The sequence below is a fragment of the Arachis ipaensis genome, chromosome B7 (genome assembly GCF_059453495.1).
Source record: "Arachis ipaensis isolate K30076 ecotype BB chromosome B7, ASM5945349v1, whole genome shotgun sequence".
In the NCBI taxonomy this organism is placed as follows: Eukaryota; Viridiplantae; Streptophyta; class Magnoliopsida; order Fabales; family Fabaceae; genus Arachis; species Arachis ipaensis.
In genome coordinates this window covers 6,970,179-7,087,802 of record NC_142442.1, presented here as the reverse complement: position 1 = coordinate 7,087,802, position 117,624 = coordinate 6,970,179, and the positions used below count along the sequence as shown (strand labels likewise).

At 34.7% G+C, this 117,624-nt stretch overlaps 12 protein-coding genes across 17 annotated transcripts; 6 read left to right on the top strand and 6 right to left on the bottom strand.

Moving 5' to 3' along the window:
- The first annotated feature begins 9,257 nt into the window (after window positions 1-9,257).
- LOC107608930 (1-aminocyclopropane-1-carboxylate oxidase-like) lies at window positions 9,258-10,805 on the top strand. The gene is made up of 3 exons (XM_016310717.3): window positions 9,258-9,535; window positions 9,624-10,157; window positions 10,269-10,805. The coding sequence occupies exons 1-3, from the start codon at window positions 9,431-9,433 to the stop codon at window positions 10,548-10,550; spliced, it is 921 nt and encodes a 306-aa protein (XP_016166203.1). The 5' UTR covers window positions 9,258-9,430; the 3' UTR covers window positions 10,551-10,805.
- Window positions 10,806-36,953: 26,148 nt separating this feature from the next.
- Window positions 36,954-38,364, top strand: LOC107609932 (1-aminocyclopropane-1-carboxylate oxidase-like). The gene is made up of 3 exons (XM_016311993.3): window positions 36,954-37,093; window positions 37,189-37,722; window positions 37,896-38,364. Exons 1-3 carry the CDS (start codon window positions 36,989-36,991, stop codon window positions 38,178-38,180), a joined length of 924 nt encoding a protein of 307 aa, XP_016167479.1. The 5' UTR covers window positions 36,954-36,988; the 3' UTR covers window positions 38,181-38,364.
- A 944-nt stretch (window positions 38,365-39,308) lies between these two features.
- LOC107608764 (vacuolar protein sorting-associated protein 29) lies at window positions 39,309-42,594 on the top strand. 3 transcript variants are annotated; one of them, XM_016310491.3, is made up of 5 exons: window positions 39,309-39,881; window positions 40,117-40,267; window positions 40,366-40,553; window positions 41,514-41,651; window positions 42,009-42,594. In XM_016310491.3, the coding sequence occupies exons 3-5, from the start codon at window positions 40,422-40,424 to the stop codon at window positions 42,309-42,311; spliced, it is 573 nt and encodes a 190-aa protein (XP_016165977.1). In that variant the 5' UTR covers window positions 39,309-39,881; window positions 40,117-40,267; window positions 40,366-40,421; the 3' UTR covers window positions 42,312-42,594. The 3 variants fall into 3 exon arrangements, with proteins under 3 accessions (XP_016165977.1, XP_016165979.1, XP_016165978.1); XM_016310493.3 differs by having other exon boundaries at window positions 39,409-39,881; window positions 40,123-40,267; XM_016310492.3 differs by having other exon boundaries at window positions 39,409-39,881; window positions 40,103-40,267.
- Window positions 42,595-43,955: 1,361 nt separating this feature from the next.
- LOC107608765 (lysM domain receptor-like kinase 3) lies at window positions 43,956-46,571 on the bottom strand. Its single transcript, XM_088493510.1, has 7 exons — window positions 46,007-46,571; window positions 45,777-45,928; window positions 45,575-45,677; window positions 45,239-45,272; window positions 44,837-44,994; window positions 44,351-44,505; window positions 43,956-44,185 (listed from the first exon to the last, which is right to left on the bottom strand). The coding sequence occupies exons 1-7, from the start codon at window positions 46,011-46,013 to the stop codon at window positions 44,129-44,131; spliced, it is 666 nt and encodes a 221-aa protein (XP_088349636.1). The 5' UTR covers window positions 46,014-46,571; the 3' UTR covers window positions 43,956-44,128.
- A 9,982-nt stretch (window positions 46,572-56,553) lies between these two features.
- On the top strand, window positions 56,554-58,171 carry LOC107608766 (uncharacterized). The gene is made up of 5 exons (XM_016310497.3): window positions 56,554-56,674; window positions 56,776-56,846; window positions 56,968-57,048; window positions 57,187-57,230; window positions 57,860-58,171. The coding sequence occupies exons 1-5, from the start codon at window positions 56,635-56,637 to the stop codon at window positions 57,957-57,959; spliced, it is 336 nt and encodes a 111-aa protein (XP_016165983.1). The 5' UTR covers window positions 56,554-56,634; the 3' UTR covers window positions 57,960-58,171.
- Window positions 58,172-59,407: 1,236 nt separating this feature from the next.
- LOC107606722 (protein ACCELERATED CELL DEATH 6) lies at window positions 59,408-62,710 on the bottom strand. Of its 2 annotated transcripts, XR_015892263.1 has the most exons (5): window positions 62,448-62,604; window positions 61,443-62,140; window positions 60,828-61,372; window positions 59,751-60,625; window positions 59,408-59,451 (listed from the first exon to the last, which is right to left on the bottom strand). XR_015892263.1 is itself a non-coding variant. In XM_021107172.2 (4 exons), exons 1-4 carry the CDS (start codon window positions 62,462-62,464, stop codon window positions 59,942-59,944), a joined length of 1,944 nt encoding a protein of 647 aa, XP_020962831.2. In that variant the 5' UTR covers window positions 62,465-62,710; the 3' UTR covers window positions 59,708-59,941. The 2 variants fall into 2 exon arrangements, 1 of the variants encoding a protein (XP_020962831.2); XM_021107172.2 differs by lacking the exon at window positions 59,408-59,451 and having other exon boundaries at window positions 59,708-60,625; window positions 62,448-62,710.
- Window positions 62,711-70,929: 8,219 nt separating this feature from the next.
- LOC148550251 (protein ACCELERATED CELL DEATH 6-like) lies at window positions 70,930-73,576 on the bottom strand. 3 transcript variants are annotated; one of them, XM_088492769.1, is made up of 4 exons: window positions 73,462-73,576; window positions 72,599-73,253; window positions 71,981-72,528; window positions 70,930-71,751 (listed from the first exon to the last, which is right to left on the bottom strand). In XM_088492769.1, exons 2-4 carry the CDS (start codon window positions 73,251-73,253, stop codon window positions 71,068-71,070), a joined length of 1,887 nt encoding a protein of 628 aa, XP_088348895.1. In that variant the 5' UTR covers window positions 73,462-73,576; the 3' UTR covers window positions 70,930-71,067. The 3 variants fall into 3 exon arrangements, with proteins under 3 accessions (XP_088348895.1, XP_088348896.1, XP_088348897.1); XM_088492770.1 differs by having other exon boundaries at window positions 73,457-73,506; XM_088492771.1 differs by having other exon boundaries at window positions 72,599-73,521.
- Window positions 73,577-92,816: 19,240 nt separating this feature from the next.
- Window positions 92,817-95,432, bottom strand: LOC107608713 (glucan endo-1,3-beta-glucosidase). Its single transcript, XM_016310421.3, has 3 exons — window positions 95,185-95,432; window positions 93,710-95,059; window positions 92,817-93,214 (listed from the first exon to the last, which is right to left on the bottom strand). Exons 1-3 carry the CDS (start codon window positions 95,240-95,242, stop codon window positions 93,180-93,182), a joined length of 1,443 nt encoding a protein of 480 aa, XP_016165907.1. The 5' UTR covers window positions 95,243-95,432; the 3' UTR covers window positions 92,817-93,179.
- A 2,359-nt stretch (window positions 95,433-97,791) lies between these two features.
- On the top strand, window positions 97,792-99,872 carry LOC107608716 (small ubiquitin-related modifier 2). The gene is made up of 3 exons (XM_016310423.3): window positions 97,792-98,021; window positions 99,208-99,357; window positions 99,455-99,872. The coding sequence occupies exons 1-3, from the start codon at window positions 97,956-97,958 to the stop codon at window positions 99,515-99,517; spliced, it is 279 nt and encodes a 92-aa protein (XP_016165909.1). The 5' UTR covers window positions 97,792-97,955; the 3' UTR covers window positions 99,518-99,872.
- Window positions 99,873-102,389: 2,517 nt separating this feature from the next.
- LOC107608715 (small ubiquitin-related modifier 2) lies at window positions 102,390-104,055 on the top strand. Its single transcript, XM_016310422.3, has 3 exons — window positions 102,390-102,764; window positions 103,513-103,662; window positions 103,760-104,055. Exons 1-3 carry the CDS (start codon window positions 102,699-102,701, stop codon window positions 103,826-103,828), a joined length of 285 nt encoding a protein of 94 aa, XP_016165908.1. The 5' UTR covers window positions 102,390-102,698; the 3' UTR covers window positions 103,829-104,055.
- A 650-nt stretch (window positions 104,056-104,705) lies between these two features.
- LOC107608712 (Xanthine/uracil permease family protein) lies at window positions 104,706-110,100 on the bottom strand. Its single transcript, XM_016310419.3, has 14 exons — window positions 109,904-110,100; window positions 108,240-108,337; window positions 107,950-108,126; window positions 107,428-107,528; window positions 107,260-107,335; window positions 106,877-106,936; window positions 106,600-106,787; window positions 106,410-106,506; window positions 106,072-106,158; window positions 105,855-105,913; window positions 105,672-105,763; window positions 105,506-105,583; window positions 105,248-105,402; window positions 104,706-105,122 (listed from the first exon to the last, which is right to left on the bottom strand). The coding sequence occupies exons 1-14, from the start codon at window positions 109,977-109,979 to the stop codon at window positions 104,910-104,912; spliced, it is 1,557 nt and encodes a 518-aa protein (XP_016165905.1). The 5' UTR covers window positions 109,980-110,100; the 3' UTR covers window positions 104,706-104,909.
- A 4,996-nt stretch (window positions 110,101-115,096) lies between these two features.
- LOC148550250 (zinc finger BED domain-containing protein RICESLEEPER 2-like) lies at window positions 115,097-115,875 on the bottom strand. The gene is made up of 2 exons (XM_088494391.1): window positions 115,246-115,875; window positions 115,097-115,141 (listed from the first exon to the last, which is right to left on the bottom strand). The coding sequence occupies exons 1-2, from the start codon at window positions 115,873-115,875 to the stop codon at window positions 115,097-115,099; spliced, it is 675 nt and encodes a 224-aa protein (XP_088350517.1).
- Between the last annotated feature and the right edge of the window lie 1,749 nt (window positions 115,876-117,624).

The window sequence follows — 117,624 nt, the reverse complement described above, 5'->3', positions numbered from 1 at the left end:
TATATCTCAAAAATTCATACATCCTCTGAGTATTCAAAAGAAGTCGTTGGTAATATTTTTCGGTATTTGCTGCAAAAAAACTTGGTTAAAATCCCACTTTTAAATTGTTAAATGGATTAGGCTACGCGATTTCAATTATTATGTAGCTACACATCCGCATAAGATTAATTTTTCTAAAAAATATATAACAATTCTAAAATTGTATAATTTACAGATTATAACTGCTGAAAGTTATTTGAAAATTTGTTTTCTAGTATAGATAAATCGAATAAAATGGACGTGGGGTACATGTTGTTAAGATTTTAGATTTAAATCATCAAATAAATAAGATCAAAATTGAATATAAACTTGTCATTACTTACAGGTACATGAGTCAACCTTCCAATTGCGAAGCCTTGCTTTCAAGGAAACTACTTTGAAGTATCGTCTTTCCAAACAAACTTGGTTGGAAACTCAGTATAAGTCAGACTTCGAGCATACGGATATGACATGTTCGCCACCATCCATCCCAAAAATATGGACTTGAGATATTTCTCTTTCGACGATATTATTCACATTAGAAGTTTCACTATAAACCACAGGTTGCTCATCCTCCAAATGGAATGGAAGTCTAATCACAAATGGTTCTTTCTCTTGGATTTCGTATCCAAATAAACCAGACTGCCTCACATGCCGAAATGTACCTACAATCGTAGTAATTCCTAATTTCGTCAACAACTTGTGTGGCTTCTGAAAGATCATCAGCGTTGTATAGGGTAGTTGTTACGCGGTCATTCTCTTTGTGTACATACTTAAACATATACTTAGTAAAACTTGTTTGACATGTGTATTACACATTTATCTAGCACCCGAACTTGAGTAACAATTTTGGATTATAAGGAACAATGAACTTATTGTCTAGTAATATTCCCTTTTCTTCACTGTTCGACCGTTATCAGTACGCCTATATTTGGGAAATTCGGCTTCATCAATGAGTGTTTACTGTCTAAACTCTTTGGGATAAAACTTTGAACAGGATCCATTCTTCATGCAAGGTGAATTCTTGTTGTACGGACCACATGGACCATGTACCATGTAATTTTGAACAGCTCTATGTAGATTTGGCCGTTCATTTTCATCAAGAATCTCAAATGTTATATGTTTGTCTATGTCATCTGGTGTTTGTGGCTTGAACTCGTTACTTATGAATAAAAGGATATGTGCATGCGGAAACCCTCTCTTTTGAAATTCTATAGTACAAACATCTGAAAATTGAAAAAGACAAATGAGCAAAACATTACGACATAAGATTCTAATAAGGTATTGCATAAACACAGACTTGCATCTCAAAATTTTGTCAAAGATTTTTCCCTCTTTTAGGTCATCAATCAAACCATCAAGTTGATCTTGAAAACTCGACACAATATATCTGGGCGGTCTTCTGCCTTCAATCCAATGGGAGTCACTTCGCTTTTTATCTCATCCCATTCAAGGTTACAGATCATAGTGATAAAATAGTTAGGATATCCTGCATATCTGCAAATTACAAATGCATCTTTACAATTATTCATCATGTACCTAGGTCCACCGGTAAAAGTACTGGGAAGAATGATTCTTTTGCCAAGCCTTGCAGCATCTACATCCCCGTTTATAAGACTTTCATGCAAACATTTGTATTTATCAACCCTCAACTGTAGTTGTTTACACCTAAAGAATTTTAACCTCTCTGATTTTATCATTGTGTAGGCATTTACCAGAAATTGTTGGAATAATCTCTTTGATCTCAGAATTAACGGAGATTCACCCGTCCTTTTCTGTACGTAGTTTAAAAGCAAAAAATTGTCGCAAAGTGATTGTTTTATTTTTCTTTGTAGGTCTAGCGGAAATAGAATCTGATGTTGTAATACCCAAACAAAATCCATCCTCCCCATACGGAAACAACAATAGATATTGCAAGGCTAAATAAGATGGGTGAAAAATATCAATCTGTTGGAGCTTTCTACTTTGACTCTCTATAATAATATCTCTATCTTTACTTAGTTGTTCGACATCACCAACAATCAATGCAGCCACTTTAGATGCAGATGGCAAGTTGTATGTCTGTAATCCTTTTACTAATCAACTTAAACTTTATGTTTGTGCAATTTTCCTGTTGGTACCTATCTCTTGCATAGCAAACACTCGTTGCCAAACTATTATATTTGTCTAGCATGTTTTTTAATATTGCTACAATTTACTTATCCCGCTTATTTATAGCTTCGTTGGAACTGCACACAAAAAAATACAATAAATTTTATGTTTTTTTTTCACAGATAAAAAATAAATAAAATATTTGATTAGTTGCATAAAAATTACCGAAATATGCCTATCTGATTATCAATCTCATTTTTTGTGCCTATCCAATTATCAATATTATTATTATGGTTTAATTATATTATAAGTCTTCATAGTTTCTCAATTATGTATAGTTTAAATAATTTAGTTGTATACTTTTTATTTGACAAAAATTAATCATTGAATCTATATCCTTTATATTTAAGTTTCTTTTAATTTTTTTTAAACAAAATATGAATGTATTCAGTTAACGGAAGACTCCGCTGACTTATACATGCATGAAGAACAGATTACAGATTCGAATCTGTTCAATAATCATTTAAAAAAGACTTTGATTTTTCTTCGTTATTTTTGTGGCTCCTATTGCCTATTAACTATTTATAAGTGGTCAAAAAAGATGAAACAGAACAGTATATTGCTCTGATGATAGCCATATATATATATTTCTAATTTCTTGACATTATTATATCCTTTGATTTTACCTAACTTATTTTACTCCTTTATCAATTGACTTAATATTTGTAAGAAAATTAAACTGTCATGTGATAATTTTCATTTTCCTGGTCGTGGCGTCTAATAATATTGCTAAGTAATAACTGTTTTACAAATTTGATTGCAAATTGACAACTAAACTCTTGCGCAACGTCAAAAACTTTTCTTATGGTTGGTTGATAATTATAACGTATATATATTTTATAGTTCTTATGTAGAAAATCAAATGACTTTGAAATCATTATTCAATTCTGCTTACTTTTTTTTAGGATCTTAATCCAAATACAATAATCATTTCATATTTTACGTCAGCGGAGCTAGATAAAATATTAAAAGCGGGTAAAAAATATTTATACAATAAACTAAGACTAAAATAAAATTTTAAAGGGGATTAAATAAAAATTTATATATAATTTACATGTAAAAAATTAAAATTAAGAGAGACTATCGTCTCCTTTTTTACTATCTGGCTCCGCCCCTGTTTCACCGGACAACTACTTTTCTAACTGGACGACCAAGATCAAAATTCAAAAATCATATATATATATATATGTATATAATTATTTGTTAGGGCAATTCACCCTGATAAGTCAATTGGTGTAAAATATTACACCAATCAGCCAAATGGAAAATTGATTCATGAATCAACCAAGACACATTTATATGTAGTTTGAATTAGGGTAATTCGAACTCCACACTCAATATAATTCGAATCAGACTAATTCGAATTACACACACGCACACACCCACTAATTCGAATCAACCTGATTCGAATTGCACACACACTAATTCGAATAAGGGTGATTTGAATTACACACACTAACCAAAGTAATTCGAATTGGCCAGATTCGAATTACTCAATGTGTAGTTCGAATTATACTGTTTCGAATTATACAGGGTCAGAGGTGTATAAATATGGTGTGAACGTGAATTGATCTCATTAGAGTGAGAAAATAGCTAGTGAGGAGAGTTTTGTAGTGTTGGTGCATCACAGAAGATCGATTAAGAGAAAAACACGATCTGGTGTGAAGTTCACTGATAAGGATCCTCTCAGTATTTTTATCAGGCCTACGACGAGCTATGATGAGTTTGTGAATTCTATACTACAGAAACTTGGTCTGCAAGGTGTGAACGGGTTCAGAAGATATTCTATCGCATTCCGATCTCAGTGCTGCAAGAAATCGTGAAGTATGATTGTTTCACCATAGGGAGTGATGAGGACTTGCAAGTCCTGTTTCACTGTCGTTGGCAGTTTCTCGAGGTTAGGACACCTGAGCTGTTGGCGAAGTTGGTCGATGTAGTATCTAGCTCGGGGGTTCGAACCGGAATACCCACACTATAGGCACGGTAGCCGGTTCTAGCTCGAGACCTGTTGGTGCATCTTCAACCGTCCCTGTGAATGAACCTCCGGACGAACCTGTCGCCTCCCCGTCGTTCGCTGTTGATCTCAACTGTAGTGGTGGCGGAGAGGTTGGTATCGTGGATAGGGTGCCGACTTCTTTACAGTGCGCGGCATCGGCTGGTCTGGGCGATGCATTGCTTGATGATATTGACGATGATGAGCTCGAGCCAGATCTCATTGCTGATGACAATGGCGATGAGATTGCAGCAAGTAACCCGGCTGGGGCTGGAGGTGGTTCTAGCTCTGGGACATAGCAGTACCCTCCGCACTTTTCATCTTTAGACTTGGATGCCATGAGACAGGAGGGGGTTCCTGGGGAGCCTACTGGATTTGGCGCTAGAGATGCCGAGGGGTCAGGTGGTCTTACAGAGTTTCAGGTTGGTCAGCAGTTTTAGGATAAAGATGAGGTTGTGTTAAGTGTGAAGACGTATAGCATCCGACGCGGGGTACAGTACAAAGTGCTGGAGTCTGACTATTACCGGTATGTAGGGAAGTGTTCTGAGTTTGGGAATGGGTCCACATGGTTGATTAGGATAAGTCTCCGGCAGCGCAAGGGTATTTGGGAGGTAAAGCGGTACAACGGACCTCATACGTGTCTCGCGACATCCATCTCGAGCGAGCACAGGAGTTTGGATTATCATGTGATCGTGCACTCCCCGAACGGCATATGAAATGTATGCGTCTCCAGACGCCATCGCTCAACGAAAGCACTCACAAGGGGCTCATCCAATCTGAACCATCTGTCGTTCAGCCTCGCAAGATGGTATAATCCCACCATCTGCAAGTACGGAATGTACATCTCGTCGAGTCGCATGCCCTGCTGCCGTCGCATGCTCGAGATGCATCGTTGGGGGCTGCACATATAATGGACCAGATAATTAAAAACAGATTTAATCATTCACACCAACTTGATTCGCTAAAAAGACCACTAACAAAACCACTAACAAAAACACTAAGTAAACCAAAAACAAAACCACTAACAAAACCACTACCTAAACCACCAACAAAACCACTAACAAAACCACCAACAAAGCCACTTACAAAACCACTAACAAAACCACTAACAAAAACACTAAGTAAACCAAAAACAAAACCACTAACAAAATCACTACCTAAACCACTAACAAAAACACTAAGTAAACCAAAAACAAAATCACTAACAAAACTGCCAACAAAACCATTGACAAAACCACCAACAAAATCACCAACAAAATCACTAACAAAACCACCAACAAAACCGCTAACAAAATCACTAACAAAAACACCAACAAAACAACCAAGAAAATCACCAAGAAAACCACTAACAATACCACCACCAAAACTAGTCACAACACCACAAGCAAATCCACAACCACAACGACTAACTAAACCACCACAAAACTACTAACGAAGTCACTAACATAACCACTAAAAATGCCATTTACAAAACCCCTAATAAAATCGCTTACGAAACCACATACCATATCACTAGTAAAACTTATAAAATCATTCACAAACAATGTCACCAACGTCATTTACAATCAAAACCACTAACATAACATATATAAACAAACAAATAACTTACTTAATCTTACTTTAAAAAAAAGATTTCATACTAACCTCATCATTGATGACCCCGGCTATATGGGCTACTCCATCCAAACGATAAAGTCTGTCCGGATTATCCCCCACAGCTGAATATCCTGCTCAAGCCTTTTTTGGAGTCGTTTTGGGTCATTTTCTCTGGGATTTGGTGGGGTGTGATATTGGAAAAGTGGTTCGAATGAGGTTGGTTCGAACTCCTTTTATAGCCGAATCTTGAGTAATTTGAAACACCTTCATTCGAATTACTACTTGCAGCCAAAATTGAGTAATTCGAATCATTCCAATTTGAATTACTTTGAAATGCGTGTGTATGTAATTCGAATCAGGTTGATTCGAATTAGTGGGTGTGTGCATGTGTAATTCGAATCACACTGATTCGAATTACATTGAGCAATGAGTTCGAATTACCCTAATTCGAACTACATAGAGTTGTGCCTTGGTTGATTCAAGAACTAATTTTGCTTTTGGCTGATTGGTGTAATATTTTACACTCCTTGGCTTATTAGGATGAATTGCCCTATTTGTTATGATGTTTAAAAATTAATATTTAATTGTCAAAAATAGTTAAATAATTAGTATCTAATTTAAAAATATAAAATTAATAAAATTTAAATATTTAAAATTTATTATAAAAAGTAAATTAAATAAAAAGTAAACAGTAAATAAAAGGGCACTGTAACATGTAAGTTACCCTTCATTATGTGTCACATTGTAATTGGTCCTTATCTTAACCATAGTTGGGGCGCCAACGTCATCGCCATCTACTGCTCTCCCACACAACTTCTCTTCCCAGTATAGCCAATGCCTCTTTTTGCCATGGATTACTTCTTACCCACATAATTAATGGTTAATTTGGTTATTAAATTTTTTTATTAAAAAAATATATCTTTATTTAATTACGTGATGGAACATATATTTATATGTAAAATATAATATAATAAAATAAATCTATTCAAAGTATTTAAAAGTATAATTAAAATCATGAACATACAAATATAATAATAAAATTTGTACTCCAGACAAATAAACATATTTTTTTATCATACATATATTATTTAAAAAATAAATATATTATTAAAATTAATAACGGAAATTTAAAATGATAAAATTCAACTTTTTACCGTATTTTTTATAGTATTTTTATTTTTAATTTATTAGTATTTTATTATTTAATTAATAATTAAACAAATTATTTTTATGAAAATTTATTTTTTGTATTATATTAGAGAAGAGACCAATATAACAGTTTAAAAAATAAATTGTATAAATATTTAAGAGATAAATATGAAATACATACCTAAGTAATGTTTAGTTTGGTTATTAAATTTTTTTATTAAAACAAATTTTTATTTAATTACACGATAGAACATATATTTATATGTAAAATATAATATAATAACTCTATTTAGAATACTTAAAAGTATAATTAAAATCAGAAAAAACATATTTTTTATCGTACATAAATTATTTTTAAAAAAAATAAATTGTTAAGATTAATAACACAAGTTTAAAATGATAAAATCTAACTTTCTTACAAGTATTTTTTATAGTATTTTTATTCTTTTAATTTTTAATTTATTCGTACTTTATTATTTAATTATATTTTACATATAAATATATGTTCCATCACGTAATTAAATAAAGATATGTTTTTTTAATAAAAAAATTTAATAACCAAATTAACCATTAATTATGTGGGTAAGAAGTGATTCATGGCAAAAAGAGGCGCTGACTATACTGGGAAGAGGAGTTGTGTGGGAGGACAGTAGATGGCGATGGCATTGGCGCTCCAACTATGGTTAAAATAAGAACCAATTACAATGTGACACATAATAAAAAGTCCAACTATGATTAAAATAAGAACCAATTACAATGTGACACATAATAAAAAGTAACTTACATGTTATTTTAGAGGGGTTGGGTAGCATTCACCATATATAAATCATGCTTGTAAGTTGTAACTTACCATTTGAATGTAACCTGGGACAATTCACGTGCCCCTCTCTTTTTTGTGCACAAGATTGTTGACATGTATATCTTAATTAGTATCTTACCCGCTTTTTTATTATTATTATTATTATTATTATTATTATTATTATAGAACAAAAGTATAAACATTCAATATACAGTTTAAAATAATTAAAAAAAAAAAAAGCAAAATACAATACACCACGCTATGCCAATCTTGTATCTTAATTAGGGTGTATTTAGAATCTAATGAAAGTAGAATTGATTTTATTTCAAAATTATTTGTTTTTGTTTGGCATGAATAACAATATATAGGAACTAGAATTGATTTGGTTTCAAAATTGTATTGTTTTGTTTGAATGAATAAAAAAAGGAATTAAATTTATTTATAAATAGTATAGATTTACACTATAACTAAACTAATAAAAGAGAAGAGTTTGGAGAATAAAAGAGGTGGTAAAGGTCTAATGAACAGAAATGGTCTCACGGTGGTCCAACAGTTGTTATTGGTAGTAATAAAAAAATTATTGTGTAATAAATAGTTAATATACAGAATAACAATGTAAAACCAAATTATTATATTAATTGTTTAATCAAATCAGTCACCAAAAAAAATTGTTTAATCAAATCAATTATTTTTACATAATTAATTTGAAATACAATCATTTATTTCCAATTATTTATTTTAAATTACTTAAATCAATTTTAAAATATTTTATTCTAAACAAACCTTTAAAATCTTATTAAAAATTGGTGTATCTAGACTCTACACTTCATGCAGTAATGCTGACTAAAGACAAAAATAGAAATAATTCATATGCCAATGTGCCGCCGTTGCCTTCTTTTGTTTGGAAATATTCCAAAAAATAATCATAACTACTATTGGTGTACTATATATATATAACAAATGTAAAATTAATCAAGATAGTAAGTGGTTTATATTTTTAACGAATGCATTTTTAACATATTATATATTATATATAATAATGTATGGTACATATTTTAGGAGAAAAGTTATGTACCAAACTTCTCTTATATATACTAGATAGTTAAAATAGGTATACTCAAAGCATTAAAAGTTTATTTATTTTAATAAACTAACACAAGTATCTTGCTAATTAAACTATTGAAAAATTTAAAATTGGTAATCCAAAGAGTTACTACTTTTATAAGTCGGCAGAGGACAATCGAAAATGTAAACAAGTTTTATTTAATGAGGTTGAAAATTGAATGTTTAAAAGCAAACGAAATTTTACAATTGAACGGTAAATAGATCCTTCCTGGTTGAATTGAATTTTATAACTGTATTAACTAGCTTGTGGCAACTACCTTTCAATAAAACACGTGATGAAACTCCAACTAGCTTAGGGGAAATAATAATGCATTAACACTATTGCAACTTGGTGCTTTGAGGCAGCCTCAAAAGAAAATTCAACGACGCAACTTAGCATATGATATGATATTTGATATAACCATATAGGTCTCAACAAGCCTAATTGAAAACCATGCATGCATGCACTTTATGAAATTCAGGCATATCACCATACAAAACTAATTTAACTACCTAGAATAATTCCTATAAATAGCACTCTCCTTCTTTCTCATTCTGCATACTCAAAACATATTAATTAACGAAACACACAAAGTGATACAAAAGAGAAAGAGAGAGAGATGGAGAACTTCCCAGTGATTAGCTTAGAGAATGTCAATGGTAACGAGAGGAAGGCTATTCTTGATCAAATTGAAGATGCTTGTAAGAATTGGGGATTCTTTGAGGTAAGTACATTCATTTATATATTTCATGATTAATGTGATTTGTTTAACATCTTATACATTAATTAATTGGTGTTTTGTATATATATAGTTGGTGAACCATGGAATAGAAGAGGAGCTATTGGACAGAGTGGAGAGGGTAAACAAAGAGCATTACAGAAAATGCATGGAGCAGAGGTTCAAGGAGTTTGCAGCAAGCAAGTCCTTATTGGATTGGGAGAGCACCTTCTTCTTGCGCCATCTTCCGGAATCTAACATCTCTGAGGTCCCTGATCTCAGTGATGAGTACAGAGATGTAATGAAGGAGTTTGCAGTGAAGCTGGAGATTCTTGCAGACCAGCTGCTTGATCTTTTGTGTGACAATCTTGGATTGGAGAAGGGCTATCTCAAAAATGCTTTTTCTGGATCAAGGGGTCCTTCTTTTGGGACTAAGGTTGCTAACTATCCTCCATGCCCTAACCCTGATCTTGTTAAGGGTCTCCGGGCCCACACCGATGCCGGCGGCATCATCCTTCTCTTGCAGGATGACAAGGTCAGCGGCCTCCAGCTTCTCAAGGATGGAAAATGGGTGGATGTTCCGCCCATGCGCCACTCCATTGTTGTTAATCTTGGTGACCAAATTGAGGTATTTCAATTCTCTTATTACTAATCATTCACAAATCAATTACTTATATCAATTAAAGTGATTGTTCTTGTAACCTTATCCAACATTAAAAATTATGGTGAAATTACATAGGTGATCACAAATGGAAAATACAAGAGTGTGGAGCACCGTGTGATAGCACAAACAAATGGGACAAGGATGTCCATAGCATCATTCTACAACCCTGGAAGTGATGCTGTGATATACCCTGCACCATCATTGTTGGAACAAAAGGCAGAAGGAGGAGGAAACCAACAATACCCGAAGTTTGTGTTTGAGGACTACATGAAGCTCTATGCTGCACTCAAGTTCCAAGCTAAGGAGCCAAGATTCCAAGCCATGATGAAGGCTTCACTTCCTGCTGCAACAGCATAATTAATTTCAGCTGTGTTTTCTAAGATTGTAATAGCTTTTAAGAAGAAAATTTAGTTGTGTGGAAATGAGTACTTGGGAATAATGCTCGTTTCTTTTTTTTCTTTTATCCTTGTCTATGTCAAAGCTCACAAGAAACATCCTGGTTGACACTGTTGTTAGGGGATCCACTGATATAGATGCTTTTAATAATGCTTATAACTATATATACGAATTTAATATTTAGTCAAAATGAATGAAATGTTCTGACTTTTGTAATCAGTCCATGTCATGGTGGTCATTACGTGTTCCTACTTCCTAAATTATTTTTTTAAGTACATAATAAATATTATGTTTCTCAAAAGCTGACCAAGCTCCAAAGAAGTTACTCTATATATATATATATATATATATATATATATATATATATATATATATATATATATATATATATATATATTGGTAAAAATATACTTAATGAGTTAGTGTAGAATGTATATTTTGTTTCAGCTCTCAAAAAATAAGAATTATATTTTTATTATTTTGTGAATAAATAAAGTACGATATTATTTCCCAAGATATAAAGGGGATTAAAAAAGTTATCCAATCACATTTACATTCACTAACTTTTCTTTTTTCTTTCTGCAAGTCCCTAACTTATTTTTTGAGATGATCCAAAATAAAAGATTAAAATTTAAAAAATGTAGACATTTTTTTTAAAAAAAAAATTCTATTGATTTCTAAAATTTTAGCAAGTATTTAGAACATCTCTAATAAAATATTTTTAAAATATTATTTTTAATATTTTAAAAAAATAAATTAATTTAAAATTGATATTTGTGTTAGAGTTGATTTATAAAATGAAACCAATATCACTTAAAAATACAGTATCATTTTGATAGAAAATTAATAAAATTTTATTACTTCTATAATTATGTTAATAAAATAATTTAAATAATATAAAATTTTAATTGAAGTAATACTAAACATTAGAAAAATAAATTTTATTTTTAAATTTTAAATTATTATTTATGACATATGATCTCACAAATATTTTTATAAGACTCAAAATAAAATAAAATTAGAACTAATAATGGAAATATTGTTAAACGATAGATGTAACATGATTTTAAAAATCGGATCAGACTGATCGATCGAATAGGATCAACTGAAAACCGGAAGTCTTTGTGATTCGGTCCATTAAGAAAAACTATCATTCTAAACACCGTATGAACCACTGAATCAGAAAGAAATCGGACGGTCAGATTGAACCAAAATCTCACCGGTTTATACCTAACGACACCGTTTTATCACATTTATGTCCCACCGGCCCTTTCTCCTTCTCTTTTCCTTCAGAATTGAAAACTCACTCTTTTCAGAAATCAGAACCTTGTCATCAACTGAAATAAACTCTAGCTAGCCTCCACCACCGCCGCCGCAAGGAGTGGGACACTTCCGCCGTCCGTCGCACTCAGAAGCTTCCCCCTTCGTCCGATCCTGTCGGCGTGCTCCAAGTCTCCAACTCCCTATTCGCTCTCATCGATCGCAGCTTCTTCCTCGAGGTCAGCTCGGCGTCTGTTGTCTTCGTCTGTTCAGCCGCGCTTCCTCGCCGTCCGTCGCGCTCAAAAGCTTCCATCCTCGTCTGGTGCTCGTGCTTCGAGTCTTCCACTCCTCTGCTGGTATGGTCATCGTCTGGTCTTCGTCTGGTCGCCGTCCTGCTCACCATCGTCTGGTCAACGTCCTACTCACCGTTGTCTGTTCTTCATTATTTTTATTAAATCTAATTTAATTTAGGAGATTTTTTTCTATTCCTAAAGTTAATAATATTACTCTTATTTTTTATTTTTAAAACTAGTGTATGAACCCGTGCTCAGCACGAAAAAATTTATAAAAGTAAAAAAAAAATTATATGTTTGGATATTTTTAAAAAAAATACAAAATAATTATTATGTTAAGAAATTTATAAAATTATTATCAAAATCAAAGTTTAACTTAAAAATAGTGAGTAATAATCATTTTACACCTTTTTTAAGTAAAATAATTATACATTGATACAGAATTTAAAATAAAATTAAAATATTTATATTAGAATTCTATTTTTTCAAAGACTTCTCTATAAACAACATTGATAGTTGAATTTGGAGATATTCCTACGTGATTCATAAGTAAAACTTTTAAACCTCTCTTACTCTTAACTCTTGAAAGTGTCACATATAGTTGGCCATATGTAAAAACTGATTTGGGCAAGTACAATCTAAAATGAGATAGAGTTTGTCCCTAAGACTTATTAATTGTCATGGCAAACGATACTATTATGGAAAACTGTCTTCGTTGGAATCTAACTGGGACGGTTTCATTTGTTGGTACCATATTCATTCTTGGAATCAAAGCATATGATCAACATTATTACCCGTTAAGACTTCACATTCTATGACATGATTTCCAAGCTTCCTAACTTATTATAGTCTTGTACCATTACAAAGATCGCTGGATTGGTCAATATTCCTCAATAACATCACCGGAACACCAACCTTGAGTATTAATTTATGTGGAGGCAAACCAGAGCAATTTATGCTATTCAGTAATTCAGGACCATAGAGATCTAGTTGACTCTCCATATTCCCTTCATCCATACAAATCGAATCCGAACTAAGATATAATTTTTTCCCTCCATGAATGATAGCCGTCATATGGTTGTTGACCTCTTCAACGATGTCTAGCGTGGGAGCCAATATAGTTTTTGCTTTGAAAAAAATCCTTTGAAGACATGTTATCTAAAATATTTGGATAAGAAAAATGAACCAACTCATCAAATGCCTAGTTCAAGAAGGAATAACAATATTTCCTGAAAGACATATCTCAGATTCACCATCCATATTGTCACATATTAGACCATCACAAACTTTCAATAACCATTCACTAAATTGCTCTGTCTCATCTTGATCTGAAGCAGTCGTCCCTATAGAAAGTCTCATATTTTTTGTTAGTTTGAGCACCTGACAAAACTTTCAAAGGTAAGACGAATTCACGGTTAAATGAACGATATCTTGTCTCGATCCTCGTAAAATGACAGGAAGAATTTGTCTAAAATCTCCATCTAGTACATCCACTTTTTCTCCAAAGGACAAATCTTTGTTATATGTTGGAGAAAACCTCATGATATCACCTAAACATTTATCAAGCGCTTCATAGCAGTACATACTAATTATTGGAGCCTCATCCCAAATTATAAGTTTGGCTTTCAACAGCAGCATTGCTTGAGGGAAACTAGGTTTGATGTTACATATAGAATCCTCAGTTATATTCAGTGGTATTTTGAACCTTGAGTGTGCCGTTCTTCCATTGGGAAGAAGTAAAGATGCAATACCACTTGAAGCAATATTTAACAAAATATCACCCCTTGAGCGAATCTCTGTAGACATAAGGTTCCGGAGAAATGTTTTTCCAATACCCCCATGACCATACACAAAGAAAAAACCCCTTCATCACAATATACAGCTGTAACAATTTTATCGAATGCATATTTCTGCTTAGGTGTTGCGATGGCTAACATGTCCGAGGTATTTTTCTTTAAATCATCCCTGTTAAAGTTTAGCTCTTCCCTGATAACCCTTTCGATTAACAAAGAACTATCAAATTCAGTTGCTAAAGGCATAGGAAGATAGTCTTTCAAGGTTTTACCATAGGAATGTAAGATCTTGTCTATATCCATTAAGCACAACTGATTAATCTCATCATCTGACATGGTTAATGTAAGACCCAGATTTTTAGAAAATAAATAATGAGTTATTTATATTTATATATATGGTTTTATTTTTAGAAATATTATGAGATTTCAAGTTTTAAATTAATTTGGTTTTATATAAATTTCAATTATAATTAGATATTTTTGATTTACTGAGATTAATGGTTCTTGTTTAATTAAAATTCAAAGTTCTAGTAATTAAAGATAAAAGATTTTTATATATAATTTAAATTACATAATTGAAGGTTTTGATTAATTTTATGAACTAAAAGAAAATTTATTTATTTATCTTTAAATTGTAAATTAGAGTATTTAATTAAAAATGATTTGTAATTTGAAAAATAAATAATAAATAAGTATTCTTAAAATTAATTATATTGAATTAAATCTGGTTTTGAATTAAAACTCTACTCAAACCCTGAATTCCCAATTCCAGACCCTAATTTCACTAACCCTAACCTCTCTTACCCAACTTACATACACATGTAATCTCCCTTTCACACCTGTTTGCTACTCAATGAGCCACGTTACTAACTCCTCACCGCTACTCACTCACCATCACCATTCCTTTTTCTTTTTATCCCACCCACACCCACGCAGAAAGAAAGGAAGAAATCAGAAGGAAGAAACGAGGATGGATTGAGAGTAAGGAACCAGAGCCACGGGAAGAGAGGGGAGGAGAGGAAGGGTGACGCCGGAGGAGAGAGCGAGTTCGCGGAGGAGAGCCAGAGGAAAGACGCGCCGTTGCTGTGCGAAGACCATCGTCACCGTCGAGCTCGCCATTCCATCGTGGAGCCGTGACACTGTCGCATCGCCATCGTGCTTTCTCGCCGCCGCTGCCGTCGATGGAACCATTATCGTCGGAGGAGCCATTGCTGGGAGAAGCCTTAGCCATCACCGTCGCGGATGAACAGGGGAGAAAGAGAAGGAGTGACGTGACGGGAGAGAAGGGGGACCTCCGCCACTGCAACGGCCGCTGGCGAGTTGCACGCCACCATGGAGTCACCATTCTTGCCACCGTTTAGCTGTTGTCACTATTTCTCGATTTGACGAACATGCTCCTTGTTCTAATTCCAGTTTTTTTCGATTTCCGAAACCTGTAACTTTCTTCCTTGATCTGTGATCAATTTATCCTTCTGCTATATCCCTGCCCTAATTACAGTAGCATGTGTTTTGCTCTAGTCATTGCTAATGCATCTCCGGGATAATCATAGTTGGTGCGGTTGTCGCTGTTGCTGCCTTGAAGGAGTTGAGGCTACTGCCGCTGCTCTGGCTGCATTGAGGGTGGCTGCCGCTGTTGAAAATTAAGGGATAAAGAAAGGGGATTATCGCGGTTAGAATTATGGTTTTAGAGGAATTTTAGGCTTGAATATAAAATATGGTATGAAGGGTTGTTAAAATTACTTAATGCAGAATTTTCTGCATAATTGGCAGCAGCTTAAAATAAAAACTGGGAGCAATCTAGACATAATTCTTTATCCAAATTATTTTTCTGTCAAACTTCAAGAAGTCAAGATTTCTCCATAAAAATTTCAGGGAATTTGGCCAAGTGGTTTGGAAGATATGAATTTTTGAAGTTTAGTGGTTGCTGCAGAATTTTCTGGTTTTCTGGTTTTCTGGTTCTGCAGTACCAACTTCCATACGCTATAACTTTTGATTTATTTGGAATTTTGAGTTACTTCCAAAAGAGTTTTAAAGATATATCAGTCTATTTTAATTCAGTATAAATTTCACATCCATTTCTATTTTGTAGAGTTAGTTATGTCTCTTGGAAGTTGGGCTGTTTGCAGGAAATTCAGAACTAATTTAAAGAAGCAGGGCAGCACTTCCAACTGACTTTTAATTAACCAAACGAGATGCTATGGATCTGAAATTTATTTGTCCTAAAACTTATGAGTGTTAAGTATATCCTCACCAAAATTTAGAAGTAATGGATCAGAATTGAATTTATTACAGATTTATTAAAAACAGAACTGCCTGCTGTATTTTTTTCTAAATTCCCTTTAGTGCAGCAACAGATTTTATTAAGTTGGCTATCTAATTCAATTCTAATCCAAACGTGGTGAAACTTGGCTTAGACCTAAAGGATATGTCCAAATTTAGCAGAATGTATGAACTTAGTTAAACAAAGGTGTGTAAGTTATCCCTAGGAAACGTTTAAAGTTAAATGGTGATGCGGAGGTACGCCTAATTTCATGGTGATGTGGAGGTACTTTTAGCTACTTGGTGATGCGGAGGTGTGTTTAGTTGTAAGACGATGCGGAGGCATAATGGAAAGGAAAGAAAGTAAGAAATAAAGGATGAAAAAGATACTTAAAGGGAAAGAAAAAGAATGAGGAACAAGGAATGAAATAAAAGTTGAGAATTATATTGAATGGGCTTTTGTGCCAAACTGCTAATGCGAAAGGGCCCGCCTAACTGATAGCTTGAGATTGCTAATGCGGGAATGTTCGCCTAATTGATAGCACTGTTCCTTACTGTGATACACATTGAACTGTTATTATAATGAGGCCTAATTGACACGGGTAACCGTGATGCCAAGGTGTCTAATTGACACAGTAAAGGGACCATATTCGGGGTTCACTCCGAGTAACGTCGGGTTGCGGGTAGACAACCGACGCATGAGCTCATGGCCTGCGCTAGGAACAGGCATGCATCATCTTGTTTGCGCATTTACATTTGATTGCGTTTGCTTTATTGTTCATTTGTGATTGAGCTGTTGTTTTGGTGATTTGCTTGTGTGCTTGATGAATATTTTACTTGTGTTGTAGTCTTAATAATGTATTTAGGAATGTTGTTTATGGATAAGGAACTGTTAATGTGACTGGATTTTTGTGTAAGTAACGTGATTTAAAGAAAGGAATTTAAAACTGTTTTAAGTGAAATTGTTTTTGTGATATGAACTAGCTATTTGTATTTACTCTGTTTATTGCGGCATTCACGTTCCCTACTGAGAACGTGTGGCTTTGTTCTCACCCCAAAGTTTTTAAAAAAATATTTTCAGAGGTACAAACAGGATGGCTAATTGAAAAGCTACGGACGAATAGAAGGCTTGTTTGGCTAGTTGCTTTTGGGTTTATTTCCCTCGCCCTTGATGTTGTAAAGTGTTGTATTTTTACAGAGGGGTAGGTTTGTATTTAAGTCTTGTATGAATAATTATTATGTATTAATATTAATTATGTGAGTATATGTTTATCTGACATAGTTGAGCTGAAGTATATACAATTTAAAAGGAATTTTGTTTTTCTTAAAATCTATCGATCAGTTAACGTGTAGAGGCTCAATATTAAATAGCTAATAAAAGGAAACTAGAGTCGTAACGCCTTACCCTTAGTACGATCATGACGTGCTAGAAGTTAAGGTGTTACAGTTAACTCTGTATATTATACGATACTGTAAAAATTCAATCAAACTAAAAATGATCAATAATGAAGAACTTTTATAATTGCAATTATAAAAACTCACCCCTCATTTTCATCACAGTTCTCTGTTGATACAAAATATCATCTGAGAGTTCATGCCAATATCTATCCCAGAAATGTTTTGGTCTTGAGATATTGTTGGATGTTAATAGATTGACAAATAACCTTCTAACATATGATCATGAGGCCCACGAGCTTGCTTCCTTAATTGTATCTATGAATTCTCTGTCATCTTGCAAGAGTCCAAGGACGAAGCATGCATCTTTATACGTAGCATAAATTGTTCCTCCTACTGTTCTTATATCTCAAAAATTCATACATCCTCTTTGAGTATTCAAGAGAAGTCATTGGTAATATTTTTCGATATTTGCTGCAAAAAACTTGGTTAAAATCCCACTTTTAAATTGCTAAATGGATTAGGTTACGTGATTTCAATTATTATGTAGCTACACATCCGCATAAGATTAATTTTTCTAAAAAATATATAACAATTCTAAAATTGTATAATTTACAGATTATAACTGCTGAAAGTTATTTGAAAATTTGTTTTCTAGTATAGATAAATCGAATAAAATGGACGTGGGGTACATATTGTTAAGATTTTAAATTTAAATCATCAAATAAATAAGATCAAAATTGAATATAAACTTGTCATTACTTGCAGGTACATGAGTCAACCTTCCAATTGCGAAGCCTTGCTTCAAGGAAACTACTTTGAAGTATCGTCCTTCCAAACAAACTTGGTTGGAAACTCAGCATAAGTCAGACTTCGAGCATAGGGATATGACATGTTCGCCACCATCCATGCCAAAAATATGGAGTTGAGATATTTCTCTTTCGACGATATTATTCATATTAGAAGTTTCACTATAAACCACAGGTTGCTCATCCTCCAAATGGAATGGAAGTCTAATCACAAATGGTTCTTTCTCTTGGATTTCGTATCCAAATAAACCAGACTGCCTCACATGCCGAAATGTACCTACAATTGTAGTAATTCCTAATTTCGTCAACAACTTGTGTGGCTTCTGAAAGATGATCAGCGTTGTATAGGGTAGTTGTTACGCGGTCATTGTCCTTGTGTACATACTTAAACAGATACTTAGTAAAACTTGTTTGGCATGTGTATTACACATTTATGTGGCACCCGAACTTGAGTAACAATTCTGGATTATAAGGAACAATGAACTTATTGTCTAGTACATATTCCCTTTTCTTCACTGTTCGACCGTTATCAGTACGCCTATATTTGAAAAATCCGGCTTCATTAATGAGTGTTCGCTGTCTAAACTCTTTGGGATAAAACTTTGAACAGGATCCATTCTTCATGCAAGGTGAATTCTTGTTGTACGGACCACATGGACCATGTACCATGTAATTTTGAACAGCTCTATGTAAATTTGGCCTTTCATTTTCATCAGGAATCTCAGCTGTTATATGTTTGTCTATGTCATCTGGTGTTTGTGGCTTGAACTCGTTACTCATGAATAAAAGGATATGTGCATGCGGAAGCCCTCTCTTTTGAAATTCTATAGTGCAAACATCTGAAAATTGAAAAAGACAAATGAGCAAAACATTACGACATAAGATTTTAATAAGGTGTTGCATAAACACAGACTTGCATCTCAAAATTTTGTCAAAGATTTTTCCCTCTTTTAGGTCATCAATCAAACCATCAAGTTGATCTTAAAAACTCGACACAATATATCAGGGCGGTCTTCTGCCTTCAATCCAATGTGAGTCACTTCGCTTTTTATCTCATCCCATTTAGGGTTACAGGTCATAGTGATAAAATAGCTAGGATATCCTGCATATCTGCAAATTGCAAATGCATCTTTACAATTATTCATCATGTACCTAGGTTCACCGGTAAAAGTACTGGGAAGAATGATTCTTTTGCCAAGCCTTGCAGCATCTACATCCCCGTTTATAAGACTTTCATGCAAACATTTGTATTTATCAACCCTCAACTGTGGTTGTTTACACCTAAAGAATTTTAACCTCTCTGATTTTACCATTGTGTAGGCATCTACCAGAAATTGTTGGAATAATCTCTTTGATATTAGAATTAACGGAGATTCACCCGTCCTTTTCTGTACGTAGTTTAAAAGCAAAGAATTATCGCAAAGTGATTGTTTTGTTTTTCTTTGTAGGTCTAGCGGAAATAGAATTTGATGTTGCAATACTCAAACGAAATCCATCCTCCCCATACGGAAACAACAATAGATATTGCAAGGCTAAATAAGATGGGTGAAAAACATCAATCTGTTGGAACTTTCTACTTTGACTCTCTATAATAATATCTTTATCTTTGCTTAGTTGTTCGACATCTCAACAATCAATGCAGCCACTTTAGATGCAGATGGTAAGTTGTATGTCATGCCATCTATAGTCCTTTTACTAATCAACTTAAACTTTATGTTTGTACAATTTTTCTGTTGGTACCTATCTCTTGCATAGCAAACACTCGTTGCCAAACTATTATATTTGTCTAGCATGTTTTTTAATATTGCTACAATTTACTTATCCCGTTCATTTATAGCTTCGTTGAAACTGCACAAAAAAAAATACAATAAATTTTATGTTATTTTATTTCACAGATAAAAAATAAATAAAATATTTAATTGATTGCATGAAAATTATCGAAGTATGCCTATCTGATTATCAATCTTATTTTCTGTGCCTATCCAATTATCAATATTATTATTATTATGGTTTAATTATATTATAAGTCTTCATAGTTTCTCAATTATGTATAGTTTAAATAATTTAGTTGTATACTTTTTATTTGACAAAAATTAATCATTGAATCTATATCCTTTATATTTAAGTTTCTTTTAATTTTTTTTAAACAAAATATGAATGTATTCAGTTAACGGAAGACTCCGCTGACTTATACATGCATGAAGAACAGATTACATATTCGAATCTGTTCAATAATCATTTAAAAAAGACTTTGATTTTTCTTCGTTATATTTGTGGCTCCTATTGCCTATTAACTATTTATAAGTGGTCAAAAAAGATGAAACAGAACAGTATATTGCTCTGATGATAGCCATATATATTTCTAATTTCTTGACATTATTATATCCTTTGATTTTACCTAACTTATTTTACTCCTTTATCAATTGACTTAATATTTGTAAGAAAATTAAACTGTCATGTGATCATTTTCATTTTCCAGGTCGTGGCGTCTAATAATAATATAATATTGCTAAGTAATAACTGTTTTAAAAATTTGATTGCAAATTGACAACTAAACTCTTGCGCAACGTCAAAAACTTTTCTTATGGTTGGTTGATTATTATAACGTATATATATTATAGTTCTTATGTAGAAAATCAAATGACTTTGAAATCATTATTCAATTCTGCTTACTTTTTTTAAGGATCTTAATCCAAATACAATAATCATTTCATATTTCACGTCAAGGACGGAGCTAGATAAAATATTAAAAACGGGTAAAAAATATTTATACAATAAATTAAAATTAAAATAAAATTTTAAAGGAGGCTAAACAGAAATTTATATATAATTTATATGTAAAAAATTAAAATTAGAGAGAACTATCTGTCACGGTAAATTTTAGAAGGTTAGATTTAACAGTGTTTGTATAGTTTTCTAGAGTGTTTGAGAATATTCTAGATGGTTCCGGAACGTTCTAGAATGTCCTAGAAGGTCCCGGAATACCCTAGAAGGTTCTAGAAGACTCTGAAAGGTCATAGAGTATTCTAGAAGAGTGTAGATGTATATAGAAATATAAAGAATGGTATGGAATAATCTAGAAACATTTAGAGAGTTGTGGTAGGATAGATTTTTGTAAAGAAGGTTCTGGATGATTAATCTGGACCGTTGATTAGATTTAATCCTAACCATCCATTGAGGAGGTGGATGGCTATAAATAGGGGTGAGAGTTAGAGTTTGGGTGTGTGTGAATCATTTGTAACCACACTTGAGCAATAAAGTGTTCTTCCACCAAAGTTTCATTTCTCTTGTGTTCTCTTGTATTCTTAGCTTTCTTGCTAAGTATTGAGGGTTAGGCTGACTTGGTCTTAGCTCAAGAGGTTGAGTAAGTCCGAGTGCCGGCACGGTAGCGTTGGAGTGTGTCCAAGGCCGTGACAATTTGGTATCCGAGCAAGGTTCGAGAGAGAGCACAAGTGATTTGTGGGTATGGCTTCTAGTATCACCATAGAGCATATTGAGTCTCAAAGGGGAAGGAATGCTATTCCTTCTCAATGGGGAGGCAAGAAGGCCCGTTCTTCAAGTGAGCCTAGAGGTAAGGACTCTAACTTCCTAGAAGAGAGAGTTTCTGTGTTGGAGAATGTTCTATCCTCTATGGATGAGCGTTTCCAAAGGATAGAACATGATAAGGAGACCCTCGAGGCTCACGTGTTAGGAGAACTAGATGCTTTCAAAGAAAGCATGCTCCAAATCGAAGAGAAGCTTGAGAATTCCTTAAAGTTATTTGAGGAAGTTCGAGTTTGGTTCGAGGAGGCAAAATCTCGACCAACCATTATAAGGGAGACGACAAAGATTGATCTCCCCAAGCCAAAGGAGTTCAAGGGCGTAAGGGACACTCGTGAGGTGGAGAACTTCCTATGGCAAATGGAGAGGTACTTCGAAGGTCAAGGGGTGGTCGAAGAAGTAATAAAGGTACGCACTGCAGCTCTCTACCTTTCTGATAATGCTACTTTGTGGTGGAGGAGAAAGCGTGTAGATATGGAAAAGGGTACTTGCAACATAGCCACATGGGAAGATTTCAAAAGGGAGTTGAAAAGATAATTCTTCCCTGAGAATGTGGTTTATGAAGCAAGGAAGAAGTTGAGGGAGTTGAAGCACAAGAGTACGATTAGCGACTACGTAAAGGAGTTCACTACTCTCACGCTTCAAATCCCCAACTTAGCATCAGAGGATGCATTGTTCTTCTTCATTGATGGACTCCAACCTTAGGCAAAGCAAGAACTACAAAGAAGGAATGTTAAGAATGTCGATGAGGCCATCGTGGTGGCCGAATCACTCATTGAGTATCATAGGGGAGACTCTAAACCCAAGTCATCCTCCAAGCCTAGTTCTACTAAAGGTGGGGGAGACAAGGGAAAGAGTTTCTCAACCAAGAAGGAAGGAAAATACTATTCAAAGAAAGAGTACGAAGAAAAGAAAAAGGCTTTCGTGCCCAAAGGAGGATGCTTCGTGTGCAAGGGACCACACCAAATGAAGGATTGTCCAAAGCTAGGGATTTTGGCATCTATCGCTGAGGAACGAGAAGCTCAAACTCAAGTAACTGAGTGTGTTGGATCTATCCAACATATGAATGCTGTGAAGGGCAAAGAGGCAAGTACTACAGAAAAGAAAGGCTTGATGTATGTCAAACCCTTTATCAATGAAAAACCCGTCATGGCTATGATCGACACTGGTGCTACACACAACTTCATCACGCCTGATGAAGCAAAGAGGTTTGGGTTGAAGATCACCGAAAAGAATGGCTGGTTCAAACCCGTGAATACTAAGGGTGAACCCCTTAAGGGAGTAGCAAAAGGGGTTGAGATGACTCTTGGTTCTTGGAAGGGCCTTGTGGATTTCTCAGTAGCACCCATGGACGATTTTAAAATAGTCATCGGACTCGATTTGCAAAGGAAAGCAAATATAATACCTATGCCATACTACGACGTAGTATGCGTCATGGAGAAAGGGTCTCCATGCATGGTCCCTACAGTCTCTAAAGTTGGCAGACCACCGATACTGTCTGCCATGCAACTCAAGAAAGGGTTCAAGAAGGGAGAGACTACATATTTGGCTCTATTACAAGAGGAGTCAACATCCGAAAGAGAAGACGTTCCTCCCAAAATCAAGGAAATCCTTGAAGAAAATAAGGATGTGATGCCTCCCGAGTTGCCAAAACAACTACCACCTAGGAGGAAGGTGGACCACAAGATTGAATTGGAGTTAGGAGCAAAGCCGCCCGCCTCAACACCTTATAGGATGGCACGGCCAGAACTCGATGAGTTGAAGAAGCAACTCAAGGATTTGCTAGATGCTGGGTTCGTCCGTCCATCGAAGGCACCTTATGGCGCACAAGTCTTGTTCCAAAAGAAGCATGATGGTTCATTGAGACTATGCATCAACTATCGAGCACTTAACAAGGTAACCATCAAACAAATACCCCATTCCTTTGATAGCCGATTTGTTTGATCAACTTGGTAGAGCTAAGTGGTTCTCAAAGCTAGATTTGAGGTCAGGATATCACCAAGTGAGAATTGCCGATGGTGATGAACCTAAGACCACGTGTGTCACGAGGTATGGATCGTATGAGTGGTTGGTGATGCCTTTTGGCTTGACCAATGCTCCTGCGACCTTCTGTACCTTGATGAACGAGATTTTTTGACCTTACTGTTCATACCCTGGGTCGAGCTGATCGACCCAGGATGATCGGCGACAAAGCGACCGACCTCTTTAGGACTGACTAGCCGACCTCTTTTTAAAGAGCTCGGCCAAATCGACAGGAGAGCCCAGTAAAGGGCCCAAATAGAGGAGCACGACCCAAATCCAAAGGCAATCCAAGCCTATAGAGTTAAAGGCGGTTCCCTTAAAGATAAGCTGACTTCACTCAAGATAAAGATAAGATAAGATAAGATAACTAACTTATCTTATCAGAAAGGTCAACCCACACTACTATAAATACACTGGAGCACCCAAGTATAACTCATACTCTGATTCTGCTAAAAACCTGTTTAATACCCATGCTAACTTAAGCATCGGAGTCTCTTGCAGGTACCCCCCACCCTCCGGTGACCAAGGATCAGCAGTGCAGCCAGTCCAACAAGTCGGACGCGGCGGCTCCGGCCGCCATCAACAAGTCGGACGCAACAGCTCCGGCCAGCAAAGAAGATCTCCTCCGAGATCGACCTACAGTTTCAGGTAACCCTCGGAACATTGGCGCCGTTGTCGGGGACCTGGAAGTCATCCCAACACCATGGTGGACGACCATGACAATGACCACGACTCAGATCTAGAAAACAGAACACCGCACAAGAACATGGACACTACATTGAAGGATGCTCCGGAATCCAACGGAGACAAAAACTCATCAAATCCGGGAGCAATAGAAGCAGTTCAAGATCGCTTAAAGCAACTTGAGAAAGAAACCCAACAACAACGGGAGATCGGAAAGGATATGCAAAGAGAGGTACGACGATGTCGAGAATTGGAAGAAAAACTACAGCAATTAGAAGCCGATCTCAAATCAAAAGCTCCTCGGACCGCTCCTGAGGAAAATTCACGCAAAGAACAAGATCCATTTACCAGGGAAATCATGAAAACCAAAATACCAAAAGACTTCAAGCTCCCGGATATGATTTTGTATGATGGCACCACAGACCCCAACCATCATCTCAGCAATTTCAGAAGCAGAATGTACCTTACCGACGCCTCAGATGCCGTTCGCTGCAAAGCTTTTCCAACAACTCTCACAAAGACAGCAATCAGATGGTTCGACAACCTACCTCCAAAGTCCATCTCAAACTTTGACGACCTGGCCAAAAAGTTCCTGGCCAGATTCTCCATCCAGAAAGATAAGGCCAAGCACGCCCCCAGTTTACTAGGGATCAAGCAAGGAGAACGGGAGAGCCTTCGCAACTACATGGAGAGATTCAACAAAACATGCATGGACATTCAAAGCTTACCAACAGAGGCCGCCATCATGGGACTCATCAACGGCCTACGAGAGGGACCTTTTAGCCAATCTATATCAAAGAAGTACCCTACCTCCTTAGACGAAGTACAGGAGCGAGCAGAAAAATACATCAACATGGAAGAAAACGCTCGGTTGGGAGAAACCTCCAAATCTGGGGCCCCCTACCGAGATAAAGACAAGTAATCCAAAAGGAAAGAAGATCGACAAGGGGAGAAAATAAAAAAATACCACAATTACACTCCTCTCAAGGTATCCCTAGTTGACGTATAAAAAGAAGTCTGCCACACGGAGAAAATACCCCCAGCTCGGCCACTCAAAGGCAAAAGAGGGGGAGGAAATCGGAATGAGTATTGTGAATACCATCGAGTGTGAGGTCACTCCACCGATGAGTGCTTCGATTTAAAAAACATCATAAAAAAGTTGGTGAGAGAAGGAAAACTAGATCGGTTTCTAGCAACCCGAGATGATGATCAAAGAAAGAGATGAAGGGACGAAGATATCGGACGAACCGCGCGATCACCTCGTACACCAGAAAGACACGTCCACATGATACATGGTGGATTCGCAGGGGGAGGAATCTCCAAATCATCTCGTAAAAGATATCTCAAAGAAGTATATCATGTCGAAGGAAAGGAGGAAGCACCCGACATCCCTGCAATCACGTTCATTAAAGAGGACGCATCTGGAATCATCTCGGGACACGACGACCCCATGGTCATTACCATCATACTGGCAAACGCCAATCTCCATCACACATTAATAGATCAAGGAAGCTCCGCCGACATCTTATTCAAAATAGCTTTCGACAAACTCGGTTTAGAAGACAAGGAGCTTAAGGCATATCCGAACAGTCTGTTCGGACTGGGAGATACTCCGGTACAACCATTAGGATACATATCACTACATACAACCTTCGGAAAAGGGAACCAATCTAGGACCCTCAAAATAGACTACATTGTGGTCGACGTAAGTTTAGCCTACAATGCTCTAATAGGTCGGACAACACTGAATCAACTCGGCGCAATAGTCTCGACCCCACATCTATGCATAAAATTCCCAACTACAGAAGGGATAGCGACAATAAAAGCAGATCAAAAGATGGCGCGCCGCTGTTATAACGAAAGTCTAAACCTCAGAGGCAGAGGAGAAGAGTTTCATACAATTGAGCTTGGCGGAGTGCAGCGACGAGAGGAACTCCGTCCGCAGCCAGAAGGCGAGATAGAGAAGGTTCAGATCGGAGACACCTCGGACAAAACAACTAATATCGGAACAATCCTAAGAGGAGACTCAAAAGAATTACTGATACAATTCTTACGCGATAATGTCGATCTATTTGCATGGAAAGCCGCAGACATGCCAGGCATAGACCCCAAGTTAATGTGCCACAAGTTGGCAGTCTATCCAGGATCTCGGCCGGTGCAGCAGAGACGAAGAAAAGTTGGACCGGAGCGATCCCAAGCTGTGGAAGAGCAGGTACAGGCACTACTGGAGGCAGGATTCATAAGAGAAGTCAAGTATCCACTATGGTTAGCCAACTTCGTCTTGGTGAAAAAGTCAAATGGGAAGTGGCGAATGTGTACTGATTACACCGATCTCAACAAAGCCTGCCCAAAAGATCCTCACCCACTCCCAAGTATCGACGCTCTGGTAGATGCTTCCTCCGGATATAGATACCTCTCGTTTATGGACGCATACTCGGGATACAACCAAATCCCCATGTATCCACCAGATCAAGAAAAGACCTCGTTTTTAACACCAAAAGTAAATTACTGCTACATCGTGATGCCCTTCGGTCTCAAGAACGCGGGTGCTACTTATCAAAGGCTGATGAACAAAGTCTTCTCAGACCACATCAGAAAAATCATGGAAGTTTATGTGGACGACATGTTGATAAAGACACAAAACGAAGACACATTACTGTCCGACCTGACTCAAGTGTTTGACACTATAAGGAAGCACGACATGCGACTCAATCCTGCAAAATGCACCTTTGCGGTAGAAGCAAGCAAATTCCTAGGTTTCATGCTCACGCAAAGAGGAATTGAAGCAAACCCGGATAAATGCCAAGCCATACTCAACATGAAGAGCCCCACCTGTGTCAAAGAAGTGCAACAACTCAACGGGAGATTGGCCGCTCTATCCAGATTCTTAGCAGGGGCAGCGATAAGATCTCTCCCCTTCTATGCTACTTTAAGGAAGGGAAAGCAGTTCGAATGGACGACAGAATGTGAACAAGCCTTCCAAGACTTCAAGGAGTTCTTAGGACGGCCGCCTATCTTATCTCGACCACGAGAAGGAGAACCACTCATATTATATCTCGCAGTAGGAAGCTGGGCAATAGCCTCAGCACTAGTCAGAGAAGACGAAAGTGGGCAACAACCCGTTTACTTCATTAGCAAAGCGCTATAGGGATCCGAGCTGAACTACCAGAAGATAGAAAAGTTTGCCTATGCTCTCATTCTAACATCTCGACGACTTCGCCCGTACTTTCAGGCTCACACCATTAAGGTTCGAACCAACCAGCCCATAAAAGGAATACTGCAGAAAACAGATTTAGCAGGCAAAATTTTACAATGGGCAGTCGAGTTTTCAGAATTCGACCTCCAATATGAAGCTCGGACATCCATTAAATCACAGTATCTGGCCGACTTTATCACAGAATTCACAGATGCCTTGGAAACCCCCACAGAAAGGAATCTCTACGTGGACGGTTCTTCAAATAAGACTGGAAGCAGCGCATGCGTGATAATAGAAAGCAACCAAGAAACCCAAGTTGAGCTCTCCCTCAAGTTCGGGTTCCCGGCCTCAAACAACCAGGCGGAATATGAAGCGTTATTAACCGGTTTGAAGCTGGCTACAGAGGTTGGAGCTCAAAAACTCAACATTTACAGCGATTCACAAGTAGTCACCTCACAGATAACAGGGAGCTATCAAGCCAAAGATCCCACCATGAAAAAGTATTTGGATAAAACCAAGGAACAGCTCGGACAACTCGGGGAATATAAGATCTGCCACATACCCCGCGAACAAAACGCCTGAGCTGATGCACTCTCAAAACTAGCCAGCACCAAACCAGGGGGCAACAATAGAAGCCTCATCCAAGAAATGCTACAGAACCCGTCAATCTCGGATGAGGAAAAAATCCTAGCCATAACAAGTCAGGACCAAGGATGGATGACCCCCATAATTAACTACCTCAAAGCAGAGACGCTCCCCACAGAGGAAAAGGAGGTAAAGAGATTAAAAAGGGAGGCACATTACTACACTATTATAAACAACATCCTGTACAAAAGAGGGATCACAATACCGCTACTAAAATGTGTGCCGACCAACAACACAAAGGAAGTGCTAGAAGAAGTACACGGCGGCATGTGCGGCAACCATCTCGGAGCAAGAGCTCTTGCCAAAAAAGTACTCCGAGCGGGATTTTATTGGCCAACCCTACAGAAAGAAGCTATAGAATTTGTAAAGACATGTCCACCATGTCAGAAACATGCCAATTTCCACATCGCCCCGCCAGAAGAGCTCATCAGTGTAACCTCGCCCTGGCCATTTGCAAAATGGGGACTTGATCTTCTCGGACCCTTTCCCCAGGGATCAGGACAAGTAAAATTCCTCATAGTCGGAGTAGACTATTTTACAAAATGGATTGAGGCAGAGCCCCTAGCCAACGCCACCACTCAAAGAAGCCGAAAATTCCTATACAGGAACATTGTCACGAGATTTGGGGTTCCATACTCCATCACCACAGACAATGGCACTCAATTCACAGACGCAGGCTTCAGGAGACTAGTATCCGACTTGAATATAAAGCACCAGTTCACCTCCGTCGAACACCCTCAAGCCAATGGACAGGCCGAAGCTGCCAACAAAGTCATATTGGCTGGGTTGAAACGGAGACTAAAAGATGCAAAGGGAGCTTGGGCCGAAGAACTTCCACAAGTCTTATGGGCATATCGAACAACGCCACACTCCACGACAAATGAATCACCCTTTCGACTAGCATATGGAGTGGAGGCAATGATCCCAGTAGAGATCGAGGAAGGGTCATCCAGAGTAGTCCACTACAATGAAGAGGCCAACTCTCAACTTCAGAAGGAAGAACTCGACCTACTACCTGAAATCCAAGAAAGAGCTCGGATCAAGGAAGAAGCACTAAAACGTCGAATGGCTTCCAGATATAATCAAAAGGTAGTGCCGAGAAGTTTCACGGAGAACGATCTCATCCTAATCCAAAATGATATTGGAACAACTCGATCAGGAGAAGGAAAGTTGGCAGCAAACTGGAAAGGACCCTACCGAGTTGTAAAAGTACTTGGGAAGGGCTACTACAGACTGTCCGAACTCGATGGATGAGAGCTTCCCAGATCATGGCACGCCTGCAACCTAAGAAGGTACTACAGCTAGAAAAGTAAAAGATCTCACTATTGGATGCACTCTTTTTCCTGAAAAGGTTTTTTAATGAGGCACCAAGTTGAGACTCAGACACTATTCGACATAAAGGGATGAAAAATTCCCACATGTATATATTTGCACTTTTCTTTGAATAAAATATATATTTTAGATATTCTACAAGTATTCAAATATATACATGTAGAATTTTCTAGGCAGTTACTAAATATTTCTGTAACGTTTCATTGTTACATTTAAATTCTTTTGATAACTGCTTTAAAACCAACTGTGAATCTCCTAGAATTTGAACCTCTAAAGCTCCTTTGTCAATTAAAATCTCGAGACCTAAAATTAAAGCCTCATATTCAGCGACATTATTAGAACAAGGATACTTCAATTCAAACAAAAATTCTGATGGAACACCCTCAGGTGAAATAATAAGGATTCCAACTCCTGCACCATCTTTGTGCTTAGATCCATCAAAATACAATTTCTAATAATTGACCTTTATATCTATAATATTTGCCCTCTGGTCATTCAGACCTTTTGAATTATCCACAAGAAAGTCTGCAATGACCTGTCCTTTAACAGCTTTCGCTGGGACATATTGCAAGTCGAATTCTATTAATGCTAACATCTATTTTCCCAAATGCCCCCTTAACATAGGGAAACTAAGCATATACTTAATAACATCAGTCTGCCGCTATTAACTTTACCGATTTAGCCACCATATAACACTTTAGTTTCATACAAGCATGATATAATGACAAACATAACTTTTCAGTCGGTGAATACCTTGTTTCGATATCAGTTAAGACTCGACTAAGGTAATAAACTGCACGTTCATGCCCATTTTCATCATCTTGGGCTAACATACATCCAATCGAATTCTCAGATGCTGCAATATATAATTTTAAAGGTTCAAATGGACGAACATTCGCCATAATTGGGGCCTTGGCCAAATAAGTTTTGATCGAATCGAATGCTGACTGATGCTCTGTAGTCCATTCAAATTTCGAACCATTCTTTAATTTTACTAGAGGCACAAACACCCTAGTTCGATCTGAAAGATTCGAGATAAACCTTCGAAGATAATTAATTTTTCCTAAAAACGATTGTACTTCTTTCTTTGATTTGGGTGCAGACAAAGCTAATATTGCATCTGCTTTATTCTTATCGATAGCTATCCCCTTCTTATGAACGACAAAGCCTAAGAAATTTTCCGCCGATACACCAAAAGCACACTTCAAAGGATTCATTTTTAATCATTTTTTCCTCATAGTCAAGAATGCTCTTCTTAAGTGGTCTATATGTTGATTTACAGAAATAGATTTGACCATTACATCGTCGATATACACTTCCATAAATTTTCCAATAAACTCATGGAAAATAGCATTCATTGCTCGTTGATATGTCGCTCCAGAATTTTTCAAACCAAAAGGCATAACCACCCATTCATATGTACCTAATGCCCCAGGACAACGGAAAACAGTTTTGGCCACATCATACTCTGCAATAAATATTTGGTTATATCCAGAATAACCGTCCATGAAGCTTAGGATTTCATTTCCTGCTGCAGAATCAATTAACATATCTGCAATTGGCATGAAATACTCATCCTTTGGAGTAGCATTGTTCAAATCTCGAAAATAGATACACACCCTCAATTTTCCGTTTTTCTTCATCACTGGAACTATATTCGACACCCACTCTACATAACGAGCAGTTCGAATAAATTTAGCTTTAATCAAGCGTTCTATGTCTTCCTTGATTTTTACATTAATTTCAGGAGCAAAACGTCTAGGGATTTGTTTCACAGGTCGAGCATTGGGTTTTAATGCTAATCGATGTTCTACTAACGATCAATCAAGACCAGGCATTTCATGGTAATCCCATGCAAAACAATCCTTAAACTCATGTAACAAATCGATAAGATTAGTTCGAAAAGGATCAATAAGATCTTTACAAATATATGTAATTCGAACATCATCATAAGTACCCAAATTAACTTCTTCTAAAGGATCTTGAGACTCAAATCCGTTATAATGATCATCTTTATTTGTGCATTTTTCAAATTCCAAAGGTTCCAAATCATAAATACAATCAAAAGTAAAATCAATAACATCACAAGAAAGAGTTGATACTTGATTTTCTTATTGAATCATCATAACTTTTATTCTCTAAAAAATGAGCCTCTGCTATTAAATCGGCAGTCCGACTCATATTGTTAATATCATTACAAGTAATAGGAACATCATTACTACATTCGATTAGAGGTGCCGAATCAAACATATTACTACTAACAAATCTATCATTCCTATAAGATTCAACTTTATCAGAAGAATCATCTTTATTTTCTAAAACTCAGAAATTTAAATAATTATGCAAAGTTACCAGGTAATCAGAAACTTCCTCAACCTGGTCCATGATTCAATCTTCAAGGCCTTCAAGAATCACAATCCCAACCTGTTAGTTCGAAAGGTATGTCTGGGTAGCACAACTTCACCGATAGTCCCTCCGAGGTCAAATAACAACTTTCACAATTGTAAAGATTCAAAGATCGATCAACATTTAAAGGCTTCAATTTTCGATTATATATCCTAAAATCGACATGCATTTGTTCGACATATAAACTCGAATCCGCCTTGACAATTTCAGGCTTGCCCTCTTTAGTCCATAGAAGTATGCTCTGATGCACTGTAGATGGCACAGCACCCACTCCATGGATCCAATCCCTTCCAAGTAAGGCATTATAACTAGCCTTAGATGGGACCACCACAAATACAGAGTGTCTTTCTAAAGACCCCACCTTCACTGTCAGAGTAACTAACCCTTTTGCTGGTGTGAAATTTCCACTAAAGTCAGTTACAGCGATATTTGTAGGGACCAACTCCTCAAAATGTTTCCCTACTTTTCCCAACATCCTCTCAGGTAAGAGACTTATCGCTGCTCCACCATCAATCAGTACCTTATTTGTTTTAAAACCATTCACAACAGCAACAATGTGAAGGGGACACAAATGAAACATCTGCCTCTCAGTTGGACGAGCAAAGAAACCTGGCTCATCTTCTATACGGATGAAAGAAAAAGCTTCTTCATCCTCTTGATCGTAATCCTCATCCGGATTACCGTCACACTCCCCAAGGTACTCGGTAGGGATTATCAAAATCGTCCCCACCATGTCATCATCTCCTTCATCGAAGTATTTTTCATCGATATCAACATCTTTATGTTTATCTACCCCAGAAGACTGAGCAATTGCCTTTCCTTTGTCCATCTTAGCTGGCGATGGAATCTCCTTAGGATAAGTCTCTCTATCAGAAGGAAAGACAATTCGGAAATGCATTGAAGGAGTTGCCCCCTTGCTTGCTTCCTTTTCCGTATCAATCTGAAGTTTTTTATTTTGATTGAAACTTCTCATTCCTCCTCTTCCTCTCGGGTATCCTCTGGCTCGCCCTCGAAAAGCTGCATATTGATTTCGAGACGGCGCTCTGTGTCCCCATTGAGGATTACGTCGATATAAGGGATCACGCCTTTGGAATTCTTGACGGTTTCTGATCCATTGAACACCAATAGCCTGAGATCGGCTCAAAGATGTATTCACATCATGTAGAGGAATTTTTGAACCAGAACCTTCTACACATCGAATTAGTTGTCTCTCACGTCCTCGTTCCTCCCTGTGTGCTAATTTTTTTTCATTCTTTCCTTTTCAAAGATTGCCGCTGTTTCGGCATCAAAAACAGCGTTACACCGTGGACACAGCGATACGTCCCGGTCTTTGATTTTTTGCTGAACCAAGAAGTCCAACAAACCATCCCCTGTTTTGGGGTACACAACTCTTACTTGTGACACGAAATCATCAAGAGCCACATCAAAATCATAAGACATCCCCACCGTATTCACTTCAAAGCAGGGTTCCACATAACTGGCATCAGTTTCGAAAGGATCTACATCGACCTTAATTTCCTTTTTGCCATCATCAAATTTCAAACGTCCTTCCATTATTGCCTCCTAAATCAAATCCCTGAAATGAACACAACTGTTAGTCGAATGACTTGTTACTTGATGGAATTTACAATGAGGTTTTCCTTTCAAATCCTTCAAGGAAAGTAAAGTTCTACCCTCAGGCAAAACCAATTGTCTATCTTTAAGCAACACATCAAAAATTTGATCATATTTGGAGATATCGAAACTATATTTCTTTCCACTTTTAAATTTTGAATCATTCGACTTTTCACTACTAGGAAGTTTTTTCAACAAAGAACAAACATATGGAGGGCCTTTCTTAAGTTTATCCAAATCGACTTCTGTTTCAAAATTGATTTCCTCCTCTGAGGACTCCATAGTTACATAAGCAACTTTCTCCTTTCGAATAAATGGTTTACTTTTCGACCTCTGTTCGGTTCTGTGTTTTTCTTTTTCCTTTTTCATTAACTCAGTTTGCCAAACCTTTTCGGCCAAATGAGCCAAATCAGGAATATGCACATTAAGCAACTTTCTGCGCATATAGAATCCTAACCCTATAGTTGCTATTTTCACTATTTCATTCTCAGGCAATGTGACATAGCACCTACTTCTAGAATTTTTGAAACATATTAAATAATCATCAATGGTTTCACCATCTTCACGTTTCAAAGCTACTAAATCGGTAACTGCTACATTCATTTCCCTCGATAAAATTGAGCGTGAAAAGCAGTTTCCTACTGATTCCATGTTGTAATCGAATTTGGTCTAAGATTCGAAAACCATGTAAATGCATTCTTCGTCAATGACGACGGAAAAAATTTCATTTTCAAATTTTCATCATTTGCTAAATTTCCAATCTCGATCAGATATCGAGCAACATGTTCAGTTGTTGATTCTCCAACTTCTCTAGCAAATTTTGAAGTTATTTTCGGATTCTTTACCCCTCTTGGCACTTCAGCCATTTGAACTACTTGGGAAAAAGCCGAAACAAAATGTGGCTGATTCATAAAACCAACATTCAATCCGACCCAATTTAACACTTCTTCTACAATTCGGGTGACCTAATAACGATCACCACGCAAACCATGTAAAACATTATCAGCATTCTCATGTCGATGAACTATGCGAGGGTTTTCTTGATTTGGAACATGATTTTTATTTTGAAAAATATTTTCCATCCCCTCATTAGTTCCTCGAGCATTATGCCTTTCACCGTCATCATAATCGACGATTCGAGCAATCCTCTCGACTTGTCTAGCAAGACGCTCGAATCTTGATTCATGATCAGCCATCATAGGATTCAGAATTGTAGTCATTTGCTGAGTCAATAAATTAACCAAGTCATGGTGACTTTCCTCCACTTGTTGTCGATACGCTGCCATTGAACTCGCAGCATTCGAAGTGGAGCCCACATGATACTCACGAGAATACTCAGAGTGTTGTTGTGGGTTTTGCATAATATTTACTCCACTTACATTCCCAAATCGAATAGGTGGGACAAACCCACCCACCGGTGGGGTATAACCAACAGGCAAGCCATAAGGGGGCCAACTAGCGGTTAATGGAGGTTAAAACGGTGGCGCAGGGCCACGTGGATGAATATTACGTCTAACATTTCCAGTTTGAATAGTCGTGACGACTATACTTTCAGTTCCGATTGCACCTTCCGAACGTGAAGACACGTCGGCCTGTTGTACGGATACTGTTATGCTATCATTGGTGGAGGAACCACCATTCACATTTGACAATTCATCAGCCATGTGAATGATCTTCCCACTTCGTAATCGCATACACTGGAAAGTAGTAACTTTTGACATACTTCGATTTAAAACTGTCCCACTGGGCGTGTCAATTTGTTTTGTCGATTTTTAGCAAATTGAAGGTGGTTCGATTCTAATGGTCTGGGAGCGAAACCAACTCCTCTGTGCGAGTACCAATTTTCTATAAGTGCATCAAAGTGTCTTCGATTAGACTAAATTTAAAGGATTAAAATACAGTAAATTCATAAATTAGTAAATAAAATTCAGAAATTAACGTTTTGTAAACAATTTAAAGAAATTAAAAGAAAACAATAAGTTACTTTCTTTTAAAATAAAGGACTTCTTCATGTAAAATGGTGATGATAAAATACTGAAAACTAAATTCAAAAGAAAAAATAAATAAATATGAATAACACTTAATGAATAAGATTAAATAAAATATGAAAAAATACAAACAGGATTGAAATTAAAAAGAATAAAAAGAAGGTGGAAGGAATCCTACAGAAAAAGGAAACTCGATCGCAAACTCAGGAATACACTGGGATGTGAGAGTGCTTAGAGTGTTTTTCTGAGTAAAAGTTCTAACCCTTTTTCACTGAAATTCCTTAGTATTTATAACATACCCTTACATAACGGTCAATTAAAATTACATTAACAACAATTAATTATTCACTAACCTTCTCACTTTTTTGACCACTCGACTAAATCTTCGAAAATCTTCCTTCAAATCGAATCTCCTCCTCAATTTAACTTCTTCGATTTCGACAAAGCAACTCAAAAACAAATTCCGTGTCAGCAACTCCCAGACTTAACCTCCTAAATACATTTCCTCGAAAACCATATTCGATATCTTTCGATTTGATCCTTTCAGATCGAAAATCAATTTTCGATCAACAATTTTAATAAACTAACATAAGTATCTTGTTAATTAAACTATTCAAAAATTTAAAATTGGTAATCCAAAGAGTTACTACTTTTATAAGCCGCCAGAGGACAATCGAAAATGTAAACAAGTTTTACTTAATGAGGTTGAAAATTTAATGTTTAAAAGCAAACGAAATTTTACAATTGAACGGTAAATAGATCCTTCCTGGTTGAATTGAATTTTATAACTGTATTAACTAGCTTGTGGCAACAACCTTTCAATAAAACACGTGATGAAACTCCAACTAGCTTAGGGGAATAATAATGCACTAATACTATTGCAACTTGGTGCTTTGAGGCAGCCTCAAAGAAAATTCAACGACGCAACTTAGCATATGATATGATCTTTGATATAACCATACAGGTCTCAACAAGCCTAATTGAAAAGCATGCATGCATGCATGCACTTTATGAAAATTTAGGCATATCATCACCATACAAAACTAATTTAACTACCTAGAATAATTCCTATAAATAGCACTCTCCTTCTTTCTCATTCTGCATACTCAAAACATATTAATTAACGAAACACACAAAGTGATACAAAAGAGAAAGAGAGAGAGATGGAGAACTTCCCAGTGATTAGCTTAGAGAATGTCAATGGTAACGAGAGGAAGGCTATTCTTGATCAAATTGAAGATGCTTGTAAGAATTGGGGATTCTTTGAGGTAAGTACATTCATTTATATATTTCATGATTAATGTGATTTGTTTAACATCTTATAGTATAATAATACATTAATTGGTGTTTTGTATATATATAGTTGGTGAATCATGGAATAGAAGAGGAGCTATTGGACAGAGTGGAGAGGGTAAACAAAGAACATTACAGAAAATGCATGGAGCAGAGGTTCAAGGAGTTTGCAGCAAGCAAGGCCTTATTGGATTGGGAGAGCACCTTCTTCTTGCGCCATCTTCCGGAATCTAACATCTCTGAAGTTCTTGATCTCAGTGATGAGTACAGAGATGTAATGAAGGAGTTTGCAGTGAAGCTGGAGATTCTTGCAGAGCAGCTGCTTGATCTTTTGTGTGACAATCTTGGATTAGAAAAGGGCTATCTCAAAAATGCTTTTTCTGGATCAAGAGGTCCTTCTTTTGGGACTAAGGTTGCTAACTACCCTCCATGCCCTAACCCTGATCTTGTTAAGGGTCTCCGGGCCCACACCGATGCCGGCGGCATCATCCTTCTTTTGCAGGATGACAAGGTCAGCGGCCTCCAGCTTCTCAAGGATGGAAAATGGGTGGATGTTCCGCCCATGCGCCACTCCATTGTTGTTAATCTTGGTGACCAAATTGAGGTATTTCAACTCTCTTATTACTAATCCTTAGAATAATGTTTATAAACTGGTATAACAAAACCTTTCTCATATTTATATGCCTAACATTCACAAATTAATTACTTATATCAATTAAGGTGATTGTTCTTGTAATAACCTTATCCAACATGAATAATTATGGTGAAATTACATAGGTGATCACAAATGGAAAATACAAGAGTGTGGAGCACCGTGTGATAACACAAACAAATGGGACAAGGATGTCCATAGCATCATTCTACAACCCTGGAAGTGATGCTGTGATATACCCTGCACCATCATTGTTGGAACAAAAGGCAGAAGAAGGAGGAGGAAACCAACAATACCCAAAGTTTGTGTTTGAGGACTACATGAAGCTCTATGCTGCACTCAAGTTTCAGGCAAAGGAGCCAAGATTCCAAGCCATGATGAAGGCTTCACTTCCTGCTGCAACAGCATAATTAATTTCAGCTGTGTTTTCTAAGATTGTAATAGCTTTTAAGAAGAAAATTTAGTTGTGTGGAAATGAGTACTTGGGAATAATGCTCGTTTCTTTCTTTTCTTTTATCCTTGTCTATGTCGAAGCTCACAAGAAACATCTTGGTTGACACTGTTGTTAGGGGATCCACTGATATAGATGCTTTTAATAATGCTTGCAACTATATATACAAATTTAATATTTAATCAAAACGAATGAAATGTTACTTTTGTAATAAGTCCATGTTATGGTGGTCATTACATGTTCCTACTTCCTAAATTAATTTTTAAGTATATAATAAATATTATGTTTCCCAAAAACTGACCAAGCTCCAAAGAAGTTACTCTATATATGTTGGTAAAAAGATAATGAGTTAGGGTAGAATGTATATTTTGTTTCAGCCCTCAAAAAATAAGAATTATATTTTTATTATTTTGTGAATAAATAAAGTAGGATATTATTTCCAAGATATAAAGGGGATTAAAAAAGTTATCCAATCACATTTACATTCACTAACTTCTTTTTTTCTTTCTGCAAGTCCCTAACTTATTTTTTTGAGATGATCCAAAATGAAAGATTAAAATTTAAAAAATGTAAACATTTAAAAAAAAGAAAAAACTCTATTGATATCCAAAATTTTAGCAAGTACTTAAAGCATTTTTAACGGAGTATTTTTAAAGTATCACTTTTAATATTTTTAAAAAATAAATTAATTTAAAATTGATATTTATATTAGAGTTGATTTATGAAATCAGTATCACCTTAAAGATATAGTATCTTTTTAATAGAGAATTAATAAAATTTTATCACTTATATAATTATATTGATAAAATAATTTAAAATAGTATAAAATTTTAATTGAATTAATATTAAATATTAATTTTTTTTTTAATTTTAAATTACTATTTATGATATAATTTCACAAATATTCTTGTAAGAATCAAAATAAAATAAAATTACAATTAATATGGGAGATATTCTTAGAAGTTGAATTTAACATAATTTTAAAAATTGGATCGGACCAATTGGCCGAATAGGATCGACTGGAGACCGAAAGTCTTTGTGATTCGGTCCATTAAGAAAAACTCATTCTAAACACTAAACAGTAAACACCGTATGAGAACCGCTGAATCGGAAAGAAACCGGCCGGTCAGGCTGAATCGAAACCTGACTGGTTTAACCTAACGACACCGTTTTATCACATTTATGTCCCACCAGCCCCTTTCTCCTTCTCTTTCCTTCAGAATTGAAAATTCACTCTTTTAGAAATCAGAACCTTGTCATCACTAAAATAAACTCTAGTTAGCCTCCACCACCGCCGCCGCAAGGAGTGGGACACTTCCTCCGTCCGTCGCACTCAGGAGCTTCCCCCTTCGTCCTGTCGGCGTGTTCCAAGTCTCCGACCCCTGTTCGCTCTCGCCGATCGCAGCTTCTTCCTCGAGGTCAGCTCGGCGTCTGTCGTCCTCGTCTGCTTAGCCGCGCTTCCGTCGCCGTCTGTCGCGCTCAAAAGCTTCCGTCCTCGTCTGGTGTTCGTGCTCGAGTCTCCAACCCCTCTGCTCGTGTGCTCGTCGTCTGTTCTTCGTCTTGTCGCCGTCGTCTGGTCACCGTCCTGCTCGCCGTTGTCTGGTCACCGTCGCGCTCAATCGCTCTCAGTCATACTCTACCCGGACTGCTCAGATCGAAGGTCAGTGAACTGTTCTTCGTTTTTTTTATTAAATCTGATTTGATTTAGGAGAATATTTTTCTATTCCTAAAGTTAATAATATCACTCTTCTTTTTTGTTTCTAAAATATTTTTCATTTTCATTATTTTATTTTTTATAAAAATTGTTATTAATTGACTTACTCATATTAATTAATTATTATTTAATCGATAATGATTCTGAAGATTAAAAAAAAATGTTAGTGTTTTTTCGTTAGGAGCAGGAGGTGGAGGGTCTTCGTCATTCCAATTTGAGTTTCTTGTTTTGATTCGTCGGTTCCCTTGCATCTGCGTGTTGTTTCCTTCGCTGCTGCCACCATTCCCACCGGCTCAATCCCGACGGCGGCGTCTGATTCCACAGCCACTCAGGTTCGCTACTCTGTCTCTTTCGCACACTCAAATCAAATCAAATAATCTAATTCGTATCTTCTTTCTTGCATGTTCGATAATGTGATGTTTGCGTGCAGGTGCTTGAATCAATAATCAATAATCAATAATCTGAATCTGTGATCGATCGTTGAGGATGGTGCTGGTGTTGGCTCTTGGGGATTTACACATACCACATAGGGCTCCTGATCTCCCTGCTAAGTTCAAATCCATGCTTGTTCCTGGCAAGATCCAACACATCATTTGTACAGGAAACCTTTGTATTAAGGTCTCTCTTTCTCTTTCTATCCAATTCAGTTATTACTGATCTTAAGCTAATTTGTTTCAATCGTTGCTGATATCCTTTATTTTACCTTGTTTTTCTTTTTTTGCATAATGTTGTTGTTTGAGTGCATTTGGGTACAAAATTGGTGCTTTCAAATTAATTGTAAATTTTGGAATTCATGGCCACCTCTAAGGACTGTCTTTGGTTGCCACTTAGTAATGGTGAGGAGGAGTATGCATTATTATTCTTCACTTCCAATGACCAAGTTGAGAGGTTTCTTATTCTCTGTATCCCCCTTTTCATCCTAATGTTATCATAACATGGTATGTTCTGTTAATGGATCTAGCTTTGCAATTCAACCTGTCCTTGATATATATTCTGTTAACTTCTGTACAAGGGGCTTGAAATGTCAAGTAGGTTGTGGGACCTAATTCTCATGGTATATCTGTGTGTGACACACATGTATCTGGGATTAAAAAGTACCACTAAATTTTGAGGGTAAATTTTACTGTATTGCTATTAAACAGACAATGTTGTAGAGACGAGGATGCTCGGTTGGATGATTGGACACATTATACTTGATAGGATTAGAAAGGAAGGCATTAGAAAGTTAGAGTGTAACCTATCACAGAGAAGATGGTAGAATCTTGTTTAAAGTGGTAAGGACTTGTTTGGAAAAGGCTTGTAGAGACTCCAATTTAGGGACGGTAGTCCTATGGCTAGAAGTAGACTTACTAGAAACCATGAAGCAACTTATTAAAAATGGCTATGATGTTGGTAGAGCAATAAGGTGGCACTTTATCTATGTTGCTGACCCTAGTGGGACAAGCCTAGTTGTTGTATATACGCATATTATTGAGAATTCCAGTTTTTCATCAAGATATATGTCGCTTAATCCGATGTCATGTCCATGTCTGAGTTTCTTTTAACTTTTAAGCTAACTTAGATGTCAATTGTGTTCAGGAAGTTCATGACTACTTGAAGACTCTTTGTCCAGACTTGCATATAACACGTGGCGAGTATGACGAAGATACAAGATATCCAGAGACCAAAACACTAACCATTGGTCAGTTTAAGCTGGGACTTTGCCATGGTCATCAGGTCTGATTTTCCTTAAACAATTTTCTGCTATTCCCTCCAACTTCATTTCTAGATATATTTGGGCTTTGGCAAGTAATCAGTTTAGGATTATCTTTGCCATAAGTGGTTACTCCACTATGATATTCCATGATCAAATATGTACTTATTAAGCCAAGAAGAAAAGGGTTTTGGGGGAGTATTTTTAGTGATGCTTTTTGTCAATCTATGTCAAATAATCTCATTCTGCAAGTGTCACTTTACACTGCTCGAGTACATTGTCGGCTTTCCTAATATGTGTTGGATGGTATATCTCATTATAAATTTGTTGCATATTATTTATAACTACATGATGATTGTTTGATCTTAATGGTTATGAAGGTTATTCCCTGGGGAGACCTAGACTCACTTGCAATGCTACAGAGGCAGCTAGATGTAGACATCCTTGTCACAGGTCATACCCATCAGTTTACCGCATACAAACACGAAGGTGGTGTGGTTATAAATCCTGGTTCCGCAACAGGTGCTTATAGCAGCATCACTTATGATGTGAATCCGAGTTTTGTCCTCATGGACATCGATGGCCTGCGTGTTGTGGTATATGTATATGAACTTATCGACGGAGAGGTTAAGGTTGACAAGATTGATTTTAAGAAAACAGCCTCAACCCACACTGCTCATTAGGCATTTGTATCTTGGTCTTAATCTCTCTGTAACTTTTTTTTTTAATTTGGTGTTTCTAGTGTTTTTTTTTTTATCCCCTTCTTCACTTTGTAAGAGTATTCTGCTTTAGTTTTATTCTGTTTTGGAGACTAGTAAAAACCTTATTATAGACTACACCAAAGAAGAAAGAGGCCTTAGACTTTCAATATTCATAGAATTTGATCAACTTGTGATATGTATGACTGGATGCTATAAACATTTATGGTTGATTAGCAATTTAGCATTGTGCATTCCATTGAATAAATATCTTCTTGCATGGGGTTTATGGTTAGTATCCTCAATTAAATTAATGCCACTGCCTACGTGTTATTGTCATGTCTGTTGGAGTGGGTTAAAAACTAGCTAACACTTTGAAGCAAGAGAAAGATTCTAATCTTTTATTCATGAGGAATGTATAGTGTAAACAGATCAGCTAATGAAAGAGAAAACATCAGCTTCAATTCAAATAAATTGGATAAGCTTTTAGTATTTGTGGATTGTGAGGCAGGCCTGTGCTCTTCAATTCAAATAAATTGGATAAGCTTTTAGTATTTGTGGATTGTGAGGCAGGCCTGTGCTATTCCGATCTCTGAGAGTAATATATAGAGTAATATATAACTAGTAGATAATACCTTGAAAATTGAATCAATTGAGTAATTATCTTAGGGATGTCAATGGGGCAGGGCGGGGGCGGGGGATGCCTCCCTGCTCCCCATCCCCGCCCTCAAATTTGTTCCCCATCTCCGCCCCATTTCCCCCCGTGGGGAATATTGCTCCCCATTCCCATTCCCACAGGGCCTCATTTCCTGTGGAGACCCCATTTCCCATCTACATAATAGTTCTAACTAATTATTAATTTCCATATGAATAGAGCTGCAAGTATCTATCTTATACAAAAACTACAAGATTTTATACAAAAAGTCTAAATGACACGATGATGACTTCTTTTGAAATAACGCAATGGGAGGACGCAACGACGAGCCAAAAGAAAAAGCAGTGGACGAGGTGGGAGATGCGACAATAGAGAGGAGAATGGACACGACGGCAGAGTTACGAAAAGGAACGCCGCAAATAGAAATTACGACGCGGTAAGGGTGATGGCATGGTGAGGTGTGACGATGCGGTGAGAAGGGTGACGAGGGGGTGGCTGCAGAGAGGTTGGATGGAGTATGGACAGCCTTAGGAATCTCTGAATTGAAGAAGGGTTATGCAAATAAAGATTAGGAGTTTTGGGTTTCTGTATATATATATATATATATATATATATATATATATATATATATATATATATATATGTGTGTGTGTGTGTGAGAAATGACTAAAAAACATATATGAGAAATAAACTATTAAGGATAATTCAAGGAATTCGTAAATTTCGGGGAATAGCAGGGACGGGGCGGGGATCCCCGCTCGGGTCCCCGCGCCTGCTTCGGGAAAATTTTGTCCCCCATCCCCATTTCCACGGGAAAAATTCCCCACAATCGGATCCCTATTCGGGGCAGTCCCCGCAGGGATCCCCGCGTCTCGGGGAATTTTGCCATCCCTAAATTATCTCCAAGCCTAGGATCCACCAGTTCTTTAAGACCTTTAGGATCTGGTTGATAAAAAACTTGATGAAACTGCCACAAAAATCACCAGAAAAATTAGAAAAGAAGGAACATAAATATAATCTGAATTACTTGTGTAAAGCCACTAGGCCCTCTGATGTTATCAGCTTTCACACAAAAAAGAAGTAATGCATAGTAGGGTATCAAAATTCACCAAAGCTACAAGTCCCTTGATTTCAGCACCACCATTGATCACAGTTCTGCGAGAAATTCTTTTGATGCTTTCATGTCCATCTTTTTTGCAGCTTTCTGTGTTTTAGAGAGAACTTCAGTGGAATTAGAAAAGATGGAAAGTAAAACAACTGCCAATCTATCCTAATTCTAACATATTTATAGTATATACAACTATAAAAAAAATATGTAACCTTTCTGAAAAATCTTGTAATCAAATCTAACAACATAGAGATTACAAACCTTGCCATTCAGCTCTGCATAATAGATTTCTCCAAAACCACCTTGACCAATTTTGTTAGCCAAATTGAAGTTACTTGTGGCATGGGCCAGTTCTTCATATGAAAACTCTGCTGATTTTTCTATACTTGTGTTTACAAAGCTATCAGAGGCTTTATCTGAAAGAGGGATGATAAGTAAGAGTCACTCGACTGTTCATGTTCACCATTCTTGCATGATACACAACATAAATTATACTGAAGCCATCAAGAAACTGGAAAGGAAACTATCTCTAGGTAAAAGATTTGTCAAACCATTCTTTTAACATTTGTTTTTTTAGAGTACAAACTAAGTATTTGACTCTCATTTTATATGGTAGCATCATATTTTTGGAATGTCAAGCCAACCAAATCCTTAAAAATTTTAAGTACTTCCCCATGTTCAAATTAAAGGGCTATTTGAGGGAGTTTCAAACTTTGAACAAGTATGAAATATGTGCAAAATCCATACCTTCCCTAGCTCGAGCAATGTTCCGACCGAAATATTCTGTTCTCAGATTTTTCTTCTTCCTTCCGCAACATTTAATACAAACACAAAATGCTAATAACAGAAGCACTGCTACAACTCCAACAGATATTCCAGCAACAACCTTACCTGGTAGACCTGTTCTACAAGAACGAAATTGAGCAGAAAGTAGTACTATTACATTTGTCTTTTAGGATATCCTTACCCTGGATTGGGTATTGATATCAAATTCGAGTGTAAACAATTATCAATAAGACTACTTTCTTCTGATTGAGAATGGACAAACCTCCAGAGCTGAAAATGAAAATGACAATACATTCATAAAAATTAGCAGGTTATTAGAGAATTGCATGAACCCAATAAGGTTTGAACTTTAAAGAACAATACCTTGGGCGAAGAGGCGCATAGTTGCCGTTTTCATCTGGAAAGTGAAATGAAAAGAAAATATGAAGAATTTGTCTCAAGGTTTAAGTTCCTGATAAACTAATTTGAAATATACATTCATAACCATGATGCTAATTTTATTAATTATTATACTCTTGAATGCATTTAAGTTCAACTGCAAAAAGCCAAACTGCTTAGGAATTAGCATAGATATGAGGGACTACTCTACTTTCAGTTCTATCTATAAATGCACCATATGTCACAAATCTTAACAATGACATAATCCTCATGAATTTATATAAGATGACCTAAACATGGCATCAAAATCAGAAAGCGAACCTCTGCCGGGAATATAAACCAGACCACTCCCTTTGCTGAAATTTACACCGGGGTTGTATTTCATCAACAACTCAGGATCAAGCTTTGTCTGGTTTGCAATTGACTGCAAAGAATCCTCAGGCTTAAGAGGGTATGTGATGAACAATCCATAATGTTTGCTAATATTACTGTCTCCACAAGAACAATTAACTGTCACATTAACCTTTCCACCGGCTGGAATAGCATCTTGTGAATAGCTGTTAGTGTTCTGCAGCCACTCTGCTGTGACTAAGTTGGAAAAAGTCCCATTGGCAATGGCTGAGTAGTCGTCGCGAGTAACTGAGTACTGGAATGTGTGGCACAGAAACTCTCCATCTATAATGCAAATGTTAGAATTTTGTGTTAGAATCAAAGTTTTAATTTAAAATAAGTGTGTGAATTGTGATAGCTCACCATTCATGCAATCACAAGGTATTGGAACTTTAACTATGGTATGTGATGGATGTGAGGTGTCTTTGTTGTATCTAAAACAATATCTTCAACTTTGTGAAGAAGATTGGATTGCATGATGTATGAAATATATAGCAGGCTGGAATCATTGTTCCAAAGATAGTAAGAAGCTAAAGCTAAGTCACAGCTCTTGCTACACTTTGATTCTGCACTCAAAGGTAAAGTAATCAGCAACAAGAACAACAATGAAACCATGAAATTGTGTTCCATTGTTAGTGGAACCAAGCTTGTGCAAAGTATGCACATCACACATACAAAGATAAATAATAATAGTGGTAATAATTTAAAACAGTGACAATCTGGAATCGGTAAAAGTGACAAGGATTTGAATTTAGGTTTCTTACTAAAATTTTGAGTATATATTTAAAGGAAAAATATTGGAAACCAAGAGCTAGTCAGTCAAGTTTTGATAACAATAATTAATTATTATTTTTTATTAAAAATAAGAAAGGTATTGGAGACCAAGATGAGTCCAGCCAACTCCTGCCAATTTTCATTGGGCTGGACTCTACAGCTCTTTTTTTTTTTTTTTTCAAAAACCCACATCTCTACCTACACAAGGTTAAACCTAATTTCTCCACCAACGCAAGTTGGCACAGATGGATGAGGGTCTGTGTCCCTTAACCATCTCTCCCGGGTTCGATACTCACTGGAGGATGGGAATGGAGTTTGCTTGCTTGGGAGGGTCGCCCACTTTGTGTGCCTCTGCAGTACCCGAGGGATTAGTCATTGGGCTTCCGACCTGATGGATACCCTGGTACACACCAAAAAAAAAAAAAACCTAATTTCTCCCTATTACTATAATAAATCTAATTTATACAAATTTTAACCGTGCAGCCACATTCACCAATTCCCCCTTCAGCGCCGTCCAACCGTCAGTCTTGGGAGTGTTCTTCGGTTGCTGGCGTCAATCCTGGTCAGCGCTGCCGGCGCGTCCGTCATCGACCGAACGAGTGGCTTCCCAAAATCACCTCAGCGCCGCCACAACTGTTGCATGCACCGTCGGCCCTCCGTTGAAGACGCATCCACTCCTCCGAGGTAGCACCCGACGGCGCCTCCTGTTGCTCTGCATCCACACACGCCGCGGTGGAAGTCTCCCTGCTTCGTCGAAGCACTAGCAAGCGCCTCTGCTGTTTGCCCTGCACAGCCCTAGCCAGCGCCGCTCCCAGCCTAGCCTCTGAGACGCGTCGCGCAGGGTGTCCCTCCTCCGTCGCTGTGGCTGTCGCTGCGATAACAGGTTAGTTGTAATTCACGGTTTTGATAATCAGATTGTTGCAGGTTTGTTTTGGGTGCATATCATAGGATTTGACATTGATACAAGATGATTTTTTTAATTTGTAGATGCTATTTTTAAATAATGTTAGTGAAATTGATATATGAATTGAATTTAATTGTTTGTATGATATTGATTTATTATGTTTTGGTGAAAAATTGTTGTATGCGTTAGTAATCATGGTGAATAAGAAAATTTTGAAATATAAGATAAAAAAATAGATTATTAGTTTATATATATTTATCTGTTCGAATTTAAATTAGATTCAAATGTAGTTAATGAATAATTGAATTTGAAAAATATTTAGTTGTTATCCTTGTAAAATTAGAGTAATGTTTTAGAGTGTTAAATAAAAATAGTAGTTGTAATTTTATTAATTGACTGCTATTTCGAATATGTCTTTGGATTAAAAGTAATTTTTATAGACGATTTCATGGTTCACCTGATATGTATGGTTATTACTAATTGATTTTTATTTTGTTACGTTAGGTGTTCATTGATCTAGGTGTTCACTGATCTAAGTTCTATAAAAGATTGGTGTGTTTTTTTATCAAAGTTACTTTTCATGGAACTTTGCATGTTTTAAGGGTAGAAACTGAATTTATTTTGTTAATTTCGCAAGATACAAGATTTGAAGCTGCTTAATCTATTGTTGTTGTTTTAATAATTTATAATCATCTGAAATAAAATGTTTTAGAACTACTCTAACCACATAATAGTAACCGGCCATCATAACATTTTTCTTAGTAAAATATATATATAAATAAGTGGGTTCTAATAAAAAATATTTTTTTTGTCTTTAAAGTATAATAACCGCAATGATGAGTTCAGTTAAGTCTAATATGCATAGGTCTCTATACTTTTAAAAGAGGAAAAAAATCTATTCTATTTTTTGTAAAAAAAAAATATGAAATAATCATGGTTATATATATATAAATGTGATTAAAATAAATAATTATTCGAGTTATCATATCAGCTAGCATTTACCTTTTTAAATTATTTTAGGTATTAATACAATTTATCAATCAACATATATGGATGAATAAAATAAATATATAGCATATAGTTGATAATAATAATAGATAATTATAAAATTATACTACAAAAAAAATAATAACTTAGAAGTTAAGAAAAAAATTTATAATATGAAAGTTGTACTTGTTGATATGGAGTTGTGCTCTTCTCACAGTTGTTGAAAGTTCAGAAAAAAAATAAAACATTATTATTTATACACAGGAAATTCTTACCCATGTAGTTAAGTTAATCAAATAATCATATAAAATGTAATATTTACACATATGAAAGAGAGAACAGAGAACCCAATTTCATCATGCAAAACTTAGTAATGAGTAGGGCGAATTATTTCCTATACTAATATAAAAGAAGTACAAAAAAATATGTTACAAGCATTATGAAGGTAAATTTCTTGTAAGAAATACTCTTAATTAAAAAACAGCATCTCCAACAAATGAATAAGAATTCTTGAGTAGGAAAACTTTTGTATAGTGTTATAAAGATAGTTGATTAATAGTTTAATTGATAAAAAATAATTAGTATTATTTAAAATTTTCAAATAGATAATTATCTTGCATGAAAAATTAAATTTTAAAATTGAACAAGAACAGATTTCAGAAAAAATAAATATTAGTGTAGTATCATGTCATAAAAAATGACTCAATAATAATGAAAATAAATAAATTAAAAGTTGTTTAATTGCATGCTATTCCTGCCCTTGTTGTTATTGTTTTGATAAGTTATAATTATCTCAATTAAAATATTTTAGAACTACCTTAACTACATAATAGTAACGATCCTAACATTTTTCTTAGTAATATATATATATATATATATAGAGGTGGGTTCTAATAAAGAAACACTCTTTTTTGTCTTTGAAGTGTAATAACTATCATTATCTCAATTGTGTCTTATTATCTTTGTATTGTAGTCCAATTGCTATTATATGAATGCTAATAATATAATTATTATTGTATTAATTCTAATTCTGGTCATAATAAAGAGCGCGCATACATGTTAATTGTGTTTTTAGTATAATAGTAATTCATTTGATTAATAGAGATTGTTATTGAACTACTTTATGTCTTCTGAATGTTATATCTGTGATTTTGTTGATCTAGAAAAAACAAAAGAAATTTGAAATTTTTTATGGCTAAAAAAAATTTTAGCCATAAAAAAATTTTAAGTTTAATCTTTTATTTTTTCTAGATCAACTAAGTTATAGGTATAACACCCAGAGACAAAGTAATTCAATAACAACCCCTATTAATCAAATGAATTACTAGAATGCTAAAGGTAAAATTAACATGTATGCACGCTTTTTATTATGACATGAATTAGAATTACTATAATAATAATAATTATATTTTAGCATTCAGATACAGGAGAATTCCTATAAAATACAATACTAGATAGTAGTAATTGGACCACAATATAAAGATAATAAAAAGCATTGAGATAATGGTAATTATTACAATTCAAAAAAAAAGTGTTATGATGGTTATTATTATGTAATTAAGGTAGTTCTGAAACATTTTAATTGAAATAATTATGACTTACCAAAATAACAACAACAGGAACAATAAACAATAAAACAGCTTTTAATTTAATTTTTTTTTTTACTAAGCCATTTTTCATGGCATGATACTACGTTAATATTTATTTCTTCTTGAATCTCTTATTGTTCAATTTTAAAATTAATTTTTCATGTAAGATAATTATTTATTTGAAAAATTCAAGTAATACTAATTGTCTTTTATCAATTAAGGTATTATTAAACTACCTTTATAACACAACATAAAAGCTTTCCTACTCAAAAAACTCTTATTCATTTGTTGGGATGTTTTTTAATTAAGAGTATTTCTTGCAAAAAATTTACTTTCAATGCTTGTAACATCTTTTTTGTACTTCTTATATTGGTATAGGAGACAATTTGTTCTATTCATTACCAAGTTTTGCATGATGAAATTGGGTTCTGCGGATGCTTTGTAAGAATTAATACTTTCTCTTTCATATGTATAAATATTATATTTTGTATAATTATTATTTGATTAACTTAATTACATGTGTAAAAATTTTCTGTGTATGAATAATAATATTTTTTTTTTTAAACTTTCAACGGTTGTCAAAGGAGTACAACTGCCATATCAACAGGTATAACTTTCATATTATAAATTTTCTCTTAACTTCTATGTTATCCTTTTTTTTTTAGTATAATTTTATAATCTATTATTATTATTATCAACTATCTACTATATATCTATTCTATACATCAATATATATTGATTGATGAGTTGTATTAATAATTTAATACCCAAAATAATTTAAAAAGGCAAATGCTAACTGATATGATATAATAATTATTACATATTCAAATAGTTATTTATTTTAATCACATTCATATATATGACCATGATGACTTCGTATCTTTTTTACAAGAAATAGAACAATTTTTTTTTTTCTTTTAAAAGTGATAAATACCTATGTATATTAGAGATAACTGAATTTATGATTGTAGTTATTACACTCTAAAAACAAAGAAGAGTGTTTTTTATTAGAACCCACCTCTCTCTCTCTCTAATAGAATATATGTTACTAAAAAAATATTATAATGGTTACTATTATATAGTTAAGGTAGTTTTGAAACATTTTAATTCAGATGATTATGAATTATCAAAAATAACAATAGGAACAGGAACAGCAGACAATAAAACAGCTTCGAAACTTATTTTTTGTAAAATCGACAATAAATTCAGTTTCTGATAATCCTGCAAATAATTTAAAACATGAAACGTTCCATGAAAAGTAACCTCGATAAGAAGACACATTAATTTTTTATAGAAATTGGAACAAGGAATACCTAACGTAACAAAACAAAATTTAGTTCCTGACAACCATACATATTAGGTGAATCATAGAACGGTCCATGAAAATTACCTTTGATTCAAAGACACATCCAAAATAACAGTCAATTAATGAGATTACAACTACTATTTTTTACTCAACACTCCAAATTTACAAGGATAAAGTCGAGTTAAGTCTCAAAGTAGTCCCTGAACTTGCACTCGAGTTTTAAAGTGATCCCTAAACTTAATAATTCCTCAAATTCGTCCCTGAAATTGCACTCCGGGATTCATAGTAGTTCCTGAGACATTTTCCATTCATCAGAATCTTAAAACGACGTCGTTTTGAACCAAAAAAATTAAAAAAAAGTGCAGTGTAGACCCCTCCAATTCGAACCAAAAAAAAAAAGAAAAAAGAAAAAAAGTGTAGCGTAGAACCACCCCTCCCCTCTCAATTCCCAATCTGTTCCATCCCATCCCCATCTCCAATCGTCCCCTTCCCCCTTCTTCCTCCCCTTCCCCTTTCCCTTCCCCAATCTTTCCCTTCGCCTTCCCCTTCTCCATCCCCATCCCCAATCTTTCCCTTCGCCTTCCCCTTCTCCATCCCCATCCCCATTCCCTTTTCCTTCCCCTTCCCTTTCCCCTTCCTCTTCTAATCAACGACCACCACTGCAAACCAAAAAGAAATAGCAAATTTAATAACAAAATCTCTGAAATTAATAAAATTCCGATCACTACTCTTTCCACTCTCATCATCACTCATACTGTCCGCCGCTCAACCTCCATCGCGCAGCACCAACAACCACCCGCTTCTGACTCCTCCTCCTCTTTCATCTTCACCTTCTCATCTTGCGGCGATAACAACAACAACCAAAACATATATGTGAAAGAAAAAGTGGAAGGTTGGGAAAGCAGAAGGGGAAGGATAAGGGGTTGGGGATGGGGAAGGAAAAGGTTGGGGATGGGGATGGGGATGGAACAGATTGGGAATTGGGAGGGGGTGGTTCTACGCTAAGGGGAAGGAGAAGGAGAAGGAGAAGGAGAAGGGGTTGGAGATGGGGAAGGGGAAGGGAAAAGGAAAGGGGATGGGGATGGAGAAGGAGAAGGGGAAGGAGAAGGAATTGGGAGGGAGGGGGGTTTCTACGCTACACTTTTTTTTTTCTTTTTTCTTTTTTTTTGTTCGAATTGGGGGTGTCTACGCTGGGCCTTTTTTTAAAATTTTTTTGGTTCAAAACGACGTCGTTTTAAAGTTTTGGTGAACGGAAAATGTTTCAGGAACTACTATGAGTCCCGGAGTGCAATTTCGAGGATGAATTTGAGGAATTATTAAGTTTAGGGATCACTTTGAAACTCGAGTGCAAGTTCAGGGACTACTTTGAGGCTTAACTCGGATAAAGTCACAAAAAAAAATTTTACAAGGATAAAAATTAGATATTTTTTAAACCCAATTATATGTTGACCACATTCGAACCCAATTTAAATCCAGAGAGATAAACACATACAAACTAATAATCCATTTTTTTATCCCATATTTTAGAATTCTCTTATCCGCTATGATTATCAATGCATATAACAGCTCTCCCGTAAAGCATAATGAACCAATATCATACAACAATTAAATTCAACTCATATATCAATCCCGCTAATATTACTTAAAAGTAGCGTCTACAAATTAAAAGACTCATCTTATATGAATGTCAAACCCTATGACATGCACCAAAAACAAACCAGCAACAATCTCTATTTATCAAAACCGTGAATTACCACTAATCTGTTATCGCAGCGACAACGACGGAGGAGGGACACCCTGCGCGACGTGTCACGACCCAAAATGAGTCATAATCGGTGCTCAGAAAAATAATCCTATAACAAGCCTAACATACTCAAATATAAATTTATTAAGCAAGTTACAAATATTTTACAAGTTCTAAAATAAATAGTTATATATTTTTAACAAAAAAAAAATTAAAATAATTAAGAACGGTTGGATCCTGCCTTTGACATGTGTAGCATATACTTCTAGGAATTCGACAAAGAATAGGTACTCTTTGCAGACCGTTACTCTTGAATAGAAAATCTCACATAATCAAATATTTATTCCTGAAAAATATTTAAAAAAAAAACGGGTGAATTTTGCAACTCAATGACTAGACAATACATTTATAATTGACATGAGACTATACAAACATTATCATCAAAGTAATTTTAATTAGAAAATAATAGTTGATAATAATAAGTGAATTAATAAGGAGTTCTCATACAGAAATCAAATCAAAAGTCCACAATTGGGTGGCTCCACCTCTATGGGTAGCCATTTCCTCTAGTGTGTCGGTATGGAATAACAGATTCAACGTGTGGCCTACACGTTAGGCTAGCAACGCCCCTACTAGCTGAGGTCTGAGCCAGATGCATCTAGGTTAACGTCATAACCACCGTTAACTACGGTTTTCTAATATGAGCCTCCCAAACCAATTCAAAACATATAATTTCAAATACAACAAATCTTTGATTTTTCAAATATATAAGGTATCGAATCGAATCAAATCAGATAATACTTTCTCATCCAAATCATATTCAATCATATTTTCTCAATCTTAAGGCATTTCAAACATATTTCACAATTCCAAAATAAGTGAGTACTAACCAAATTTTAATGCTTCAAAAATACATATTCGAGTAAAATCAAATGCTTTAAAATAATATAAAACTTCTTCAAACATACATAGTCTCATAAAAATATATAGTCTCATGTGCATATTAAAATGAGTTTAACAAGGATAAATATTTATTTCTAATAAATCAATTAGTAAAACCAATTTAAAATCTTTTGATAATAATATTTGTGAGTATAACTAAGTTCAAAGCATCGTATATCAAAATAATTATAAACGTAAAGCTAAACAATTATAAATGTAAAGCTTACTCACAATGTGGTCCCAAGGGACCGAAGATACCAAATCTGGAGTGCCAAATTCAAGATGAGGAGGATTGAAGTAGAATAAAACGAATGAGCACAGAATTTGGACCGGAGTAGCGACAAGATGGAGCTGGCGATAGTCTTGGGAATCTAAAACAGGCAAAACTAAAATCGAATTAAAACATGGACAAGACAGATTAAATGGTGGCATAATAGGACATGAAAGCTAGAGCAAAATCAAGAAAAAAGGTTGGACCGGGATAATGACAGGAACGGTTCAGCTCCGGCGGCAACGACGGCTTGGTTCAGGTACATCCGAACGGCGACAGGAACAGCGCAGCAGCGGACGGTCCCTCCTTGGCGTTTCTCTCTCTCCGGGAACTCCTCTCTCTTCGAAGCTCCAAATCTGCAACTACGACAACGACAGCGAGGCTGGCTTCGACGGCGACGGCTAGGCATTTCTTGGCGGCAGAGGCGCGGCGGCCATGGCAGCAGCAACAAAGTTCCAACGGCGACGGAACCTCTCTGCGACCTCTTCTCTCTCTACGCGCGTTCTATTTCTCTCCCGGCGACAGATCTGGCGGCGTGAAACGGAGGCACGAATGGCGGCGATGGTGGCTGGGCTTGACGGCGACGACCCTTCCCGCGGCGACTCTAGGTAGAATGGCGCGTCTTCCCTCTGTTTGCGAACCTCCATGGACGGCGACGATGAAGACCTCGACAGTGACGACGGCGACGCGGGCTCCACGAGCCAGTGACGCCTCCTTCTCCTCGTGCAGCTCTCTCTCCCCCTCGGTTATGGCCTTCCTCGCAACGACACGACGGTGGCGACGGTGGCAGTGACGCCCACCGGCGCCACCTCCCTTCCTTCCCTTTCTCTTGCCTCTCCGGTTCTCCCCCTCTTCTCTTTTCCCTTTCTATTCTTTTGTTCTGCTGTTGGGTAAGGGGTAAGGGTGGCTAGAATTTTGGTGTGTGTGAGGGAGTGTGTTGTGTCAAAATTAGGGTTAAGATTTTGGTTTTAAAAAAAAAAGAGAAGGGTATTTTAGGGATTTTACACGACGCATCTCGGAGGCGAGGCTAGGAGCGGCACTGGCTAGGGCTGTGCAGGGCAAACAGCAGAGGCACTTGCTAGTGTTTCGAAGAGGCAGGAAGACATCCACCGCGGTGTGCATGGAGGCAGAGCAACAGGAGTCTCCGTCGGGTGCTACCTCGGAGGAGTGGATGTGTCTTTAACGGAGGGCCGACAGTGACATACAGGAGTTGTTCCGTGATTTTGGAAAGCCACTCAGTCGGTCGATCAATGATGGACGCGGTGGTGACGCTGACCAGGATTGAAGGGGGAATTGGTGGATGTGGCTACACGGATAAAATTTGTGCATATTAGATTTATTATAGTAATTGGGAGAAATTAGGTTTAACCTTCGGTAATTGGGGATGTGACTTTTTGAATGAAATAGACTCTGAAATCTAGCCCAGTGAAAATTGGCAGGAGTTACCTGGACCCCTTTTGGTTACATAATGAAATTAAAATTTAAATTAGTCTCTAAAAATTACACCCGTTAGGTATATTAATCTCTCTATCACTTTTAATAAAATTTTTAATATTTATATTAAATAAATAAATTCCTAACAATTTTTCAGGGAGTCGTTATTAACAAATTTTATTATAAGACAAATTAGTCTTTTTTATAAAGAGATCCATTTGTATCAAAGACTTTTAAATCATAAGAGATCCATTTGTATCAAAGACTTTTAAAATAATAAAAGTTTATTGAAAAATAAAATTATAATTTAAAATCTTTTTAGTATTAATTTAAATGTTTACTCTAATTCTTAATCAAACTCCAATTTAAGCCGCTAAATTTTTCCGTTGACTCTACCTATTAAAAAGAATTAATGTTAACATTAAAAATATAGAATAACAAATCTTTTTATTATATAATAAATATAAGAATAATAATAGATTTTTTATTTTATAAAAAAATTAAAAAATATTTTAAATAAAAACAGAAGGATTAAAAGTTAATTTACTTAAATAAGATATACCAATTAATTACTTAAGTTGAGGTAACATAATAATAGAAAGCTAGAAAGTTAACAATATATTTAGAGACTATTTTAAATTCTATTTTAGATAAATTTTGTTTTTTCATCTACCAAGTGTAAATTACTTTTTTAGTCTTAGTATATTTTAATTATTTGTCAAAGTTTTATTAACTAACTAATATACCCTTGGGTAAAGTTGTTCTTTCGATTTTTTTTTCATCATAATTTTTTTTTTAAATTATTTCTTTGTAAAGGAAGCACCATATTTTATCTTGATTTATTCAATGTATAATCGATTAAAAGAAAATGAAAGAAAACCATTCATTTCGTAACATATGGAAAATAATTTGTATCCTTTTAAAATAAATCATTTTAATAATTTTTAAAAAAGATGAAGAAAAAAATTTAAAGAAAAAGAAAATAAAACAAAAGCAGAAGATATTTTGCTGTGTGAGTTGTGTGACAACAACAGAATCGAATGGATCCTAAACTTTGGCACAAGGTAGCTGGGATTTCAGGTAATTCCTTTCTTCTTCATCATCGTCTTCGATACCTTCTTTTTTTTCAGAAATTTCAGAGTTGCCATTAACCGTAGCTCACAGATTCTTACTACAAACAGGTGTAGCTGCACTTGGATTGGGCACTTATGGTGCTCATTTCTTCAAGCCCCAAAACCCTTCTTACAAAGATGTATCTTTTCCATTTTTTTCCTCTTCAATTTCATCACAAAATTTTAGCTTTTTAAATTATCCCCATTTTTTTTTCCGAAAAGAAAAATGATAACGTTGCATGTTTGTATGAATTTATGAAGGTTTGGCAAACAGCATCGCTTTACCATTTGGTTCACACTGCTGCCTTACTTGGTGCTCCATTGACGAAAAATCCCAATATTGTAAGTTCCCATTTCTCAAAGTTCCTTGCTTTGTTCCTCTTTAGAGTTTAGATGTTACAGCGCCTATCAAGTGTTTGTGAAATTAAGACATCAATTTTTTTTCTCTTTCCTCTTCAACTCAGCATTTTTTTTGTGCAGTTTGGAGGCCTTCTAACTACTGGCATTTTGGCCTTCTCTGGAACGTAAGTGATTTCTCTAGCTCTCATACAGTCATACTTGAACTATTTCAATGGATACATATGCCGTGTGAATGTGATCCTTTTTATGCTTATTTTGTAGTGTGATTGAAAGATATTCAGATGTCAATGACTTAAATGTTATATATCATTTCCTATGGAAAAAATAAAATAAAAGAAAGACTGTCAAAAATAATAATTAATAAAATAAAATAAAGGGCTAGCCTAGTGAAAAAAAGGTGCCATCTTAACGGTTCTTTCCTTCTTTGGAATGTATCTGCTGATGACATCGTGGTTGCTTACTACTAAGCCACAAAGGTTCCAAGGTTTAAAGAAAGTATAAGCAACATAACCAGTTAATTTCAGGGCATTGTTTAAGGTTCTTGCTTTTTCGATTGATGATAACTGTCAATCAGATTTGATCCATTTTAACTGGCTTTCTTGTTAAGCCTCATAATGGGTTAAATTCATTTATCTCGTATTTTAACTTTTCAAGTAATCAGACACCCTGTTTATACTTGAAATGGTTCAGCGATTCATTACCATAAAGCGAACCTATATCAATATGGTGTAACTGCATGCTCTATAGTGTAATTGTTTGTATTCATCTTTTAGAAATTGTGAAACTTTTTCAGGTGCTATACTGTGGCATATCTTGAAGACAGAAAATATTCTACATTGGCTCCATTTGGCGGCTTTGCATTCATAGCAGCTTGGGGTAGCTTGCTTTTCTGATAACTTAAAACGGTGTTCTTATTTCTATTGGTACTTGCTACATAACACCTATATATATTGCTAAACTTGTATAGATGAATGAGGCTATCATGGGATTTGTTAATTGCCCCCTACCTAGCCCTTGAAGATTGGTATCAACCCTTATAAGCGATTATGTTTTTATATCATGTAAGATTCGTATAATGTAATGCAACATGATTTTTGGAGAAAAACTGGCGAAATTAGGTTTGTCATGCTTAATATAAGTACTCTCAAAGCTAGATTTCATAAACCTCTTGTTAATATCCAATTTTAGCACAGCTCATGTAGTGCTTGCATTAGCTAAGTAGCAATTAATAAGAAAATTAAATTCATCTAGCTCTAGCTATGTACCAGGACTTGTTAATATATAGTTTTTTTTTTTTTTTTTTTTTTTTGGTAAAACTTGTTAATATATAGTTTGTTTGCTTATACTTTTGTGTGGATAGTTTTTGCTAGAATAAAAAATTATTAGGCTAACTTGATTATATTTAGTTACCAAAAAACCTTATTCAGTTAATTAATGACAACTGCATTTTTATTTAATTGTTGTTAAAAGTATTTAATTTACAATTTCTCTCACAAATTAATTAATTATATAAGTCTTTTTGTTAATCAAATCTACCGTGTCTATCTATTCTATCTATTCTTTGATACTCATCAAGCCTCTTTCTCAAGAGTATTAGTATTAACCAAACATATATAGAAAGGATAATTTTAGCCATAAGATCATTAAAGATTTATCTATCTTTTATATGGGATTATTGATGATGATTCTTTAGCTCTTTACATTGGCAATCTTAATTCATATCCTATTTGGTAACACACGAAAAAAGCAGGAGACAGCTATGGCATCTATTTATCACTTTCACCCAAACATGCATTTTGTTCTTTATTTATTTAGTTATTTGCTAAACATGCAGATTTTTTTTTTCTGTAAACTTAATCCATTTCCATCTGGTCTTTTTAACATCAGAATAACTCTTTATATAGTTAATTAGCACCTTTGAATTTTCGTCCAACAAATGATTCTGCTTAGACAACTTTTAAATGCTTAATGTTACAAAATTAAAGGTGATGAATCGGGGCATCAATGCTCTTAAAACTTTACCGATGTAGCAAGTTATCTGGGTTTTATTGCTTTTAGTTTTATATTGCATCATGCAAAGTTGTGTATTATTAGTCCTCACTAATAAAGGGATTATTTTTTTAAAGCTACTGTAATGCTTCCTTTTGGTAGTAGATTTAATTTTATCGTGACATTTTCCTCTGCGATTAAGCACTGTATGTTTTTAAGATACTGTAATTTTATCGTGACTAAAATAGCTGTATTTTTGGTGTTCACTTTCAATTGTTGGCAAGTAATTGTCCTTCTTAAGAGTGCTTTTATCTTCTATTTCCATAAAGAAAAATTACTTCCATTAAACTTATCTCAAACTTCGTTGTCATGCTATTTAATATAATTGATTTTTTACTAAACAAGTTCATTTTCTGTTCGCTGTGAATAGCACTTTATATATGACTAGTACTGTAAATTTATACTTTACATGGAAGAAATCCAATAGTGTTATTGTATGCCACAAAAGGTGGCTTTGCATTTGCACATTCCTAAACTTATATAAACAATTAACGGTTGAACACTTGATACTATAAATTTCTTAAGAAATGATGCTTGTACTATTTTTATACACATTTATTGTATATTTTTCATTTATAGTATAAAGGACAACTTTTATTTTCTCTAACTTCCTATATATCAATAACTTTTAATACAAAGAATTAAAGATACACAAAAATAGTGCACACAATCTTCCTCAAACATACAAACATGTGGCAAGTGCCAACTATACTTATACACAAGTGAAATCAATGCTAGTGATAAGTGAAGTTCTTTCTCAATCTTTTCTCTTTAAGAGCTTAAGTCACAAACACAAGCTTTATGTATGCAGTAGAACAATAAGAAGCTAAGATGGTTGCTTCGTTTCGAAGTTGACGCGGTAGATATCATCGTTCGCTGTAGTTCCAGGGATTATAGTTTGGCTAGCAATGGTAGTAAAATAAACAGGTCCTACAGGTTCCTTCTCTGCTAGAGATGCTAAGAAGATAAAGGGGTAGTAGGAGATGAAGCGAGAGAACTTGGATGCAGAGGATGATGGGAGGAAAAGGAGCATGTACAAGAAAAAGATAACTGCCACCAAAATGGCAGTTATAACAAGAAACGTTGTGGCCAACCAGGTGAGTTTGCTTATAACTGTGTAAATACCAGCCATGAACGCCAGCGAGAGTGTCACAAGAGCGGTTCCAAGAAGCGGCATTGCTACCTCCATGGAAAGAGTCAACAGCTCAATCACTCCGAACCTTCCCCATATGAGTATGATTGTGGCACTGATTGAAGTAAACAAGGATATTGTGATGCAGAAGATGAAAAAGTGGAACATGGCCTTGTTGAGGTTATTGGCGGCGCCATCTGCCTCGCCGGGCACGGCCAAACATGCTGCCACCGAAGCTGTGACTATGAGTGTTGAGATGACACTGAGTGAGTCCACTCTGTCTTTGAACCGCTCTGTTCCAAACACAGTATTGAATCCAAATTCAGACATACGTGGTGCTTTTGCGCCAGCAGATTTTAGTGCAATCCATGTGAGCGACTGCAAATTCAGAAATGTGAGTTAATTAAGAATACCAAATATTTCAATGAGAAAAGTTCAAGAGTCAGTAGAATCTAGCATTTTTAGCTATTAGCCCAATTCCTTTAATTCAATAATCTGACAACATATTTTAGTCTAATTTATTGCTGGCTAACTGCGGTCCAAAAACAATAAGTTCTGTTTGTCGTCTAGCATTACTTACCCGTCGAAGGGGTGTTTTCCCTGTCCCACCGGCATAATACCTTTTAATTGCAGTGTCAAGAGGCATTTCCTTACTTGAGCTAACCACGTTAAGATCAACCCGGTGGTCACTTGTTAAGGCATAGACAATGTTGGGACGACCCCAATCGGTAGCCCCATGCAAAGGAGTCTCTCCTGACCGATTCTTTTGATTGATCATCATGTCAAGCTGAGGAGTTTGAAGGATGTAGCGCACCACTTCAAGCTTTCCACTATTAGCTGCAATGTGAAGAATATTATTGAGACGTCCATCCCTCATCTCGTTCAGATCTGTGCAGTATAGTAACAATTCCTTAACCACTTCCACATGGCCTCGGCCAGCCGCTAGATGAATTGGCAGGTACCCTGATTGGTCTTTCTCAATGCTGCAAGTCTTGCATCTATCGAGTAAAAAAACAACACCTTCAAGGTAACCTAAACCTGCTGCAAAATGAAGAGCAACCCCTCCATACGGGTCCCTTAAATGTATCCATTCTTCTTTCTTTCCCAATATGGTGCTCATCATATCTGTCACCATGCACGCACATATGTAACGTTATTATTTCATATACACAAACATTATTGGCTAGCTAATTACCTCTATCCCGGTTGGAGATGGCTACTAGAAGGGGTGATAATCCCTTTGGCGTGGCATTCTCGGGGCACTTGTCCAATATTCTGTTAACAGCTTCCATGAGCCTAGCCTCAACCGCCAAGGACAACACCGATTTCCCTTCCCCATTTACTTCATCCAATGCTAACTCATAACAATCATGTGAGAATGATATTGATGATGATTCCTCAAGTACATCGAAAATCATAGTTCCCGTGCTGCTCATCATGGCTTCGTGTAGCATAATGTTCCCTTGCCAGTTCTTCATTTTCATGAGATCCATTAATCTTGCTTCACCCCCATTATAAGCATCCAAGAGCCTTTTAATAATCGAGAAATGCCCAGCTCTTGCAGCAACATGAAGGGGAGTGTCCTGGTTTTCGTTGAGGGACGCTATAAGATCAGGTTCTTGTCGCGCCACGTGATCTGCCATCTCATCATTTCCGTAGAAAGCTGCTACATGTAGCACTGTGTTCTTCGTAGGGGTCTTGAATTCTTTCAGAATGTCGGAGGAATAATAAGATGCTTGTGTTGCAGCACCCCCGCTTGCTCGGTGATACACTTCTGAAAGCAATTCCAGCTTCTCATGTTCACCATGCTTCACAATCGTAGGGACAAATTCCACAAATTCCACTTCGCTGTTAACATCAGAACTGGCGGAACTGGAACTGGAGCCCTGCGATCTGCTTGTCAAGTGATCATAGTTCAAACTTCACTCTTTCTTTTTTCTTTTTAAATAATAGTAATAATAAAACCGGAAAGAGCTGAGTATTGTTATTTAAATCAAAACAAGAATATCAAAGTGAATTTGTCAGATGCAAAGTATTTGCTTCTGTTGTATATATATTTCTTCTCTTGTTTTTAAGATTAACTACTGAAGGAAGAAGTAAGAAATTTAAACGTTACATAACAGCATTACAACTCTACTAGCCCCTATCAAAAACTATTTCCAATTTCAGAGATAAAGCAACCCAAAGACGAAGAACTTACTGTGTATGCTGGCTCATGATGCGGTCTCAGTTCAGCAAAAGCTCAAATCGAGAATCCTACCACGCAGTTACAGATTGCTGCCTTTGCTTCTCCGCTTCAGAAAACCTTGTGCTCTATTCTTTCTCTCTCTCTCTTTTAAACTAATTCTTAAAAGAGACTGACTGAATTCCATTCGGTAACCAATACCCAACCATTGTTTACTATATTTTTTCTGATAGTGCTGTCAAAGCTGGGCATTCATGCTTTTTGCATTTGATTTTTATGAGAGAACATTTTTTTTACTCCCGCATTTATCACAAGTTGCAGCAGCAATATCGAGGAGATTTTTTTTTTATCGGTTGCAACATGTGGGATTCGAACCCAAGATTTATAGATGAGAAGAAGAAAATTATGTCATTTAAATTATAACTTACTAACATAAAAAAAACATGTTTGACCTAGGATAAAAGATGATAAATTTCATAATTTGGACCAATATTCTGAAAATCCGTCACTTGACCAATACTATTGAGGCATAGAATTGTCCTAAAAAAAATCAGGTTAAAAACCGGATGAACTGATAGTTAATTGATAAACTGTTAAAACTGGCCGATTTTTTTTTTTAGGATTTTCAGTTCGAATGTATAAGCTCCAACGCACCGTTTCTCTCAGAAAGAAAACCCACGCCAACCCACCCCTTTCTTTCATCTCTCTGAGCATCAGAAACCTAATCCTAACCTAAACCCAGCCACTAGCCCACCATTATTATCCCCCATGACCGAACTCTTCTTCTCCGGTAGATTATGCTGTCGCCGCCGGCAGAAACCGTGGGTGCCATTGCATTTTTCTCATCGTCGAACCCTTCTCATCTTTCCTCTTCTACTCACCGTCGCACGAAGGAAATGTTGACCCCTGGCATCAACGTCACGAAAATTGCTCGGTCGATCGTCATCCTCTCTCTCTCTCTCTCCCTTCTTTCCTCCCTCCCTCCCTATGCTTCAAGCTCTCTGTCTGAGTTCACTTTCCTTGCTCCGTTGTTATCAACCCATCACTTTTCATTCCTCTGTTGCCGTCACTTCCCTTCCTCTTTCGCCGCCAGTAAACACTACTGCTTCAATTAATATTGCTTGTTTTGTTTTATTATTAATAATACTGATTTTGGGTTTTGGGTTTTTTTTTTTTTCCTGTGCTGATTAAATGGAAGAAAATACTCATGAATCAAATATGGTCAAATTGAATTCCCAAAATTATTCTATTTAAAAGACCTTCATGAAAGATATGTTGTATGATCATGTGAAGGGAAAGATACCAAATTCAATGTTGAATGAAAGAAGTTGAATTGGAAGACGTTACTTTGATTAGGCAATTACTTGATTTTAGCGTGTATCCACATATTGACAAAGAAATGAATGGCGAGAAAATGTGGTTATATGAGAGGAAGAATGTGCAAAATAAAGCATTCTTGATTAGGAAGTTTGTCAATATGAAGCATATTGAAGGTAAATCAATGTCAGAGTACTTAAGCATTTTTCAAGAGACAATTTTTCAAGAGACAGTGAACCAACTGACAAATAATAAAATCACTTTGAATAATGAGTTGCAAGCCTTGTTATTGTTGAGCTCTTTGTCTAATAGTTTGAAAACTTTGGTTGTGACACTTACTAATTCAATTTCAAATAAAAAGTTAATGTTAGCAATAGTTAAAGAGAGTATGTTAAATGAAGAAGTCAAAAGAAGAGAGCGATGTTTAATTAATGTCTCCTCCCCATTATAAGCACTTGTTTTAGAATTATGAGAAAAAAAATTAAAGTAAAAAACCTCACCGTTTTGACTAGTTAGAAAATCGAAGCAAACGTGGAGTAGTGTATGAGGAACACAATTAGGTGCTCCATAGATAAATAGAGTTTTAAAATTCCATGAGTAAAATAAAGAGTAAAGTTTGCATTTAAAATTTTAAAAGCTATTAAATGCGAAGAGAGAAAACAAATTTTATTGGTTTTTGTTTTTTTTTTTGGACTAAATTCAGTAGTATTTTTATATTAGGTCATTAATTTTTTTTTTTTGTCTCAAATTCATTTTGAGTTAGAATTAATTTTTTATTTAAAATTGTAGTGAGTTAAAATTAAAAACTGTAGCAATAAAAAAATAATTCTATAATTTTTTATTTAAAATTTGTTTGGGTTAAAATTTTTTGTTTTATTATTTTTGTTTTGGGCTCTTTTATTTTAAAATTGATATTGAACTATTATAATAAAAACAAAAATAAAAAGTAAAAAAACTAATAAAATAAGAATATCTTTTTACAGTTAATTTTAAAAGACTAAAATATAATTTAAAATTAAAATTATTTAATTTGAATTAAAAATATGATTTAATTTTAAAAAAGTAACCTATAATATTAGTTAATTTTTAAAATACAAAAATATTCTTTTAAAATTAAAGTTGTTTGATTATTTTAAATATTAGAAATTTATATTTGAATTTAGAATGATAAAATTACTATTTTGAGGATTAATTTTAAAATATATATTTAAAGATTAATTAAAAATATGCGTCTTTTTCTTTTTTGTTTTATTTTTTAATTATTTGAACAAAAATACAAAAATTGAATTTCTATTTTTATTTATTTTGATTTTTTTATATTTTATTTGAATCTGAATGTGAGTATTTTTTTTATTGATATTTATATTTTAAAATTAATAAAAAAATAAATAATGAACTTAAAAGTAAAAAATGTCAATAATCTATACCAGTAATAAATTAAATTAGGTTTATTCGATTTACTACTAGTACAATATATAAATAGTAAATCAAATAAAATTACACCAATATCTTAAACTGAATTGGATTATATGCATGTCTCGTTTACAACTAACTCTATATAAATCGAATCAATTTGATTCGATCAAATTGATTTATATAGAATTATAAACAAGACATACATATAACTTAATACCGTTTAGGCTATCGTTGGTAGGATATTATCCTATCAAGACTAGTGACGAATTTATAAGTTTGAATAACCAATTCAACAACAAATTATATAATGGTTGGTTGTAATGTTTAATGTCTAAAAAAGGCGGATTAAACTCTAAACATAATAGCTCCTTCAAGTTCGTATCAAGTTTTATCTCGAACTATATGTTAACTAAAAATGATTAAATTTATTGTCAGATCTAATCTAAATTATTATATCTTTACTAATTTTATCATTGTATCATATTATCACTGTATCATACTATCAGTGAGTCACTAAATCAATTGACAATGATAAAATTACGATGAATGTTATGGTGCCTAAAAAATTATGCCTATTTACTAAAAAGGTTAAAAATTAATATTTAATTTAAAAGATATAAAAATAAATTATTTTTAAAAAATTAAAACTTACTACAAAAGGTAAGTTAGGCAAAAGTTAAGTAACAATTGATAGACATCATAAAATTGGCCTAAAATTATAGGTCGATTTAATAATTAAAATACCTTCAGATAAAGCTCTAAAAATTAGACTATAAATAAAGACATTAAACAACACTAAAATATATTTTTTAAAGCTTGTTATTCTACTATCTCCCATTTTTCTTTAATGATGCAAAAATTAAAATTAAGCCACAATTCATGCTAGATTATAATTATCTATATGTTTTTTACTTAAATTTGATATTACTTTTAATTATTTAGAATTATTCTGTGATTATGTTCTAAAATTTTTGTTGAGACACTTAAAAGATTATAATGGCTGCAGTCTCCTTTCAAAATAAGATAATGCGAGAAAATGTATTAAAAATAGACGAATACATTATTTTAATTTGAAATTAACGATTTTAAATAGTTAATTTTTTAAAACCGATAAACATAATTAACCATATAAGTATAATAATACGATTACGTTTATTTTTATCAAATTAAATTTAATTATATCTATTTATAATTTTAAATTAATTAAAAAATTTATAATTTAAAATTAAAAATTTAAAATTAATTTTTATATGAATAAAATTAGATTAATTAATTTTTTTTCTTTTTTTTCTTTTTTTTTAATTAGAAATATAATTCTAATTCTAATTCTTCGGTATTCAAATCAATGCAAACTGATATGATCGGTCTGGGTTTAGTCATAAAAACATATATATCCGATCTATTTTAAGGTGATTAAATTTAATCAGTTCAGTTCTCAATTTCTTCTAAATCCAACTCAAAACAATCCGATTACACCCTAACTTCATAAATTAAACATTAAAAGCAATAACTCTAGTTACAAATTTGATGATAATATAACACTATTATGTTCTTTGATTTGTGACTGCTTACTTAAAATTATGTTTAAATTTAGTTTTAACTATAAAAATCTAAAATTAAATTCAACTAATAATCTAAAATAAACAAATCCAATAAATTTTTTTAAAAAAGTTATGCAATACATCAATGTATCTAAATTTGTTTTCAATATCTCCTTTTTTTTAATTATCTTTTGACAAATTAATTTAAAATAATATTTTAAAAAAATATTAATTATGTTCCTAATATATACTTATATATCCTAATTAAATGATATATTATAATATAATTCATTTTTAAAATTATGATGCTATAGATGAAAAAAATAGTATATAAGACAAATTTTATGAGATAAATTATAATATCAAATAAATAATTAAATAAATAAAATTTAAAATTATTAATTAATTAGAATTTATAAATGAATTTAATAATTTATATATCAATAGAACATGTTAAATTCTTAATAGTAAGTCATAAAAAAATCTTAATAATAATCATAATTATTATTTTATTAAAAATATATTTTAGAGGTTATAATTAATATGTTTGTAGTTTTACAAGAATAATATATTAATTATTTAATAATTTTATCAATATACATTAAAATTTTTATTAATGTAACTTTCTAAAATACTGCATCAATATATATTATAGGAAACATTTCAGGTGCACCGGGAGTACCGGTGTTCTAATTATTTTAACTGTTGATATGAATTATAAAAATATATATAATATATATTAATTGAAATCAACGGTTAAAACAATTGGTGTACCAATACTCTCCAGTGCACTTAAAATATTTCCTATATTATAATATTAATAATATAAAGAATTTTAAAACTCCAAACATTATAAAAGTATTGTAATATTCACCGTGTATGAGAGTCAAGACCTTAGTGAAAGAAGAAGAAGCAAATGTGGAACATTGTGATTTTTGCACCAGTAGATTTTAATGTGACACACTTGATACATACTTTATGCAAATAACATGACACTCTAATAGGCCATCTGGATTTGGTTAGGTAAAATTTTTATTTGTTGTAAGTAGTTTATTAAAGTTGTTTTTTAAAATATAATTTTTTAAAAACTGTAAAATTTATGTTTGGTAAAATTAAATTAAAACTATTTTTTAATAAATATAAATAATAATTATGTTTAGTAAACTAATTTAAAAAAATAAAAAAATAATAATAGATATAAATATAAAAATACATTTAAATATTTATTAATATATGAAGTTATATTAGATTTTTAATTTTGGTAAACACATTAAACTTAAAAAAGTTTATTTTTAGATGTTTACAAAAAAGCAATTTGACTTTTAAAAATTATAAGTATATAGTATTTTATTTATCAATATAAAAAAAAGTGTTTGTGCTTTTGAAAGGAAAAAATATACAAACTAAAAACCAAATATAGAATCAAATATTGTTTGATCTAGAATCATAGAATGTAAGTACTACTTGGCTTTCGAAGGGAGGGAGCATCGGAATCTATTACTTCAATTGCAATGTCAAGAGGTGTTTGGTTTCCCAGGTTAAGCAGATTCAAGTCAACCCTGTTATCCTAAGAAGCTTCTATGGTGGAGAAAGTATATTATGGTTCTTGAAGGATCAAGATTACTTTTTAAATTTAAAAAAAAAAAATTGGGGTTAATTTGAGATATAGTAACATTGGAGGGGCCTCTCCGCTAACATTTTTTTTAAATGTTATCATTGTTATGTACACGAAACTGAATTGAATTGTAGTGCGCGGACAAAAATATAGATATTAAAATCAATTTTGTTAAACATAATTAATTAAATTAAAAATATAACTCAGATTAAAAAATAAAAAAAAATTAGTAAAAAGTTTTATTATTAAAATATTATTTATTATATTTAATTTATCAAAAACAAAATTTTTATTTTTCATATTTCAAGTTAAAATATTTTGATTAACTTATGGATAAATTATTATCCTAACTAATTTTACATTGATTAATTTTTATACACATTTAATAATAAAATTAATAATCATTAATGATACACTTGTATTTATAATTTGAAACTAAAATTTTATATAAATATCAAAAAAAATAAACAATTATATAAAAAATATGTTCATATGAAATAATAGAAATTTAATTTAAAATTTTGTTCTTTCTTTTTCATTAAAATAATTACATTTTTTATGTTTTTTAAATAAATTTTAACACAGGTTCAGAAACAAGATTTTATGCATATATTTAACTGTGTATTATACAAAAAATATTTTTTTATTACTAGTTTTAAGAATAAAAAATATATTCTAAATCAGTAAATTTATCAATTTATTTTAAAAATTTATATGCAATATATTTACATATAATAGAATGAAAGTTTAAAAAACTAAACAGCATATAACGTCATAAAAAAATAAAAAGTTAGATTAACACGTAAACTATAATTGGTTGAAGTAAAATTTGCATTCAACAACCATAAAAAAGATAGATAATAAAATTAGAAAATACATAAGGTCATAGAGAATTGTATAAAAAAATAATGAGCTTATAATTGACCTTTAGTTATTCAGAAAATGATTATTATTGTGACAGTTCGTTATTTGTTCACCTAAACCTGAATAAATTAAATTTTAAAAAATAAATAAAATAAATATAATTCAGGTGACAAATTTTTATTCGTCCATCTTTTATATCGTATAAGTACATATAAATTAATAATCGTAACGAAATAATCACCTAATTTAAATAGTACCTTTCATGTGGTAGTGACACATAATTTGCATTTGAATAATTGTGAAAAAATTATATTAATATTTTATATATTGAGTCATTTATTACACTAGTTTTTATTCTTATTTATTGTATTTATACTTAAAATTAATTTTATTCTTATAATTAGATCCAAGTATATTCATTAGATAAATAAAAAAATAATATTATGTAATTGAATTATTTATTTCAAATTTTTAAATAGTTAAATACATATAGCTGATTGTATATCTAACATATAAATCATATAAACCTATATTAATTATAATAACTTATTTAGAGCCTTACATTGATTGTATATCGGGCTTTTCCTATCACATAAAATCTACCATATTATACCAACCTCAGCCCAGTCCATTTTCAATAGAAGTCCAAAATCTAACGTCATATACAATTTACAAAGCCAACTCAGCACTCATTCATCTAATTCAATAGGCATAAATTGCAAATATAAGAAATTTGGGGACAGATTTTCTTATAAAAATTTTCACCTTACGGATGCAAGGAGGGCCACTAATTTCGAATATTCTCATGGGTCCTTAAAGAACCAGGATTAAGTTTCCTCACCATAGACGATTCCTGTTATCCTATGTTAAAGCAAAAACAACCTTGGGGTGACCGCACTTTGTAACCACATGCAAGGGGGTCTCTCCTTTCATATTCTTTTCAAGTTTGGGTCTATTCGCGTTGGAAGATTTCTTAATCAGCCATCGTATTTTAGTTAGACTACACCGACACAAAACAATTCGTAAATTAACGGCCCGTTTGGAAACTATTTAATATAATTGATTTTTCACTAAACAAGTTCATTTTCTGTTCACTGTGAATAACACACTGTATATATGAGTAGTACTGTAAATTTATACCTTACATGGAACAAATCCAATACACATTAACAATATTACAAAAGTATATACTTACATTTAGGAAAAGTCTAGAGACCAGCAATTTTATTAAATTCTGATCAGCATGTAACCAACAAAAAAAGTGAGCCATCGAATGAAATGGCACACCAATTTTATACCTTTAAAATCATCATTAATAACTATTTGATGACTATAAATCACAAAAGTTGCTGGCCCCTAACACTCCGTGAACTCCACATGTGTGAATATTAAATAAGAATACTAATAATTAGGACACATACTACCACTCAAAAATAATTTTTTCCCCTTCAACTAACCCACTGCTACAAGCACTGAAGTAGTGTTATTGTATGCCACAAAAGGTGGCTTTGCATTTGCACATTCCTAAACTTATATAAACAATTAACGGTTGAGCACTTGATACTATAAATTTTTTAAGAAAGGAATGTTGTTTGTACTATTTTTATACACATCTATTGTATACTTTTCTTTTGGAAAAGCAGTATAAAGGACAACTTTTGTTTTTCTCTAACTTCCTATATATCAATAACTTCTAATACAAAGAATTAAAGATACACAAAAATAGTGCACACAATGTTCTGCAAACATACAAACATGTGGCCAGTGCCAACCATACATTAAAACACTAAAACATTAAAACATTTAATGTACTAGTGAAGTTCTTTTTCAAGTTCTTAAGTCACAAACACAAGCTTTATGCATGCAGTAGAACAATAAGAAGCTACGATTCTTGCATCGTTTCGAAGTTGACGCGGTAGATATCATCGTTCGCTGTAGTTCCAGGGATTGTAAATTGGCTAGCAATGGTAGTAAAATAAACAGGTACTACAGGTTCCTTCTCAGCTAGCGATGCTAAGAAGATAAAGGGGTAGTAGGAGATGAACCGAGAGAACTTGGAGGCAGAGGATGATGGGAGGAAAAGGAGCATGTACAAGAAAAAGATAACTGCCACCAAAATGGCAGTTATAACAAGAAACATTGTGGCCAACCAGGTGAGTTTGCTTATAACTGTGTAAATACCAGCCATGAACGCCAGCGAGAGAGTCACAAGAGCGGTTCCAAGAAGCGGCATTGCTACCTCCATGGAAAGAGTCAACAGCTCAATCACTCCGAACCTTCCCCATATGAGTATGATTGTGGCACTGATGGAAGTAAACAAGGATATTGTGATGCAGAAGATGAAAAAGTGGAACATGGCCTTGTTGAGGTTATTGGCGGCGCCATCTGCCTCGCCGGGCACGGCCAAACATGCTGCCACGGAAGCTGTGACTATGAGTGTTGAGATGACACTGAGTGAGTCCACTCTGTCTTTGAACCGCTCTGTCCCAAACACAGTATTGAATCCAAATTCAGACATACGTGGTGCTTTTGCGCCAGCAGATTTTAGTGCAATCCAAGTAAGCGACTGCAAATTCAGAAATGTGAGTTAATTAAGAATGGTTCGAAAGAATGCCAAATATTTCAATGAGAGAAGTTCAAGAGTCAGCAGAATTTATTGTTTTTTGCCAGCATTTTTAGCTATTAGTCCAATTCTTTTAATTCAGTCATCCGACAACATTTTTTTAGTCTAATTTATTGCCAGCAACCTGCAGGCCAAAAACAATAAATTCTGGTTGTCGTCTAGCATTACTTGCCTGTCGAAGGGATGGTTTTTTCCCTGTCCCACCGGCATAATACCTTTTAATTGCAGTGTCAAGAGGCGTTTCCTTACTTGAGCTAACCACGTTAAGATCAACCCGGTGGTCACTTGTTAAGGCATAGACAATCCTGGGACGACCCCAATCGGTAGCCCCATGCAAAGGAGTCTCTCCTGACATATTCTTTTGATTGATCATCATGTCAAGCTGAGGAGTTCCAAGGATGTAGCGCACCACATCAAGCTTTCCACTATTAGCTGCAATGTGAAGAATGTTATTGAGACTTCCATCACGCATCTCATTCAGATCTGGACAGTATAGTAACAATTCCTTAACCACTTCCACATGGCCTCGACCAGCCGCTAGATGAATTGGCAGGTACCATAATTTGTCTCTCTCAATGCTGCAAGTCTTGCATCTATCGAGTAAAAAAACAACACCTTCAAGGTAACCTAAACCTGCTGCAAAATGAAGAGCAACCCCTCCATACGGGTCCCTTAAATGTATCCATTCTTCTTTCTTTCCCAATATGGTGCTCATCATATCTGTCACCATGCACGCACATATGTAACGTTATTATTTCATATACACAAACATTATAAGCTAGCTAATTACCTTTATCCCGCTTGAAGATGGCTACTAGAAGGGGTGATAATCCCTTTGGCGTGGCATTCTCGGGGCACTTGTCCAACATTCTGTTAACAGCTTCCATGAGCCTAGCCTCAACCGCCAAGCACAACACCGATTTCCCTTCCTTGTTTACATTATCCAATGCTAACTCATAACAATCATGTATAGTGGTAGTGGTGCTGTATGCGTCAAGTAAATCGAAAATCATAGTTCCCGTGCTGCTGTTACCACTCATCATGGCTTCGTGTAGCATAATGTTCCCTTGCCAGTTCTTCATTTTCATGAGATCCATTAATCTTGCTTCACCCCCGTTATTATTAAGACAATAAACATCCAAGAGCCTTTTAATAATGGAGATATGGCCCGCTCTTGCAGCAACATGAAGGGGAGTGTCCTGGTTGTCGTTGAGGGACACTATAAGATCAGGTTCTTGTTGCGCCACGCGTTCCGCCATGTCATCATTTCCGTACAAAGCTGCTACATGCAGCACTGTGTTCTTCGTAGGGGTCTTGAATTCTTTCAGAATGTTGGAGGAATAATAAGATTCTTGTGTTGCAGCACCACCTCTTGCTCGGTGATATACTTCTCCAAGCAATTCCAGGCTCCAGTATTGGGGATGCCCAGGAATTCCTTCAGCCATCTACTTTCTCCAATAATCATCATTCTAAATTTATTATTTCTGTCATTTGAATCAACAAAATATATGCAGAGGACTTTTGCTCAAGAAAATATATAACCAAGAATGTTGTATATCGTTTCTCATAGTTTAAATTAAAGAGACGTAACAAAATAGAATAAAAAACAGTGGACAATAGAAGGGTAAACCGAAATTGTGAGCATAACTGAACCTGAAGCTGATGATATAGACTACGAGCTCACGCAGCAACACTATTGGATATGATGCTCCTGCTCCTGAATTAATCTATAATTCTATATATAGGGTTATTGATGTGATGATGATTCTTAGTTCTTTACACGGGCAATCTTATTCGGTGACACATTAAAAAAGCAGGAAGCAACTATGGCATCATTTTATAATTCTTTACGTATATAGTTAGCTATCCTTTAAATTTTCACCAAAGAAGTCATATATATTCTGCGTCCATTTTAAAATGCTTATAAAAGGTGAATGTGCGGGCATCAAAGCTCTTAAGAGTTTCTCTTTTCAATTGCACATGTCATCATCCAAAATTTGTTCTATACTGTACTATAGTGTACTCAATATATATATATATATATAGAGTAGGATCATTGATGATCGTTTTGTTCTTTACTTGTGAAATGTTAATATTCTATTTGGTAAGAAAAAAAAGCAAGAAGCTAAGCATCAAGCAACAACCAAACCTTAGATTCTGCTTTGGCATGAAAGATGAACACAACCAAAAGTTACTTTCACCCTTAGCTGAAACATTTGGTGAGGGCATTCTCAACCTGTTGCTCTTTGAAAAAAGATTCAATGATGAGTTGTTATTTCTAGAGTATATATCCATTTTGGTTCTCAAAGAATTTCGGACCAAACATTTTAGTTCCTAACTAAAATTAATTACTTGATTGGTCCCTAACAATTAATTTCGTCAGTCACTTAGATCCTTGGCTCCGTCAACTCTAACGGAAGACAAAATGGTCCCTGACAACTCTAACAGAAGACAAAATGATCCTGACAACTCTAACAAGGGACAAAATGATCCCCGACCTCTTTATTCGAAAACGACACTGTTCTTCCCCAATTTTTATCATATCTCGCATAACCCTAACGTTCATACTCTCCTTCTTCACCTTCACAGCCTTCTTTTCCATCTTTTCCTTCCTCCTCTTTAGCTCCAAGATTAAGTGATGGTGTAATTGCCACACGTGTCGCACCTACCTCAACATGTCATGGACCACACACTTTTTAAATCTCTGTGACTGGTACATCTACCTCCTCTGCAATTCACCCACCAGAAGCATCCACTTTCACGTCCTCAATAACATCACCTCCAACCCCGATAACGTCCACGACATCCTCAAGACCAAGTTCCACAACTACCTAAGGGCACGCCTTTCTCCACTCTTCGGCAAGCAATATAGATTGTTGGACATTAGGACATCATGAGAAGATTATCCTTTGACATCATATGCAAATTCTCATTTGAAATAGACACCAAGTGCTTCATTCCTTCTTTCTGGGAGTCCAAGTTGGCAGACAGCTTCGACCTCGCATCCAAGTTATCAGTACAATGAGAAATGTCGCCGTTGCCGCTCATATAGAAACTGAAGCGATTACTGAACATTGGTTCGGAGAAGAAGCTGAAGGAAGCGATCGGAGTGGTGGACAAGTGGTCATGGAGATGATAGGGCAAAGGTGGAGGGAGATGGCAATGACGACGACGGGTCTTGACAAATCAGACTTGCTGTCTAGATTCATGGGATCCATCGAAGACGACAAGTAGTTGAGAGACATAGTCATTAGTTTCCTGAGTATGAATTGGTTGAGAACAAGTTGATGATTTTTTTTTCTTGTGAACATTGAAGTTGTAGAGTGTGTGATGGTTTCAGTGGCTAAGAGAAGGGGGGGTTGAATCTTAGCCCCTTTTTGCTTGCTAACACTTGCTGGATTTAGAGGAGACTTTTCTGTTTTTAGCTCGTCTCTAGCCACGAGACATTTTCATTTTGTCTCGTCACTTGGCACGAGACATTTTTGGTTTTTGCTCCTGTGCAGTAGAAAACAGAAATGGAGTAGGAGAGAAGGAAGATTACACCCAGATATATCCTGGTTCGGCTGCTAAGTGCAGTGCAGCCTACATCCAGTCTCCATCACAACAATGATGGAATTTCACTATAATCAACTTGATTACAAACTGTAAAGTGCTAACCCAACTTACAAGGGGATTCCCACAGAATCATGAAACACAACATAGATGAACAAAGGAACTCTAAGACATCTATGGTTTTTTCTTTTAATTTTGCACTCTCTGCCTTTTTTCGCTCTATGGCTTTTTTATGCAAACCTCACTGTTTGCCTTTTTCCATGAGACTCAAGACATGACAAAATTAAACAGAAAAATACTAAACAGAATACATTGAAGGAGAAGAAAATCTGTAAGCTTAGGTAGCTCTGAGAATCCTGTGCCTTGCACTCTCACTGCTTACTTCTAACTCCTTGCTTCAACCAGTGGCTGTTCCTCCTTTTTATAGAAGAGAGAAGCCTCCACACTTGAAGCCAAAAACCCAAGCTAACTTCTTCTTCCTTCAAGAAACCGGTTCGGCCACACAGAGAGAGAAGAGATAACCATGCAAAACCCAACATGCAATTACCTCTAGTTCTTTCTTGATCATCATCCTTCATCAATCCGAGCTCTCCATCCTTGGCTTGCTCTCCAAGATGGATTTCTGGCCCTTGATGCTTCATGATGATAATGACTTCATCTGCTTTAATCTCTGCCTCAACCATCACTTCGCCACTCTAGCTACTTCCTGTGGTGATTGAGCAGAATCAAAGACAAGCCATGCTTCAAGAATCTCCCTGGCTGGCCGTGATCTTCTTCTTCCTTTTTGAGCATGGAGAAGTCAAGATTACCTCACCAAATCTATCCGAAAATGGTGACAATCTCAGCCACAGCTCATTTTTATTTTAGTATGTTTTCTTGCCATCATCGTGATGGTCTTTAGGCTTGCTTTCTCTTCCTTTCGGTAGCTCATTTTTGCTTCCATGGCTACCAATATTTCCTGTGTAATAACCGAAGAGAAAAAGAAGTGAGAGAGAAGAAAGAATCTGAAGAAAAGCAATAGTGGTTAAACTAATTAATTGAAAAATAGCTTGCTTTTGCTTCCCTTAGTTGGCGTGTAGCAATGATGCCCTTTACTCAAATCAATCTTCTCTCACTTGCTTATATTCCCAATGTTTAAAATAGCTTTGAAATCCTTTCAGGAAGTGTAATGGAATCCGTTGGAAGCATTTGAGGATTTGTTTTTCTATGCTTCATAGATTCGGACATAGCATGAGAAACACTCATGGAATTGGGCTTGGTTGTAATAATCAATAAGTTTCTTGGCCCAATAATAACATTTGCTTTCCTAATAAAATTTGGAATATGCATGAAGCAAATGGGAAAGCATGTAACACACTTGGGCTTAGAGCAATCAAAATCATTTGGGCCCAAGTAACATAAAGAATCAGATCAGCCATATTCATCATATATTTTTAAAACCAAAGGCTGAGAGTAATTGGGCTTGCACCAGAAATTTGTTTTCGGCCCAATATTAAAACCTGTAACAAAATTATTTAATCAATATATATTGAATGAAAAATTCAGATTAATAATTTTGTAATTAATTAATTTTAATAATGTTTAGTCATCACAAATATTAATTTAGAGTTTTCCAAACTCATCAATCTCCCCCTTGATGACAAACATTATTAAAATTGAAATGGAAAGAAATTAAAAAAAATGAGTATGAGTACTCCCTTTGAAGATTGAATTTCTCCCCCTTTCTACATGTCACATGGCTCCCCCTTAATATATACCATTTTTACCAAGGGAAGCTCTAACCTGTAACATTTTAATCAAGCTTTAAGAACAATGTTATTTAGCATGGTAGATGATGCTAAATGCTTGATTTATGAGCAGTTTTAATTGATAGTCAAAACTCATTTGATATCATAAACTGATTTATTGCTCAAACTATACAACAAAACAAAGTTGTTTAAAAATTCAAATATTTTTCAGTCAAGATATCAGAGCCATATTATTTCAAGTAAGGAAAATATTTTGAATCACATATGATCATATTAAAACATGGCAGCTGTTAGATATCACAATTTAAAAGAACCGCCAAAAATAAAATTTCAAACCAATATGTTTATCAAGATGAATAAGAATATTCCTATTTCAATACAAGCATGTTCATCAGGATAAATCATCAATCAGGCATTCATATGATTAATACAAACATATTGTCAAGCATCAACATAAAACAAATGCCAAGTACATTTCCAACAGCCAACAGTAGTAACCATAGTGAAACACACAACAAGGGAGATCATGAATTTTCAATTTGAAAATTTCATCCCCTGTTTCAACAACTCCTTCCCTGTTTCATTTGTTTCAATTTCAATTTTGGAAACAATTTTCCTCCCCCTTTTGGCATCAAGAGACACCTGCACAAAATATGAATAACATAACAAAATATCCATAATAAAGTAACAAGAGAGTAGCAAAGTATCATAGAGCAGTGAGTATCAAGTCATGCTCCTACAAAAAACAGATTGAGCCTAATGGAGCCAATATCAAATAAAGTAAAGAAACAGTCATTAATCATCAGAAAGATTGATCTCTGAACCAGAATCATCATCATAATCCCCTGTACCCATGTCATCATCAAAGCTTTTGATCATGAAACTAACTCTTTCGTGACATTTCTTCCAAGTCCTTTCCTGTTCATATTCCAATTTTCGGGCAGCATTGTGAGATTTACGCATTAGCTTGGCCATGTTGCGAAACTCTTTGAGAACTTCCCGGATTGATTGAGTGACATCTGAGGGTTCAGGACGGCTCTCCAGATCGCTGAGAGATGGTTCAGAGGGAACAAACCACTTCCCATATGGAAGATTAGCCTTTTTAGTACTCTTTACTGCTTCCCACATATGACGTATCATAATATAAGCAAATGAAATTGGGGTAGAAGTAATAAGAGCAAAAAGGATAATAGAATCAGAAACTGTTACTCTATGATGAGAACCACTTTGAGGAGTGAGGATATGAGTGATGATACGGTGCAAGAGAGAGTTCTCCGGGCCGAGGGATTTGTGAGTTGGGATCAATCCATCTAGTCCAGAGAGGTTTGCACAGATGTGTTGCAAGATAGCTTGTTGTGTAACTCCCACTTGATCATCCCATTTATCAACCATGTAGACTTTTGGTCCTTCATCTTCATACCCAAGAGCAGCTCCTATTGTTTGAGGAGTGAGGGTTATGTAAACACGCTTGACGTAAGAGTGGATTGAGCCATCAATCAAACGCATGTTTGCATAAAATTCCCGGACCAGCCCCGGGTAAACCAGTTTCTGAATGTGAACCAGAGGGGTCCATTTCAGAGCATCAAACAGAGAGGAAAAGTTGATTCCTTTGGTGGCCAGATTTTCAAGATTCACCAAGTAAGAAGGGCAGAGATGGCATTTCAGCAGGACTTCTTTGTGAAATTCATAGAATGCACATGAGTAGAACCTAGAGGGATCGAAATGTGAATGAGGCTTGTGAAACTTGTTCTTGAATTCGAGTGACTCCAAATTCGCAGGTTCATTAGTATCATGCAACACAAAGCTTTTCTGCCTCTTTTGAGAGCTCCTTGCATGTGGGGTGGATCTTTTCGGCGATGATTGAGGGGGCGAGGTGTGAGACTCGTCTTCATCTTCTTCAACACTAGGTTCCTTGGCCTTTCCAGATTCGCCTCTTCCAGACGTTTTCTTGGCAACAACCTTACGGCGCATGGTTTCAGTCTTTTTGGATGGAGGTGATTGAGTAGAAGATGAGGTAGAATGAAGATAGATATGTGTATGTGTTGGAGGTGATGAAAAAGGTGGGTTCTTTTGAATGGGGGTTCGATTACTTCTCCTAGGTGCAGTTTTCTTTTTCATGGTAAGAGAAATGGAGAGGTTGAATATGAAGAGGTGATGGCCGAAAGAGAATGAGGGTGGAAGGAGGTTAGTGGTGCAATAAATGAGGATTGGAGAGAGATGATGGGGAAGTTAATGACCATAATAGCGCGGTTATTAACCAAATGGGTGTTTCAAAAAGTGATAAAGAGGAAGTTTCTTTCCTTGAATCAAGGGATTAGTTGGAAGAGAAAGATATGATTTGACAACATACTTCTTCCAACAAGATTTGAAAAGACAATCCAAGGGATTTTGTGATTTTATTTTTCAAAGAGGGAATAACTAACTAAACTGTCATGGTGGGGTCAGGAATTATTAGGTGGGGCCCATGAGAATTTTAAATCTGCGTTGCCTCCCCCTTGATCATAGCTCCTCCATCAAGCTTGCATTTTTATCTCGTCCAAACCTACGAGACAAAACTGAACAGAGTTAAAAATTCACAAAATTTCAATGAAACTTAAATCAAACATTCCCAAACTTTTTCTCAAGGTACAGAATCTGTCTTCACAGAGTGGTTTTGTAAAAATATCAGCAATTTGGTCTTCAGATTTTACAAATTGAATATCAATAGTTCCCTTTTGCACATGTTCTCTAATGAAATGATATTTAATTTCAATGTGCTTTATTCTTGAGTGTAAAACAGGATTTTTAGAAATGTTTATAGCACTCATATTATCACAAAATAAGGGTATACTATTGATTTTTAATTTGTAATCTTCTAATTGTGTTTTTAACCAAATTAATTGAGTGCAACATGCAGATGCGGAAATGTATTCTGCTTCAGCTGTGGATAAAGCCACTGTGGCTTGCTTTTTGCTTGACCACATATTGAGTGAGCTTCCAAGGAAGCAACACATGCCGGATGTGCTTCGTCTATCCACTCTATCTCCCGCAAAATCTGCATCACAAAACCCTACTGCACAAAAGTCATCAGATTTAGGATACCATAATCCATAATCACAAGTTCCCTTAATATATCTAATGATGCGCTTAACAGCCGTGAGATGAGGTTCTTTTGGGTGAGATTGGAATCTTGAACATACACCCACACTTTGGACAATGTCCGGTCTAGAGGAGGTAAGGTACATGAGTGAACCTATCATTCCCCTATACCTTGTTTCATCCACATCTTGACCATCATCATCATTTTCAAGTTTTGTGTTGGGATGCATTGGTGTACCCATTGCTTTGAAATTTTCTAGGCCAAACTTTTTAATAAGTTCTTTTGCATACTTTTCTTGGTAAATAAAAGTACCACTAGGAATTTGTTTAATTTGGAGTCCAAGAAAGAAAGTAAGTTCTCCCATTAAACTCATTTCAAACTCACTAGTCATGAGTTTTCCAAACTCTTCACACAAGGAAATGTTGGCCGATCCAAATACAATGTCATCAACATAAACTTGAACAAGGAGTATATCATCATTAGATGCTTTAATAAATAAAGTAGTGTCGGTGGTACCCCTTTGAAATTGATTTTCCAACAAGAAGGCACTAAGCCTTTCATACCAAGCTCTTGGAGCTTGTCTAAGACCATAAAAAGCCTTAGTTAATTCGAAAACATGATTTGGAAACTCTTTTTGTTCAAAATCGGGGGGTTGTGACACATACACTTCTCTATCAATAAAGCCATTAAGAAAAGCACACTTAACATCCATTTGAAACATTTTGAAACCTTTATGGGCGGCATAGGCAAGAAGCAATCTAATTGCTTCCATTCTAGCTACTGGAGCAAAAGACTCATCAAAATCTATACCCTCTTCTTGATCGTAACATTGGGCCACTAATCTAGCCTTGTTATGAATAACTTGTCCATCCTCACCAAGTTTATTTTTAAATACCCACTTAGTACCGGTAACTTTCTTACCATCCGGATGAGGTACTAGTGTCCAAACCTCATTCTTGTCAAATTGAGCAAGCTCTTCTTGCATGGCCTTGACCCATGATGGATCCTCAAGAGCTTGTTTGACATTGTTGGGCTCTATTTGTGACAAGAGAGCAAGATTGCTAGGTTCGGCTTGCCTTTTGGTGGATGATCTTGTTGTTACACCATGAGAGGGATCACCAATGATGAAGTCATGAGGATAACCCCTCATAGACTTCCATTCTCTAGGTTTTCGGATAGGTGTAGTACTTTGATTATCTTCTGGTGGTCTCACTGTTTCAGTTGCTCGTGCCTGCTCAGGAGACAAAATGGAAATGTCTCCTCCAATCTGACGAGACAAAACCGGGTTGACAGATTCTTCATTTTGCACAGATTTGGAATTTTCTTTATTTGTTCCAGCCTCTTCACAATCTGAATCCATATCCTTCACAATACTGGGAATTAAGTTAGAATCACAAAAGTAACATGTATGATTTCCTCTATGGTTCTATGCTCTTTGAGATAAACTCTATAGGCCTTGCTTGTGGTGGAATATCCAACAAACATTCCTTCATAGGATTTTGGATCAAACTTTTCAAGATTTTCTTTATTATTAAGCACAAAATATTTGCATCCAAAAACATGAAAGTACTTAAGATTTGGAGGAGTTCCTTTCCATAGCTCATAAGGGGTTTTCTTTAACCCTTTTCTAATGATTGTTCTATTCAAAATATAACATGCTGTGTTCACAGCTTCAGCCCATAAGAATTTAGGAATTTCATTCTCACATAGCATAGCCCTAGTCATCTCTTGAAGGCTTCTATTCCTTCTTTCAACCACCCCATTTTGTTGGGAGGTTCTAGGGCATGAAAAATTATGAGAAATCCCTAAGTCATCACAGAATTTTTCAAAATCTTGATTTTCAAATTCTCTTCCATGATCATTTCTCAAATGGGCAATTTTCAAATCCTTTTCATTTTGAATTTTCTTACAAAGGGTGGAAAAAGCATGAAAAGCATCATTCTTATGAGCAAGGAAAAGTACCCAACCAAATCTAGAGTAATCATCTACCACCACAAGACCATAATGTTTACCTCCTAAACTTTGAGTTCTAGTAGGACCAAAAAGATCAATATGTAACATTTCCAATGACCGTTTGGTTGAAATTCCATCTTTTGATTTAAAAGACGATTTTACTTGTTTGCCTAATTGGCAAGCATCACAAGTAAGATCATTTTCAAACTTAATATTTGGAATTCCTCTAACCAAGTTCTTTTTGACTAGCTTAGAAATTTGATACATGCTAGCATGCCCCAACTTTCTATGCCAAAGCCATTTTTCAGATTCAAGAGATGTAAAGCATGTTACATTTTGTTCTTTTAATTCCTCAAGAGTTAATCCATACACATTGTTACACCTTTTGGCTTCAAATAAAATATCCCCAGTTTTCTCACAAACAACCAAACAAACAAACTTCTTAAAAACAACTTCAAAACCCAAATCACACAATTGACTAACACTAAGCAAATTATGTTTTAAACCATGTACAAGGAGAACATCATCTATACAAGAAGAAAAATTTTTACCAACTTTCTCAACAGCCACAATTTTTTCTTTTGCATCATCACCGAAAGTGACAAGCCCTCCATCATATTCATCAAGCTTTATGAAGAAGGTTGTCTTTCCGGTCATATGCCTAGAGCATCCGCTGTCCATATACCACATATTTTCCTTCCTTTTGGATGTTAGGCACACCTACAAAACAAGCTCAAGTAACCTTAGGTATCCAAATCTTTTTGGATCCTTTTACGTTAAACCATCTTCTATGTCCTAAGCCATTGTAATCAAAAACAATTTTATAAACCTTGTCACCGACCATTCTTTCACCGAAAAAGCATTGAATGGGAAAGTGTCCATTCCGATTGCATAGTCTACAAAATCTGGGAGTTGATGTTTTGTTAAAGTAGGTGGGATCTTGAAATCTTGTATCATTAGAAGATGAAGCAATATTTTCAAAATGTGAATTTTCAGATTTATAGAACCCCAATCCAGCCTTATCATAAAGAGGTTTTTGACTAGCCAAGATGTGATTTAAACTTTCGGAACTTTGTGTAAACTTGGCTAAGTCTTCCTTAAGTCTTTTAACCTCTTTAAGCAACTCTTCATTTTGCTTAAAACAATCCACATATGCAAGAACAGAATGGTTACTTTCACAGCTTCTAACTTGGGCTCTTAACTGCTTATTCTCTTCAACAAGGTCACAAGCAGTTTCGGCCTCTCTTACTTTTTCTTTTAAAAAACTGTTTTCAGCCTTGAGAATGGTGATTTGTTGTTCAAGTTCTTGATTTTCCAGCAAAAAACATCTTATTTTTTCAGAGAGGTGGTCTATCATAAGATGAAGATCTTCAGTGTTAGGGTTATGAAAGACTACCTGATCTATGTGGTCTGCTATGAGACATGTTTGTGACTTGGTCTCGATTTCTTCATCATCATCATCAGAGTCATTTTCCAGGTCTTCCCATGTGGCCATCAGTCTTTTCTTCTTTCCTCTTTTCGGCTTTTCCTCCTTCTTCAGCTTGGGACAATTAGATTTGAAATGCCCCATTTCCTTGCAATTGAAGCAAGTTACTTTGCTAAGGTCTTTCTTCACTCTCCTTGTGCTGCTACCTTTGCTTTTGAGCTTAGCCATTTTCCTGAATTTTTTTGCAAATAACACAAACTCATTTTCAGAAGAGTTATCACTGGATTCATCATCCAGAGGGTTAGTCACAGAAGAAAATGCAATTCCTTTCTTTTTTGTATCTTTTTTCAAATAGGTATTTTCAAAAGCAAGAAGATTTCCTCTCAAATCATCAAGTGTTATGGAGTCTAAGCTACTGCTCTCAGAAATAATTAAAGCTTTAGTTTTTCACTCTTTTGTGAGACATCTCAACACTCTTCTCACTAGCACAGAATCAGAATGTGTATTTCCCAGAGCATCTAAGCCAACAATGATAGTATTGAACCGTTCGAATAGTTCATCAATGGACTCTCCTTCCTTCATTGCAAACATTTCATACTCTCTATTCAACATATCTGTCCGAGTCTTCTTTACAATGGTGGTTTCTTCATGGGTGATTTGCAATTTGTCCCAGATTTCCTTTGCCGTTGTGCATCTTGATACCCGTCGGTACTCCTCGAAGCTTATAGCACAGTTGAGCAGATTTATTGCCTTGGCATTTAACTCTACCTTCTTCCTATCTTCTTCTGTCCATCTTGCTTCAGGTTTGAGAGAAACAACTCCTTCGGCACTTGTAACGGTTGGATATTGTGGTCCTTCCAAGATGATTTTCCATAGTCTGTAATCCACTGCTTGTACAAATATCTTCATCCTCTCCTTCCAATAGGTATAATTTTTCCCATTGAAAAGAGGGGGTCTGTTGCTTGATTGACCTTCAGTTAGATTATAAGACACCACATTTGCGCCACTGTTTTCTGCCATGAGGATCTTTACTCTAAGCTGCAAAGCTTGATCTCTTTGAGACCAAGCTCTGATACCAATTGATGGTTTCAGTGGCTAAGAGAAGGGGGGTTGAATCTTAGCCCCTTTTTGCTTGCTAACACTTGCTGGATTTAGAGGAGACGTTTCTGTTTTTAGCTCGTCCCTAGCCACGAGACATTTTCATTTTGTCTCGTCACTTGGCACGAGACATTTTTGGTTTTTGCTCCTGTGCAGTAGAAAACAGAAATGGAGTAGGAGAGAAGGAAGATTACACCCAGATATATCCTGGTTCGGCTGCTAAGTGCAGTGCAGCCTACATCCAGTCTCCATCACAACAATGATGGAATTTCACTATAATCAACTTGATTACCAACTGTAAAGTGCTAACCTAACTTACAAGGGGATTCCCACAGAATCATGAAACACAACATAGATGAACAAATGAACTCTAAGACATCTATGACTTTTTCTTTTAATTTTGCACTCTCTGCCTTTTTTCGCTCTATGGCTTTTTCATACAAACCTCACTGTTTGCCTTTTTCCGTGAGACTCAAGACATGACAAAATTAAACAGAAAAATACTAAACAGAATACATTGAAGGAGAAGAAAATCTGTAAGCTTAGGTAGCTCTGAGAATCCTGTGCCTTGCACTCTCACTGCTTACTTCTAACTCCTTGCTTCAACCAATGGCTGTTCCCCCTTTTTATAGAAGAGAGAAGCCTCCACACTGGAAGCCAAAAACCCAAGCCAACTTCTTCTTCCTTCAAGAAACCGGTTCGGCCACACAGAGAGAGAAGAGATAACCATGCAAAACCCAACATGCAATTACCTCTAGTTCTTTCTTGATCATCATCCTTCATCAATCCGAGCTCTCCATCCTTGGCTTGCTCTCCAAGATGGATTTCTGGCCCTTGATGCTTCATGATGATAATGACTTCATCTGCTTTAATCTCTGCCTCAACCATCACTTCGCCACTCTAGCTACTTCCTGTGGTGATTGAGCAGAATCAAAGACAAGCCATGCTTCAAGAATCTCCCTGGCTGGCCGTGATCTTCTTCTTCCTTTTTGAACATGGAGAAGCCAAGATTACCTCACCAAATCTATCCGAAAATGGTGACAATCTCAGCCACAACTCATTTTTATTTTAGTATGTTTTCTTGTCATCATTGTGATGGTCTTTAGGCTTGCTTTCTCTTCCTTTCGGTAGCTCATTTTTGCTTCCATGGCTACCAATATTTCCTGTGTAATAACCGAAGAGAGAAAGAAGTGAGAGAGAAGAAAGAATCTGAAGAAAAGCAATAGTGGTTAAACTAATTAATTGAAAAATAGCTTGCTTTTGCTTCCCTTAGTTGGCGTGTAGCAATGATGCCCTTTAGTCAAATCAATCTTCTCTCACTTGCTTATATTCCCAATGTTTAAATTAGCTTTGAAATCCTTTCAGGAAGTGTAATGGAATCCGTTGGAAGCATTTGAGGATTTGTTTTTCTATGCTTCATGGATTCGGACATAGCATGAGAAACACTCATGGAATTGGGCTTGGTTGTAATAATCAATAAGTTTCTTGACCCAATAATAACATTTGCTTTCCTGATAAAATTTGGAATATGCATGAAGCAAATGGGAAAGCATGTAACACACTTGGGCTTAGAGCAATCAAAATCATTTGGGCCCAAGTAACATAAAGAATCAGATCAGCCATATTCATCATATATTTTTAAAACCAAAGGCTGAGAGTAATTGGGCTTGCACCAGAAATTTGTTTTCGGCCCAATATTAAAACCTGTATCAAAATTATTTAATCAATATATATTGAATGAAAAATTCAGATTAATAATTTGCAATTAATTAATTTTAATAATGTTTAGTCATCACAAATATTAATTTAGAGTTTTCCAAACTCATCAGTGTGCATTGTGTAGCTTGAAGTTACAGTGTTAGACTGTTAGTGTTATGCGAGATATGATGGAAATTGGAAGAGAACAGTGTCGTTTTCGAACAGAGGAGATCAGAGACTATTTTGTCCCCTGTTAGAGTTGTTAAGGACTATTTTGTCTTCCGTTAGAGTTGACGGAGTAAAGGACCTAAGTGACTGACGGAGTCAATTGTTAGGGACCAATTGAATAATTAATTTTTGTTAGGGACTAAAGTATCTAGTTTAAAATTCTTTGAGGAACAAAATAGGTATATACTCTTATTTCTATTTAGTCTCAATAACCATTCATCACAATGAAGCAAGAAAGACTCCCAAAGATTGGAAAAACTACCAAAAGTACCCATAAAGTTTACGAATGCTGACAAAAGTACCCATAAACTAAGAAAATTAACGCTGTACCCATGAAAGATGGGTTCTGTATGACAAAAGTATCCAAATCCTAATTTTTTGCTAATTTTTTAATAAAATTCCTAAACCACCCCACCCTAACTCTATTCTATCGTCACTCTTTCTCTTCTCTTCTTCCTCTCTCCTCACTTTATCCCTCAAAAATCCTCACAAAGTTACAGAAACTCTCCTCCTACCTCCTCATTGCCGTCCGCCACCCACCTACTCCATTACCGCCAATCTCTTCCCCTCTCACTGCTTCTCCCTCTCACTATTAAGGTGACTACAAAAGCTTCATCGCACACCTGTGACCCAACCTGAGGAGAATGCTGCCGTGGCGCGCCTGTTGCAGCCGAAGAGAATGTCGTTGTGGCGCGTCTGACTCAACCGAAGAGAACACCGTTGTCGCACACCTGTGGATGGAGGTTCTGCCATTGACGATGTTACAGTCGGCCGGCGAAGAAAAATGTATTTCTTTTTTAAAACATTTTTATTTTATTTTTTTTCTTTTCAGAAATTGATTTAGTTACTACTAAAATGATACTGTTTTATTTTTTTTAAATCTGCTTCTATTTTTTATGAAGGCTGAGATTGATTTACAGAAGATTCAGTTGATGGCTACTTCTACTTTTGATTTTTGCTGAAATAAATTTCAAATTGGATGAATGGATTTGTTGATTTTTTATGGTTGATGACTTTTTCTATTTCTAGTTTTGCTAAAGTGAATTGAAATTAGATGAATGGATTTGAAAATTTATGTTTTGAGTATTTTTTGGTATTTAATTAATTTGGTTTGGGTATGGATTATAAACTTATGAGTAAATCGATTGAGGTCCGATCCTCTACCACCACCACCACTACCATTGATTTCGGTCTGGTTTGTTGTAGGAGTAGTTTGCACTCCATGACTAGAGTTGGTGCAAATTGAGTTATGAAAGGTTGAAAAAGTGAGTTGAGGTTGAGTGTAAGGTAGTTTAGGAATTTTATTAAAAACTCAACAAAAAATTAAGATTTGGATATTTTTGTCATATGGAATCTATCTTTCATGGGTACAACGTTAATTTTCTTAGTTTATGGGTACTTTTGTCAGCGTTCGTACTTTTGTCAGCGTTCGTAAACTTCATAAGTACTTTTGGTAGTTTTTCCCCCAAAGATTTTCTACCTTATATTCCACATTTTCATTTTTCATTTATTTTTTTTTATATTCCTAGCTCTCCACACTTTTATGTAATAAATGCATAATTCTCACAGGCAGAGCTGAATGTAATAAATGAGTCCCCTGAACTTGAATGCACTATGATATGGGCTATGGCAGATATTCCAGTTACATATGCATACGATACGAGTTTATAATGCACACCATGATCTAGGCCTTCACTTGTTGATCATTAGATGCTATTTAAGTTTTAATTTCAGAAAACATATATTTAAGAAGAAAAATTCATATTGTAAACCTTTTTTTGCTGCTCTGTTTAGCCAATGTGTATCAAACGATATAAGTGATTTAGAATATTGTTGAGGTGTTTGAAGGATGTCAAGCTTTCCACTTTCAGCTGCAATGTGAAGAATATTTGTTGAGATCCGTGTCAAGCATCTCGTCAAGCTCTGGACAGGGTTGTAAGAGTTCCTTAACCACCTGCACATACATACATGCATGCATGCATATAATATTCCTCAATGATTAAAACTTAGCAGCAATGATTTTATTTGAACTAATTAATTACCTTTATTCTTGTTCAGCATGGCTACTAGAAGGGGTGATGTTCCCCTTGGCGTGGCATATACCACTTTAATCCTTTAAAAATAGAACACCATTCATATCCGACAACAATATTAACAAGCTAAGATTCTATTATGTTCTGACTCATAGTATTTCCAGAGATAGATATGATGGATCTTTGTCTCCAGGGACTTCTACTCCTTAGGTTCGGCAACAAAAGGAAGGGGCAGTTGTCGTTCCTTCTCAGCAAGCGATGCTAGAAAGATAAAGCGGTAGTGAGAAATGTAGCGTGAGATCTTGCATGTAAATATGCAAGTTATAATCAGAAAGGTTGTGGCCAGCCAGGTGAGTTTGCTTATAACTGTGTAGATACCTGCCATGAACGCCAGAAAAAGTGTAACAACAGCGGTTCCTAGAAGCGGCAATGCCACCACCATAACTAGATTCAACAATTGAATCACACCGAGTCTTCCCCAGATGAGTATGATAGTGGCACCAGTGGAAATAAACATAGACACTGTGATGCAGAAGATGAAGAGATGGAACATGGCCTTGTGCAGGTTATCATCTGCCTCTCCTGGTACAGCCAAACATGCTGCCACCGAAGCTGTGATTATGAGTGTTGAGATCACACTCAATGACTCTACTGTGTCCTTGTGCCGCTCTGTTACAGAGATATTATCTGTTCCAACTGATTGTGGTCCTTTTGCACCCATCCATGTCAGTGACTGTGTAAGAACAACAGTTTTTCTAAGGTTTAGAGTTTATGATTTAAAGATGCAAGGCATGTCAAGAGGTTGAGATCAGAAGTATTACTTGCCTTTCCAATAGTCTGGTCAACTACTTGGAAATTTACTTAGCATATTCAAGCTGAAGCTTTCCTAGTCTTTCTTTATTCCATGTCCATGATTCATTCATATGCAAGTATATCTTATATATATTCCTCACTAACACAAAGTATATCCTATGTATATTCCTACTATCTGGCATTTTTCAATCAAGAGTTATTCTTCCGTGAATACAAATTTAACCCTTTATATTTAAGTAATCATATAAAATGTATAATGAACATTTCTAGCGTTGATTCTTTGGTTCATTACATTGGCAATATTAATTGATTATCATATTTTTATACAATTCATATTCACATACAAAATAAAAAAACAGAGAACATACAGAATATAAAAAAAGAAAAAAAGAGAACCACAAAATATATGATATTTGCTGTCTTCTTTATATCTCTTAGTATTCACAATATGCATGACAATAAGCACCTTTTTAACACAACATCATGTTTGGAACAACCGATGAAACTAGAATGCATAGTGCAGTAAAATAAACACGTGGCAAGCATACTTATAAACACTAGAATAAAAACACGGTTCATATCCAACAACAATAATATTAGCAAGCTAAGATTCTATGATGTTATGAGTATTTCCCACGATAGATATCATCGATCTTTGCTTGATGAGTTAACCACATTAAGATCAACCACATATTCAATATTGGCATTGAGGCTTTTTGCATTATTTATTAATACAAGCCATTTCTTGGCAAATTGCAAATAGAAAAACACATACTAGCATTGGTGGCATATAAAAAAGGATTAAATTACATTCTCGTGTGTATTTCTCCTTTATAACAATTTGGATGCAGAGAAGTCATTGTGCTTAGAAGTGACTGCATATTTAAGCATCTTTTGATTTACCATCATCCCAATTCCCAAGTTGAGGAGTTTTAAGAATGTACTTCACCACATCATGCTTTCCATTCTTTGCTGCAATGTGGAGAAATTCTTTTGCTGTATTGGTCAGAGAGCATGAATATGGCTATAGTGTGAGTTTAATGTACCAAAATAATATTAATGGATCTCTCATCTTATATACTCTTTACTTCTTCATGTATATTTCGTGACTAACTCGTTACATTATTCTTCACGTGAAGTCGATTGCACCGTTTTTTGAATTAGTATAAGCATAACATATTATCAACAGGCATCATGTATAGTGGAAAAAGAAATTCAAGACTAATGTAATATACAAAGATTATATGCTGGAGTAGTGTTTGGAATTTGAATGTCAAAAGTGGAGATCAAAATGGATTTTTCATAAAAAAAGAAACAGATTATTTGATGATATGCTCTTGATATTCACTGTTAATGCGAGAGACAGAAAGAGTAGGATTTTTGTTCTTTACTTGTTGAAAAGCTAAGCAGTTGGTTTGGTTATGCCTATAAAATTATATATTAACTGAAACTACATGTGATCTAGTATTTGATTGATCATTGATCTTAATCATAAAACATATAAAATCAACAATTAAAATTCCTGAAAATCTTTAATATATCTAAAATGCATTCAATAATATATAGATATTCTTTTCCATATACACGTATGTTATTGGAAACAAGAAGAGTGAAATGAGACATTGACCATAAATGAATTGTTGGAATTACTGTGAGTAAACGACAGGGCATGTGAGTTAGTGGAAAATGACAATTTGAGAGTTGCAGTGATCAGAGTTGAGAGAAGAAGAATCTTAGATATGTGCATCACAGCTCGTGCTGGCTTCAATATTCATTCAACATAGCCCGACACATTAGGCGGTGCCACCACCTAATCATTTCTGTAAGCTTTCCAAGTAACATGCCTTTTTATCCATTTCTCTTACCTTATCATTACTCTAATATTCTCACATCACAAATTAATCCTACTATATTATTATTCGTTTCTAAGAAAAGTATAAAAAGTTGTTTTATTATGAAATCACTTTCTCCTAAAATTAACTTCAGCAAAATCAAGATCACCATATGGATTCATTCTTGTTTGATAAGCACATGGGCAGAGTTGCATCATCTTCTGATCGTTCTCAAAATGATGTGAGGATTTGAGAATAGTTTACTGTGTCAAAGGGATTAGATCATGAATTGAAACACTTGTACATGTTCGTGTACTTAATCAATTATGAAATAAGAAATTAAAGTTACCAGCTATTATTAACCAACACAAAACCCTATCATTGTTGCACACACATGACGTATAGTGTCAGAGGGTAACTATTTTTCAAGTACCTTTAGTCACATGGGTTCAACTTCCGGGGCCCAGTCAGGGATAAAAAGGGAAAATTACAATACACAATAACACAAAGAATATGCACTTTTAGGGTGTCAAAAATATATAGTATGATGCGGAGAATGTCATGTATAATTTGTGTGCAACTTTAGGAAATTTGTTTCAATTAATCCACTGAAGCATGCTGCATATATATGCAAATTTCATTTTAGATTTCGGAGTAGACAAAATTAATGACTTAAGACATGATAATAATATTCTTTGACTCATCAAGTGGATTGCATCAAGTGGGTTGCACTGTGTGTGGGATATTCATTGCAATTGAATGCATGAATAAAGAAATTGATTTTACTTAGATAATTAGTAAACAAACTTTTGGCAGCGTTTGTTGAATAATAATGTACTTAACCATCATTATTAAAATTGGCACTACTGTAAGCTTATCTAGTGAGAAGAGCCGTATTATTTTAGTATTTCCTTTTTCTACGAGAGAATAATGCTAGTTTCAGCGATTCTTCTCATTCCCATTGGCAGTAAAAAATTAAAAATAATTCATTCTTAGATTCCTACACGTTATCAAGTATTGGTGCTCATCATCTTATAGAAAGTTGCTCTACTCTTTTGCCTATGTGTTTTTCATTTTCTTTAAGAAGGAGGATTCACCTGCGGGTCATCTAAACGGGGAAGATGTTTCATTTTTCAAATGATTCTATTTCGAGTTTAAATTATGTTTCTATCTGAAAGTAAAAAATATTATTCTCCTGTAAAAGTATTTACGTAAAAGAAAGTGTACTCGCTCTCCCGTCTTCCCTAAAGTTCGTATGTCTAAAGAATTACAATAAAATAAAATAAAACATATAAATATATAAGTTCACTTGCAAATGTCAATAAACAATTAAACATCTCCTCAGCATCGTTGAGTGGCATTGAGATTTGAGAACCAAGAGAGAAAGAAAACAAAAGAACAATCCATTTTCCTTGACAGTAATCACTTCAAGTATTCTTGGGAATATTATAGCTATAGTTTAAACAAGTTTTCTTCTCTAACCAAGATTGTCAGAAGTTAATCCACATTAATCTATTACTACTACTCCAACATTTTGACACAACTCAGTGTAAGAAAAGGATTATTTGCCTTAAGATCTAGGTTTCAAAGTTCAAATACAAGTAATAAGTATACATATCTAAACCATTACAATGATTACTACTTTAGTCCCAAAATAAAGTCTACTGCAAAATGAAAATGAAACTTAGATATACAAATTTAGTAATCTCCAAAAGTTAATATAGCTACCCACTCCCCACCAACTGGAATGACTAAGTCCAAAAAATTTCTTGAAACTGATGATCGTCAACAACTACAATAAATTAACTCAGCTACTCTGAACTAGCCAGTAGCCACACTCCTCCCACCATATTCTTTTTTCAAATAACTTTACAATGCATAATAAGCCAAGTGCATCATACTCTTCATTCTTCAGTATCCAGTAGGGAAGTCACAGGTACCATACTCTGCACGCAAATAAATAAATAATAGTAAATTAAAAATAAAGACCATGAACATAAAAAATAAAACAAAATGGCATCCCAAAATTCACCACAGGCATATATAGATGGAATCCAATGTAATCCAGACACCCCAGTCTGACTTTTTGACTGTGTCTTTATTTCAGTAACCAATTTTCAACGCCATTTTTTATTTAATGTTATCTTTTTTTAATTAGCTCAATTAGACAATTACCCTTTTCTTCCACCGAATTAGTAAAAGGCAATTTTTTTTTCCAGCTTCCAAGGTATGCTAATACACACTATCCAATAAAGCCATGACACGTCATTCTCACGAAAGATTCCCTCCCAACCCTAATCACGTGCCTCTCTTACGTACCTGCACTATTTCCTCACCCGCTCACGTTAGCAACCCGTGTCACCATCATTCTAACCTACACCCCATAATCATAACCAAAAGACAGAAAAAAAAAGTGGAAGGGTTTTTTATAGAGTACTCACTAGGCTCTTGCGTGACCACGTACGCCGAACCCCCAAAATAGCAGCTACCACCCGCACGCGCCTTCTTCTGATAGTAACTGTTGAAAGCGAACGACGCGTGCGCCACGAGCGTGTTCGGATCGTAACACGTGGCACCTGGCTGTATCGGACGGCAATCAGCACCTCCCTCACCACAAGCAAAATCTAGAGCCACCTGAAGCTTCTCCTTCTGCGCATCGGGGTTCGCTACGCACCAGGTGTTCGCCGCGCTGCTCTTTGACACGCCACCATTACCGGTCGACGGAGCAGTCACAGGGTTCACAGGAGTCGCCGGAGCTGCCGTAGACGGCGATGGTGACGTCGACGGACGGTCGTGATAGTCCTTTAAACCCTCCGTTGTGAACGGAATATCGTAAACCTTCCTCTCGTCGGGGTAAAACAGTCCAAAATTCCTCTCAGACGTGGGTCCAAATTTCTGATTCTCATTAAAAAGCGCGAATAAATAAACGGTGAGATCTGCTTTAGGCCTTAGAGGGGTCCCGCCACCTGTCAAGATCTTACGGACAAGATTTCCATTGTAAGCTGCGGCGTTCTCTACACTCGCGCCTACCTCATTGTTATCTCCCTTGGAGGGCCAACCCGTCTCCGTTACAACGATCTCAACGTCGTTGTACTTAAGAGCCGAAAGCGCAGCAAAAACGGCGTCTATTTGAGCGTCGAAAAGGTTGAAGTACCTCAAGCCGTTACCGGGATCAACCACGCCGGCGTTCTGTCGGAACAGTGCATAGTCCAAGGAGATTACGTCAGCATTGGACTCGTAAGCGAAGAAGGGGTACACGTTGACCATGAGGTAGGAACCGGTTTCGCGGAGGAACCGGAGCATGGGCTCGAAAACGGGTTCGATGAGTTCCGGTCGGAATGACCCGGCGGAGGAGGGGTAAGAGTTTCCGAGTGCGGCTAGTGCGATCGGGGAAGAGACCTTGATTTGGTTGTGGAGGTTGAAGCGTATTAAAGCTTGGTGAATGTTCTTCATGGCGGGGACTAGGAACTTGGTGGTGTTGCCCGGGTCGGCGAAGACCTCGTTGCCGACGGCGATGGCCTCGATTTGGGTGTGGGGGTGGTAGGCAGCGACGTTGCGGTTGACCCATGCAACGGCGAAGGAGAGGGATCTGGCGGCGGCAAAGAGCTGCTGGTTGGGGAGGTCGACGGTGACCTTGATGTCGGTGCCGGAGAGGGCGTGGAGGACGGCGGGGTCAGTGTCGTATACCTTGACGCGGTTGAGGCCGTTGGATTTCAAGAGCTGTACGACTTTGACGGCGGATGGAAGGTTGTTGGCTATGCGGCCGTAGTTGACGCCAATGGAGCCGCCATCTGTAACAGAAAACGGTTAGTAACTTACTTGCCCAGCTTCAGCTAGCTAGCATGTAACAGAAACAGTTATTTAGTTATATGTTTAGTTAGTTAAAGAAAGAGTAACAGAAAAGAAGAATGCTTGCCTGTGAGAGTGAGGAGAGTGAGGAAGAGGGAAATGGCGGGAAGAGTGAGGCGCAACATGCTCTGTTTTTTGTGGTGAACACTAGACAGAGCTTTGTTGGGAATGTGGGTGGGTAGAGTGTTGTTGTGTGGAGCGAGTGGAGAGTGTTGTTGTTTATGTATATGAATGGCGAAGGTGGTGGATTGTGAGGCTTTGAGTAGCACGAGGCAGAGCGAACTGGGTGGGACCCACCCACGATGAAAGAGAGAGGGAGCTAAAAGACGAGTGATAATAGGACCACCATGGACATGGACATATGGTTGCCATTACCAACCTGGCCTGCACTGCTCCAACGTCGTGCTTAGCTATGCCATGCCAATGTGCATTGCTAATTGCGAAAAGAGAGAGGGTGTACTCAATGAGAAAACGGATCCATGTTTTTTGGTTCGTTTACGACCCCACCAAAACTGGACCGTTACTAAATTATTATCATTTTTGTGATTCTTTCTTCTTTATTGTTAATTAATTTAATTAATTACTTCTTATTTTAAGCCAAAATCATTACATTTTTAGTTTTTGTTTGTTTTTTTAGTGAATTAGTAATAGAATAATTTACTTTTTGCATGTATAACTTAGGCTTCCATGATTATAAAATAGATTGTCGTTTATATTTTAAAGAGTAACTCTCATTCTAAATAATGTTCATACTATATATTAAAAGTTTTATATCTCTTACAAATAAGGTCTATAGTATTTATAAGTATGTAACATTTTTTTATCTCCCATCTCTCAATTTTAAGCTAGTATTAAAGTCTATTCAATATATAATTGCCTGGATTCAACATCGAATATGTTGTTGAAAAATCTCACATGCACGCTTCTCTTTGTTTTGTGCATGTTAAATTGACTTTATTTTTAAACTAAATAAATCATAGAAAGATTAAGAACTTTTTGTCAAAATTTTAAAAATATTTCTAAATTTTATTTTGTTTTAATTTTGTTTTATAAAAGTTTTCGATTTGTATCAAATATACTCTTGATTGTTAAATTTTTAAAAAGGTTTCAATCCAACAATAATACATAATAAGTTAATAACTGTGTCTAATTTACTTGTGTTAAAGGTTGTTATTGTAAAATTATTTCAATGATCATAAATTTTTTGAAAAATTAACTGTTAGGATAAATTTAACGTAAATTGAAAATTTTTAGAATAAAATTAAAAATAATTTAAAATTTTTTTGCATATTTTAAAGACAAAACATATAATTTACCAATTTATATTTTATTAATCAAATTTTATCATCTTCCCCCCGAAAAGGAGATCGAAAACGAACTGAAGCAGCCAATAGAGTTAATATGTTGAGTAGGATATATTTGTTCATTTGTCATTGCGACACTAAAATTGTGAACTTCGTGAGGCAATGTTTTAGAGGGGCCAACATCAAGCGATTAAAAAACAAGTAATATTTGAGATTGTCAAAATTTTGTGCACCAAAGAAAATGAGTGCCAAATTTTCATAATGAATATTGACAAATCAAAGCCCGATAACTTTTTCTGGAGAGCCATACATCACTGAGTTCGAATAAAAGCTCATTTTCCAAAGATAACCATAACATATAACATTGACTCATGGCCATGAGCCCATGATCGTTTGGATAAGTTTGCTTTATACTCTTTTTTTTTTTTTAATTAAAGGAGATTAATTGCGGTAGTTTTTTGTTTGTCCTCGAAAGGAATTTGATTTCTATGTATTGAACCTAATTAATGATTATATTGGTATAACTTTTTACATAATAAATAAGACTCCACTTTTGCTAATATAACAATACATTGTTGGATACAAGTATAATTTTTGTTAGGGGCACTCTACTATACAGATTGAAGTGGTATAGAGAGAGTATAAATTCTTTTTATAGTTATTTTTTATTATTTTATTGTTATTTAAAATGTGAATCCTACCTTTATCAATTTCTCTTTCATCGTATTAAAGGAAAAATCTACAAACTTATATCTTTACCATATAATTCACTTTTTTGTTATATTATATTAGAGACTCAAGGTTTTTTTTAACCAACAATTGGCTAACAGAGAAGTGAATAGTGATGTGCAAATGTTAAGTAAAGAAAAGAAAAATTTAAAAGGTAAGATAAATATTGGCTGATTATTTACCTAAAAAAAGTTGGTTTTTCAATTTCTTTTTGTAATACTCACAAATGAAATAAAAAAATTTGTTCAAATATTTTTTAAATTTCTTTTTATAATATTACAAATGAAATAAAAAATTTTCCAAATAATTTTTAAATATTTTTTAGAAGGAGAATATATAATAATTTTTAAATATAGTATTTTATTCAAATAAAAAATATATGTTTGGGTAAAGCTTAATAGTTAATACTTTTTTTTTTGGTATTAATACAGGGTTAAAGCCCAAAAGAAAGACCTTAACTTTTTTATAAATTTTCTTTTGGTTTTTTTTTAGTGAAAAATATCTTTTTGGTTGCAACATGTAAATCAGCGAATCCAGATTTTGTTTAGCAAATCACCCTCTGACCCAACAACATATTGATCCAACTAAGGCCCATTTTAGTGATCGATATAGCCTGTGGGCCTCAGAGACAATTCACTGATGAATATCATGATTCCTGGCCCGTAATTTCAGCGCCACTAAAATAGAAACGTGGCTCTGAGTTATGACTTATGATTTTATGAAAGAATCAAAGAAAAATTAAAAGTTCGAAATCAAAATAAAACCCTAACTTTCTGAGAGAGAATCGCAGGAAGAACGAAGAACGATGGCTGAGGAAGACAAGAAGCCCAATGATCAATCTGCGCACATCAATTTGAAGGTCAAAGGCCAGGTTTGTTTCTATGTTCTGAATTTTTCTCACTAAATTTACTCCTTCAAGTTTTTAGAACAAACGAATTCACTGAAAAAACAAAGTACTTTTCTAAGAGGATCATATTATTCTTTTAATTTTTGGTTTATGCGTCTTCCTTGATTTTCATAAATTTTTCGTTTTTAAGTGCTCTGTAGCTCATTCGCTCCCTCTGGTGTTCTGATTTATTATCGTGATTTTTGTTTACTATATTTTTTTTCCCTCTCTATTTTTTTTATATCTGCACTTTATTTTTTAAATTGATGATTGCTTATAATATCCAGAATTCTTTCGATTTATGCTTAACCATCGCTCATAGTTGAAGTGTTTTCACTTCTAAGTTATCAGCTACGTTTTGTTTATCCAAGAGGAAATATATTAATTAGGTTTGATACTTTATGTGTTCTTGCGTGATGTGTGTGCTGTTTGAGATACATACAACTATGCTGAATTCCTAATTGTTGAAATCCTGCTATCTATATAGAATGCTCAAATGGCATAGTTCTAGTTATGTCAGTGCCTCAATTTTATTCTGAAGGGTTATATTTGCATGTCATGTTCGTTTTTCATTTTTCATCTTTTTGAGCATTCATGCTTCAGCTAAATCCTAAATGTCTACTTAGCCAAATTGCCATATAAAGAAGTGTGTGTTTGTTGCGCTTTACTGTTGTGTCACTTGCTATCCCCTATTTTCTCATCATGAAAACACATTACCAGTTCATCTGTATGTAGAAGTTAGTAAAATGACATTCCAAGGTTCCCTTAGAGAGTTGCATGATTCTTTTAGCACTTTGTTTCCTTATGTTCAATGCTGACTTTTCAATCAACAAAAGTTTGATGCCTCTCTGACATAAATTTTGTTATGGATGAAATCTGGTATTTTTGTGCAGTAGTGCAATTTATATGAATTGTTTCAGTTTGAAGCCGTGTTTCTTTTCTGGATTCTTTTTGTTTTGCATAATATGATGAGTGTATAATATAATCTGGTCAAAGGTAACCAAGTCTAATCGTTTATGTCGTGGTGTTTTTCTGTCATCTTGCATACAATGATTAGTCCTAAGTGTACAATACAGTCAAAATTTATAGCTCCTTATGGAGTTGGTCTTTTTTGTATGATGATGACGATGATGAACACTTGATCAAAGACTAACTTCTTATTGTTTTCTAGGATGGAAATGAAGTATTCTTCAGGATTAAAAAGAACACTCAACTGAAGAAGCTGATGAATGCGTACTGTGATCGACAATCTGTGGACTTCAACGCCATCGCCTTCTTGTTCGACGGGCGCCGTCTCAGAGCTGAACAGACCCCCGATGAGGTTTGCACTGTTCTTCACCTCTGTTGTTTCTTGATGCTGGGAAAAATATATATTAACATGCACCGTAACCCTGCTTGTTTTGTGTGTATTGCTTCAGCTGGAAATGGAGGATGGTGACGAGATCGATGCGATGTTGCACCAAACTGGGGGAGCCCTGTGAATTCAATCTATGAATATGCTTGTGAAGAATTTGATACGTAATCTAGTGTAGTTGTTAATTTGTTGGTGAGTGTTACCATGGATATGCATGATGGGAATTGTGATACACCCTTTATTGTAGGCCCTGCTTGAAATCTCTTATGGGGTTTTGTCAAGTTTGGTCAAATCGTATGATTATGAAACCTGGATCCTTAAGTCTATATTTTGATCCTTTGACAAAAGGTACAATATAATGTCTTGGAAGAGCCTCCTCTTATGTGCTATGGCCTTGAAATGTTGAGGATATACACATTTTTGGGAGAAATTCAAAAGGCACAAATAAGGGGAATACCCGAGAAATGCAATCCTTTTAATAATTCGCTGTTTCTTTCTATCTAAAGCATTCAACTACGATTTAGCTTTATGCAAACCGAGATCTGAAAATATTGCTTCATCACGATCTTTTGTAGTTTCATAGCCAACTGTATCACTAACAAGAATATATTAATTGAACTGAAAATAGGTGAATCAAATGTACCAACTGGTTTCCTGAAAAATTATCAGTGGCCAAAACATCCATAATTAATTATAATACCAAAAAGGCTTTAAGTATTTGTCATTAACAATTTAATTCGCTAATTTTTAAAAAATTGATTAGTTTATTTGAGAGTAAAGTATTTTTTTTTAGGGCAAGTTACTTAAATAAATAGAATAGAGAAAATATTTACCCAAATGTGCAAAACTGGTTCTTGTTACCTGCATATGCAAAAAGTCATTTCTATGTAATCCGTGGCAACCCACCACGGTTTCAAAACGTGCATAAACCGTGGCAGGTCCCAACGGATTATGGCCAAAAGATATAGAGTGTAAACCGTGGTAGGTCACCACGGTTTTACTAAGGAGAGATGGCGTGCATAAACCGTGGAGAGTCACCACGGTTTATGAAGAAACTTGTTTGCACATAAAACCTTGTGGGTCACCACGGTTTATGTGTGGTAAATAATGGCCAGAAAACCTTGTTAATTTTATGTCCAAGAGACACAACTTATTTTTTATTTTTTTTTTATTATTCTTGTTAATTTTTTATAATTATATTTTTTATTATTATATTTTTTATCTCAAATTTTTTAATGAAAAAAATGAGAATAAATTATATTTTCATAATTTGTTCAAGTTTATCATCAAGCAGAATTACAAGAACACAAAATTTTATGTCTCTGTCCATCAGTATCTTGTCCTATCCTATTTTCAGTGTCTTATCCTATTTTGTTGTTGAAAACAAAGGCAGCCTAATAAATACACACTATATAGTACATTTTATAAAGAAAAAAAAATCATCTATTTCTATTGAATATTTATAATAAAAATTTTTCGTTCTCTTTATGTATTATTGACTAATATATACTATAAAATTTTTACATGTATTATCAATTATTTTTTCATTATGTTTATCCCTATTTTTCATTTTACACTATATTTAAATATTTATTATACTATAAAAAATATTAATGAACATAATAAAATAATTACTTATTAATAATTTTTAGAGTACTCATTAATATTCTTATAATATAATAAATATTTTTTATTTTAAATTTAACAAATACTAATGTATCAATATACACTTATATGTGAATTTATTAAATCTATATAAAAGATTTAATCAATAAGCATGTTAATGAATATTAATATACCAATATTAACGAGTAATTATTTTATTGTACTCATTAATATGTTATAGTGTAATAAATCTTTATTTCATAAATGAAAAAATAAAGATGAATATAACGAGAGAGGTCACCTTAAGCTTAAACGAACTTTTGAGTAGTTTTTATAAGTTCGCCTAAGATTTTAAAAACTTTATAAAAATTCAAAATAAAAAATAAAAACACAGATTCCAAACATTAATGTTTGTGTAATTTATTTTTAAAAATATTTTTTTTATTTTATAATAGAAAAAAATCCAAAAATTTCATGGTGTTTATTATTGGAGTCTAATTTTTTTCTAATTTATTTTACATAAAAAATTTTAAATATTTTAAATTTATTAAATTTCATCATTTTAAATTAAATATTAATTTTTTATTTTTTAGTAAATAGACATCAATTTTTTAAGCACTATAAAAATCATTTTCTTAGTATTATCTGATTTTTTTTTCTATTGTACTCTTTCTATTATAAAAAGTTGTTGTTGATAAGACATAATTTAAGATTCTGCTCATAAATTTATTGTGCTAATAAATTCATTTTCTATTAGATATAAAATTAACAAGGTTTTCTGGCCATTATTTACCACACATAAACCGTGGTGACCCACAAGGTTTTATGTGCAAACAAGTTTCTTCGTAAACTGTGGTGACTCTCCACGGTTTATGCACGCCATCTCTCCTTAGTAAACCGTGGTGACCTACCACGGTTTACACTCTATATCTTTTGGCCATAATCCGCTGGGACCTGCCACGGTTTATGCACGTTTTGAAACCGTGGTGGGTTACCACGGATTACATAGAAATGGCTTTTTGCACATGCAGGTAACAAGAACCAGTTTTGCACATTTGGGTAAATATTTTTTCTATTCTATTTATTTAAGTAACTTGCCCTTTTTTTTATATAGTCACAAAAAAAAAGTATGTTTTTTATATCTAGTATTTGTGATTTTTTAAAATATTCATAACATTTAATCTCATTTAACTTTGTTCTTGATGTTTTTAATTTGAGTAAAAAAAATTTGAATATTTATTATATTTAAAATATTAGAGACAAATTGACAAAATTAAAAATATTTAAAAATAATTTTGATATAAATAAAAAAGGTTAGGAATAAGTGGAATAAAAAATGTTCCATACTACTTTGTTAAGTTACACGTAGGAGGTCCAAGCGTATTGGAGTTGAGAACATACTTTACTTTTTTTCGTAAGTGAAACATACACACACAATAGGATGGTGAATTCGTGATTCAGTAATTAGATAGAGTAATTATTAATAATTATTAGAATTTAGTTTGTTGTAACGAACTGAATGACCCAACAGAATCTCATCGGCCCAATATATAGATTCGTGGCCCGTTATGTCAGCGTCCCGAAAATACAAGTCATTCTGAGTAATTAAAAAAGAAGCAAAGCAAAAGAAAGAAATTCAAAATTGAAATAAAACCCTAACTTTCTCATAGAGTGAGTGACGATTACACAGAGAGCGAAGAACGATGGCTGAGGAAGACAAGAAACCCAACGATCAATCTGCTCACATCAATTTGAAGGTCAAAGGCCAGGTTTGTTTTTCCTTCTCTCACATTATATATGTTTTAAGCCATCGAATTCCTACCAAAAATTGTTTAACCTTCTTGAAAAGCATCTCATGTTTTTCTGTGAATTTGTGTTTATGTGCCACCTTTAATTTTCGTAAAGTTTACGTATTTTCAGTTTGCTATAGCTAATCCCCTCATTTTGGGACTCTGATTCTCATGATCAGTTGTCTTTATTTGCTATATTTTTTTTTATTTTAGTCTTGAATTTATTTCTATCTACTTTATCTGCAAGTGGAATCGAAGTTTTCAAAGATCGGAATTGAACAGTGTTATATACACTCACATACTCTTACTTAATTGGTTTGATCCCTTGTGTGTTCTTTTGTGTGTGTGTTTGTGCTGTTTGGGCTACAAGTATAACCTAGGTATGGTATGCGAAATTCCCTTTTGAAAATCAAACCCTGCATGTGTCTATGCAATGCTCAAAATGTTTGCTATAGTTATGTTATGTCAGTACCTCAATTTTCTTCATATGTGTATGCATAGCATAATGTTGTAAAATGACATTGCAAGCAAGTAAATACATTTTTGTGCAATGTTCAGCAAAGCTGCTTTTCCTTTTATTTAATTGTTGCAGTTTCAGTGAAAGATGTATAATATAATGAGTTAATAATGCACTTGAAAAGTTTTAGTTCTTTATGGAGTTGTAGATTTATGCTTTGTATTATGGTGATGAGCACTTGATCAAAGAATAATTTTTATTGTATTGTAGGATGGAAATGAAGTTTTCTTCAGGATTAAAAAGAACACTCAACTGAAGAAGCTGATGAATGCGTATTGTGATCGACAATCTGTGGACTTCAATGCCATCGCCTTCTTGTTCGATGGGCGCCGTCTCCGAGCAGAACAGACTCCTGATGAGGTTCGCCCCCTTTCACCCCCTACAGTTCATTGAAGCTAGAAATAAATTTTGATATGCATCATAACCCTATTTGTTTTTCGTGTATTGATTGCTTCAGCTTGAAATGGAGGACGGGGATGAGATCGATGCAATGTTGCACCAGACCGGTGGAGCCCTGTGGACCTAATCTATATCTTTTCTCATGTAGTTCTTGTGAAGAATTTGTTAGTTTAGTTTTATTTGGTGAATGCAACTGCTAACACTATGGATTTGCATGATGGGAATTGTGATGGGTAACTTCATTGTAGACCTTGCTAGGAAATCTGTCTATGGGGGTTTTGTAAGTTTGGTCAACTCGTATGATTGTAAAACCTGGATTATTAATTCTGTAATCTGATCCTTTGATAAAACGTACACTATGATGTCTTGGGAGAGGATTGTGTTGTGCGTTAATGCTTGAAATATTGAGACATATAGACACGTTATTAGGAGAAAGTCAAAAGTCCAAAATATGGGACATATACGAGATCGTACATTGTAAATTATGATTTGTCAAAAAGACAGAAAAAAATTGTGATTTTTATGGTTTAGGGAGCTTCATGTTCTTTTGTAGTTTCTCAAAAACCATTGTAGTGGTGGCAGCTAAAATAGATAACAATTATTCTTTACTTCCCTTTGCCGAAAGAAGCTTCAACTTTTGTTTCTCAAAGTACAAGAAACGACAATTCAAATCTAATGCAACTTTTGTCTTCATCAAACAAACAATCTTTTGGTTAGAGTCTCAAATGACAAAACACAACTCCAATCAAATCCAAAACCAGTAGGTAAAGGACCACCATGTTTGAGGTTTAGAGTGCTCATATGGTTAAGAATTAAGAACTTATGCAAGAAAAAGGAACTATTAAATGAGTGGAATTATGGAAAATAATAAGACCCAAAATTCCGTTTATGGGTCAATATTACAAAGGTTGGAGGGTCATGTTAGGTTTTGTCTAAATAAGTTCAAGCCAATTTATAAAACTACTAGGTTGAGCTAAACCTAACATAGGAGATAAAAGGAGGGGTAAAAAAAAAGAATCACTTTTATTGCATCTACAAAGCATGGTCCCAAATGCTTTACAATCCACAGTTAGACCATGGTTACATAAATAGTCTGCAAAAAATTGAGAGATGTAAGAAAGCTAATATTAGCATTTTGTTAGTCATGAATTTTGGTCCAAGAAAATCTAATTTGCATTGCTGCTTCTGAATTCTAATCTTGATCAAGATCAAGTAGGTGGAAAGAATCTGTTGAGATTGAATGGCAAAGTGTAGAACTCCTCATTTCTGTTGTCTCCTCTAAAAGTTCTAAACTTGACCCACCATGGCATCCCTCTATCTTTCTTTGATCTTTCAACTTCAATAGTGTTGTCAAGGAACACTGCTACTATCAAACCAACTGTTGCTGGTGATGAGAATATGGTATTTAAGAATGCATTGAACTGCAATCAAGTAAATAGAGGAAAATGTAATTGGCCTCAAGTTGAAACTTAAGTCTTGAAATAACTGAAAGTGGCAGCACATGTTTACTGATAGCGAAAGATAAAGATGCTTAAGAAGAACTCACCCATCCGGCATTCGTATGAACAAGGCCGTGTCGATTCCAATACTGATTGAAAAATTGAGGCACAGATATTCCAAGGAACAATGTGAGGCCAATGATGATAAGGTTTCTCATGGAGTTCATGTTTGTGAACTGAAGAAATGATATTCCAACCGAAGCTGACGAATAAGAAAAGGTAGCAGTCAATAGAAGAATAATTGAAAAAAGAGTATGTAGTGATGGCAATGGAATCTCACTAGAGAAAGGGATGACATGACATACCAACAAGGCCAAAGAGAATGCAGTATAATGCAGCAAATATTGGGAAAGGTATGGATGCAAACACAGCACCAAACTTCCCTGAAGAATACACAACAAAAAGAGCACACAAAGAAGCATCAGTGATTAGCATTTGGAATGATTTTAGTGATGATTTGTATGTACAGACCCAGCATAGAGAAGAATATCATGAAACCAGCAGATATCTGAACAACTCTGCGACTTCCTACTCGCGTTAGTCCTAGGAGTCCCACATTTTCCCTAAAATGAAAAACAATCATGCCACTCATCAATCTCCATTGAAAGATACATATAAGAAACTTGTTATAACTTGATGAAGAGGAGGACTTACACAGAAACAGTAGAACCTGTCCCAGTTCCAAAAAGGCCATCAAGCATGATGCCAATTCCCTGAGCAATATAAACAAGGTTAGCTCCAGCCCTCAGTCGAAGGAAGTTGACCATACTATAAATATTACCCTTTCCATTCCAAAACATGTCATTTTAAAAATTTGGTATATTCATAACTCATCACATCCGGATACAGAATTGTTTGAATTAATGCTAACCTGCCAACCAATGCCGCGACTCAGCACAAAAGCAGGAGGTGGAGTGGCAATTGCTAACCGAGATGCCGCCTTGTATGCAGCAGTTGACTGCAACAAGAAAGGCCATGATCAAGGGATTATAGAAGATTCAAGAAAAACCCTGCAAATCTGAAAATTTGAATACTCCCTCCTCCTCAAAACAAGTGTCTCTTTTACTTTTAGGATTATTGAAATATTAATGTATTTGGACAATTTCTTAATTTAGGTACATTAAATTTTCAATTAATCTAAATGTATAAGAATCAGTTATTTTGAGAAGGAGGGAGTAATAGGCAACGGATAGAACAAGAAATAGATACCTCCACCATGGAGACAAGAACTGCAGACATCATAGCAAATGAATGGCCAGCCGAAAATGTAGGTGCACCCCATTGGAGAGGGTATGGGAACATGAACCTATTTGAAAGAAAAGAAACTTTAAAGTTCAAACACAGCAAAATTATTTAAGCATAGAAGAAGAAAATAATACATGCTATTTGTTGTATGTACCATGGAGCAGTGGATATCAAATTCGCTTTGTCAGTACGACAACTGTGTTGTGTTCTAACAGGTTTATGCCGGTAAGCTCCACTCGCTGTCAAGATTACGGCGTAAATCCAGATGATTGGAACACAAATCAACACCGGAAAACGTTCAAATATAGGGATATCTCTAAATGGCCTCACATGCTTTAAGTACTGCAATTATACCAAATTAGTGTGTGAACAATTTGATGAAAATCAGTTTCCATTTTGTTTAAGTTCATATTAAAGGCTAAAGCACTTACTTGTGACAATCCAATTACCAACAGCAGCATTGGTATACCAATTTCTACACAGTTTCCCAACTGAAAAAGAAAATATGAAAGAAAGTTATATAAACTTCAGTAAATTGTGAAGTACTGGTATATATCATGCTACAATGAGCATGGTGAATTGAAGGATTTTGCTAAAGAAAGTGTCATCAAAGTTAGTATCCACGGATAAATTAAGCATTATCAAATAATGTATAAAGATAGATATGTTCCTCAAGTATTATTTCTGAATAGAAACTTTCTTTTTCTCATCTTTGTATTTTCTGTCGAGACACACTTACCAAACTAGAAAAAGAGAGTGAACGATTTATTATAAAGATCATGACAATTAGAATTTAAATCACAGGCACACCTACCACAGGAAATCCGCGTTGAAATAATCCTAATCCAAGCAATCCAACAACGGGTGCCATGCCAAGAGGACTAAAAAATCTGAAAGAGAAAATCCAAAGTAAATGCTTGAACAATCAAACATTTTTTCTTAATTAGGTTCTTCATAAATTAATTCACATGTGAATAATTACCTTGAAAAGAGTCCCCATACTTGGCTGTAACCAAGGATTATCTGAATACTTGAGGCTACAATCATAGCTCCTTGTATGGCACGCATTGTTTGTGTAAATCTCTGCAAACCAATCACATGGCAAGTTCTCTTTCAATACCCTACCAAATAAGAAAGAAATTTAAGTATATTTCTAAGAGAAGCTTATATGATATGCAGATCCCTTAGTTCTTTTTAGTTTGCCAATGTCATTTATATGCAAATAACAGGTTTAAATATTCAGTGGAAGTTAAATGATTAACATTTCGAAACTAAAATTGAGTTTCACACTATTACCATTTTTGCAGCATAACCAATGGATTCTACTGATACACCTTTAAATTTCACTTCAATATAAATGCTTACGAAATAGATACATATACTCGTATAGATGTCTCAATTCTACAGATAATGTATAATTTTAAGGTGCTCTCTAAGTCCTTGTTTGGTAACTATTTCAAAACAAAAATCAGAAATACTTGGAGATAGAAAGAAGGAAAATTACTTCATGAGGATCCGTAATTCGCTGCAATGACGAGTCATTGATAATATAAGCAATCGGAAAAACATATGCAAATGAACCTCCAACTACTGCAGGCAATCTTGTTCCAAAAAGTGCTTGAAGAAGTGTGTTAATTCCAGCTACAAAGAGTAGAGTCTGTATCACCCTTGCCTTGTCACCCTGACCATATGAACAACCAAATCAATAACATAAGAAGACAAATTTTGAAGCAATAAATGTGTGCCAAAATCAACTATTGCTTTTTATGCAAGGAATTGGAAATTTTGGCATACATCACTTCCTCCCATGGCTTGAACTAGCAATGAGGGAATCATCACACTTGTTCCCAGCATCAATATGTAATTTTGAAATGCTAAGAGCACAGCTTCAGCTGCAATACAAGACCAGAACTTCACAGTGAGTGAAAGAGAAAAAGAATGCAAACCATAGTTACTAGAAATCTGGAAAGCATATCGATACACAGTTTGCTTCGATATGCAATTCGCTACTTTGTATGATTAATCTACAAATAATTTTTTGAGAGAATTCAGCATACGATACATACAACAGGAAATCCAATACATGATACAAGTAAACAAGAGAACCAAGATAGCTGTGGCCTAAATTGGATCACGAAACTCAACATTTAATTACTTAAAGCATATAAAACCAATGATCACATCACATTATCCGAATTTGCAAGAAATGAAGAATTCCAAATTACTTAGAACAATGCTATATAATAAGAAAACAGCAGCCAGATTTTTTACAAATAACATACATCATCATTAAGTAGGATGATTCACTATCTATACAGGAGTAAGAGAGGAGAAAGAATTATGATATATCTCATAAGTAAATTCAAATAAAAATTGTGACTATCTATCTTTACTACCAAGTATGTGTGTCCAGGTGACATAAACACATGATTAATGATTTACTTAATCCTAAATTAAAATGGGGGACCACATGCTTTAACATCATTATCAATGGCTAATGTTTTGATTTCATCAACCCACGCCAGAAGAAGAAGAAGTTATGTCAGGGTAAAATGGTAACTCTACTACAACTGTCATCATTACTAGCCTGCTGTTGTTATTACTTATTAGTACTGTTTCATATCAATAGCAATAAAGGACAAGTACAAATTAAAATTATAATCAAATACAGAGAAGCCAAATACGTATCTATTTAAAATTACAAATATCTCCACACCAAAGAATGAGTTTTGAAAAAAGTGCATTCGTTTAAATTTTTATCTTTATTTTAATATGATAACATCATTGTTAATGTTAAAATATAGATTTTCACTATATTCAATTTGAAATCAGCCCAACTAGCAAACAGAACCGAAGATCAAGGGAAAAAGTGCTAAACAACAGAAACAGCAAAAACATTAGCCCCACTCCATCTCAACAGAATAAAAATTTCAACTTTTTGATCCATATCGCCAGAACCGAAGTAACAGCATAATCTAGCACTTCTGGGATAACTCATTCGATAGCAAAGGAAAAAAACAAACAAACACAATGTGCAAAATCAAAACAATAAAAATAAAAAAAATAAAAAAGAAAGAAACTTTCTTCCATTTCTTCAATTCATTTGATTTTGCAATGACAAAATGAATCCACATGAAGAAGTTCTAATAACACTTTCATATCATAGTGCTGCAAAGCTTACAACCCTCTGTTTCCTCTGTTTTTTTTTTTTTAATTATTATCCTTCATTTTAAATGAATATAAGATAAAAGTGGAAAACTTAAACATTAAGAAGCTTATATATTCTTCTCACATGGTAACCAAAGATTATGAAAATGAAAATGGAGGATGAAGAGTGACATATACATATATTTACATAAGCAACTTTAAAGCTAGAGAGAAACAAGGTACAAGCACATTTCTGTGTTATGTTTGGATTATGATGAGAGAGAGAGAGAGAGAGAGAGAGAGAGAGATACCCCAAGGAGGGTTAGAGTCTAAGCAGTAGTCAAGGTCCTGAAGCTGTTCCATAGGTAGATGGGTAATGTCAGCCATTGTTGAAGCTTCTAATGAAAGAGCTTCAGAAAGAAGCAGAGAGAAGAATAAGAAAAACAGAGAAGAAACAGAGTGAAGCAGAGAGAAAGAAGAAGAAGAAGAAGAATTCCGAACAAAGTAAAGTGAATATATAAAGTGAGAAAAAAATTAAAAAAAGAAAGAAAGAAATAAGGATGAATATTTATTTATTAGACTGTGGAAAAGGAAGTGTCTCTGTAACGCCCTCTTCTCTTCTGTCATCAATAAGCTTTTTCCCTTCTTAAAAATAAATTAATAACAAAAAAATAATCACTAAATATATATTAAAAATATATAATAACTTTTTTAATGTACACATAATATTTTAATAGATTAATAATTTCGATTTAATATAAATATAAATATTTAGTTGTCACATTTATTACTTTAATTAAAATTAATGTTAAAATAAAATAATGAAAATTTTTTCTTACCAAAAATAGAAAAACTCGATCCCACGACTTTTTAAGTGAGTATAAAAAGACTATGTCATTTGAGTTATAATTCATTACCTAAAATAATGAATCCTTATAAATAATAAAAGTAAGAGTTTGTATCCCAGTGAGATGTCATTTTCATCCTAAGAAGACCAAGACAGTTTAGTACAATTACTCAATTAGTAAGTAGTTAAACTCATGAGTATTTTCATCAGATATTCACATTCAACCGTGTCTATTTTAATAATTTGGAAGCCTTGTCTTCAAGAAACTACCCAGTTACCTTTTTTAATCTTGGTGTAAATATGTTTATATAAAAAAATATTTTGATATGAGTAATGATTTGGGAGTTGCATAGTCCTACAAATTTGCAAGTGGGGTAAAGAGAGCAGCGAATAAATGATACTAAATAAGGAAGCCAGCAATGCACATTTGTCACTTTGGTCTTCTTCAGTCTTCAGAAACTTGTAAACTGTGTGGCCCAACTATTGTACATTTCCCTGCTATTGCAAGTTTAAATTCTCTTGTTGGGTCGTAGTCACAATGGTAATTTATTTGTCTTCTGAGTAATCTAATCATATTTCGGTCAAAATTAACCAACTTGAGTTGGTCGAGTGGTCAGCTCACTCATCCGCTTAAGTTGGGGGTTCGAATCCCGCCTTGTACATGCAGCAACCTATTAGCCAGCGACAGATCCTTAAATAAAGCTCCGATCCACGACAGATTTGTCATTGGCCTGTCGAATTGGGGAATATCGTGGGCAACCAAAAAAAATATATTTGGGTCAAAGTTTATATGTAGTAAATTTTCACGTAAAATTGATCGTTGAGAGTCATTATTAAATTTTCGATTATCAATTTCATATGAAATTAATTGTACCTAAATTTCTACCTCATATTTGGATTTAAAATTTGATTGAAATTAAGAACTCTTAAAGTGAATTAATATGTAATGTAAATAAAAAACTAAATAAAAATAATTTATCCAAAGTGACCTTAAATGAATTAGTAGGGGCGTGGTTTTGTTACATTAAATGCAACCAAACCAAAAGAACCATTTAATTTGTGTATTCTGTTTTGTGGCATTACTTTCACTCATATTCTGGTGGTTGTTTCGTTGGTGTTTCGTAATGGGAATGCAAAAGAGAAGAATATGTGCTCTTGCCTAAGTGGAAGCCGCCGCAAACAGTGCCTACTTTTTCATTTTTGTTTGCCAATTTACTCTTATTGTGTTTATAAATAATAAGTGACTCATGCTATGTAAATAAATTATTCTTATCAATAAAGTTCACCAATATATATCACTTTTGTGTAAAGTAATGTTAATTATATCTATTTATTTTATTTGTTGGTGAATTTTAAAATATTTATTTATTTACAATATTTAGATATATATTTAGTACTAATTTAGATCTCTAATTTTAAGAAGGCCAGGAAAACAAATATCATATTTTTATTCATATTTTTTCTAATATTTTTATTGTTACCAAACTATCTATTTTATTTTTTCAATCTGAGTATTTTTTTTTTCTTTTTATCATTAAAAAATAGAGGCAATATATAGAAAATACTAATAAGATAAATGTTATGATATTTATTATTTTGTAACTAAGTTACTAAAAGAAGTAAATAAATAATATTTAATAAATTTTATATAATTTATTTATTACTTTTAATATTTTATTTTTTATTTTAAAAAATAAGACAATTTAAACACCATAACAAAATACAATAGAATTTACTTACTAATAATAAGTCCAAAGACAAGACAACAATAATAATCAAATGAGAAATGGAGAAGATTGAGTTTCATCTCACACGAGCATTTGCGACTACATGATATCTAGTCATCTGCTCTCAAGACTATAATTAAATGGAAAAGTCTAGGAGACAGCAACTTTATTAAATTTTGTTCACTGTATAACCAGCAAAAAAAAGTGAGTCATTAGATGAAATCTCATATCAATTTCACACCATTAAAATTATCTTGATGACTATTTAATGGCTACAAATCACAAAAATTACTGTCCCCTAACATTCTTCTAATTAAATTATATTGAAATGTATGACGATTAAATATCTAAAAGTGAGTGTTTATGAATATGCAATTTAACTCAATTCAATAATAATAATAATAATAAAATAAAAATTTATATACAATTATTTTTATATAATACTATTTATTAAAAATTATTAGATAATTTAACATATTTAACTAAATTATTATCGACTTTCAACTATTGCATGTATGAGAGTGTTGACTAGACGTTTGAGTTTGAGAAAAAGAGCTTAAATGGATATCCGGTTCCAATGGGAACAGAGGAAAAAAAGATGGTATGCATCGTCATATTAGGAAGTAGGAAACTCTGATCTGTTTTGTAATTTGTCGTCACCATTGCATGCACTTTGCAGCTTTATCTTTCACTTCTCCCATCTTCCATAATAATTTCAAGACTTTTTGCGCCTATACATACGCTAACGCTGGATTTTTACAACTAGTATTGCTTTCGTTATTCAATCTATTAATTGCTTCACTTCAATTCCTTTTTTATTACTCAAAATGTATTATTATCAACATTCAAGGTTCATATGATACAATTTTTTTTGGGTTTTATTATTGGAGGATTTCATTATGTTTAAGAGTGCTGAATATATAGATAAATAATCTAATGCATAAATTAAAACTCCGTGAAATTATTAATAAATGGTTCCGTGTGGATTTAATTAGAAATGTTAATGTATTTAGGATATTATATATTACAATTATGCTACGTGTTCGTATGTAAAAAATCAGCAATTAATTATTTGTTGTATATAGAAATACGTATTTGATATTTAATAATTTTTTTATTATACTATTATAAATAAATTTAATTATTATTAGTTTATTTCAGGTTTAATTTGATTATATATTATGATAAATTTAATTACTCTAATGATTGATTATTTAGTTAAAAAAATTATGAATCAAATTATCAAATGTATGAATATACATAAATATATAATAACTCACTTTTAATGTACATAAAATATTTTTGTATATATCAATATAATATTTAAGTATATTTCGTATTGATTTTATATTTATTTAGTTTGATATTAGGTTATTAATTTTGTCCTTATGAATAAATTATATCATTATTGTTGGTCTATAAAAAAATAATCCTTGTTGTATAATTTTTAGAATATCTATATATTAATAAATTTATTTTTGAATTATTATCATAAAAAAACCTCATGTATGCTTAATTTGACGTGGTGGTATAGTATAGTACCTAGTGAGCATGGGTAATAAAAGTGTATAGAGTTAAGTTAGGCCTTTGGGGTTTGGACTTTGATAGAGTCAAATTAATGTATAAACTAGTCTTAACACTTTGATGGCTTCTATTCCATTGATTCAAGTGGCTCTCAAATATTAGTTAGGAAGAAGAAATGGAGTATGTTTTCAAATACAATAACATACAATATGCTTGCACCAGAATAACACTAGTGAGAGATCCAGAATTAATGTCTTAAACAGATTCTAGGTTCTTCAGGATATTTTAATTAGTATTTATGACGTCAGGATGTTGCTTGGATTACCAATCTTGGCGAGATTAACAACTTCACTATGGTAAAAGTAGCCAAAAATCCACTCTAGTTGGCAACTCTACTATGGTAAAAATAGCTAAAAACTCATTTTAGTTGGCTAAGCCAATGATACACCTCTTACTCTCAAAAAGCCTAAAGGAAAATAAGATAAGCACATAGCTTATTTCAATATATAACTCAATCAATTCAACTCATAAACAAAAGGGGTACATACGCATATTTATACTAGTAGGGGAGGGAGAACTTTCATGACTTGGGCGATGTGGGACTAACTCATAACACAATATAATAATATATGTTAAACTAAACTACTTTAATTAACAACACAAACATAAAGATACATGCTCCTGCATCATTCTCCCTGGGTTGGAAAGTGTTCCTGCATTATCCTCCCTGGATTGAAAAATGCTCATCTTGTATTAGCGAAAGATTTCATTGGTGAGTGCATTTGAAAGATGTAAAAAGGCATAGTTCAGCTTGATTCTTTTGACCATCTACATGTTGTAACAGAGTTAATACGATCTTCTTGCCATCTTTGATAAAGGAGTATGTATTTTTGAAACCATCATGAATAGCTCGACGATCATATTGCCAAGGACGTCCTAACAGTAAATGACACGCGTCCATCAGGATGACGTCACACCATACTTTATCCTTGTATTTACTTCCCATAAAAAATTGGACACAACATTAGGGATGGCAACGGGTCCCCATGGGGGCGGGGACATGCCCCCGCCCCCAATATATGTCCCCGTCCCCGCCCCGTCCCTATGACGGGTAACGGGGACTCCATATCCGCCGGGGACCTGGGTCTCCACGGATATCCGCGGATTTTTATAAAAATTAATAAAAATTAAAAAAAATTAGGGAAAATCAAAGATAATTCTCAATTGCCATTACAAACATAATATCCATAGTCTTTAAAGACTTAAATAGAAATAACAACAAACATAAACATTCAAACATATCCATAAACAACCAAATATTACATAAACAAGCTACCATATTCATAAACAACCAAATAAAGTACATGACATCACAAAAACATAATTCCACCGTCTCAATCTTCCTTTCATCCTGTAATGGTAGTGATGGTAGATTCCGACTTACTTGAATCCTACATCGACAAGAAAATAATTTAATGTTAAAATCATATAATAACTCAATAAGTCAATAATATAAAAACATAGTGTGTTATATGTAATTTAATAGTTTACTTACGTCAACATCTCCTTCAATATTATGAATTGTGTAGCACTCAAATCCTATGTTAGTTGTGGTGCCAAGTTCATTCCAAAGCCAATCTTGATTACACATTAGAGCTTCTAATGTGTCCGGACGCAACCTACTATGATGTGGTGTAACAAATCGACCATCCGTACTAAATGAAGATTCAGAGGCAACGGTAGAGATAGGAATCGCCAAAAAATCCCTAGCAATAGCTTGCAAAGTAGGAAACTTCGCCCCATTTGACTTCCACCAATTTAAGATATCAAAATCATGTTCAGTTTGTGGTACCGGTCTCTCTTCAAGATAATAATCCAACTCACTCTTTGTATCAATAAATGCGGATTCCTCACTTACATGTGCAGCAAAATCAGCTTGCCAATCTTCATGATTGAACTTCCTTCCCTTTGAATTTGAAGGAATTGATGGTGGTGGCGGCATATCTAATTGAGCAGCTTGGTCTCTTTCTCTTCCCTTTGTTGCATATTCTAAAACTAAATCTTGCACTACCCTTTTCACTTGACTAATTACAACACATGCCTCCGTCTCACCATATATTTTACGAAAAAAGAAATTCAATAAATACATCTTGTACCTAGGATCCAAAAGAGTCCCAATAGCCATAACTATATTAATCACACCCCAATACTTTTCAAACTTAGTTATCATACTAGTAGCCATCATTTCAATTATCTCATTTCCACAATTTTTCTACTCCATCAAAGCCAACTTAATCACACAAACCTTAGGAAAATAAAGATTTGATGTAGGATAAGTTGTTCCAGAAAATAATTCAGTCACATCAAAGAATATCCTCAATCTTTGAAAAATTTCATCCGCCATATCCCAATCCTTCTCACTAGGCAAAGATTTATATTGACTCTCACGCAATGACAATCTTTCAAACACATCTCTATACATAATTGCAACTTCAAGCATCAAAAATGTTGAATTCCACCTAGTTTTACAATCAAGACAAAGATTTTTTGTGTAGGGTATTTTAAGTTGTGCACATGTTTTCTTAAATTTTTCTTCTCTTTTAGGTGTTGCAGTCTAATAATGAACACTATCCCTCACCCTTTCAATAGCATGTGAAATAAGTTGTAACACATCCTTGACAATCAAATTTAATATATGCGCACAACATCGCATATGAAATAATTTACCACCCAAGATAAAGTTTCTATGTGACATTTTAGTCAAAATATTCTCAATCATAACGTCATTAGTACTGCAGTTATCAACAGTCAAAGTGGATACATTCCTATCAAGATTCCAATCCATCAAACAATCTACAAGAACCTCTGAAAGTACCTCAGCCATGTGGGGAGCCGGCACATATATAAACCTGTAATGATAATTTAGTACAATTATAAACAAGACAGCTTTGCAATTATATATAAGACAGCTTTGCAATCATATAAACATTCAAAAGAACCTATAATGATAATATTATTACCTCACAAGACGGCTTTGCAATTTCCAAGAATCATCAATGTAACGAGCCGTGATAGCCATATAACCTTTGTTTTGGTTGCTTGCTGTCCACATATCAGTTGTAATTGCAACTCGACTTTTATTACGCTCAAGGACATTCATTGTCTTCGATCTCTCATCATTGTAGAGCTTCAAGATGTCACTCTTTAAAGTGTTGCAAGTAATCACCTTGAAGAGAGGTTGCAAAGCATTGCAAAATCGTCGAAACCCAATGTGGTCCACAATAGATAGCGGATACTCGTGAAGACAAACCATAACTGATAACTCTTTCCTTGCATTTTCTTGGTCGAAGGTATATGCACCAACCACAACTGTTTTTCCACTAGTTGTTGGAGTTGTCTTCATCATACATTGTCTTATATCTCTAGTGGTGCGGAGCTTGCAGCTTTTGAAGTGATCACGTAAGTGCGAAGTGCCTTGTTTTGGGTCACCAAGTAGCTTCGATTTGCAATAATTACATTCAGCCTTTAATTTTCCCTTGAATTCCACAATCTTAAAGTGATTCCACACTTCGGAGGTTAACTTCCTCTTTCAAACACCACTTGTAGAGTTTGTCGTTCCTTCATTAGTAGTTGCGGTATCCGTTGGGGGTTCTTGAGGTTGAGATTGAGGAGCCTCTTGTGTAGTTTGAATATTAGTGCCTATAAGTTCTTCCGATGGAGTACTCTTCTCAAGAGTATTGCTCAATGCATCCGAAGAAGACATTCTATAAATTATGAAATATAAATCATGAATCAAATTCACTTTAATCCCAAATCAAATAAAATGAAATCTGTTATGCTTATAATACCTACTCTGATGCTTATAATAAATAAATATATATGTTATTAATCTCCTCAACATTATGCTTATAATGCCTACTCTTATGCTAACTTT

Excerpts from the sequence above, each read along its gene's own strand:
- LOC107608930 (XM_016310717.3), top strand. The coding sequence starts at position 9,431 with ATGGAGAACTTCCCAGTGATTAGCTTAGAGAATGTCAATGGTAACGAG. Across the intron at positions 9,536-9,623 it reads AGAATTGGGGATTCTTTGAG|TTGGTGAACCATGGAATAGA; the intron begins GTAAGTACATTC and ends GTATATATATAG. Across the intron at positions 10,158-10,268 it reads ATCTTGGTGACCAAATTGAG|GTGATCACAAATGGAAAATA; the intron begins GTATTTCAATTC and ends GAAATTACATAG.
- LOC107609932 (XM_016311993.3), top strand. The coding sequence starts at position 36,989 with ATGGAGAACTTCCCAGTGATTAGCTTAGAGAATGTCAATGGTAACGAG. Across the intron at positions 37,094-37,188 it reads AGAATTGGGGATTCTTTGAG|TTGGTGAATCATGGAATAGA; the intron begins GTAAGTACATTC and ends GTATATATATAG. Across the intron at positions 37,723-37,895 it reads ATCTTGGTGACCAAATTGAG|GTGATCACAAATGGAAAATA; the intron begins GTATTTCAACTC and ends GAAATTACATAG.
- LOC107608764 (XM_016310491.3), top strand. The coding sequence starts at position 40,422 with ATGGTGCTGGTGTTGGCTCTTGGGGATTTACACATACCACATAGGGCT. Across the intron at positions 40,554-41,513 it reads CAGGAAACCTTTGTATTAAG|GAAGTTCATGACTACTTGAA; the intron begins GTCTCTCTTTCT and ends AATTGTGTTCAG. Across the intron at positions 41,652-42,008 it reads GACTTTGCCATGGTCATCAG|GTTATTCCCTGGGGAGACCT; the intron begins GTCTGATTTTCC and ends ATGGTTATGAAG.
- LOC107608765 (XM_088493510.1), bottom strand. Across the intron at positions 44,995-45,238 it reads TATGCGCCTCTTCGCCCAAG|AACAGGTCTACCAGGTAAGG; the intron begins GTATTGTTCTTT and ends TCGTTCTTGTAG. Across the intron at positions 44,186-44,350 it reads ATGCAGAGCTGAATGGCAAG|AAAGCTGCAAAAAAGATGGA; the intron begins GTTTGTAATCTC and ends TCTAAAACACAG.
- LOC107608766 (XM_016310497.3), top strand. The coding sequence starts at position 56,635 with ATGGATCCTAAACTTTGGCACAAGGTAGCTGGGATTTCAG. Across the intron at positions 56,675-56,775 it reads CAAGGTAGCTGGGATTTCAG|GTGTAGCTGCACTTGGATTG; the intron begins GTAATTCCTTTC and ends TACTACAAACAG. Across the intron at positions 56,847-56,967 it reads AAAACCCTTCTTACAAAGAT|GTTTGGCAAACAGCATCGCT; the intron begins GTATCTTTTCCA and ends GAATTTATGAAG.
- LOC107606722 (XM_021107172.2), bottom strand. Across the intron at positions 61,373-61,442 it reads CATCTCCAACCGGGATAGAG|ATATGATGAGCACCATATTG; the intron begins GTAATTAGCTAG and ends GCATGGTGACAG. Across the intron at positions 60,626-60,827 it reads GGAAAACACCCCTTCGACGG|TCGCTCACATGGATTGCACT; the intron begins GTAAGTAATGCT and ends CTGAATTTGCAG.
- LOC148550251 (XM_088492769.1), bottom strand. The coding sequence starts at position 73,253 with ATGGCTGAAGGAATTCCTGGGCATCCCCAATACTGGAGCCTGGAATTG. Across the intron at positions 72,529-72,598 it reads CATCTTCAAGCGGGATAAAG|ATATGATGAGCACCATATTG; the intron begins GTAATTAGCTAG and ends GCATGGTGACAG. Across the intron at positions 71,752-71,980 it reads AAAAACCATCCCTTCGACAG|TCGCTTACTTGGATTGCACT; the intron begins GCAAGTAATGCT and ends CTGAATTTGCAG.
- LOC107608713 (XM_016310421.3), bottom strand. The coding sequence starts at position 95,242 with ATGTTGCGCCTCACTCTTCCCGCCATTTCCCTCTTCCTCACTCTCCTC. Across the intron at positions 95,060-95,184 it reads CACTCTCCTCACTCTCACAG|ATGGCGGCTCCATTGGCGTC; the intron begins GCAAGCATTCTT and ends TTTCTGTTACAG. Across the intron at positions 93,215-93,709 it reads CGTGGTCACGCAAGAGCCTA|AGTATGGTACCTGTGACTTC; the intron begins GTGAGTACTCTA and ends ATTTGCGTGCAG.
- LOC107608716 (XM_016310423.3), top strand. The coding sequence starts at position 97,956 with ATGGCTGAGGAAGACAAGAAGCCCAATGATCAATCTGCGCACATCAAT. Across the intron at positions 98,022-99,207 it reads ATTTGAAGGTCAAAGGCCAG|GATGGAAATGAAGTATTCTT; the intron begins GTTTGTTTCTAT and ends ATTGTTTTCTAG. Across the intron at positions 99,358-99,454 it reads CTGAACAGACCCCCGATGAG|CTGGAAATGGAGGATGGTGA; the intron begins GTTTGCACTGTT and ends GTATTGCTTCAG.
- LOC107608715 (XM_016310422.3), top strand. The coding sequence starts at position 102,699 with ATGGCTGAGGAAGACAAGAAACCCAACGATCAATCTGCTCACATCAAT. Across the intron at positions 102,765-103,512 it reads ATTTGAAGGTCAAAGGCCAG|GATGGAAATGAAGTTTTCTT; the intron begins GTTTGTTTTTCC and ends ATTGTATTGTAG. Across the intron at positions 103,663-103,759 it reads CAGAACAGACTCCTGATGAG|CTTGAAATGGAGGACGGGGA; the intron begins GTTCGCCCCCTT and ends TGATTGCTTCAG.
- LOC107608712 (XM_016310419.3), bottom strand. The coding sequence starts at position 109,979 with ATGGCTGACATTACCCATCTACCTATGGAACAGCTTCAGGACCTTGAC. Across the intron at positions 105,403-105,505 it reads CATTCTCTTTGGCCTTGTTG|CTTCGGTTGGAATATCATTT; the intron begins GTATGTCATGTC and ends CTTATTCGTCAG. Across the intron at positions 105,123-105,247 it reads TTCATACGAATGCCGGATGG|TTCAATGCATTCTTAAATAC; the intron begins GTGAGTTCTTCT and ends ACTTGATTGCAG.
- LOC148550250 (XM_088494391.1), bottom strand. The coding sequence starts at position 115,875 with ATGGCTATTGGGACTCTTTTGGATCCTAGGTACAAGATGTATTTATTG. Across the intron at positions 115,142-115,245 it reads ATATTGAAGGAGATGTTGAC|GATTCAAGTAAGTCGGAATC; the intron begins GTAAGTAAACTA and ends TTGTCGATGTAG.